Genomic DNA, 135,585 nt, shown 5'->3' on the forward strand with positions numbered 1-135,585 from the left:
ATATCATGAGTCTTTTTTTATTATTTTCAAACTTTTATTATATTAAAGGTCAGAAAATAAGAGAGACTAGAAGAAAATAGTAGTGATTTAGAGGGCAGCAATAAAGGAAAAGTATTCTCCTTCCCAGGGGTAGGGATGTAGTTCAGCATTAGAACACATGCTTTGCATGTATGCAGCCCTGGGTTCAATATCCAGCCCTGGAAAACAAAATATTTTCTTTTCTGACAGGTATCCCTTAGAAAGGTAGTAATGAGACTTTTAGAAAGTGTTGGTTCATGGATTTCCCTTATTATTTTTTAATTCCTAGAATATACATTTAAGGACAATGTACTAAACGTTTGGTCTGTGAAAGAACAGAATCATTAGCACCAGAAGTCATGGAGCTTGTATGTATTAGTAAAACAATTGTTGCTATTGGTCATGGGTAAAGGTCTCATTTTATTTTTCACATCGCAAAGTTCTCGAAAGTGCTGTGGACAAAAGAAATAATACTTTTGAAAATCTCCATGGAGACATCAATGCACACCACAGAGACAGTCCTTGGCCTTCCCAGTTATGGATAATCTGGTAGACCAGGAAGCCAGGAACCCCAGAATCCCTAAAGCATAGTCCCTATCCCCCTGCACCAATGTGAGGCAGGATCCCTACGGTACAGTCCCTCCAGACTTTCAAGGGGTGCGCCTTTATTAGCTGTCTCAAAAAAACAAAAGCAACATGCTCTGCAGGTCACAGAGTGCCGGGTGCAGTGTTCTCTTGGCTCCAACTCCAGACTGCAAAAGGACGAAACTGGTATTTGTTCTGCTAATGCTGGCCCACAGACAAGCCCTGGGCCTTCCATGCCTTGTAAGTATACAGGAGCCAGGAGGTCTGAGAGCAGAAGCCACTGGGTCATCACTGGTGTTCCCAACAAGTCAGGGTCCAGCAGAGAACCTATTATTCCCTTCTCCTTGCCTGTCCCTAGTTGAAGTTACAACAAGTCAAATAGCTGATGCTTTTCCCTTCTCCGGGTGAGGGCGAGGAGACGTTGTTCACAAGAGTGTTTTGCCGGGCTTCACTGATGAGGCGACATGCCAAGTCAAGGAAGAGTCTCTCCACGTTGTCAGATTCCTTGGCTGAGGTCTCCAAGTAGTACATGTCCTGAGCCTCTGAGAACTCTTCAGCTCGCTGCTGGGAGACCTCTCTCCTTTCTGCCAGATCGATCTTGTTGCCTACGGGTGGGGGAAATCAGAAAAGTGAACTGCTTTGGGATGCCTGGTGCTGCCCTCCCATGGAGCTATACTCTGTGCTATGGACAAGGATAAGTGGATGTGATGTCAGAGTGTCTCTGCTCTGAGTGTCAAAACAACCTATTGGCTTCATGCTCAGGAACAGATGCCTGGATAAGGAAACAGGTCTATAGAAACAATCCAGCATTACTCAGCAGCAAGAAAAGAGGACATCATGAATTTGCTGCTGCATGGATAGATCTGGAGAGGATCATGCTGAGTAAAGTCAGTCAGAAGGCGGGGACAGACACAGAACAATCTGCCTCAGGTCTGATGTAAGAGACATAATAAGGGAAAAACAAATATCCAAACTTGCAGATCCTCAGAACTGTTCTACAGAACTGAGCTTATCCTGGTGGAGGGATGGAGCCTGCGGTGCGGACTGGGTGGTGAGGCACTCCAAGGGAGGGTGCAGTGTGGGAGCATTGTCCATGTGAGACCCTAGCAACCAGATCATTTAGAGTACCATAAATTACAGTCCCTAACATTTTTAAAACATTTTTATTAAAGAATGTTTGGTTGAGCTGAATACAACAACCCCCTACCATGCCTCCCTGTCCTGCCACCCTCCCTACGCCCTCGTGAATGCTAAAGAATTAACCTCAGGCCCATCCTGAAAAGCATAAAAGTAATAACCCACTAGTAAGGAGGATTCCTATCACTGGTTGTGGCATTTAAATGCAATTTCTCATTCAAAGGAAACTGTACTTCTTGGAGAGAAGCTAATTCTCTGTCTGGGACAGGCAATGCCCAAGATGACTCTGGAATACTTGACACAGTAAAAGCAAAAAGAACCCATGGGTCACGGTGTCAAAGGACTCAGAAGTCAGCTTAAAGAGTATCCCCTCCTAGGGCCGGAACGATAGTCCAGTAGACTGGGCATTTGCCTTGCACAAACACACCCTGGGTTCAATCCCCAGAATACCATATGGTCCCCTGAGCACCATCAGGTGTATTTCCTGAGGGCAGAGCCAAGAGTAACTACTGAGCATCTTGGGGTGTGACCCAAAAACAAAAAAAAAGTGGGGAGAAAAGGTATCCTCTCAGGACTAAAGAGATAGTTCAGTGCTTGTTTTGAACGTGGCTACCCAGGATTTGATGCCCAGTATCCCAGATAGTCCCCTGAGCACCACCAGGAGTAATTTCTGAGTGCAGAGCCAGAAGTGACCCCTGAGTATTGAACTGACACAGTGGTATGCCATTTGGGTTTGACAAAAAAACTTATTTTGAAAAAAAAAGTGTTCCCTACTGATACTGAAACTGTTGAAACATCAATAATAACTACAGGGAAACAGACTTTACAAAATGTATTTAAATTATAAGTTTATTCATGACATTCAAGCTACAAACTTTAACAGTTACTTTGGGAATTTCAGGGAACTGACACAGTCCTTGGAAATGTGAGAAAGAAAAAAGAAAAAACACACTTCTTTTCTCTACAATCCTATTAGAACTCTATCACCAAGTACCAACTCCAAAATACTTTTGCTACGAAGAAAAACAAAAACAAACCAACCAAATGAACAAAAACCAAACTAAATTTGCAAATCTACGTAGGAATGCAGGTGATGGAAGAACACATCAAAGGATGTGACAGAGATAAAATAAGAAAATTCACACTTGAAAATTCTATAATACTTCAACGTATTAAATGCTTCAATGACTAAATGCTTACCTCTCTGATGCTCGATTTCCTCACCTGTAAAGTAGTAATGATGACACTAAATACTCCTAGTGTGTGATCTAGCATATAGCTAGCATATCTAGCACATACTAACATAGTATACTTATTGTATAGGATCAGATATATGTATATACATACATAGATATGGTTATTTGTGGATATATATTTACTGTAAAGTGATAATGTTAACCATAATTGTACCTATATATACACACATATAATGCACTTATATGTATGTGTATATACACACACATATATATAACTATATAACTATACATATGTATATATATACATACATATATATACATATATATATAGTTACTGAGGTCCTCTACCAGATTCCAAAACTCAGATTTTGCTTGTTTGTCTTATTTTGGGGCAACACCTAGCTGTACTCAGGGTAGGGTGCTGGGGATCAAACCCGGGTCAACTGCATACATGCCAAATGCCTTACATGCTGAAGTATCGCTCTAGTTCCCCAAATTCAGATCGTGCTACAATATAAAGCAATGTTGCTTGCTAGGAAGAAAGCTATATTTAGGGGCCGGAGTGACAGTACAACTGTTAGGGCATTTGCCTTGCATGCAGCCAACACAAGTTCAATCCCCAGCACTACATGCGGTTCCTTTAACCCCACCAGGAATTTTCCCTGAGTGCAGAGCCAGGAGTAAGTCCTGAATACCACCAGGTGTGCCCCCCCCCAAAAAAAATTACCAAAAAAAACCAATTATATATTATTAACATTTTCTATTCACCACCAGAGGAGTTTTTAATGATCTGGCTCATTTCAAGCAATTTCACTTTTAGTGGGTTTATATGTCACTGTAGAAAATGAGGATTATTCTCTTCTTTCCCCCTATATAAAGCAAAGATTTTACCATACTACTAGATGAAACTGCATAATGTTCCTTAAAGTTCTAAAAACTGAAAATTCCTCAAGTCAGTATGTTAGAAAGGGAACAACTAAGCAAACTTCATTTTTAGGCAATAAATCAGTACATAAATAATGATTATCAACTGAAGAAACACAGTTTACTTCTAGACCATCAGTTTTTATGATCTTGTAATGAGATTTTGTGAAAGCTTAAGCCAGCACATAAATTTAACAACATACAGCTACTTACTTAGAGCCTTCACAGATAGAAAAACCAAATAACAATTATTTTCAACCTTGTTTTTCTAAACCATCCTATCAGATAGGTGTAATTTCATTTTCTTTTCAACTGCTGTCATACTAAATAGTGACCGCCCAAAACATAGGCTGTTTCCTAAGGTACCAATGTATGAGTTTTTATGCTATAACTTTTCATTTTCGGAGGGCGGGTGCCACAGCCAGCTGTGCTCCTGGCCATGACTGCACGTGACCACACATGAAGCTGGAGACTGAACACGGTCAAATTATGTGGAAGGCAAGTGCCCTAGTTCACTGTGCTTCTTCTCTCAAACGTTTCTTTTTTTTTTTCTTTTTGGGTCACACCTGGCAATGCACAGGGGTTACTCCTGGCTCTGCACTCAGGAATCACCCCTGGCACTCCTCAGAGGACCATATGGGATGCTGGGAATCGAACCCGGGCCGGCCGCATGCAAGGCAAACGCCCTACCCGCTGAACTATCATTCCAGCCCCTCTCAAACGTTTCTTACTGACACCATGTCTTCTCACGTGACAAGCACTCACTTACCCACTAGCACAGTGATGACCTTGTTGCTGGCATACTGTTCTATCTCCCGCAGCCACTCAGGAAGGCAGCGGAAGGATTCCTCACAGGTTATATCATAGGTGAGGATCAAGGCATTGGCGCTGCGGTAATAACTCTGGGTAATTGATCGAAATCGCTCTTGACCTGCGGTGTCCCAGATCTGAAGCTGTGAAGGGATAAGAGAAGGATCAGGCTGAAGAAACAGAAAAGCAAGCGAGCATTGCCATCTGTTAGTTTCAAAATGGAATTACCTCGACCCAAATCATTTCAAGATTACTTTCTGCCATTAAAAAATAAACGGTGGGACTGGAGTGATAGCACAACGGGGAGGGGGTTTGCCTTGCACATGGCCAACCCGGGTTCGATTCCCAGCTCCCCAGATGGTCCCCTGAGCACCACTAGGAGTTATTCCTGAGTGCAGAACCAGGAGCAACCCCTGAGCACCGCCAGGTGTGACCCAAAAAGCAAAAAAGAATAAAAAATAAAATTAAAAAAAAATAAAAAATAAACGGTATTTATGCAATTCCAAAAAATGCACTGTCTCAAGTGAGTCTGGTTGGAGAGAGGGGTTTGCTTTTACCCCATCTTTGTTAGATTATTTAAGAGTGTCCCTAGAGGGCCAGGAATGCAGCTCAGCAGTAGAACACTTGTATGTATTGAGGTCCTGCATTCAATCTCAGATACACCCTGCCAAACACATACATTTTCCTTTATTCTTTAAAAAAAATGTACTGAGCATTTATTGTGTGCCAGGCTCTAAGATTTTTACCTGCAATGACTTAATCTCCAATAACTCCATGAGGAGACATGGATACTATCAACCTGGCATTATGAGGTGAGGAAATAGAGGTCAAAGAGAACGTGTTTCAGAGTCAATTTGATGATGCAGAGATACCAGGGTCCACGTTCTTAACCTAAGGCAAGCCAGAAAAAGTGGCACCTGTAGAAAGTTGTTACTCTGTGATCCTTGGCATATCATCAACAACTGGAGAAGAAGAAAATACAACCTTCTCACCTTCTGAAGTTCACAGTTCAAATAACTGTATTAGGATGTCATCTTTGTTAACGAGACAGGAACAATGCATGGTGTCAAAAACAAAAATTTCCTACCACCACTTTTTGGCAATGTTATCTTGAGCAAACCATAATCTCTTTGGATTTGGATGGTTTCTTTACAAAAAGAAGTTAATAATATGCAACCCTGCTGGAAGCCCCTATTTTCTAATCTTATCTTCTGGCTGTAATATCTAATAACCAGTAGTTAGAACAAAGGAGACAAAATACATCTCAGTTTTCCCCGAGTTTTGGCACACAGAGTTCTGCTGAAAGGGCCTGTCCGCCAGACTGAGCACTGACCACACAGCACACTGCAGCTCTAACAGTAACAAGAATCAGCTTCTCTTGTCAGCACCGAGGCTTCTCATGGCCTAAAGCATTCACTCCACTAACAGACTCAACAAGGAAGACTGCCTGGAACCTTGAAGTTAGGCTAATTCCCTCGTGTCCTAATTGGTTGCCACACATTCTCTCCTGCAACCACACTGTAATTCTCCTTCATGGTACCTAACACTAGAAGCATTTAATAAAGATTGTAACGATTTTTTAAAAAATTATTATAATTTGTCATTGATGCTGGGGCTGCAATCTGCAGCCTAACTGTGCAATTAAACCAGATCCTAGTGTGAGCCACCGGTGGTGCACACCAACACCATTGTGTATCTCTCTTCATCACTAGACTGAAAGCTCCATGGACAAAGTAAATTTCCTTTGTGCGTGGAATTCCAGCACCAAAGAGAGTGTATGACAAAAAACAAGTTTTCAGATGTTTATTTGTGGTCTCATGTAACCCTAACAACCTACCCAATAAGACAAGGAAGTTTATACTTCCTTTTCACCAACAGGAAACTTCATCTCTTAACTAGTTACCCACGAAACTGGAATTCTGACTTCTCAATGCATGCCATCAGGCTGCCTTTTCCCTGAGACTAATTTTACATCTGTATCCAAGGAAGAGGCGTCTGTTGGTGTCACCCTCTACTCATACTAATTTAAACACAGATGAGTGACCAGTAGTCCCTGCCACCAACCACCCACACGCAGGCTCTTTGATTTGAAGTTAAAGCTGTTCTCTGATGATCAGCATGGAAATCTGTGTATGCTGAAGGCAACCATACAAATGCTATACCTCAGGAACACAAGGGGTTCTGTTCTCTGCCTCAAACTTAACGTTATGGGTCTTTTCTGCCAAGACATAACTTAGAATAATAACTTTTATTTTAAGGCACACTAAACCTTCAATTCTAAAAACACTTGTGATTGGATTTAATGCTATCAAATCATTGGAAATCAACCCCCTCTCATGACTGGAAGGTCTTGGGAAAGATTTGCAGATGAAAACTACTCAAATGTTTTCTAGATTGTCACCGGAATGTACACAAGATTTTTTGATAGAGACTGTCTGCTTCTAGTTTTATTGTTAATTCTTAAGGGTATTCATACTCCATATCCTCTTCTTAGTTTCACTTCTACTTTGCAATTCCTTTGCTCTTTTTCAGTATTTATAGGTCATTCGTGCATGCAGAGCCCTGTAGCAGGCACAGGGAATACCCAACACTGAATAAAAACAATCCCTGATCTGAGCTTACAGTCCATAGGGAAGCAAAGCTGACACTGCTACAATAAAACATGAGATGTTCTAAGAAAGAAGCACAGGCACATAAACTATCTCCTCATGTCAACCTCTTGACAGCCGTATGCTGTCAAAGATGCAGCCACAGGCCCTTGAGCCTCTTGCCACCAGCAGGGTGTTTTCTGTTCTCTACTCCTTTGGATAAACTCATACCTCTGTTATGTTGCTGTCACAACAGTGCACTGCAATCACTGGCTTGCTGGCATGTTTCTTTGGGGATGGGTTGGGGGAATGGGGTGGGATCACCCAGAAACACTCAGCAACTGTTCCTGCTCCTGTGCTCAGGAGCAGCCCCTCGCAGTGCTCAGGGACCATATGCAAAGCAAGTGCATTACCTCCTGGCCTATCTCACTGGCTGAGTTAGTGTATTTCTGTGCTATACCGAGTTTTCTGAGGACCAGAGACTGTCCCTTAATTGATCACATGCCCCAAAGTGTTTTTCTAACATAGTACATGTTACATGGTAGACATATTTAAGTGCTGGCTATTAGCAGAGGAGCATGGGATCACAAAGAAAAGATTAATTCTGCTCAAATAATTATTAAAATATTAAAGAAGAGCCAGAGGTACTAAAGACAACTGTCTTCTTTAAGTTAGTATGAATAGAGGTGACACCAACAGACTCCTCTTCCTTGGATACAGATATAAAATCAGTCTCAGGGCAAAGGCAACCTGATGGCAGGGACTAAGGTGCTTCCCAGGAATGTAGTTAACCCTAGTTAGATCTCCAAAACTGCATACACAGCCCCCAGACAGACAGCTCCCATATACAGCCAGGAGTGATTCCTCAGTACTGGTAGGTATGGACCAGCCTCCCCACTCCACTATAAAATTTTTTTTTAAATAAGAAGAGCCTGGAGCCAGTGTGATAGTACAGTGGGTAGAGTATTTGCCTTGCACACAGCTGACCCCGGATTCAATCCTCCGCATTCCATATGGTCCCCCAAGCACCACCAGGAGCAATTCCTGAGTGTAGAGCCAGGAGGAACCCCTGAGCATCACCAGTTGTGATGCAAGTATAAATAAAATTAAAACACTTAAAAAAAAAAGAGCCAGATGAAGAGATAGTACAGGGGTTAACGTGCTTGCTGTACATGCCGTCAATTCAGTTCTAGGCCCATCACTTCATGGTTCCTGGAACACCACCAGGAATGAAAACTTACTTTAGTATCAAATTGGAAGCAATCCCCAAGAGCTGCTGGGTATGGCCCGTTCCCCAGTTCCAAAGAAAGTATTAAAGAAATTTTCATAGATAAAATACTTGAGCTAGGTGACAGAATGTTCCTAGAAAGGAAAGGTGCTCTATCTACACAGTACGTGGCACAAAGTATCTGCTATAACAGGATTGATGAAAAGATCAATGGTATAATGGTCAAAAAAGTAAATATATGTGAGATATGTGAGTACTTTCAATTATCTCCTATCAAGACAATATAGGTCTGTTTTGAGAGAAAGGTAGCAATCTGTTAGTTCTATATTAATCTATGGTTAAATTTTAGCCTGAGCTTAGAGTTTAGCTAATTACTAATTAATTTGTGATATAATGAAATATCAATGGAGAATTTTTTTTTCTGTACATTTTATTTTTAAGGCAGAATGCAGACCACTTAAAATAAGGACCTCTCCTGTAGCTTTCCCTTTGTTGATTTACCACTGATTTAATAGCTCCAAGAATCTTTTTATTACCTTTAATTCCCTGCTTACATCTGGGGAATCTGAGGGAGATGGTCAGAGATCAGGAGAAAAATTGGGGTCTGGTCCTGCCCTGACACTATGTGTGAAATCTTGCACAAATCTGTTAGTGGCATGTTCTCTTTTTTGCTGAGTCTGAGAGACCCTGAGAAAGACTACAAAAATCTCTTAGCAAAAATATACTTAAACATGACTGGGGTTGTGATTCAAATGGTCGAGCATGTGACTTGCACCATTAGGTGTGTTCCTTGTGGCCCCTGGCACAGTTGTGTCTGGCCATCACAACAATTAAAAAGTATTCAAGGACCCGAGAGAGATAGAACAGTAGGTAGCGATTGCCTTTCATGTGGCTGACCCTGATTCAATCCCCAGAACCACACATGGTCCCCTGAGCACTTCTAGGAGTGATCTTTGAGCACAGAACCAGAAGCAACCCCTGAGTACCACTGGGTAGAAGCCCCTCACCCCCAATAATCAACACAAAAAACATACAAAACATCACAAGGAAGAATAAACAATAATTCAAGTAAACAATAATTCCAGTTAACAATAATTCAACTATTCCTGAATGAAAGCTAGATGGCTCTGACTCTTACACTAAAGGTCTAAGGAGGTGATTAGTAATTTCTCCTCTCCCTTCGCGTTTAAGTAAATTTCTTTTTCTTATAGGGTATGGGGCATACTCGGCAAGGACCAGATCTGCTGAACTATCTCTCCCACCCCCCTAAATTTCTTTAAATGAAACTATATTACTACTACTACTACCAGTACTGGACTGAAGGGATAGCACAGAAGGTAGGGCGTTTGCCTTGCACACGGCTACTACTGAGAGTATCCCACCCGCACGGCAGAGCCCGGCAAGCTACCCGTGGCATATTAGATATGCCAAAAAACAGTAACAACAAGTCTCACAATGGAGATGTTACTGGTGCCCGCTCGAGCAAATTGACGAGCAATGGGATGACAGTGCTACAGTGCTACTACTAGTACTACTACTATACACACAAGAAATGATTTCTCATGTGGGCAAGTGTCAAAGAGAGCACTGGCCCCGGGGATCAGCGTGGCTGTAGAAGGTCATTTTGTATCTTGATCTTAGATGGCTATAAAAAAAAAACAAGTCAGTTAACTAGAACTAGATTTGAGAGATTAGCTGATTTATGGATGAAGGTCTAGCTTTATAGATGAAGATCTAAAGTCCAGAGCGGTGATGGACACAGAATTAAGTTTTGATACAAAGATAAGGAAGACACAAATCTTAGTCTTGGCAAGCCTGTGGTTTTGCAGTAAAGTCAAAAATCAGGGGCTGCAGATAGGGAACTGCCTTGCACATAGCTGACCCGGGTCTGATCCTCAGTACCCGATACAGCCCTCCAAGCCCCACCAGGAGTGATCCCTGAGCACAGCCAGGTGTGGCCAAAAAAAATTAAATAAATAAGTTACTAAATAATGGATTGTAGCAGATTGTGATAAGCACCAAGGATACACAGAATGTGGAATAAAGGTAACATCGAAATATCAACTCAGGAAAGAACAATAGTCGGGACCCTCTCATCCTTAGTCGGTGCTGGCACATGGCAGACATGAACAGTTTTAGTAACAAAATGAATCTATGAAAAACCCAAATGTTTCAAAGACCTTTATCTTACTTAGCTCCTTAGCACATCTCCTGAGTGCACATCTCCGTCTCCCTCCTTTCCACGCCCTGGCTCCCTCTTCTGTCCAAACGTAGATCTCCTGTGCTTGCCCCTTGGCATCTACCTGGACTCACTCCTTGCTTTTGCGTCCCTGTACTCCTGGTACTATTTGGCAGTAAGGAACGCAGGAAGAGGCAGTGCTGGGAGAGAGACGAGGGAGCTAGGCTAGCTCAACCAGGCTTCCTTGAATACTTCTCTGCTGTGAGAGCACCATCAAATGCCTCTGCATTTTTTTTTCTTGGCTTTTTGGATCATACCCGGCGATGCACAGGGATTACTTCTGGCTTTGCACTCAGGAATTACTTCTGGCGGTGCTCAGGGTATCATATGGGATGCTGGGAATCGAACCTGGGTTGGCTGCATGCAAGGCAAATGCCCTACCCGCCAGCTCCAGTCCCGCCTCCGCATTCTTGGGGCATTTACAAGTAGGAGAAAGTGACATGAATTGAAAGTTGGGATTCATCCTAAACTCTAACTTCATAGTTTTCAATATGGTGTTGATGGTAGGGTGACTATTTCTTTTTAGCTTGCTCCTGGGTTACAATGCTCAAGGATTCCTCTTAATGCAGTGCTTAGGCATCACTCCCAGCGTTGCTAGGCAACAAATTCCTACTCCTGTCTGAAAGCTGGGGCCCCAGTCCTCAGCACTATCTTTTCTGCCTCACAGTTATTACTTCTTTTTCATTTATTTTATTTTGTAGTTTTGTTTTGGGGTTACACTTGTTAGTATTTAGGGATCACTCCCGGAGGGGCCCAGGAAACTATCTGGGGTGCTGGGAAGTGAATCCAGATCTGCTGTGTGCAAAATAAACATCCTACCAGCTGCACTATTTCTCCAGCTTCAGGGTGGCTAACTCTGCAGAGGATTTAGCTGTACGGGGTCTGCAGGCAGAGCACACAGCCAAGCACTCTCTCTGCTTACTTCTTGCAATTTAATCTCACTTCACATTTCACTCTGATCACCTCCCTCCTTTCTTGCCAAAGTGACAGATGGACCTATTGGCCTTCACTCCTGTCACCTCAAGCAGAGGAAAGATACGGGTGGCGGCGGGTACACTGGATTGCAAAACATTTTCAAATCTTAACTCCTCCCTCCTGTCCTAATGGGGTAGCCACAAATAAGTCATTCACCACCAATAAGGAAGTCATTCACCACAAATAAACAAGCCATCACCTCTCCAGAACCTATAAAATGAAGATAAAATGCACCTCACAAATGAAGATAAACTTCATCCTCAAAGGACCAAGTTAGTGACAGTATGTGTAAAAGCAACTAACTTAATAAACAATCTCTTCCTTCTGTTACAAACATAGTTCTGAAATGCACTAAACCCCCAGGGGCTGCCATGAAGATAGCAGAGCCTGGATCTTTTGCAGCCCACTAATTCACCACCTTTTCTTACCAGGACAGGATATGGAGGAAGACACAGTAACGCAGTAAATGATTTATGTGCCAGAATGGGCCCTTACAAATGTAGAAACGAGACAGTGCTGCTAATCGGCCCGGCACAGGAGATCCCAAATGAAGTTTCCTTAACGGCTGGGATGTAGCTGCATGGGAAACCACCACCTGCATGTGTGAGGCTCTGGACTCCAGCCCTGGCAGCACAAAAGGGGAAAAGGGAAGTGAGGGGAAGGGCAGGAAGGAAAGAAGAGAAAGAAGAATGTAGGGGAGGGAAGGGGAGGAAAGGGGAGGGCAAAGGAAGGGAGGGAAGGAGTGAAAAGAAGGAGAAGGGAGATGGGGGGGGCGGAAGAAGTGGGAGAGGAGGGGAAAGTAGGGAAGGGGAGAGAGAAGGGAAAGACCACAGTAGAGAGTGTGGCCGCGCCCACTCCCCACAGCCATTGCCCTGCCCACTCCTGCACCACCCTGCTCTTCAGATGCATGAACTAAATCTCTGGGAGATGCAAGCCAAGCAGCTAAAATGCATGGACACACCGGTCCCCCAACTGAAAACTTGAGGGCTCCCTGGGGGGGCGGAGGGGCAGGGTGAATCCTTGCCCTGATGCAGCTCAGGCAGCCATATTCACACCCCACTGCTGCCACCATGCCAACAGCCCAACCCCCGGGCTGCACTGAGAATCTCTGCACAGACACCAAACTGAAAGTTCCAGATACTCTGAGGTGGGGCTGAGAACTCTGGGGTCTTCTGAGTCGGGTATCCTTCCAGAGACCCACAGATGCTGCCATGTCAGCTCACCACTAGCCCTGCTCTTCAGATTCACAAACTAAATCCACGAGGAAATTTAGCTTGTGGGATTTACTTCAACCCAAGCAGCATCACCACCATGCCAATGGTCTATGGCCTAAACACCACAGCTTCACTAAGACTCATCCCGTTTCTACGGATCATCCAGTTCTACAGATCCTGGAGTTTCTGTATCACCTGACCACACAACACCTCCAACTCCACAGTACTAAATTCCAGTGGGAGTACACCAAATTGGATGGGAAAGAAACATAGAAGCCAACTAGATTCAACAGAGAAAGCAATAATACAAAAGTCTCAATTAACCACAAACAGCTTAGTAAATCCTCAAAGACTTAACAACCTCATGGTAAGATAGAACAATTTTCACAAATTTTCTTCTACTACAGTATTTTTGATCACTTCTTCAGCTATTGGGTTGTACCGAGCAGTATATATAACACAGGACTGTGTGCCTCTAAGGGGACACTCGTGGGTGGCTGGGAAGACAGAGACGACGGCGGAGGGAACATCACTCGGGCAGTGGGTTGGTGCTGGGACACTGAACACTCATGATAATTGTATTATGAACAACTCTGTAGATCGTGGTGTTTAAATAAAGTAAAATCAATAAGATGAGAAAAAAATAGAGAAGAGGAAAAGAAAAGAGAAAGCAGGGTAAAGGGAGATGAGGAAAGGAAGGGGGCAGGGGAAGGAGAGAAGAGGGGAAGGGAAGGGTTCTTTGTCCTTTGACGTGGCAAGAGCTGGGCAGCTTCCACTCTCCTTGCATGTCCCATCTCTAGACACCATCCGTGACCCTTCCTGACCCAAGCTGCTGAGGTGGAGTCAATCAGTCTCAAAGTGGGCTTGAAGCGGGGGATGGTGCCGCCAGCAGGTCAACCTGCGGGGCGAGTGCATCAGCAGCCTGATGTGCCTTCAGGCTTCCGATACCCCAAAATTACCGCTGTGCCTTTGGCCAGACCCCAACAACTGGGGCCAAGCTTACCAAGAAATTAAACAATCAAAAGTTAGGTATGTGGGAGCCACATCAACAAACCACCTCCAGCTCGGCTGGACAAGCTCATTTGTTGGCCTTATTTCAGAGACCCATAAATCTGGAAAGAGACCAAAAGCTGCCCTGCAGGGCATATGCCAATAGTTCATTTCTCTGGAGAAGATGGAAACAAGGGCCAGGATCCAGAGACACACCAAAGGATCCATGAAGCAAGCAGCTCACTGCAGATGCCTCCAGACTTTAAGACAGGCCGACTTCACCAGGGTGCCTCAGATGGGGGTGGGCATTGTCTGTCCTCCTGTACCCTAAAAACCCCAATGGCCGCAAACTTCCAGAACCCAATGAGAAATGCAGGTATGCAGGTTCAGTGATGGCAAAATCCAGGCCTCAAGGGATAGGGGATGGGCCGGTTCCTCTCATCCCCCCACCCCCATGGGACCCTGGAGGTCCCACCCACAAACTGCCTCTGGCTGCTACTTAAACTCTTTAACAGCCATGATTCAGAGACATACAAAAGAATCTCCGAACTTAGCAGCTTGCTGCAGAGATTTATCCAGACTCTAATTATCTAAAGGTTTAGAATTCTAGGAGCACATGGCTGCTCTTGAAGCCACTTGACATCTTATGCTGTTCATAACAAGCAATACAACAGAGTATGGGGGAGATGTCTGCCATAGAGGCAGGGGGAGGGTTGAGATGCGGGGAGCATACTGGGGACATTGGTGGTGGAAGATGTGCACTGGTGGAGGGTTGGGTGATCAATTACTATGTGACTGAAACCCAAATAGGAAAGCTTTGTAATTAAAAAAAAAGTAATAATAATAAAAATAATAAAATAAAATTAACATTCTGGGGAAAAAAGTAATGTGGAGTTCAGGCCCAATTCAATCAGCTTAATCAATGGCTGAATAAATAGCAGTACTCCTACATTAAAAAAAGAAGTGGGCTTGAATGAAGAGAGTCATTTAATAAATATTATGAAAACAGTACTTCCCATAAAGAGCAGAGAACGTCTGAGTGAACAGTTAGAATCTTACCTTTACTTTCTCACCATTAATCTCCACTGTCTTAATCATAAAATCAACTCCAATTGTGGCTCCTTGACCTGGGGGGAAAAGACCCTGGAGAAGAAATAAAGGAAAGCAACGGTTCCGTGAATCTTTCAATGGCATGCAAGTCTTTCCCAAGCTCTGCCAGCCCTAACCCCCCACGCCCCCTCCCCCCACAACTACCACTCACCCAGACCAATTCCCTTCCTTTGGTAGAAAACTGAACTTCAGATAGTGTTAAGTGGAACCTGTTTAATAGGATTTTGTACGGAGGTTTTGAGGGAAGAAGAAAGCAGGAAGAAAGTAGGAGAACAATGAATGCTAGAAGAAAAATATGGGAAGGGAAAGGGATATAAGGGAAGGGACGTAAATGAGAAGGGGGTGCCCCAATGCCAATGGATAAATGGAAGAATCAGACAAGGAGTTTGAGGAGCAGAGAGCCACAGAGATGAATCAGGATGGTTGGGATAGGGGCCAATGGGTATGTACTCTGTGTGAAAGAGAAAAAGTCAAGGAAGTATAAAACTACCTCTCAGAAGGAAGTGACATGATGACCTCTCAGTACCTGTATTGCAAACAGTAATGCCCAATGGGAAAGAAAGAAAGAAAGAAAGAAAGAAAGAAAGAAAGAAAGAAAGAAAGAAAGAAAGAAAGAAAGGAAGGAAGGAAGGAAGGAAGGAAGGAAGGAAGGAAGGAAGGAAGGAAGGAAGGAAGGAAGGAAGGAAGGAAGGAAGGAAGGAAGGAAGGAAGGAAGGAAGGAAGGAAGAAAAGTGCCTGCCACAGAGGCTGGGGGAGGGGGTAGTGGGAGGGAAACTGGGGACATTGGTGGTGGGAAACGTACACTGGTGGAGGGATGGGTGTTAGAACATTGTATGACTGAAACCTGGTCATGAACAATCTTGTAACTGTGTATCTCATGGTCATTCAATACAAGTAATTTAATTTAGAAAACAAAAACCTGCCTCTCAGACCCCAAAGATAGAGCACAGTGGTTAAGGCACTTGCCTTCCATAACACTGACGCTGGTTCAATCCCCAGCACTGCATGCGGTCTTCTGGGCATTGTCAAGAGTGATCCCAGAGCACAGAACCAGTATGTCCTCAGCACAACCAGGGGAATCCCCAAAACCAATAATTAATGATAATAATAAAGTTATTCAGGGAGATAGTATACTAGAACTAGCACTAAACCAGGAGGCAGTAGTCTGTTTTTGGTTTTTGGGCTACACCCTGGGGTGCTCTGGGCTTATTCCTGGTTCTGCACTCAGGGATCACTCCTAACAGTGCTCCAGTGCTTGGGGAACCCTTTGAGACTCTGGCAAGGATCAAACTAGCATCAGCTACAAACAAGGCAAGTGTACCCGCTGTACATCACACCACCTCCCTGAAGACAGCAGTCTTAAGATCACTGTGTGACCTCAAGCAGGGTAGGCCCCAGTCTGGGCCTCAAATTCAATAAGCTGAAGGCTGATATAAGCATTTCACAGGAACCACAAGCAAAAAAGGCTTTATCTCAGGCTGAAATCTAAAGTCAAAATATATGACTTAGACAAAAATATATTCAATGTAACTACTGTAACATATTTTCTGTAAGGTTGGGAGTTGGGTGCTGAAATTAGGAAGGAAGTCTATCAAGAAAGTACCTCATTCCTCCTCCCTTTTTGCTTACATTACAGAATTTCCAAATATTAAAGTAAAACGGCTTTATCACCTCTGACAGCTAAGATTGGGACATGTTTTACTAAGTCCATCACTGAGCAAGAAAATCCAAGTTTGGACTCACATGGCTGAGCATGAAACCAAGAGAAAATATTCCATCACATGTTGCAAAAGAAGTAAATATAAGTATTCATAACTTTACTTACAAATATTGAATCAATTTTCGTCTCTTTTGGTTTGGCTCAAATACAAGGTTTGCCAAGCTTCACATTCATAGCTCCAGCTGTTTTGTGCCCAGTAAGTACCAAAGAACAAAAATCTTTCCCAGTGCCTCCCCATCAGCCTATTAGTCAAAACAGCTGAATCCAATTCATTTTAACTATCTACAAAAGTAACAAAAACAAACATAACTCTCCCTATATCAGAGGAACTTTGCAGGGATTTGAGGACTTACAAAGATAAAGGTAGTCAGAAAGAAAGATGAGGCATAGAGTGCCTATTGGTAAAAACTGATTTGCCATAGTGGAAGAATGTTTACCTTTTGGGACAGATTTTTATGCTTCTAAAGAGAAGGCTTGGTTCAACCTTTTTTGGAAAATGCAGACACTTCTCAAAAAACTAGGAACTGACCCAGCAGTTCTACTTCTTGGCATATACCCGAAGGGCCCAATTAACTCTTTTCAGAAAAGCCATTTGCACTTCTATGTTCATTGCAACATGATTCACAATAGCTAAAAATCTGGAAACAACCCAAATGTCCAGGAACAGATGACTGGATAAAGAAACTATGGTACATATATACAATGGAACACCACTCAGCTATAAGAAACAAGGAAATTGGGCAATTTGCAGTTACATGTAGGGGTCTGGAGAGTAACAAGCTATGTGAAGTAGTGAACAGAAGGGAGAGATGCAGAATGATTCTTCTCAAACACAGGATATAAAGAAACACAAGGGTGTAACGAATGCCAAAGACAACAGAAACAGAGAACTGGTCTTCAGTAGAAAACTTCCCGCAGCAAGTGGGCTTGGTGGGGCAGGGGGGAATCAGAAGAAGGGGAACGCTAGGACCAGAGCGGAGGGAAGCAAGAGCTGGGTGGGGGGAGTGTATGGGGTGGGAATGCCTCGTGTGAAACCCTGCCATTATCAGTATTGTAAATCATGATGCCTCAAACAAACAAAAAAAACTCTTAAAAACAGAGAAAGCCAGATTCTGTGGTTTCCAAGGTTCAAACTTGCAGGAAATAAAAAAGGCTGGGCTAAAAACCAGGGGATGAGAGACGTGATCTTAATGTCTCATCAGTAACAGGCTGTGAAATACTAAGAAGCCCTGAGGTTTTCATTTATAAAATGAAAGGAGTGGGCTGACGAAGACTTCTAGGTAAGGTCAAGGGAGTTTTTTTTTTTTTATGATTTATTTTTTATCACTTCTATTAAAGCAATATCATATAATAAAATTATGTTTCAAGTGTGCATCATTAGAGATCTGCAGTTATATATACTATAATAAGCAGACCATGGAAAGTCTATTTTGATTCTTTACCACATAATTGAGCCCCTTTGCTACATTGACTCTTACCCCACCCCTGCCTAGGGAACTTCTGATAAAGATTCTGAAAACTCCTCGACATTTCTGCATTCTCGTGCTCCTGCCAAAAGCAGAAAAGATGACTCATGTCAGGTGGAAGTAAAAGCAGTTGGAGTTTCCAACACAACACCATGGTGGATGGCTGGGCTGAAATGTGTATTGGTTTCTTACTTTAATGTTACCAGGCAAAAGTCTAGAAAAGGGAACAAGCTCTATTCTGTACTCCTTTGTCATGGGAACCCCCCTGACATTTCTAAAGGTGACTCTCTGGCCCCAAACCCCTTGGTTTATCCAATCAGCCTGTCTCCAGAGACTCAGACTGTCCATGATGGGAAGGCCTTGGGCATCAGTAGGCCCCTCTGGTGTGCCAGGGAGCCTGGGAAGCCTACCAGGTCTCACTTCCTCAAGATCACAGGATGAACCAGACAGAGCTCGGGTCAGACCCTGTGAGCCCACTATCTGGTCCATGTTCCTTCCAGGACACAGGTTGCCCTATGTACCCAACAGAAGTTCCAGTCTCAACTTTCCCAGCAGGTACTTTGTAAATGCAAGATGCACTCATGACAATCCCCCCATGCATTTTTCTGAAGAAAATCCCCAAACAGGTCAACTTCAAGACAATTTCCTGTTCATTTCTCTGTATAAAAGCAGGAAGCCAATCATGAGTGATCATTTTCCAAAGGATTATCTCAAGCAGTACAAGCACTTAGACTATAAGGAATCAGTATAGAGCAGACATTTAATTTAGTTCAAACTGTCCTTCACTCTTCTTGTTTTGTTCCCACTTAGAACAGAAAAATCAGCATACTTGGCTCTACACCAACATTATTCACTCAGTTTCCTAGGAGGATTTGAGGGTCAGGCCAGAGAGTTTGAATAGTTTCATTTGCATTTGGGTTTTGAGAGAAAAGAAATTACTAGCTTGGTTTAGTCTGAGGTCCAGTTAAGTTGTTTCTACCTTCGGCTCATGATGAGGCACTATATATTTTATAACATTGATCTCTTTGAACACTGCCGACAACAAGCCCAACCACTGCTCTTTCCATTCCTAAGGAGCAGAGGGTCGTGATGGTGATCAGAGCTTTGCTCCCAAGGATGGTTCAAAGCTCTCATTCTGGCTGCAGTACCCTGAGCACCGTCAGATGGGTGTTGGGACCGGCAGCTGGGAGAATGCACCTGGGACTCATCACCCATCCCATTGGGTTCCCCTAACGCTGCCAGGAAGAGAACAAGAGTCCCAGCCCGCCAAAGGCTCTTACCTGAGTGAACCGTCGAACTAGGCACGTCTTCCCCACACCGGCATTGCCAATTAAAACAATCTTAAACAGGAAATCATAATCTTCCATACTCATTTACACAGCTGAAAGGCAAACACAGGCAGCAGTGAGCTGGGCTTGGCGAGAATTTTCTCAGAGCTCACACTGTGCTCCAGTTGTCTCCGTGGGAACAGCGGGGCCGACTACAGCCAGGAGCCATCTGACACATCCCTCTGGGGTGAGAGGAAGCAGGTGTCTGGTCACAACAGAACTTCTCCTTTTCTCAAGACACCCTCCCAACAGACAGCAAATGATGAGGGTGTCCTCTCACCCATAACCTTTATTCCTCCCAGCAGCCGGGTCAGAAATACTTCACATGAGCAGATTCATTTCCGATAGCACAGGGAGGAGATTGCCCATCTAGACACACACAAGTTGAGAGAACAGGAAGCAGGAACCAAGAACCCCTGGAAGCCTTCAAGGTACTTATTTACGCTCCCGGGAGACACATCTGGGAGGCTAAAACAAAGAACTGAGGACGCCCCTGAGGGTCTCTGTAGGTCCTGGATCCTGCGTCTTACCAGAGGATGTTCTGACCAACTTTCCCTTCTCCCGGTCCCATCACCATCCCCCATGGCTGCTGCCAAAACCCCCCAAACAACTTGTCCTCTCATTCTCTGGGGCTGTGATATGTCCTCTCTTTCGGCCTGGATGCCTCTATCACATCTTTTCTGCAACAAAAGTCTATCCTTAGAGGAAGTGGCAAGCATTTCTGGATTTTTTTTATTGGTCTTCCCCAATACAGTGAACTATTTCCATTAGCTCAGTCCTAAAATGGCACTTGTAATATACAATCATTTTTCAATGTATGACTGGCAAGCTGGGCCTTGAGTGGAGGGATTTCATCTTTCTGGTCTATCTTCCTAGCCCAAGGGACTGAGTTGAGTTTAGTAATGGTCTACTCCAAGAGTATGGCTTACAGGCAGAACTTTGTTTCCATATTACATGCTCACTAGGAAGCTGGCAAGAATATTAAAAAGAAAAAAGGAATAAAGCACAATATCCTCAGAGTTATGTCTTGGTGAGAACAATTATCGGTTCTTGGGGCCCTATACTAGCTCTGGGCTAATCACTGCAGGACAAAAAGACCAGAACAACCTCCTATACTATTTCTCTGGTCCTCGTTTCCATTTTTTTTTTGACATTTCCATACTGTTTTCTATAGAGGCTAAACCATTTTATAATCCCACCAATGGTGAATGAGGTCCCTAACCTAGTAATTTTAGATTCTATTATTATAAGTCATCATAAGGGGAAATATATATATATTATATATTATACATATATATATATATATAAAACCAAAGCCCATGTGTCTCTCGGAGAGCCCGGCAAGCTACCAAGAGCATCCCACCCACACAGAAGAGCCTGGCAAGCTCCCCGTGGCGTATTCGATATGCCAAGTACATTAACAATAACATGTCTCATTCCCCTTACCCTAAAAAGAGCCTCCAATCATTGGGGGAAATGAGTAAGGAGAGGCTGCTAAAATCTCAGGGCTGGGGCGAATGGAGACATTACTGGCGCCCACTTGAGTAATTCGATGAACAACGGGATGACAGTGATGACAGTGATACAGTAATTATTATAAATCATAATAGGTGAGACTCCCTAACTGTGCATTGTATACATGTGTGCATTCACTGAATCCACATAACAACCCTCTGGCAACATACTCCTATTACCAGTCCCGATTCACAGAAGAGAAAAATAAAGGCACAGAGAGGTCATCTGAAAGTCACTCAGCTTTAGATTAGCCTGTACTGGGATCCAAACCAAAGCCCATGTGACCAAGCCAAGGTCCTTCTCAGATTCAAAGCTGCCCTCCCCGCCTGGCAGCTGGTAACGCTGCTAGATCTGTCACGAGGGCCAGGGCCCAGGAAAGGAACCTCCGGACCTTTGAGACTGCCGTGGGGTGGAAAGAACAACCTGGGTTTCAGCTCAGAGAGGCAGTTCTCCCCTGCCTCTGTGCCCCCTTTCCCAGGAACCGTTCCCCACTCACCACTTCCACCATCCAGCAACTGCTCCAAGGCCAGAATGAGAAACAGAAACAAACTGTGAGGAGCAGCCGGCCCCCAGCTACCAAGATCACCACAAAGCATCTAGATAAATGGATATTTGCATAAGGTTCAAAGAGAAAAGAAAATGATGAGAAAAGAATGAAAGGTTACAGGAAAGAGGATATACTATGAAAAGCTTACAGAGAAAAAAATTTCTAAACAATGAACCTCTGGCAATGTAAGCCATGTTATGATCCTTTTATTTAAAAAACAAACAACAAAAACACAGTTGAGTGCTTCTCAGAAGAATGCTTCCCCCCCCCCCCGCACTTTTGGACTCAGTATAGCAGTCAGTCAAAGCTTCCGGTGCTCACGGAACCAGCCTCCAACCTACCCTCTGTCTCCCAATCACTGACCACAAAAAAATGAAATAACGGGAATTTGTCCTTGATCAAAATTCCTATGTTTGGGGACTGAAGCAATAGCACAGCAGGGAGGGCATTTGCCTTGCACAGAGCTGACCCTGGTTCAATTCCCAGCATGCCTGAATACCGCCAGGAGTAATTCCTGAGTGCAGAGTCAGGAGTAACCCCTGAGCATTGCCGGGTGTGACCCAAAAAGAAAAAAAAAAATTCCCGTGTTTTACTCAGGTCTTCCTCTCTTCCTAGGTCTCAGCTCTGGTCCACACACCAATATGCCCCCCAATCTCTTACCCTGACAGTGGGTGATGCATTCCCTCCTACTTGAGGCACAGCAAGGAGAAGAGACCAGACATTGCAGTGCCATGCAGCAAGCAAGATCTAGAAACAACCCAGTACTAATGAGCTGAAGAAAGTCTCCCGACCATTTAACGGGGCACATGAGTGAGTTGCATAAGAGAAAAATTAGATAATTTATGAAAAAGTGCCCCTTTTTAGGGGGATGCTTAGATCATCCTTGATCCCAATATTTAGAGAGGAGACAGACAAAGAAGGAGAGAAACCAGGGGGAAGAAGAGAACAGGAGGTAATGGGTTAAAAACAAGCAATGGGCTTCAGTTACATCAGTGATATGGTGAGGGATACAGCCATAAACCCCAAACACGGACTCCACAGAACTGAGAACATGAGATCTTTGGAACTGGAACTTTGTAATGTGCCTATCAAGTCGACAGGCAGGGTAGAGTGGGGGTTGGGATGGGCAGGGAATCTGGGAACACTGGTGGAGGGAAGCTGACAGTGGTGGGAGGATTGGTGTTGGGTTATTGTATGCCTAAAATGCAACTATCAATAACTTTGTAAATCATGGCTCTTTATTAAAATGTTTTAAAGAAATAAATATTTCTAAAGAAAAAAAGTGGCCCTTTTAACAATATGAAACCAATGTGTTTCTTTAGAAGAGAGAGAGTCATATATATTGATTAGGGAAAATATGGCCAAACAGAAAAGAAAAGAAAATTATCTCATTCTCTATTGGAGCAATAGCACAGTGGGTTGGGCGTTTGCCTTGCACATGGCCAACCCGGGTTCAATTCCTCCGTCCCTCTCGGAGAGCCTGGCAAGCCACCAAGAGTATCCCGCCTGCACAGCAGAGCCTGGCAAGCTACCCGTGGCATATTTAATATGCTAAAAACAGTAACAACAAGTCTCACAATGGAGACGTTACTGGTGCCTACTTGAGCAAATCGATGAACAACGGACGACAGTGCTACAGTGCTAATCTCATTCCCTACCAATAACCATTTTCTTGGGGTTATTGCAGCTAACAGTTTAGCATGCATCCTCTAGTTTTCTTTTACACACACACACACACACACACACACACACACACACACACATATATATACACTCACATGTGTGTGTGTGTCTTTAGTTTGCTTTTAGAGCCATACCCAGCTCAGAGGGGCTTGATAGAGCACATGGAGTTGCGGGGATCGAACCCAGGTAAATTGGATTTACAAGTCCTGCAAGCCCAGGCCTAGGAGAAACAGAGGCTTTAGGCACAACTTTATGCTCATCGGAGACTGTGCAGGACAGTGGTGGAGGCTGTGAAACAGGAAGATAAATCTATAATAACCCAACACAGGGCCAAAAAGAGAGTATGGGGGTTAAATTGCTTTCCTTGCATGCAGCTGACCCTGGCTCCCACCCTTGCACTGCATACAGAGCCTGGGCACAGAGCCAGAAGTACCCCCTGAGCTCTGCTGGGGGTGGTCCACCCCCTCAAACAAACAAAAAATGCTAAAACAGAACAATAACGAAAAGGAGGGGCAAAGAGTAACATCAGAAGATAGCTCTGCTGAGCTGGAGTCTTCAGAATTGGGTCAGTCGCTAGGAACAGGCTGAGATTCGCCTGCAGGATCAGTGCCAGAACAGGAGGGCCAGTTTACCAAGTCCCTCTCTGTTGGATATCAACCCTAAGTGCTTTAGACATTATCAGTGAATTTCCCCTTTCCTCCTCCCAGAGAAGCTTACCATGTCCTTGCCAACATCCTTAATTTAGCCAAAGTCTATCTTGAACCTCCCCTTTGTGTTGCATATTAACCCTAAGTGCTTTAGGCTTAATCAGTGAATTGTCCCCTTTCCTCCTCCTAGAGGAATTTATATCATCCTTGCTAGCATCCCTAACTTAGTTAAAGCTTATTTGTTATCTTTCCCTTGTATTTTACCTCACATTGTCACAGTCCCCCATGTTAATCTTGACTGCTTGTAAAACAAAACTTTCTGGTAATTCCGAACTTGTATTGATACTGTTTTGTATTTGAAGTGATGTATATTTGTACTTGCTTTTCTGTTTCCCCTATAGCCTTTTTATACGTTACCATCGAGTGATGTTCTTTGGTTAAACACAGAAAGACCATTAATGCTGTGCTCCTAATATTTGGGAGTTGATTGACTCTGAAATATATCTGCCCCTGGGCATAATTACTTGATCATAACTACTTGACTCAGGCGTCAGTTTCTGTAATTCCTGACACCCGAAAGGGGAGGTCCCGCCAGGGGACTGGGATGGACCCAGGTCGAGTGGCAAAACTACCCGGCAGCGAAATGGGACAGTCTAGAAAGCATAAAGGCTTGGTTTTCATGCAAACTGTTACTTTAGAGACAGGACCCCCCTGGGGAAGGACTAGCTGAACTGGACTGAGGACTTAGTCTTGGATTTACAGTAAAAGCCTTGCTTGCACTCAGAGCCCAGAACCAAGTGTTTAAAGCCTTGTTTGCTCTCAGCCCAGAGAACTAAGTATTAAAATCTTTGTCTCTTGCTGTGTTTATCCAAACAAAAACAACACAGTAGTCCCTAGGAGACAGTGTGTCTCCTTGAGTTGATCTCCCTAAAAGAATTTCCTCTGCCAAATGTTTATCTATGTAAATGACCACCACACCTGTGCTTACCTCAACCCCCCTTCAGATGTTCTATAAGTATGCTAGCAACTCTGCATTAAAGGGGCCATTTTCACCATCTGACTGTGGTCCCCAGCCTCCCCGTCTCCACATCTCTCTGTGTCTCTGTTGGGGGGCCCTGGGGAGGTGGGAGGTGGGGAGGCAGCTCAGGGCTACCGAACGCACACAGGTGTCCAGCAGCAGCAGCCACCAGAGGATCATCTTCTTTTCTTTTTTGTGATTACACACCTCTCCACACAAGACAAGGGGTATAGGAGTTCTCTGTATGGAGAACAGTTTAAGATTCTCAAGAACAAGATCTTGGCTAGAGCAATTTGTTCCTATCCGCATCTCTCACCACTGCTGGCAAGAAGAGCACATTAAATCGAAAACGTTTGATTTGTCCTTCACTCAAACAAGATTTTGTCTCGGGGAGCTCACGAATCACGAAATCACAAAATCCCATTAATCACCGATTTCTTGGGCGGGCTCAGTAACATCTCATTTCATCCTTTCCCTGAGATCTTAAAGTCTATCTCAACTCAGCCCTCCTAACAATGTTGCACTGGGGGCTCTTCAGGGTCAGGGGAATGAGATCCAGCTTGTTACTGGATGTTGCATATGAATACACCATGGGAAGCTTGCAAGGCTGTCCCATGTGGGCAGGAAACTCTCAGAAGACTGCCAGTTTCTCCCAGAGGGACAAGTAGGCTAAAGACATCGCGGTGCCTGCGCTTCTGAGAGCTTGCTTTTAAGTCTCTCTCTGGATGTTGGCCGTTGATGGGATTACACACACTTGGGTTCCTCTGCCGGTACCTTCATGCACGAGGCCTGTCCGAACGTGTGGAGAGGGGCCTCCAGCATGGCTGTAGCTAGGTTCCGGTGGTCTTCAGCCACCAGGAGCTCTGCTCGGGGTGAAGAGGGAAGCTCATGATTGCTTAATTACTAAAAGGTTACTAGTCATGACTGTAACCGGCTGCTGCAAGCTCACTTGCATAACATCAACCACTCATGTCAAGCTATCGCAAATTAATTATTCTTCCTGGGCAAGGGCTTCTCCTCGTTCACTGACACATGATCCTGGTGTGTTTATAGGAGGGTTTTGACAGTGTGCAGAAGGCCTTCACAGATGGAGCCGAATCTGGGCCTGCCAACAACCCATGAGGTGGGTCTTAACTTCATGATGCAGGTGAGGAGTGGGGACGGGAGGGCTGGAGGGGTGGAGTGATCCTCTCCGAGTGGCAGGCAGAGGAGAAAATAGCAAGGTGTCCCTCTGCATCCTCGTCACCTAGACCTGCTCCTTTTCACCAGACACACCAGTTTGCCCCAGGGTGCTGTGTCTCCAGACTCTGACCTGAACAGTGATGCCACATTTCAGAATCAGTGCTAAGTGTTTTCCACATAGCATTCTTATTAGGCAAGCATTATTATTATTCCCAGAATACGAGGAAGAAATTGAGGTCCAGAGAGGTTAATTTGTTCAAAATGATACAGCTATGAGTAAAACTGCCAGGATTCAAAATCTACATCTTTCTGGGAAAAATTAAGCTGGAATGCTATCTGCATTCATTATACTAAAATAAATTCCAGATGGACCAAATATTTAGACTTTAGAAAACCTATTTTTTTAAAAGCACTAGGAGAAAGTATAATATTTACAGAATCTTAGAGTAAGGAAGGCTTTCTAATAATTACTCAAAAGCAAGGTCATCAAGGACTGGAGCGATAGTATAGCAGATGCCTGAGTTTGATCTCCAGCACCCCTTAAGATCCCCCAAGCCCTGCCCTGAGTACAAGGCCAGGATTAAGCCCTGAGCAATGCCAGGCATGGCCCTACCCCTTATCTCCACCCAAATCAAGGCCACAGAGGAAAGGATAAATCACATTATGTACTGACCAGTAATTTCTTTCATTTCTTGATGACAAGAGATGAACTGACTAAAATATCTAGAATACATATATGTATATGTATGTATATATATATACGTACATACATATATATGGCTAATCTCCTTAGGTACATAAATAGTGCCTAAAAATCTATTTTTTTAATTAATTTATTCTTTTATTGAATCACCATATGGAAAGTTACAAAGCTTTCAGGTTTAAGTCTCAGTTATACAATGCTCGAACACTCATCCCTTCACCAGTGCACATATTCCACCACCAAGAATCACAGTATACCTCCCCCCTTCCCCCCACTTCCCCAGCCCCCCACCCTGCTTGTGTAACTGGTAAATTTCACTTTACTTTCACTTTACTTTGATTACATTCAATATTTCACCAAAAAACTCACTATTATTGATTTGGAGTTTCTCCCCCCTAAAGTCGATCTGCTGAAAAGAAAGCATTTGATAATTTGTTTTCCATTGCCGAGAATGAAGAGATATGAGGTCGAGAGGCCGCACTAGCAGCCACACAGTTTTGGATTTTTGTATTTTAGTATAAAAATCTATTTTAAAAAGTAAACAAGCCAATAGAAAGAGTCTAAGAAAACACTATAGGAAAGAAAATATGGAAAACAATATGGATGTTTCTCAGAAAACTAGAAATTGATCTTCCATTTGACCCAGCAATAACCTTCTGAGAATATACCCTGGGAGCCCCAAATCACACAGCAGAAACAACATATGCACTCCTATGTTTATTGCAGAATTATTCACCATAGCAGAATCTGAAAACAACCTGAGTCCCCAAGAACAGACGAAAGGATAAAGAAACTATGCCACATCTACACAGTGGAGTACTATGCAGGAGGAAAAATAAAGTCATGAAACTTGCCTATAAATGGATGGACATGGAGAGTATCATGCTGAGTGAAATGAGTCAAAAGTAGAGGGACAGATATAGAAGGATTACATTCATTTGTGGTATATAAATATATATAGTAGAAGAATAATATCCATGGCCAGGGGAAACAGAGGTTAGGAGAGGACTGGTCAATGGTTCCAACTTGTGGTTGGAACTAACCACAAGTGTGTGTGGGGCTGAGGACAGGTAAGATAGAGAAGAGACCACAATGACAATAATAGCTGGGAATGATCACTCTTGACAAGATCCAAACGTTAAAAGTAGGTAAGGGATATTCTTGATAACCTTGCAGTATCAATATTGCAAACTATCAAACTATAATACCCAAAAGGAGAGAGAGAGAGAGAGAGAGAGAGAGAGAGAGAGAGAGAGAGAGAAGCACCTGCCAAAGAGGCAGGAAAGGGGTGGGGGGGTGGAGGAGATGGGATGGAATCTGGGGATTCTGGTAATGGGAAATGTACACTGTTGGAGGGATGCGTGTTGGAATACTATATGACTGAAATTCTATGAAGAATGGCTTTGTAATGCTCTAAAAATAATAATAAAAGAAAAAATACACAATATTAACATTCCTTTTGTTTTGAGGGCCACATTAGACAGTGCTTAGGACTTACTCCTGGCTCTGTGCTAAGGAATCACTCCAAGCTCTGAGCTCAGGACTTAGTCCTGGCTCTGCACTCAAGGTGGAGCTCAGGTGTGGAAAGCAAACCCAGGCTGGTCATGTGCAAAGCGAGGGATCTTCCTGCTGTACTATCTCTTGACCTCTTGACAGTTAAAGAATCTCTGAAATTCTCTTTTTTGTTTGTAAATTTTGAACAATTCACCTATAAATTACTGGAGAATCACAGAGAAGATAAAATTTTTGGCAAGTGTCCATAGCATGAACCGGGGGCTGTGCCTAGTATAATAGCTTTGTGAAGGGCCTAAGTAAGGTACAGTTTTGGTGGTTTTTTTTGGCTTTTGGGGTCACACCTGGAGATGCACAGGGGTTACTCCTGGCTCATGCACTCAGGAATTACTCCTGGTGGTGCTCAGGGTACCATATGGGATGGTGGGGATCAAGCCTGGGTCAGCCGCGTGCAAGGCAAATGCCTTCCCTGCCGTGCTATCGCTCCAGACCCATAAGGTATAGTTTTGAAGCTGCTATCCCCCTGGACTATGGACGCAGTCATATTTAAAATAAGGTACCAAGTTTGGCCCTCTTTCAGTTCTCCAGTTCTCTTTGATGATCTTTAAGAACTGTCACCTTCAATCTTAGCCAGCTGTTGTTGGCTTGTCCTGAGGTTAAATTCTCCTCAATTATAAGTTGAAAAAGTCTCAACATTTTCCAGTTTTCCAAACTTTATTCATATATAAATTTGAGGTGTTTTAGTACAAATTTTCTTAATGGCCATTTGTTAATGTTTTATCTATAACTAATGTTTAGTAAAATAAATGTCTAGAAAGCAGGCAAAGGATGTGCTCGTACTCGCAACCTCGGGAACATACCTAAAGGAACTTGTGATGTTATTGCTGAGGAGCCAAGAAAAAGGTTTGGTTTAGTGTTTTATTTGGTACTTAAACAATCATATCATCTACAGTACATATGACAATAACTAATGCCTCTTTATTTTCTTTTAAAAAATAAAGGAAATAAAAATGGTACTTATACCCTTTTCCTAATTTCATTATGTAAGGCTGGAGCGATAGCATAGCGGGTAGGGTGTTTGCATGCAGCCGATCCAGGTTCAATTCCTCCATCCCTCTCGGAGACCCCGGCAAGCTACTGAGAGTATCCCACCCGCACAGCAGAGCCTGGCAAACTACCCATGGCATATTCAATATGCCCAAAACAGTAACAACAAGTCTTACAATGGAGACGTTACTGGTGCATGCTCAAGCAAATCGATGACAGTGATACAGTGATACTTATACCCTTTGATAAATGATCAGCTCCCATTACAGAGGTAAATTTAATGTAGTACAGCTGGTAAGTCTCCTCCCATGCATACAGCCAACCCGGGTTCAACCCCTAGCACCTCATATGGTTCCCCCCGGCACCACCACGAGTAATCCCTGAGTATGGAGAGAGGAGTAAGCATTGACCCCAAACTGAAAACTGACACAATAACCCAAAACCTACAATACATTTGTGACTTAATACTAAAATCTGCAATGAATTACAACCCAGGGCCTCTTTCCCACCTAAGATTGGCAAAGTTCACTCTGTATCGGAGAGATTAGATGGGGGCGGGGGTGGGGGGCAGGCACACTGCTGGCGGGAACAAAATTAAGTGACTGCTAAGAGCAACAGTGACAAAAAACCAAAGGTGCAATGTAAAAGCTCTGACCCAGCAGTATCATTTCTAGGATTCTATCCTGTACATAAACCCATCCACGCGCTCACAGACACGTGGAACAGGATGTTCATCTACAGTCTGTGGTAGCAAATGAAAACAGCCTAACTGCACTGGCAAGAGCTTTCAGGCGATGGAGCCGAGACGCTGGTGCCCAGTACTGAGAGGAGCAAGGGTGGCACACAGGGTATTGTACAAGGGGCACCTGCTTCTCCATTAGCCATGGCTCAGCACAGAGAGTCCCTTTCTACCCAGGAGGCAAATTTTCTCACTTTGCCTCCCTCAAAACCAAGTGTCTCTCTGATGACAAACCAAACCAACAGATAGACTGGTCACTTGTTGGTATCACTGATAAAACAAAATGCCGCACGTGTTTGCCGTATGGTTTTAGTTTAGAAGTGACTCTCACTGCATTCCAACACAGAATCTTCCTAAGGAGGGAGAAGGAGTCCCCGTCTCCCCCATTTCACAGAAACAGAACTTGACCTCAAGACTTACTTACTTTGGGCCACATCGCATGAGCGTAAGAGAGTCAGAGCCCAAATAGCTGACTCAAGATCACGATTAAATCTGGGAAGAGATGCAAGCCCAGCTGCAAAAATTCACAGGTACAGTGGTGTCCTGGCTGGGTGCTCAGACTGAGTCTCCACCCTGTTGGAGCCCTGCCGGCTGCACTCACATTCACAGCTGCCGCCAGGCCAACAGCCCAGCTCTATGCTTCATGACTAATCTCCGCAGAGATGCCAAACTGCCAAAAGTTCCAGGTACACTGATTTTCAGGCTGAGAACTCTGGAGTCTTTCTAGAGTGGAGGCCGGGGAGCTTCCCACCACCAAACTCCTGTAATCCCAAAAGCCCCCAAAGCTACACCCACACCTCACAGCTGCTGCCATGTAAACGCACGGCCCAGTTACATATTCTGGAGTTTCTGCAGCATGACACCTCTAAATTCTACTGATATCCAGTAAAGCACACCAAATTTCATGAGAAAGTAACATAGAAGACAACTGCACTCAGTAAACATCAACTATTAAGAATGGCTTAGTAAATCCTCAGAAAAGGAATTAATGACCCCATGGTTAGATATAGAAATTTTCACAAATTTTCTTTTACTGAAGTAGGTTTTGATAATTTCATTAGCCATTTAGTTGTAACAAGCAATATAATATAAATTACTTTGTGCCTGCTAATGGGGCAGGCTTGGAGGGTGGTTAGGAAAATGGGGACAATGGTAGTAGGAAGATTACACTGGTGGAGGGACTAGTGTTGGAATACTGAATGCTTATAACAACTGTATTATAAACTACTTTGTAAACCATGGCATTTAAATAAAGGAAAGAATGAATAAATAAATACTGAGTTAGGTACCTAACTCAATCAGAGTTGTAGTCAGAATAAATAACATCTGCAAAGAAAAATCTCTACCAGTCAAGGTAAAGGACAGAAACTCAAGGGCTGGCTGGAGAGAGACAAGGGGGGAAATTTAGAATAAAAATTAAGTAGGCAGTGGGATAGGGCAATAGTGCAGCAGGTACAGTACTTGTCTTGTGTGCATGGCCAACCTAGGTTCGATCCCCAGAATCCCATGAACTCCACCAGGAATGGTCCCAAAATTTTTAAAACTAAAGAAGTAAAGTAGGCCTGAAATGTGCACAAATGTAATTTCAAAAAGCAAGTCAATATTTTGTCACTTTCTTGTTCGTATAGATCAGCTCTTACATTTTCTCATTTCCTAGAAATGACTGAATAGATCTGGGCTAGGGGTACGCATGACCTCGCTGAGGAAGGTGCTCTTTGGGCGGGACTGCTGAGCTCAGAGCTGGGTTCCATAAACAGGTGAGCACTGACAGGGCCCATTCAATTAACTCCCCCCCCCCCCCCAGCTCACTTGTCCTGTCCCGCTGCAGTTGGGAGCAGATTTTTGACAAAAAATCTTAGAAGACCCTGAAACCCTGACAATCTTTTCGGGGATGGTGGAGAAAAAGGCTCTCCTGACTCGTGAATCTCCCCAGAACGGAGGAGTCTCTGTCCACAAAACATATTTGCTGAACTGCTCTGAAAAAGGCCTTTTGCAGCCCAACTTGCTATTTCCGTCTGGTAGCACAAGGCCAGGCCCCCTCCGCTGCCCGCCTGTGACAATAAACAATACTGCCCGCAAAGGCTCCGGGCTTCTCTCCCGCCGCCCTCTCCATTGTGTTCTCTGAATCAGGGCTGTGTCTAATCTTTCCTCTGCAGGAGCTTCCCTGTGCCCACCTGGCTGGACAGGAAGGCCTTCTTATCAGCATCTTCAGCCTCCTGAGCAAGCCAGGCCCAGAGGTCAAAGCCACAGTCCACACAAGTGGCCCAAGCAGGCCCCCTGCTTTAGGGGTCCACCTGCCACTCCCAAGGACAAAGCTAGCTCTGACCCCGCTGAATGGTTCCTTCCAAGCTTAACTCCCCCTCAGAGGTCTCAACAGGTTCCCTTCTCTCTGGAAGCAAGAGGAAAAGCAAAAAAGAAGCAACTGTCTACCTGCTCTGGGAGTCAAACGGGTGAGGAGAAAACACAGGAATTTTCCCCAAGTTTGTCACCCAAGTTTGGACCACAGCCCAGGTTACTCAAGAGAATGCTTGGGAGAACCTGGAGAGACGCTCTCCGCACACCAACTACTTCTACCTTTGACTCCTGGGGAGGGTTTCCTACGTATTATCTTATCTGTATCCTGACAAATTCCTATGATGGGAGAGAGAGAGAGAGAGAGGAGAGAGAGAGAGAGAGAGAGAGAGAGAGAGAGAGAGAGAAGAGAGAGCATACAATAAGCCACCTATCACCAAGACCTGCCAATTTTCTGTCAGAATGTTGCTTGAACCTGACTGTCCCAACTCTGTCCCTAGTGCATCAACACTCTGTCAGCTCTTACCAGCCAGGGCACTGCAGACCTCTAACAGATGACACCTGGGGTAGGACACATACTCCTCAAAGGCTTTAATAAAGAATTTTTGGCCCAGAAATTCTGGGATTTTTTCATGCAGTTTGCTGATCCACGGAGGGAGCTGGAATGTACATGCTGAGTGAAGTTAGTCAGAAGGCAGAGATCAACACAGAACAGTCTCTTCGTGTGCAGAGTGTAAGCAAACATCACAGAATAATGAATGCCAGAAGACAATGGAAACAAGAACATGAGAACTGGTGATCACCAGGAAGCAGCCCACCTAAGGGGCTGGAGACAGGACAGGGAGGGGGCACCAGGCTGGGGGAGGGGCGGTGCTGAAGAGTGCTGCAGTGTTTCATATGAAACCACAGAGAAACAGGACAGCAAACCACGATGTAAAACTTAGATATTCTTGAAAAAGGACACGAGGGTGCTCTTGGGAAGGTGGGAGGCACCGGCCCCTCCCGCCACCGAGATGTGATCCCGGGGGCTGCACGCGTGTGCAGCCTCTCCGCAGCTGCACGACCGTGAATCCAGACCCAGCAAAACCTCTTTCGGCATGGGCAACTCCTCGCAGAATGTCTCCAGCCTGAGAACTAAGCCGTGGCCTGTGCCCGCCCAGGGAGGGAAAGGTCTCTCTCTCTCTCTCTCTCCCCCTCCCCCTCCCCCTCCCCCCTCCCTCTCTCCCTCTCCCTCTCCCTCTCCCTCCCCCTCCTCCTCCCCCTCCCCCTCCCTCTCTCTCTCTCTCTCTCTCTCTCTCTCTCTCTCTCTCTCTCTCTCCTCTCTCTCTCTCTCTCTCTCCTCTCTCTCTCTCTCTCTCTCTCTCTCTCTCTCTCTCTCTCTCTCTCTCTTTCTCTCTCTCTCGCCTCTTCCTTTCTGGGGATGAAGGGCATGGTGTTCGCCATATTATGACGACCACAGATGGGGTTTTCAAGCTTGCAATGATCCAATATCTGGAAGAAATCTCCCTGGACTTAGTTGTTAAAATACAGAAATCCAAAACTGCATGGCCGCCGAGGCCGCGCGACCTCATTTTTCTTCACAATAGGTCTGACTCTAGTGGGGTACTCCTAACAATAATAGTGAGGTTTGTGTTGAAATATTGAATGTAACCAAAGTAAACAGAAAGTAAACTGAAACTTATCAGTTACAAGGCGGGGGGTGGGAGGGCAGGATGGGAGGTGTACTGTGTGGGTTTGTTTTTTTTTTTTTTTTGGTGGTGGTATATGGGCACTGGTGAAGGGATGGTTGTTTCAGCATTGTATAACTGAGACTTAAGCCTGAAAGCATTGTAATCTTACACATGGTGATTTAATAAAATAAAATTTTTATTAAAAAAAAAAAAAACTTAGATATTTTTAAAATTCCTCTTGTAGAGGCAGATGGGTGGGTGGGAAGCACCGAGGGGTGGGGGGGGAAATTGGTAGAAAAAGCGGACCCTGGTGAAGGGACTGGTGTTGAACAATGTGCACCTGAAACCCAATCAAGAATAACTTTGTAATTTCACAGTGACTAATAAAAAAAAAAGAAAAGAAAAAGAAAAACATTTAAAAAATAAGTTTAGCCTCTAAAAAATAAATTCTGGGACTTATTCAAAACAATGATTCTGAGATGCACCAAAAGATTAATTGAAAAAAATATTTATCCCAGTATTAATTAGAATAGACCTCCAAACAGCAGGAGGAGTAAAACTATCCAACATCAGAGGAGAGGCTTTATTTATTTATTTATTTATTTTTTAACTTTTAGGGCCACACCTGGCAATGCTCAGGGGTTACTTCTGACCGCACTCAAGAATCATTCGGGGACTATATGGGATGCTAGGGATTGAACCCAGGTCAGCCACAGGCAAGGCAAATGCCCTACCCACTGTACTACCCTTCTAGCCCCAGAGAAGAGGCTTTACTTTTATAGAGTCACATGATACATCACAAACTAGGTCTGGGGGTCAGGAACAAAGAGAAAGCTTCCAGAGGGGAATATGTGATTTGCATGCAGGCGGCCAGGTCCACACCCTTGTACCATGTGATCCACAGAGCACCAGGGAACAGCACCAGGGAACACCACAGAACAGAGTCAAAAATAGCCCGAGAGCACCAGTGAGTGTGGCCTGAATGTGCTCACCCCCAGCCCCCATCAGCCCCACCAAATACATATATATTTGCAAAGCTCAGGGGCTACTCCTGGCTCGGGAATGAACCAGGACCTCCCCATGTGCACTCAGTACCTAGGCCTTCTCTCTGGCCCTGGAAACAGGGGACAGGTGTTAGGACCACACACAGCTATGTTCAGAGTCTACTTCAGACTCTGTGCTCACCGATCACTCCTGGTAGAGATTAGGGGACCCTATGCACTGCCAGGGATTAAAAGAGAATCAGCTACATGCAAGAGAAGTGCCATAAAAATGTTCTATCTCTTCAGCCTAGAGACAAATTTTCCTCCAGAGTGTAGGACTGAATATTTTATTACCATCTTTTATTTTTCTAAATTATCTTCAATAATCATTAATAAAGGTAAGAATACATTTTATGAAGCTGGAGCAATAGCACAGCGGATAGGGTGTTTGCCTTGCATGTGGCCAACCTGGGTTCAATTCCCAGCATCCCATATGTTCCCCTGAGCACCGTAAGGAGTAATTCCTGAGTGCATGAGCCAGGAGTAACCCCTGTGCATTGCCAGGTGTGACCCAAAAAGAAAAAAAAACATTTTATTAAACAATTATGGGGTGTCAGTACTGGTGAAGGAAACATGTGAGAAAAAGTGACCATCAACATTTAGCTGGTTCTCCTAGACAGCAAGAATTTGCTTAGTTCAACCCCAAACCCAGTATAGCCATCAAGCACTTCCTCCAATGAGTTGACTGCTGGACAATCACTTTAAGGAAAGAGCTGCACAAATTCAAAGTACTAAATGGAAAAAATACTCACTACATTTTCTGTAAAATAATTGGGAGAAATCCAAAATCCTAATAAGGAATAATTCAGTATGGAACACCAACACCATGGACGCAGAGCAGCCATGGGAAATGCCAATTATGAAAACTATGTACACATATGAAATAATGTTGATCAGAGTCCATAAAACAAAACAAAGGCACAAAGCTGTATTTGTCAAGCATACAGCTATAAAAATCAGTACGCATGTGAACAAGGACATTTCATACTCCTGAATGCTGATGTGGAATCTAAAATAGTTCTTTGTTTTTTAATTTTTGCACTTTCTTTCTGCACATACTTAACACTTTACAAGCATGAGGAACGTATTTTTAAGACAAGCCAAAAAGGGCCAATGCTATAGCTCAACAAGCTGAAGACATGCTTCGCAGTGGCAGCCTCAGGTCTGAGAATGCCAGCACTGCGTGTGATTCCCCCAAGCACTGCTCAGAGTAACTCCTGAGAACATGGCCAGGAGAAGCCCCTGAGCACTACTGGGTGTGACCCTAGGACAAAAAATGATAGAAACAGAGACTGGACAGAGAATACATCAAGTAAGGCACTTGCCTTGGTCAACCCTGGATCGATCCCTGGTATAGCATATGGTCCCAGAGCCCTGCCAGAAGTGATCCCTGAGCACAGAGCCAGGAGTAAGCCCTGAGAACTGCTGGGTGTGACGCCAAAACTAATTAAAGATACAAAGTCTTTAAAAAATAAAACAAAAGCATAGGGTAAAAAAACAAAAAAGGGGTGGAAATTACCAAACGTACCAAAAGGAACACAGTAACTGTCAATTCTTGATGTCTTTCTCCCTCGATGCACTGGGTGCTTTGGTTTTTGCTTTGACCATTGTAATTATTTTTCAAATCAGACAACTCAACATAAGACTAGCAAGCAAACACAATGGTTGCTTTATCCCAAGAGTGAGCAGGATAACTGAGCTAGCTTTTTGTAAGGAAACACACACACACACACACACACACACACACACACACACACACACACATACATATAAATATTTGCTTCAAGTGACAGAAAAGATAGATCAAAGCTCTTCACATTTGCAAAAGACAGTCTATTTCTATAGCTTTATTTTTATGGAAGTCCTATGTTACAAATTGAAAGTAAGAGATTTTACCAGATTTAAAGCAAAAATAAAACAATGCACTTTCTCTTACAAAGTTTTCTTTCGAAAGGAATGATCAATGGGGCCAAATCATAAACCTCCTTTAGATCTTCGCCTCCTCCTGCCTGACCTGTTCTGGCTCAGTCACCCTCTTGGTTGCAGCTCCCGCGTTTTCTTGTTCTTCCTGCCCTCTCCCCACGGGGCCAAATACAGGGGCTCGTCCTGTGCTCTGCTACCATTGCAGAGGCCCAGTTTTCCAGGCTACTCTGGATTCCTCCAGAAAGAGAGCCTGCACAGGGAACAACACTCACAAAGGAAGGAAGGAAGGAAGGAAGGGAGGGAGGGAGGGAGGGAAGGAGGGAGGGAGGGAGGGAGGGAGGAAGGAAGGAAGGAAGGAAGGAAGGAAGGAAGGAAGGAAGGAAGGAAGGAAGGAAGGAAGGAAGGAAGGAAGGAAGGAAGGAAGGAAGTAGGAAAGAAGGAAAAAGAAAAATCTCAAAAGAGATCAACTAGCTGCAAAAATTTCTCAGATGCCCATTCTTGGATGAGACCACTGGGGCAATTTCGGAGGGTGGACTGGGCCAATTTCCATTCTGCCAAAGGCCTGCAGCCACTCCACACCCAAAGCTGTTGCGATGTCTCCAGTCAGACTGTGCAGTTAAATATTTTGGACTTTCTGGATATCTCCAAACTCTACAACACTGATATCCCAGTAGTAGCATGCCAGATTAGATGGGATGTAACACAGAAACCAACCAATTTTGACCTACAAAAACACTGACATAGAAGGCTTAACTTTCAGCAGCAGCTCAGTAAACCCTGAGACAAGGACTTAATGTCCCCAGGGTGAGATACAACAATTTTCACATATTTTCTTCCTCTATGGAAATATTTTTCGATCTTTCCTTTGGCTATTTAGTGGTGTCAAGCAATATAAAATAAATGACTGTGGGCCTGCTACAGGGGCAGGTTTGAGAGGTGGCTGGGAAAATGGAGAAATTGGTGGAGGGAAGGTAGCGGGATTGGGCTTGGAATATTGAATGCCCGTGAACAAATCATTGTAAACAACTTTGTGGACCATGTTGCTTAAATAAAGTGGGGGAAAAAATTAAAAAATAAAACACCAACTTCAAGATAGAGAACTCATTTCTGTTAAATACTATGATAAGCCTAATATACTTCAAGATAATAGTTTCTGGGGTCAAATAGAGAGTTCAGCAGGTAGAGTGCTTGCCTTGCACAAGGCTGACCCCGTTCAGCACCCTGAACCCCACCAGAGTGATCCCTGAGCACAGAGCGAAGAGTAAGCCCTGAGCACCACCAGGTGAAAACCAAAACCAAAAACAAAAAGTTTCAGTTTCTATTTATTAATCACTGTGTATAGAACTACTCACTCTATATTCATTAGCATATTAGGTAATGCAGGCCCTCAGCAACTCTCACACGTAAGTATTAGCCTCCCATTTCACAGATGACAAAAACAGTCACTAAGTGTATGTATTTGCATTACACAACTGTGTACAAATCAATGACCCAAGAACACGCTACAGACACTAACAAGCAACCTCTTTACATAAAATATACTTTTAGAAGGCAGAAGATCAACCAGTAAGTGGTTAGGGGAATGAGCACTATGTCCAGTATTAGTGTCCAATGCTGACAGCAGGGGCTAAGAGATGGTGCAGGGGTCTGGCATGTGTCTTGTACGCCATTGATTCTGGTTTAATTCCCAGCACCAAATATGGTCTTCCCCACTCCCAGACTTCTAAGAGTGCTCCCTGAGCACAGATCCAGGAGTAGCTCCTGAACACTATTAGATGTGGCCCCAAAGCAAGAATATAAGATACATTACAGAGTAAGTTTACTGCAGTTATCGGGATTCAGCTGCTGCCCAGCACACAAACGGTCTCTCAAACACTTGATTCACCATCTCAGCGTTTCCTGCTCCAGTCTCCTGGCACTCCCTTCAGTATAAGGTCTGGCCACCTTGCACCGAGTCCCTCCCCACATCCGGTCCTTGAGCGATGTGGGTCCCAAGCTGCACATCTAACTTTTCAACCCTTCCGGTGACCTTGATGCTCAGAGATGACCCGGCTGAGGCATCAGTGTCACACACAAACCCTTCTCTAGCATCTCTGTCTGAGAAAAGCACACGGTCTAAGACAAAGCCCCCGATGCAGCGGAAGTTTAGGACCTCTTAGGGCATGAAGAGGTGGGCAGACAATCAGACAAACAAAGGCTAGACATCAAAATGAGACATCGCTGGTGGAAGAGGAGAAAGTCCTGGGGAAAGCAGCATCTGAACATTTTTCCAAGGACGAGTTTAAGGAGGAGGCTGTTTTTAGAGGTGTGAGAATTTAAAAAATCATACACACACCAGAGCCTCCTGGTCCTCACAAGGAAAGAAGGCAAATTTAGGAAATGCTGCACTACATTTCCCTTTAAAAGAGTCACAGCAGCAAGTGGTGTTCAGAGCAGTCTTGAGGAAAAGAAACGATCTAGAGCAGAAGAAAGAGTTGGGGGAGGAGGAAGGTACTTGCCTAGCCTGCAGCTGACACTGGTTTGACACCCCCCCCCCCCCCGCACCACATAAGGCTCCTCAAGGCCCACCAGGAGCGATCCCTGAGCACACCCCATAGTAAGCCCTCAGCACTCTGGGTGTGCCCCTCAAACAAATAGTCCTATTTTACTGTGTTTCACCTAGCACCCCAAATTTGTCTGACCACTTGTTCTCTGCTTCTTCCCTCCCCCCACCCTCCAGAGTGCTTACAGCATCTTAGAAAAAATACTTTAAGAAACCAGAGATTAAGTGTTACCTATTCCAACTACATACCTACATATTAACAGAACAGCTTATAGATAACTTGGCATTGAATTTTTTCCCTTTTTCCTGTATTTTTATTGAGGTACCAAGATTTACAATTCTGTTCAGAAGGGTTTCCTGCATCCCTTATGCCAACCTCATGCCCACCATCCCTTCCACCTGCCCCCTCAAGGTAGCTTAGTCTATCCTAACCAAGTCGAGAGTTCTTAACATCTGAGTTTTCCACAACTTAAGCAAGTGTTCTATGGCCTAAATGGAGACACGTCAGAACCGGGCAACGGGTACCAGAACACATCCTCTTTTTCTCTGATAGGAGTCACAGTCTGCCTGCCTTCCCCTCACTGCATGAGCCGGGCCTCTCTCTGACCAGTTCATTCCTCTTCGGTAAGATGTTGACTCATACCATGAACCCTGCTCCTCCTCCAAGCTGCTGACTAGGGAAAAATGTGTGAGTTGAAGGCCAAGTGTACAGCATTGTATAACAGTAAGCCAACAGGGCATGCTCTGTTCCTCAGCAGTTACCAAACAAGGGTGCCTATAAAGTCAAGAAGGAAAGGAATACCCCGGGCTGGCCTGCCCCGGGAGTGCAGGATTTAACAAGTGTTAATTGGATTTGCGGTACTATGCTTAGGATACAAAGAAGAATGACAAGCAGCCCTGTGCTCAGTGCTACTTCACAGGCCAGCAGGAAGGACAAGCACATAACTACATCTCAGCATGCAGAGGGCAAGCAGACAGCTCTGCCTTATGAGGTGAGCACAGGGCTTGAGTGATAGTATGGGGGTTAAGGTGCTTACTCTGCACAAGGCAAACACTGGTCTGATTCCTTACACCATATAAGGAATGAGGCCTGAGTACAGAGCTAGTAAAGAATACAATGTGACTCCACAAACAAACCAGAAAAAAGAGGTGATCACAAAACATAAGAGGGGACAATAAGAGGGCATAATAAGAGGGGCAACTTAGCTTTCCACAGGAATAAGGTTAGAGAGGTTTAAATCAGGTGGTTCCTCTCAGACAGGAAGTTTTCAAAAGACAGAAAAGGAGTTTTCTGGGCAAATGCTGCAGTCCACATATAAACACATAAAATATATGCTGAGGTTAGCAAGACAAGGGTGGGCAGTCTTCTTCCACTAGACTCTGGTATCAAATTCATTTGCTCCTGAAATCCAATCCAAAAATTAGCCAGTGCTTTTTTCTTAATACAGAAAACACACTAGCACCGGGGGAAAGGAGAGATCAGATGATGATTTCCAATTTGGGGAGCTTGGGAAGCAGATAAACGAAACTGATATAGCAGACTCCAGAAATCTGAGCCCTGACCAGGAGAGGACTCCGTTGATTTAAATCGTGGACTCCTGGGCCAGAGAGCTGGTTTCACGGTGAAGGTACTTGCTTTGTATTTGGCCATCTCCGCAGACGGTGCCGACAGGAGCAATCCCTGAGCACAGCCAGGTGTGGTCCCAAACCACAACAAAAGCCCACAGAATCCCTGAGTGATCTGGAACCAGCAGCTTCCCACACTTGGAGCACAGGACTCCCAAGAGCTGAGATAGAGGAGACAGTGACATGAGCCCCAAATCCCTCCTGACTGCCCAGCTCAGGGGGCTCCATCTCTGGAGAGCAAAAAGTTTGTTGAAATATTGAAGGCAATCAAAGTGGTAGCCATCTCTCTAGAATGAACTAAGCCATATCCCCACGCCGGCTGAGGAGAAGAAATATCCTTCTTTCTCGGGAAGAAACGCGGCGTGGCATTAACCATAGTATGATGTCCATTAAGCAGACACGGACCTGGTGGCGTGGGAGTGGGATATAAGGGAAAAAATTATTATGTACATGGAACAGCGGGACGCTGGTGGAATCTCGAGCCAGAGCCAATACCAGCGCACTACTTTTGGTTCCAGAAACTGCTTGCAGACATTCTACTAGAGTATCAACTAAGCCATAGCCCCACGCCGGCTGATGACGGGAAATAACCATCTTTTTTGGGTTTTTTTTCCCTTTGTCAGGCAGCGTGGCGATTACTAAACAGGCATGAACTCGGTGGCGCAGGATGAGGGGGGGGGAAAGAAAAGTTATGTAACAAACAGCAGGACTTAATATCTCTTCATTCTCAGCAATGGAGAACTATCAAATGCTTCCTTGGCAGTAGGACTGTCTTTTTCTTTTTGGGGGGAAACCCCAGCAACAATAGTGAGTTATGTGTTGAAACATGGAATGTAATCAAGATAAAGCGTAAACAAAGTGAAACTTATCACTTACAAGGGCGGGGACTGGGGGGGCGGGAGGGGGCAGGAGGTATACTGGGGGGGGGTTGGTGATGGAATATGGGCACTGGTGAAGGGAAGGGTATTTGAGTATTGTATAACTGACATAATCCTGAGAACTATGTATCCTTCCAAATGGTGATTCAATAAAAAATAAATAAATAAATAAATAAAAAACAAGTACAAACATCCAGTTTATTTTCAAGTCGTCTGAGGAAGGAGTTGAGAAATCAAGCAAGAGCAAATGCCCATGAAGTGCCCAGTGGTGAACCTGACTAGAACACGACTCCTCTCTCATAACAGAAAAGATAAAACCCTCCTCGTTCTACTTCATATTACTGTGTTTCTGTGATCACTCATGTCCCTTCCACTGACATACACTACACATGCACTCGGTTTACTGGCCTGCAAGGGCCGTGTTGGCCTTCTTCCTTGAGTTCACCAGGTGTTTCACTAGAAATGAACTTGTTTCCTCTTTAGATTTCCAATAATTTACAATTGTCCATTATACACAGTTAGACCAGGTCTGGCTTGGTAGGAGCTAGCCCAAAGCTGCCCCAAAGTAAGGGGAAACATAAAGCCAAGGCACTGTGGCTCCTAACGGCGGACAGAGCGCCACACCCAGCTCCCAGCTACGAGGAGCCTGGCATAGAGACACTCACTCTGCAAAGTGAGGTCGAAAGTCCTTCCTGGCACGTGTCCCAAAGTGGGTGTGCGGCACAGGAGTCCCACTGGGAGATCCCCTCAGAGTGCGGCCCAGGTGGAGCATCTCCACTCCTCACACAGTTCCCTGGCAGCTTGACATAGCTCACAGCCTCATTTACCCTTTGCACACGTGTGACTCAGTGATGCTCAGGATATTCAGCCATGGTATAACCCGCACCACAGGGCTAACGAGGCTATATTAAAATGTAACATTAAGATTTATTTATTTATTTATTTATTTTGCTTTTTGGGTCACACCCAGTGATGCACAGGGGTTACTCCTGGCTCTGCACTCAGGAATTACCCCCGGACGTGCTCAGGGGACCATATGGGATGCTGGCCGCGTGCAAGGCAAACGCCCTACCTGCTGTTCTACTGCTCCAGCCCCCACATTAAGATTTATTAAGACATATCTCACATATGTCTTATTTAGCCCAGACAGTGTTCAATTCAGTAGAGTTTACTATATTCAATTATGTAATTTTGACCTCAGCCACATTCTGAATATTTTCATCACGCCAAAGAAAACCTGATCCCCATTATCAGTCTAGCCACATTCACGCTATCCTCCAGCCCTAGGCAACTATGAATCTATTTTCTGTCTCTCTAGATTTGTCTATTTTGGATATTTCATGTAAATTAAATTCTATGTTATGAAGTCTTTTGTGAGTGGCTTCTTTCACTTACTAGAGAGTCAAGGTTTGGAGACCCTTTCTGAAAAACATACCCATTACCTTCCATCCATTAACTGGGAGCAGAACAGTCAAAGATAAACTCCAAGTGACATCTTGAGAAAGCCTCAAATACCAACAAGCAACCACAGCAAACACAAAAGAGCAACATGAAGGAAAAAGATACAATACAGACAGGAAACACCAGAAATACTCTTTTTAAATGAACCTAGAGAGATAGTACAGAAGTTAAAGTTAAGGTACTTGCCCTGACCATGGCTAGGCCTGGTTTGACCCCCAGCACTGTGTATGGGTCCCTGAGCCCTACCAGGAGTATGCCCTGAGAATTATTGGATGTGGCCCAAAAATAAAACAAAATTTTTAAAAAGTAAACAAACTAAACCTGCATCTTAAAAAGAAAATACAAAACTACAGAAACATATGGGAGAAAACAACTTAGTAATAAAAAAATGTGAAACTCAGTAAAAGGATTAAAAAAAAAACTGGAAAGACTACCAAGAAAATAAAATCAAAGCAGGGCAGAAAAGTTCCAAATATCCCAGAGGCGCAGTACAGTCTAATATTTGAATAAGAGGTTTTTCAAAAAAATTAAAAAAGACAGAACACAAATAAGAAACAAAAAAGAAAATCCAGGGGGCTGGAACAATAGCACAGCGGGTAGGACGTTTGCCTTGCACGCAGGCGATCCGGGTTTGATTCCCAGCATCCCATATGGTCCCCTGAACACTGCCAGGGGTGATTCCTGAGTTCAGAGCCAGGAGTAACCCCAGTGCATCGCCAGGTGTGAGCCAAAAAGCAAAAAAAAAAAAAAAAAAAAAGAAAATCCAAACAATTATAGTTTGATAAAATCCTGGATGAACTGATGATGAATTCAATATAAACCTGATGATTTGTGTTGGCAGATTTAACAAGTTTTACATATCACACATTCTAAAACTTCTTTTTTTGTTTTTTGTTTTTTGTTTTTTCTTTTTGGGTCACACCCGGCGATGCACAGGGGTTACTCCTGGCTCTGCACTCAGGAATTACTCCTGCTCAGGGGACCATATGGGATGCTGGGAATCGAACCTGGGTCGGCCGCGTGCAAGGCAAACGCCCTACCCACTGTTCTATCACTCGAGCCCACATTCTAAAATTTCTAAGGAGTGTCAAAAAATTGTAGGTTAAGAGAAGAGTCTACAGACCACAAGAGATGTGAAATCCAACAAGCTGTATATATATACATATATATGTATATATACACATTATATGTGTGTGTGTGTATATATATATATATATATATATATATATATATATACAAACAGAAGCAAACAATAGAGCAATGCCCTCACCTTGCTGAAGGAAGCTGTGGGGAGAACACAGGGGTGAGACAAGCCCATCCAGATCAGTTCAACCCACTGCCTTCCTATGTTCCCCTCAAGAGTGATCTCTGGGCACTGAGTCAGAAACAGACACTGAGCAGCACTGGATGTGGCCTGAAAGCACACACAAAACTTCTGAGAAAAATCATTTCCAATTCAGAATGAATAGTCAAACTCTAGATCATGCATAACATGTGAACAAACATATTTTCAGAGACACAACAGTTCAGATAGTCACAGACATGTCCCTCTTTGTTTTTTTTGGGGGGGGTCACCCCTGGCAATGCACAGGGGCCACTCCTGGCTCTGCACTCAGGAATTACCCCTGGCGGTGCTCAGGGGACCATATGGGATGCTGGGAATCGAACCCAGGTTGGCCGCGTGCAAGGCAAACGCCCTACCCGCTGTGCTATCTCTCCAGCCTCCCTCTTCTTTTAAATGCATTATTTTGATGAAAAAGAAAATTTAATTATGAAACTTTAGATAGCTTGCTTTTAAAGTTACAAAAATAAAGAACATAATTTTATTTTATTTTATTTATTTAATTTTTTTTGGGGGGGGTCACACTCGGCGATGCACATGGGTTACTCCTGGCTCTGCACTCAGGAATTACTCCTGGCAGTGCTCGAGGGGCCATATGGGATGCTGGGAATCAAACTTGGGTCGGCCACGTGCAAGACAAATGCCCTACATGTGTGCTATTGCTACAGCCCCAAAACATAATTTTAAAATTTCGCATACCCTATCCTTCTCAATTACCTATAATTCTTTCTTAAATTAAAAAAAAATGATTCCATCACCACGAAATTACAAAGTAATTCATGACTGGGTTTCAGGCATAGTGTTTCAAGACCAAGCCCTCCATAATGCCACCCCACCATTTGCTTTCAACCCTGGCTTTTACATGTTCTGGACACTTTGTTTTTCTTTCGTATGTTTTTCAGTGTTAGTTACAGTACTGTTGCTGACAGGGCTTCATACGTAACACTTGAACACCTTTCAGCACCACCTCATCCTCTGGTCAAAGTTTCCCTTCACCACAGGTGTTGCCTCCTCCCTGTCCCTCTCCAGTGGCATGTTTCCTAGTGAACACTAGCGCTCATGCTCATTGCTTCCATTCTCTTTGGGGATGTTATTCCAGCATTATGTTTCTTTGTGTTCTGCATATGAGGAAGATTATCAACTCTCTCTTTAAAAGAAGTTCCTGGAGCGTCCTTCACCGTGCAGATTACAAGAAACTGAAAAGAGACAGGTGAGAGAGGACACTAAGGCAATTAGCATAAAGAAGCCAGTCACTGTCACTATTGTCCTGTTGCTCATTGATTTTCTTGAGCGGGCACCAGTAACGTTTCCATTGTGAGACTTGTTACTGTTTTTGGCATATCGAATACGCCATGGGTAGCTTGACAGGTTCTGCTGTGCAGTCAAGATACTCTCAGTAGCTTGCCGGGCTCTCCGAGACAGGCTGAGGAATCGAACCCAGGTTGGCCAGTAAGCCCACAAAAGGGTGACTCGAGGCAGACAGTGGAGACAGCGGTAGCAGCCCCGCTGCCACGAACTCTCTCTTTGGAACTATTGCTCTGAATGTTTTTAAATAGATAGCAATAAAATCTCCAGTTTGACCATACTCAAAAGCAGATCTCTGCTCCCTTACATCTATATTTTATTCTAAGAGATTCTATTTCTTTTTTTTTTTTAATTTCCAAGTTGTTCAAATTTTTCCCCTTTTCTGTTTGTGGTTAACTTCCATTTTCAAAGCATAAGGTTCTGAGAGGATAGTTAATTTGATCTTTATATTCCTGATTTTATGAAGCTATGTTTCATGACCCAGCTTCTAGTGTACCTTGGAGAATGTCTTGTGTGCAATGGATTAGAATATGTACTCCACTCATCGGGTGAGGGACTCTATATTTGCCTGCTCGGTCCATCTCTTCCATTTCTTCCTTCAAGGCCAGTGCTTTCTTGGTTGATCTATCCAGCAGTGCTAAAGGAAAGTAGTGACAGGCCAGTGCATAGAGTGCTTGCTTTATATGCAGCCTACCAGGCATCAATACCTGGCATCCCATATGGTCCCCCAAGCCCCCCCAGGAGAGCCAGGAGTAAGCCCTGAGCACAAGCAGGTATGGCCCAAGAACAGAAAAAAAAAAAATCTCCTACTAATATTGTGACATTGTGTTGCCATCACTATGTCTCTTCAGGTCTATTAGCAATTGTTTTACATATTTTGATGATCCATCATTAGATGCACAGATGTTTAGGAGTGTGAATTCGTTATGTAGTGATCCCTTGACCACTAAAAGATGAACATCCCAGGATGGAATGATAGTACATGGGAAGGGAACTTGTTTTCCACGTGGCTAACCAGATTTGACCCCTGGCACCACGTGTGCCCCCCTCCCCATGCCTGCCAGGAGTAAGCCCTGAGGACTACAAGGTGTGGCCTAAAATAAATAAAAAACTCAAAACCCCAGAATATGAAACAAGATATAGTTTACTAATCAAATATGAGTGATTAAACTATGGAGAAAAGTAAAGGAGTGATCAACAACAAATTCATGATAATTGGGCCAGAAGGCGTAGTGCAGAGAGTTAAGGAGTCTGCCTTGCTCAAAGCCAGCACAATTCCATCCGGGCACAGCATATGGCTTAGCAAACACGGCCAGGAATAAGCCCTGAGCACCCAGAAACCTCCCAAGTGAAACAAAGCCAAACAAAGTCAAAATAATAAAACACTGTTTAGCTACATATGTGTTTTTTAAAAATAGATGAAATCTTTATATTTGTTTGGATAACCCTAGAGGTGTTTTGTTAACTGAAATAAATCAGTTAGGGAAAGACAGGTATCACTGTCAGTGAAGTAAGACTTCACTGACATGTGGATGTAAAGAAGCAGAAAAAGAACCAGGGAGATGGCTCAAAGGGCTGGAGACCTGTGTGAAGCACCACCTAGGGCAGACCAAAAACCAAAAACAGAAAAAGAAAAAAGAAACAGATCTTTCCCGCAGAGAAAGGGCACGAGATCACAGCTCCCAGGAACATGATGCTGCCAGATTCTCCCGGTAGACTGGGCCGCCTGAGAGCCTTCTGGGACGCGGGCGGGCAGATTCCCCTTTCTGCCTGAAGGCCCAGCAGCCCACAGCCAGACCGACCTGCCCAACTCCACAACCGAACCAAGCTGCCAAGCCACCACACTGTCCCAGACCTATAGCTCACGTGGATTTTCACTATCAGCCCAGTAAATTCACAGCAAATCTGATGGGAAAGTTGCACATAAGGCCGCCACGCTCAAGGAGCCTAAACACACACAAGGCTCCCTTTGCCCCCACCTGCAAGGCAAAGCCTCAGACAGGGACTCAAGCAACATCGTTGTGAGACAGAACAATGATCACAAAATGACTCTTTCGGATCTAAGGTCTGATTCCATTTTCCTTTGTGTTGTAACAAACAATATGAAGTAAATTTGCTTGTGCCTGCAGGGGGCAGGCTGGGGTGGTAGGTTAGAAATTTGGAGCGAAGGACACACTGGTGGAGGGATTGGTGTCACACTGAACGCTGAAAACAACTATATTATGGAAAAACTTGGCAAATCGTAGTCATAATAAAAAAATAAATAAATCAGACAAAATGCTCTCCAAGGGGGAAAAAGAGAAAATAAATGAAGAAAACCAAACAAAAATACAACATGGTTAGATTCCAAACCAAATTCGTGGTTACCAGGAAGAAAGAGGGGAAGTGGGAAATCAATTGGGTAAATGGGGTCAGACTATTGGGGACAGGCAGAAAGGGACTCTCGGTAGGCAGTTAAATGTAGGAGTTATATGTGGGCATTATTTACAGTAATGCACACCTGAAACTGTACACTGTAAGGCAATGGTACCTCAACAACAGAACTTATTTTTAAGTTTTCTTTTTTACTTATCTGGTTTTATTGGGGGGTGGGCCACACCCTGTGGTATTCAGGGCTTACTACTGGCCCTGAGCTTAGGGGTCTATCCTGGTGGGATTCAGGACACCACACAGTGTGGGGATCTGACCCGGGTTGGCTGTGTGCAAGGGTTACCCCTGTACTATCTCTCCCCATGCCCTCTTCTTTTCTATTTAGTTACCTAGAGGTGAAATAACTGGCATTATATGATTCACTGGAAGATGTGTAATATTGTGGTGCCAGGGAGTGAACTCGGGCTGGTCCCTGCAAGGCAAGTGCCCGACTCACTGTATAGCTTCCCCAACCCTCAGAGTCATGGTGTGATCAAGGCTTTCAAGTTCAAGTTTTAACTCAAATAAGAGTTGGGATTTTTTTTTTTAAATCTAGGAGGAATTAGCATTCAAAACCAGAAGGCTCTTTACCATATTTCAGCCTGTCAACCTCAGAGACCCAACCCCCTTGGTCATATGAGTATATCAGTACATCATAAAAATAATTGGACCACACTGATTTCATTCATAGAACACTTGGAGACTTTGAAAACTTTTAGGAAACCTCTGTCCCCTGGGGCAGGTCTGTCATGGAGGGAAGACAGGAGGGCCAGGGAAAGACTCAAAGTAATGCAGCATGTATTTTGCTTTATTTATTTATTTGTTTGTTTGTTTGTTTTGGGTTCTTAGTGGGTTACTCTTGACTCTGCACTCAGGAATCACTCCTAGCCATGCTCAGGGGACCATATGGGATGCTGGAAATCAAACCCAGGTCGGCCACATGCAAGACAAGCACCCTGCCTGCTGTACTATCACTCCAGCCCCATGGAGTACGTGTTTTATACAGGGGATACCTGGTCAGATACCCACCCCCATCCCATCGCATAGTGCCCCCAGAAATCCTACTCTTGAGTAGGTCTCAAGCACCACTGGGTCTGCCGACTTCCCCTACACCCCAAAGAAGGAAAGACATCTGAGCTCAGCTAATCCGCATTGAAGACTTTGCCAAAAGTTTTGCAGTCATAGGCGAAGGCCCCTTGCACAAACACTGCTGGGCAAGACCTTGTTCCAGCCTGTTTTCCCACTTTCGATTTGATCTTGTCCTCAGGGCCACTGTGATTTCCTGGGTGTGTCTGGCTGCGGGAATAGCACGGTCTGCTCCAGTGCACAGTGACAGCCAACGGAGCAATCCCGAAAGACAGCCAGAGAATTTTAATGAAAACCAGAAGACTCCTGACTGCTAACGACAACTGCAGTGCAGGCCTGCCAGCCCCTCCTGCTGCAGTAAAGAATTCCAGAGCCAGCTTCACCCAAAGAGCAGAAAGGAAAATCCATTTTGCATACACCTGAGTTTTCTGTAGCAGCCACCGGCTGGTTCATTGAGGTGAGAGGGCATGGCGCTTGCACGGGGACCCGGAGACCCTGCGGAGCACAGGGTGTGGCAGCAGCAGATGGGAGCCAACAGATTATGAAACAGTCCTTTAAAAGTCCCTTTCCTCCTGCCAATGCTGGCTGAACACAGCTGCAGGCGAGGCGAGTGAGGCAGCTTAGTAGGCTTAAAGGGGCCACTGTTGAGACACAGAAGAACCGAACAGGATATTCTGAGCGCTTGCTCTGCTCTCTTTCCACCTTCACGGGGAGTGAGAACTGTCTCCTGCATGCAGAGAAGAAGAACGCTGATGCAGAAAGGTCAAAGCACTCATCCAGGGCACATGGCTGGCAAGCAGGGAGGCAAGACTTCTAAATGCAATAGGGCTGAGGCTCCCAGAAACCACCTAAAAATCCTGACCTAAGGGCAGAAGCGGGGAAAGGCCCATATGGCTTACAAGCTAAGATTCCTGTAGAGGCTGCGCATCCTGTCATCCTAAGGCAACCAGGTGAAATAAGAAGGCCTGGAGAGTGCCCTCTCCAGCAGGAAATGAAGGCTGGACTTGGTCAAACAGGATCCGGCCAGGATTGGAACCCACATCCATTCAGTTCTAGAGCCCCCATGAGAAGATTCATTCTAACAGTCTCCATGATGGAACCACCCAGGTCACTTAGACAAGGAGCAAGTTACAGAGAGACATCAGCCCCCTTCTCACAGAGAAAGCAATTTCCCAGGTCCCCTTTCAACTGCCCTGAGCAACACTCACTGGGGCTAAAGCAAGGCTCTGGCAGGCTTCCCTTGAACCATGGGTTTCTGCAGATGCTGCATTATGAAGGAAAAGGTTGGAGCTACCGCCAGGCTCTGCGGGAGCCTCTGAGGACAGAAGTGATTCCCTTCTTCCTGCAGTCTCTGCTCCTCAGCCCACTTACCTCCCAGCCCACACCTCCACCGTGCACGGCCTATTCCCTGTTCCCAACAGGAGACACTGGGCCTCCGTTAGCGCCACTATAGCTTCTCCCATGGGACAAAACCGTCTAGACAGAGCATGCCAATCCACCTCTCAAGAGAGCGACTAAGTTTGCCTTCAGTCCTCAGCATCTCAATGAAGTCCAGAGCTGATGCTCCGCAGCTATCAGGACATACATCACCCTCGATGACAGAAGTCTAGGCTAAGGACTGTCTCCCCAGGAGGACGTTATATTCAAGGTCCGCTGCAAGCTGGTTTAGGGACTAGGCACATCCCAGCACTTGAAACACTGACTGAAACTTGATAAGGTGCTTTTCAGGGGTGCAGCATAAAGCACCAGGCTCTGAGGAAGACTGAGCCCTGAAAATCAAACACATAAAATTTGCAAGTAGTCTCCTGCTTTCTATTAGGCAGAATTACTAGGAGACAGAAGAGGCAGCACAATATGCCCAGATTTACACAGGAAATCCCAACGCTCAGATCCCAGCTCCTTCTTAGTATGACACCCACCCACTTGCATTCAGTTGATGATGAGAAAATTCGCTTATTCCTCCACTACTTACTGAGCACTTTGTATGAGTATCTCCCGTGCTCCAGAGACAAGGTGCTGTCCATGGCCAAGGTGGCAACCAAGGGGCAGTCACCGACAGACCCAAGTTCTCAGAGGACAACGCAATCTGGAAGAGGGTGCAGGATGATGAGGACTGGCCTCGAAGAGAATGCCGCATTGGAGCTGAGTCCTGAGAGCAGGAGGAGCTACCACTTGCAAAACTAGAAAGAGGAGTCGAGGCAGAAGGAATATGAAGTGCATAACCCAGCTGTGGGGATTGGCTTGGCATGTTTCCAGAATATAAAGAATATCATAGACGAAGGCTGAGTGAGAAAATGCGAGAGTAATCATCCTGTTAAAGCAGGGCTCTCCTGAACCTGAAAAGAATTTGTACTTTGTTATAAGGGCAATCAGAAATAAAAGGATTTAAATCAGGGGCTAGCATGATCTGATTTAAAGAGATAATGCTAGTTTCTGGGCATAGAAGGATGCGCGGTAAAGAGCAAGAACAGGGGAGAGATATAATAGTGCCTCTGACCAGGGCAATATAGAGCTGGGGTTTTGTATTTAGAGATAGGACTAAGAAGACTTGTTCATGGCCTGGATATGAATGGTGATGGAAATAAACTCCCATGTTGCAGCTTAAACAACTGGGTGGATGGAAATACCATCTACTTCGAGGAAGACTGGAGGAAAAGCGAAACAATGATCAGAGAACCATTTTTATTCTCCAAGGTGCGGGTGTAAGTCTACAAATGCAAGGTTGAAGTTGCATGACCTAGTACAGAGGTATTGGGGACAAAAATGGAGTGTAAATAGCGTGAATTTGCAAAGCTGCCTCAGCAGTGAAGTTTCCATTTATTTCACATGGTCATTCCTCGCTACCAAACTGGGACCAGTGGGCAGAAGGAGGAAAGTTCAGCTGGTTGAAAGGCAGCGCTTGCTGGCACTCAGCTGTCCAAGAGCAAAGAGCGGGCTGGGCGAAGGATGACTTTCCTGCTGTTGCAAGTGCTAACGAATAACCCACAGTGCTCTGCCTATATGGTTAAGGGGAAAATTCAATAAGAGGGCAGGCAAAATTTGCTTAAACCTAAAATCCTTCTAAACCACAGAAGAATTCTAGAATTCTGTGGTTGTAAGATAAAATCTTCACTAATCTGACCTTCAGAATTGGAGTTCCCACTGTATGGCAGAACTTCTTTCTTTATATGCCCTACATTTTAAAACGAAAATCAGAACAATATTAGCTGATTTCAGTCACCTGAAAGTTACTTTCAAGTGTCATACTAGAGGTGTTAGCAAAAGGTAGGAGTAGATCTCAGATCTACAGTTTGTTAGCTCTGTGACTTCTGGCAAGTTATTGAAATCCTCAAAGTCTCAGTTGTTCTCTTAGAAAAATGGAAAAAATAAATCCTAGTTCAGGGTATATGGTGTAGGCCCTAATGTACAACATGAACCATTATACTAAGAATCATTAATAATGATGGGTAACAGTTATTAAGCTAGGCATGTGCTATGCACATTTTTTTTTATCTAATCCTTATAGCAATCTAGAAAGTAGATGCTATTATTATCCTTATTTTTTAAATTGGGAAATAGATTTAGAAAAGTTCATTAACTGGGCCCAGAGAGATAGCACAGCAGGTAGGACACTTGTCTTGCATGCGGCAACTGGGTAGGATCCCCGGCACTACATAGGGTCCTCTGAGTCACACTAAGAGTACCCCAGATTTCAGACAAGACTAAACCCTAAACAAAGCCTAGTGAGGTCCCCAAAACACAAGGAAAAATAAATCCAAATTAAAAAATAGTAAAAGTGATGCAACGTATGCAAGAGCTAGTCAAAACTCAAAATAAGAAAGAATGCCTACTCCAGGTAGAACCCTGGCAACCAAGAGCTTCCACAAGCAAGGCCCAGGTATGTGGGTTCCAGGACAAAATCTCCAGCCACATGGTGGCAGAGGACCCGGGCTGTCCCTCCCCAGCTCCCGCCTGCTCAGCAGCCTGGCTGTCACACCCACAACCTGCCTCTGAGCGCCACGCTAGCGCACCAACAGCCCTGGCCCAGAGACTCCCAATGGAATCCCAAAATGGATTAGTGCTCTACAGAGATGTCTCTGGAACCCAACCATTTACAATCTAGAATTCCAGAAGCACACAGCCGTTTTCACAGCTGCATGAACTCTCATGACATTCAAAAGGAGCAATGGAAAATAAATTATCTAGTGTCTGTCTTTGGCAGGTAGGCTTGAATGGTGGTGGGAAAATTCGAGCAAAATATAATGCCCAAAAGTAGAGAGAGTATCAAGGAAATTGTCTGCCATAAAGGCAGGGTGAGGACTGGGATGGAGATCGAGGGGTGGGGGTGGGGGGGGACACTGGGGACATTGGTGGTGGAAAATGTGCACTGGTGGAGGGATGAGTGTTCCCTCATTGAATGGCTGAATCTCAAACATGAAAAATTTGTAACACTATCTCACAGTGATTCAATAAAATAAAAAATATTTTAAAAAAAGAAGAAAGAAAAAAATTCACAGTGAAAGAAAACTTCATTTAGAAAACAAGAGAAAATGTAGCTATCATTTAAAGAAATAACTCAATATATTAACTAGATATTTAGTAAATATTTAATTGATAAATGAATTGATTATATGAATAGATGATCTCAACAAACATTTATTGAATTCCTATCTGGCACAGCATCAAGAAACTAGAGTGGTGGGGGCTTTGCATCAATTTAATTGATATTTTTGCAATTAAAATCACTATATTTGAGCTACAGAATCACTGTGAACATAATAACCCATGGCCCATGAAAATAAAAAGTCTTAAGAAATGACATTTTTGGGGGCTGGAGCGACAGCACAGCGGGTAGGGAGTTTGCCTTGCACGCAGCCGACCCGGGTTCGATTCCCAGCACCCCATATGGTTCCCCAAGCAGTGCCAGGAGTAATTCCTGAGTGCAGAGTCAGGAGTAACCCCTGAGCACCGCTGGGTGTGACCCAAAAAGCAAAAAAATAATAATAATGCTAAAGAAATGACATTTTCATGAAGACCAAAACAAGTTGGAATTTCTTCTATTTTTCCTTCAAGAAATCAAAACTGTTGTACAGGTACTGGAACTATTGGCAAAAGAAAAGAATACAGAATAAGCCAAGGAGGGCAAAATATCAAAGAAATTATTAGTCACACTTCCAAAGAAAAGCATCGATCTAAGAGAACAAAGGTTGAAAAGGAGAAGTGACAAGAACAAGGTCCTTGCTGGTGAATTTCACTAGAATTCTGGGGAAAGAAAGTTAGTCACAGTCCATCTGATGAATGGATCTAGAAGAAGTGTAGGCAGTCTCTTGAAAAGTTTACAATAAAAGGAAGAGGGGGAGAATAAAACACCCTAGTGAGAAGCAGGACTACATACATACAACATACATATAACGACCGGAGAAGAGAAAACAGAAGAAGGAGATGGAGGAGATACAGGAAAGAAATAATAGGTCAACTGGACTCAAGGAAGCCACGCGTGGTGAGAGGAGCAGGGGCAAAACCACCTGGAGAGTGGGAGGTTGGCTTCCTTCTGCTCTGAGACAAGAATGAGAAAGACAATGATGTGGGGATACTGTGAAAGTTACTCATTCAAGCTGGACAAATGCACAGTGGTAAGGTAAACTATACTATTTTAAGTTTGATGTGATAATGATTGAGTCGTTCGTAAATTAGTATTGAGAAACAGTGTCAGTTGACTATAATAAAATCTATGCAGTTAAATATCAGACCTGAAAACATGCTTAAATGTTGTTTCTTAATTTTGATGCTGGTTACTTTTTGATGAATATTGATTACTTATTTGAAAACTTCATTAGGCTATCCATTATATTTGCATTATAATTTGAGAAAAAGTTGTTGCAGGCAGATAGAAGGGCCCTTGGTGATTAGTTTGGGGGAAATAACAAAATTAAGAAAAAGTTCCCTAGCCGTGAAGTAGTCCAAAGGCATGAAAATGACATTCTTTGAGTTGCAAACATTGAGCTCCTCTGAAGATGCAGAAACTAAGGCACCACCCAGAGAGACGTGGACCCTTTCAGAAGAGGAGAAACTACAAGAGAATCTAAAAGTCATGGTAGGAATAGTGAAGAAGCATCGAGAGTCCAAGGCATTTTCCCTGTAACCACACCCAGAGGAACTTCTCTTTAAGCACAGAACTCCATGACTCCATGCCAAGGCAGTTTAGAGGAACCCCAACTTAGTAAAGGCACACGGGGCTCATTCTGCACCCTGGGGTTGGCCCACATCTCAACCTGAGATGTGTGCTCTTGGTTTTTCCCTTCTGGAAAAATCCATTTTCTCTCTGAAGCACATATATCCCTGCTTCTCTCCACTCACGGTTCTCTAAGTAAATTTCTTTATATGCAACTATTTTGCTACGGTATTTAAATTCTTTTCCTGTGACGGAAGGCAGTGTTCCTGGAATGCTTGGCCCAGACTGACTTTCCTTTTCCTGCAAAGAGCAACTCCTCACCCCAGCCGGAATCCACGGCTCTCCAAAGACTTGGCTGGGGGACCAGTTCCAACACCATGTAGATCAAGCAGCCTTCGGAGCGGCTAGGCAGCTGCCTTGTGGAGCTGATGCCACGTAGGTGCTTGGGGCAGACTTTGCCAGGCATTTCCCCAGGTTGTCGAGGCGGGCTGGGCAGAGAGGAGGAGCACTGTTTTCTCAAGCCCTCCTCCCTTACTATCCACTTCTCCCAAAATCACCTGCAACACGTTTAGCAGGACAGGCTGCAGGGCACCTGGAACATAATTCATGAGCCACCCAGGGAACCCCACTGCCTCTGGTGGGAGTCACCTCTTTTATGAGACATGATTTTTCAAACAGTCATCACCACTGCAATACTCTATTCCCTGGGGTCTTTTGGTGCTGGGGGCCAGGCCAACAGGGTACACCTGGCCGTGCTCAAGAGATCACTTGATATTAGGACTAGAACTGGAAACCTGGGGGTGAAAGGCAAGCACTCTAGCCCCCTTGAGCTCCTGTCCCCACTTTCTTGGTCTGTTTGGATTTTAGAAAAGGAACTCAACCTCAAGAAAACTACCAATTCCTTCAGAGAGACAGACATTCCTTAGCCTTCTTTTAGTTGAGCCACCACACTAAATTCGAGAGCAGACACACAGTTGATGTCTAATAAACATATGTTAGCTTGATTGGAAGACCTTTAGCACCACATGCCCAGGCATAATACAAATATCACAATATCCCGTTAATCACCGATTTCTCGGGCAGGCTCAGTAACCTCTCATTTCGTCCTTTCCCTGAGATCTTAGAAGTCTATTTCGACTTGGCCCTCCTAACAATGTTGCACTGGGGGCTCTTCAGGGGTCAGGGGAATGAGATCCAGCTTGTTACTGGATTTTGCATATGAATACACCATGGGGAGCTTGCAAGGCTGTCCCATGTGGGCAGGAAACTCTCAGAAGATTGCCAGTTTCTCCCAGAGGGAGAAGTAGGCTAAAGATATCACTTCTGAGAGCTAGCTTTTAAGTCTCTGGATGTTGGCCATTGATGGGATTACACACACCTGGGTTCCTCTGCCGGTACCTTCATGCATGAGGTCTGTCCGAACGTGTAGAGAGGAGCTTCCAGCATGGCTGCAGCTAGGTTCCAGTGGTCTTTGGCCACCAGGAGCTCTGCTTGGGGTGGGGAGGGAAGCTGGAGCCCATCCCCTCCAAGGGGCCCCGGGGAAGACAAATATATCTCAAGGAAATGGCACCTTCAGGTTTATGAACTCTGGCTGACCCCACCTTAGCCAACTGACAGAAGCGACCACAAACAATGAAATCACTAACACATGGGACTCCCAAACAATGGGCTGTCCACAGCATCAGCTATTACAGAAGCCGTGCAAAAAAAAAAGTCCAATAGGAATATAATGTGCAAAAAAAAGAAAAGATGAAAATAAAGTTAACATTCAGAATAGAATTTTTTTAAAGTAATGTAGAGTTCATGCCCAATTCAATCAGCTTAATCAATGGCTGAATAAATAGCAGTACTCCTATATTATTAAAAAAAAAAAAGATTGAGTGGCAGAGTATGTGGCAGAGTACATATCTTGCAAGTGGAAGGGAAGGAAAGACAGATGAAAGAAGAATGAAGAGCCTCCAAATGTAGTCATTCATTCATGCTGGGCCCAACCAACACTTACCATCTAAATACACAGAAGATTCAACTTGTCCCAGAACACAAACTTACACTAATGAGTGAGGAGCTGAAGAACCGAATTCAATCCCTGGCATCCCATTTGGTCCCCCCAGCATGCCAGAAATAATTCTCGAGTGCAGATCTCAGAGTAACCCCTGAGCATTGCCAGGTATGCCTCCAAACAAAACAAACAAATGAGAGAGAACACAAGCAGGAAAGGTGCTTGTTTGGATTCCTAGCACAGCATCTGGTCTCCTGTGGTCCACTGAGAGTGATCCCTGAGCACAGACCCAGGAGTAAGCCCCAAGCATCGCCAGATGAGGAAATAAGGAATTTCCTGATCCACATTACTGAGATATTCTGTGTGAAAAGACCTTAATACTTCCTTCATGAAAATGGCTTGGCCTAAATAATACTTTTTTTACTTAGTGACCCTGTCCTTCCCTCTTTCTGATTATAAAATCCCTACCTTTTTGTACAACTTTTTCGTAGTACTTGCTAGATAGATTCTGCTGATTTATGATTCATTTAGTAGAGCCAATAACATTTTTTAAATTAACTTTGCTGAATATTTGTTATTTAATAATAATCACAGAGAAATCAGTAGGCAAATTCATATATTCTTAAGAAATCGGGTCTGAAATCTTAAAACCATCAGTGTCATGGCTGGTGAGAAATCCCAAAGGATTTTTTTGTATGTGAGAACTGGGTTTCAATTCACAACACAGCTGGTCCTCTGAGCACCAGTGGGTCTCCCTCCACCCCCAAGAATACATTAATATCAAAAAGCACACAAAAAAAGAAGGGGAGGCATACAGATTAAAAGGGACTAAAGAAAACTAAAGATACATACTTAATGTGATTAGATTTGGGATTTTAAAAAACTAGGGCTGGATAGTTCAGTGGTTAAAGGCATGTGCCTTGCATGCAGTCAACCTTGGTTTGATCCCCAGCAACACATAGGGTCCCTGAGCACTATCAGGAATGAGCCCGCATCACAGAACCAAGAGTAAACTCTGAGAACCACTGGGTGTGGCCCAACATACACACACCCACAACAAACAAACAAAAATACAAAAAACAGCCAACAAAAAACAGTGATTAGCATTGGAGAACTGAGTTAGGGACCCTCAGCAAAGAATTTCAGAAGAGAAGAATAAAAACATAAAACCCAAGATACGGCTGAAGGAGAGCTACGCGGTCCTGGCCCAAGCCTACCTTATAGCCCTCCATAGTTTCAACTCAATTAACCAAGGCTCCAATTCCAAACACACCACGCGCCCTGTCTCCAACCCTCAGAAGGCAGTTCAGCAAATAGACCAACAGAGCTCCAAATCCTTTATCTTCAGACTGCAGAGACAGTACAGCCAGGAAGGTGCTTGCCTTGCATACGGCTGATCTGGGTTTGATCCCTCGCACTGCATAGTGATCCCTGAGCACCACCAAGAGTGAAGCCTGAACGCAGAGCAAGGAGTAAGCCCTGAGCACCACCACATGTGCCCTCTGCCCCAAAGAAACCCTTCCTCCTTGACAACGCCCTTGCAGCCAGCCCTGCTCTGCCTGAAGAGGCCTAAGCCAAGGCAACTTGGAAACTGCCTTGAATGGTTTTGTCCCAGGGCCAGGCCCTGTGCACTGCATTCCAGGAGCAGCCTCTGCCAGCGCCAGGGGCATAACTTCTCTCCTTCACTGTCTGAGGCACCATCTGGGAGTCGCCCACACCCTCCACTGTTAGATATGCAACTGTTCCCCTTTGTGGAGCCCAATTCCCAGCTCAGCGTGCAATCATTTCCCTCCCTCTGTTCTCCCCTCCTCTCGCTGTCTCTCCCAGTCTCCCAACCCCCAGCAGCCCCCACCCCAGAATTTTTAGTAGAATTAGTAACTCCCTCAATAGAACTATCTCACTTCACTCTCTGACATTTCCTGAGTTCCTTGCTAAAGACAAAGAGCTGACTCCAGGTAGTGATTGGGGCTGGCCTTCCTTTTCCAGTCAAGAACCATGGCTCCCATGAAGATCTGGGTGGAAGGGACCAGTTCTCACACTGTGCAGATCAAGTGGATCTCAGAAGCAGCCTGATGGGGACCTTCCCAGGGCTGTGCTGGGTGAAGTGGCCATGCTGTGCAAAGCTCAGACACACTCACCAGCCATGAATCCCCTGGACCCCCGCCTTCACCTCAAGCGACAAAACTAAGATTATCATTACAACTCAGTTAACGATCGGAACAATAGGCTTTCATCAGATTGCTTGCTTACAAAAATTACTCTGATTTTCACACCCCTGTACTAACACCCTCAGCACATGACTTTGCAGCTCCTCCAGCAAGAGGAGCTTAAGACTTGTTTTGGCAAAAAGAATATAACAGAAAATATAATTCCTAGGTTATTTGGATCTCCAGAAATGGAAATTTATAAGAGGCCAGCATTCTTTTCCCAAAAAGTTTACTGGAAGAAGGGGCTTGTAAAAGAAAACAGGAAAGGGACAGACAGAGTACCGAGTACAAAAGCTCACCCTGCGGCCCCAAAGGGAAAGTGATTCAAGTTTAATCAAGGTCTTGTGAAGGGAGAGCAAAAGCATCGGCCAATCTGGCAACTCCTTTGTCTAGTTTCAGTGAACACTGCACATGGGCTGGGCGCTGGAGCAGCTCAGAGTGCCACTCGGGACATTCAGTGACAGACAGGCTGCTTGACTCTGTCTGCACAGGGTCACATCCCCCACCTTACTAGGGAGGAAGCTTCCGCCAGAACGCCTTGCTTACTGGCCCTGAAGGAACTATAGGTGGGGTAATATTCTGCTTTAAGGTTGGTTCTCTGAAGAATGTCCAGTTCGGGCTTCTTGGTTGAAGAAGGGGTTAACTCAGTCTTGACTCGAAGTCTAGATTGTGCCAGACTGTGCCAATTCCAAGTCTAAGCCTCAGGGCCTTTACATACCTCCACTTTCTCTTGCAATCATCCTATGTGCCACAGAAACAAGTCTGGGTGATCCTGCTGGAGAAAGGCATTCCGCTGGAGCGGGCAGCTATTCAGAGCAATGTCCAGCAGACACCCAGGAGCCAGCCAAAACTACCACAGCCTGATCACATTAGAACCACCAAAAGTACCACTCTTTAATTTTACTTTTGTTTCCTTTCTTAACTATTACCTCTAGGGTGAGATGGCTCTCTCAGATACCAAGTAACCTCTAAATAAACTGACTGCAAGAGAAGGGATAAATAGCTTCTTTATAGACAGCTATAAATCAGGTAATTTTATTGAGAGGGTCATTTTAGATATTTTAAGCCACAAAATTTTGGCTTAAAGTAATTACAGCAGAAAGTAATTGAATAAAGGTAAGATTCACATGGAGATCACAGACAAGATTATATAAACAGTGTTAAATGAAAAACAGTATGAAAATTTGTGATTATGTAGAAAAATGTCTTAAACTCTGGAGATCAAGACATATTTAGGGGGTCTGAGGGTCAGACTCCCACCATTATAAATTACATGATCAAAATAATAAATATGCATATAGATAAAATACAACAAGCAATACAAAATTAATTGTTTCAGGTCTGCTTTGGGGGAGCATGGTTTGGGTTATTCGGGGTGGAAACATTCAAAATATGGTGGTGGAAAGGTGCAATGGTAGTGGGATTGGTGTTCAAATATTGAATGTAATGAATTATTGTGAACAACTTTATAAAAATTTTAAAAAAGACTATCACAGTCCCATGCAAGGCAAATGCCATCCATCCTGAACTATATCTCCAGCCCAATTAATGAGTTTAGTTTTAATGTTCTTTGTACTAATGTTTTTCAAAAAGAAAAAATAGCACATCTATCTACAGAATGTGGCAACACAGGAAATGTTTCTGTAACAGCAAGTCATCATAGAATGAATAAATCTTTCTCATCCTCTTTGCCATCCCCTACCACCCTACTTTATAGAAGATGACGACCACTGCTGAGAAAGAAAGAGAACAGATATGAACTGCAATAAACCAAAGGCCTGCCATAGTAGAGTTGAAAGATTCATTAAAAGCAAAAATATTAACAGCAAGCAGTTGTGAGAATTTTCCCTGATATCATAAGTAAGAATCATAGCAGGCTAACTGTAACTTGAAAAGAAAAAAAGCTTTGGTAAGAAATAAGCAGGTCTGGATTATTTTGTGTTTGAAAACAAACAGTCATGTCTTTCTCTATTTTAAGGGATTTCTCACACGCCTACAATAAGACTATCTTGTATTACATCTCCTATTGCCTGAGAATCTCTCAAGATTCTGCCCCATAGAGCCTAAGCCCATTTTTTTTTAGCAGTCTAATTAGTTTCTTTTTTAATACAAACTTTCCTTTCAGTGATATTTGATCATTTTCAATGTTGTGTCTTGTCTTATATGAACCAGGTCAGGGTCTATGTTCAAAAGCTAGACTTCTAAGGACCTGAAATCTAAGGACCTTGACTTTATTATGCTGCATAAAGAAATCCTGCTTACAATGAATGATAAATCACACACTTATTTATTGATAACATATATAATAGTCATCAAGGTAGCTTCTTAATAATAATCTCTACAAATCTTTACAAATATGTTCAAATGTCCTTGACTTCAAGGAAACTGGAGTCAAGCAACTATGTGAATTACCATTTGAGGGAGAGTAAATTCACTTAGAGTTTAAAAAAGAAAGAGGAAAGGCTGTAAGGTCCTGTACATCTAACAAACTGGTTTTTCTCATATGTTAAAACTGAAATTTTAATGCAGTAAAGATATGTGGGATCTGGAATAACAGTACAAAGGGTGTTTACTGTGCATGTATAGATCAGGGTTCAATCCCGGGAATCCCTTATGGTTCCCTGAGCCTGCCAGGAATGATCCCTGAGTTTTCTCTGTGCTCAGAAGTGACCCCTGGTTATGATTGAGGGCTCATGGGAATGAAACCACAGTCAGCAAGTCCAAGATAAATGCTTTGCCTCCTGTACTATCTCTCCAACCCCAAGACATGTTCTAGATATTAAACTTACAGTTCATTCCACACCCACTTTTCTTACAAAAATCCTTCAATTATCTAGCCCACAAGCCCAAAGATAGCTTAGACTATACTGACACCACAATGCAAAATTTAAATAGTTGTACAAAAACAATAAGAAACCAGGGACTGAGTATAAGAGCACTTGCCCTAGACACAGCTGACTCGTGTGACCCCAGGCATCCCACATGGTTGCCAAGCACCACCAGGAGAGATATCTAAGGGCAGAGCCCAGAGCAAGCCCTGAACACACCTGGGTGTGGACAAAAAAATTTTTTTAATTAAAAATGAAAACAGTACCAGACACAAAGAGAATCTTCAGGTTGCCTCCACAAAGTCACTGAGATTCAGAGAAATCAATTAGGCAGTAATTTCTTTTTAAAAAAAAATATCTTGATGAAATGTCTTTTACTTTTAAATGTTTAAAAAAAAATTTTATTGAACCACCGTGAGATACAGTTACAAAGCTTTCATGTTTGAGATTCAGCCATACAATGATCGAACATCCATCCCTCCACTAGTGCAAACTTTCCACCACCAATGTCACCATTATCTACCCCCCTCCACCCCAGTCCTCACCCTGCCTCTATGTCAGACAAGTGCTCAGATACTCTCTCTATATATATATTTGGGGGCATTCTATTTTGCTAAAATTTTCCCACCACCATTGAAGCCTGCCTCCCAGGGCAGACCCTAGATCATTTATTTTCTATTGCTCATTTTGCGAATCATGAAAGGTCTGAAATTCTAAGATTATAAATGGTTGGGTTCCAGAGACATCTCTGAAGGGAGCTATTCCATTTTGGGATGCAATTGGGAGTTTCTGGGCCCAGGTTGTTGGTGTGCCAAGATGGAGCCCAGGGACAGGTTGTGACTTCTGGCATCAGGGGCGGACAGGAAGCCGGGGTGAGACTGTCCGGTTCCACTAGGCAGTAATATTTTTAAGTAACATTTTATGTTCAAACTGTATTCTAGGGCCAGGGAAACAGCTCAGTTGATAGAGCATATGTGAAGCTGGCCTCTTCCCCACCACACACACACACTTTTTTAAATCCCCCAACACCATAAAAACAAATAAACAATTTCACTGCCAGGTCTTAAGATTGTTGGTTGTACAGTAAGAATGACTGCATTCTAGTGTACAATTCCTGGCTCAAATCTGCATATTAGCACCTTGTCTGAAAAGGACTAAGTAAATGCCAGCAAACCTAAGCTTTGTTCTGGCTCAGCCTTTGAGTTCCCATTCTACCACACTACTGTCAACTGCATTGTAATCACATAATCATACACTGGGAAAGTCTGTGTCCCATTTCCTGCTCCTCAAAACTGAGAGGAGAGCCAGAGTGCCAGTCCCCTGAGCACCAATCAGAATATGACTCCCTACCACAGAGCTGGGAGACAGTAGTCCCAGAGCACTGAAAGGTGTGACCCCAAACAAACACCAATCAACAAAAAACAGATGAAGGAAGCAAAAAAATAACTGGCCAGAGGCTCATTGTTTGCAATGAGTGATCAATCTTTTTTGAGAGTAGGCTGAACTGAACCAAGACAGGATCTTACACATAACCTTAAATCTTAGTATCTTACAGAACTGTCTAATCTTCCACATGTCTTTGTACAGACATGGAGTCCAGACCCCTCGACAGAAGGGATCAAAGAAGACTGCAGAGTGAAGTTTTTCTTCACCTATTTCCTTATCATCATACTCAAAGAAACCACCTTTGTGGGGACCAAACTAGCTTCTCAACTATCATCCTTCTGAATTTCCCAAGCAAGCCCATGTTCCATATTCAGCTATCTTTGTGATGTGGGGACTGCTGCATAAAGTAAGGCTGAATTGACTTGTTGAGTCCTTCATTGTGCAAGCATTTGTTAAGTACATTTGTCCCTGGCATGTTCAGAACAGGGAAGCAGAGATGAATAGCACATGGTTCCCACTGAAAGGAGCTCAGAAGTGAATGGAAACATTTAGGCAAAATGGAGTAAAGAGGTCTGAACAAGTTAAGCACTTGAGCCTGGACTTGAATTCTAGCTATAATGTTCAAAAGGTTAGACGACCTTGGCCCAATTTTATTAATTTCTTTAAACTTAGTTTCTTCAATAGTAATGTGGATAATAATCTTAACTATTACATTGAGTATCAGAATTAAATGAGATATTAATGACTATACCTGCCATAAGCTTTCATTAAATGATGGGCATGATTACTATTCTGTGTGTGTGTGTGTGGTGTGTGTGTGTGCATGCACATGCATATGATAAAGGATCTAATTCAGGATCTCATATTTGTGAAACACGTGCTCTACCTCTGAGCTATATCCATAATTTTGAGGTCCTTTATGAACCTGATTAGCTGCATTATCCAGAGTAAGAAACATCACGATAGTCATCTGTTGAATGAAAGGGAACCACTAAGTACCTCTCAAAATCCTTTCCTTCTTGAGACTATTGAAAGGCTCTAAGTTGATCTGGTTTCCTATCTGTCTTAGGACCACTGACTAAATGAAGAGGTACAACAAAGCAGCTGTCAAACAAACCATCTTTTCCTGATGGTCATCTCTGTGCCTTTTCCCACTTTGCTCCTTTAATGTTGTAATCCACCCTTGTGCACGGGACATACACCAAATATCCATCCCCAAACAGAAAATTTGGCCAGTGGAGAGAAGTCAGGTCACTGTCCCCTTCCTTTAGGTTGGTAGTAGTCACTTCCAAAACCATGAGTGTGTGTGGTGGGAGGGGAGGAGGGAAGGCAGGAGGCACACAGTGAATTCAGATGCTTGTTATGTGCCCACAGAAGTTCCCTAAGCAGCGATGGAGATGAGCTTTCTCTGCTCCATGCCACCCACTGCTTGTCTTCATAGGCTACTCTGCACAAAGCCACTTTAATTGCCTGATTAAGGGCTAAGCAGCTTGAGGTCTGGGAATTTATCATGCTAATTTTGCATCCATAAAGCCAAGCAGTCTGCACGTAGAATATGACACAGCCATCTAATACTGAAAATGGATTCTTACCTCGGGATCAAAGCTTCACATTCGCAAAACGACAAGGCACACTGCAGGGGCAGAATATGGGGCAGTGGGGCGGGGCACCTTTCTGAGAGTCACCCACCCAGGACTATCAATAACTGACTGTATAACCTGTAGCAAGAGAAACCCTCTCGCTCTCAGTTTCTGCCTCCATACAAATAAAAGGAATGGACTAGATCAGGGCTTGGCAAACTATGGCTCATGGGCCAAATCCAGGCTCAGTTCATTTCAGGAACAGCCTGAACCCAGCTCCTGGTGTGGAATGGCTTTGACGCGTTTGAATGGATGTAAAAGCAAATAGAGAAGAACATGTACCAGTGACTATATTCTGATCGGTTTCAGTAAAAAACCTGCTGACTCCTGATGAAATGCTTTCTAAGGTCACTTCAAATCCAGAAAGTTTAATATTCTAATTCTGCTATGTTCCTTTTAACAGCCTGATTTTGGCTCTTCCCACAAAGTATTCCCAAGTCTGCGACAATACTGAGCACACAGCAGGCGCACGATTGCTATTTGTTCAACTGAATAAATGGATTGAGCAGCAGGAACCCTAAGAACTAAATCCCCCACCGAGAGGGTAAATTGGGTCAAAGTGTATCAAATGACCACCTAATAAATGTCCCTAGGATCAACTGCAAAGCCAGGGGACACTCAGTTCCACTGGCACTTTGGATGACAGCAGCTGCAGGCAGGGCCTGGAGCTCAGATAACCAGGATAAAGATTTACCTTGTTTCACCAAATAAAAAACACATTTATCCATCCTACAAACAACCCCCTTGGGCAAATGATAAAGCTATCTAGAAGTAGCTTTCAGAAATAGAGATATAATCTGGACATATAATCTTAATAGATACAGACCCGAGAATAAATGCCACCTATAATAAAACAGCAGGAATAATTAACCCGCAACAGTCTCGTTTCTGCCATTGTTGAGAATATATAATACCAAAACAAGGAACTCAAACATTTATAGCGGCAGGGCAGCAAGTCTGGAATATATGATTCTATTAGCACTAATGGCAACTGGAGAAAGGTAAAAAGAAAATTCCCTGCATCCAATCTCATTGCATGTACTTTTCCAAAACAAACAGCCAGCATATTTTATTTTTTCCCTTTTTTTTAAGTCCTCTGTACACCCATAAATCATGCCTGGCCATATAACTTCTATTGGTTTCAAAGGATGGGGCTTTTCCTCCTTCCCTTTTCTCCTCTTCTCTCTGTATTAACCTACTGACCAGCTGTGCTCCCAAAGGCAGTGGGAAGGATTGGAGTGATTTTCTGCCACTCTTCTCTCTGGCTTCTCCAGTACAAGCACTCGAGCTAAATACATCATTACCTATATATTACAGACACTGATTGATCCCTAGGCATTACAAAGTTGACCTAGACAGTCCATCTTCTCTATCTTTTCTCTTAAAGAGCTCTTTTCTCCTTCCTTTTAACTAGAGAAGCACAGAGTCACCGCCACCACCACCACCACCCATACACACACACACACACACACACACACACACACACACACACACACGATGAGGTGAATTCACACATCCCTCCAACTCCCAGGCACCAAGCCTCAAATATACTGACCCAGAAGGTTATGAATAACAACAATCTCAACAGCAAAATCAACCCTCAATTTGAGATTGATTCAATTTCAATGTTCATTTTCAGGGTCTCCCCACACCAGAAGAGAAAGAATAGCTTAAATCTGAATTATTTCCTAACAGTTTCCCCTAACAGTCAGAACAGAAATGAACACAGGCCCACCGCTCTTGCCTCTGCAAATATCTCAACAACAAATTCCTCCCCAAAGTCTTCCATTTTTCAACTAATGATGGAGAACGGGCACTGGTGGAGGGATGTGTTTGTGAACATTGTATGAGGGAAAAACAAGTTCTAACATGTGTGAATCTGCATCTGTACCCTCATGGTGATTCACTAATTAAAGAATAAAATTTTTAAAAAATGAAAAAAAAAACCAACTAGTTTAATCTTAGCTGATACCCTCTGCTTGAGAAACCAGAACTTAGCACTTGGGGAACACGAACAGAGTTGTGGGGACTCAGAAAGCGGAAGCCCTGCAGTGGCTATTCTCTGATCCCAGCCCAACAGCCTCAGCCACTTCTCCAAATGTTGTCAATCTAGTCCCTGTGGCAAGCACTCATCACAGGTGAGAGCAGCTCCCCACACAGGGCTGCTGGAGAGCAAAGTATAGCTTCAGCTGTTCAGACAGAATAAGTCTCAATGCTCCATAAAGAAGGCTACCAAACAGAGGTGTTTGAAGCAAGTTATCATTTAATTTTTGAAGGAACTGACTTTAAAGAATTGCAATATTATATGAATAAGACTCTGGCCTTTCTCCCTGCCTAGTATATTAACCATAACATCCAGTAGGGAACTGAAAAAAAAAAAAATCACACAAAAAGAGACATGTGGGCCAAAGATAAATTGATAAAGTGCATGCATAAGACCTGGGTTCAATTGTTGTACACACACACACACACACACACACACACACACACACAGCGCAACCTTTGGGCTAGGATATAGCTCAGCAGCACAGCATTTACCTTGTATGCATAAGGTCCTATGTTTGGCTCTCAAGCCAGGCTATTAGCATATAAATACTGATAGCCACCCCCAAAAAACAGATTTTGGAGTTGGGGGATTTCTGGTTTGGGTTTGGTTTTGAGGCCACACCCAGATGTGCTCAAGGTTTACTCCTGGCTCTATGTTCAGGAGTTACTCCTGGCAGAGCTTGGGGGACAATACGCAGTGCCAGGATTAGAATTGGAGTGGACCTCATGCGATGCAAATACCTTAATCCCTTACTATTTCTTCAGCCCCTAAAACAGATATTGGGGCCAGGGAACTGGCTCAAAGGGGTGCAGCACGTGCTCTGCATGCAGGAGTCCAATTCCCAGTGGCCCCTGCAGTAGCCCCGACCACTGATCTGAGAGTAGCCCCCAAGCACTATCTGGCATAGCCCCCAAAACAGAGGAGGGGAAAGAAGAGGAAAATGCCTTTTTAAATGATATCTTCCTTTTGTCTCTAAAGTAGATGCCCCGAATGATTCATTAATATTTGCACAAACAGACTCACAGGAGTTCTCTGAATGTGAACTTTAATAGGACACTTGAGGTGATTCAGGAAAGGCTTTGGGAAATACACTGATATAATTATTTACTATTATCAGGTGTATGTGAAAAATTGCATGTGAATACTCAAAGCAACTTGCTTATTACTCTTTAACAATGCAGTTATTTCAGGCAACATGACATCACCATCCTGACCCCTCAAAGCAAGCAAAATTGATCATTCCATCCTCCCTCTGGGCTTACTGTATCCTGCTAGTTTTTACTAGCAGGACCAATGACACACCTCTGCAGACACACACTTTTTTTTTTTTTTAATCAGTGAATCACCATCAGCTACAGTTACAGACATAAATTTCCGTGCTTGCGTTTCAGTCATACAATGGTCGAGTATCCATCCCCCCATCAGTGCCCATTTTCCACCACCAATGGTCCCAGCATCTCTCCCACCATTCCCACCCCACCCCCTCCTCCCTGCACCCCACCTCTGTGGCAGGGCATTCCCTTTTGCTTTCTCTCTCTCTCCTTTTTTTTTTTTTTGGCTTTTTGGGTCACACCCAGCAATGCACAATGGTTACTCCTGGCTCTGCACTCAGGAATTACTCCTGGCAGTGCACAGGGGACCATATGGGATGTGGGGATTGAACCCGGGTCAGCCGCATGCAAGACAAATGCCCTATCTGCTGAACTATCACTCCAGCCACTCTCGCTCTCCTTTTGGGAGACACACATTTTGTCCTTTCCCGTTTTCTTTTTTGCTTCTCCAGCGGTGCTAGGTCAAGCCCAGAGCCTCACACAGGTAGAAGCCTGCTCTACCACTTGTCTGGGCCTGGGAGCCTTGCTTTGTTCCTGTTTACTCATGTGATTGCCTACAGCCCTACTGCTTCCCGTGCCTGAGGCTGCTGGTAGTTTATTGATGAAAAGGTCTACCCCATAAGACAGCATGAGCCTCCTTGGGTCCAGCAGCCTGCCTAGCACTGCAGCGGATACTTCACAACACCAGAAAGAAAGGGAGCTGTCACCATAAAAGGGCAGAACTGGAACCTGTCTTTGTCATTGTCACCTGGCCTATAATTTTTTTTTAATTAACAATGAACTAAAGAAAGAAAGTCGTGTTAAGAATCAAAAGGATAGGGCTTGGTTGTAGGTCATAAATATCATATTTAATCAACTGTAAAAATACTTTTCTTGCATTTTGACAGCTTGGGATTGAGGATGATTCTACAATGGACGGCATATCAGCATTGCATCATCGTGGATGTGGAACTTGATTTTCTTCTCCTGGATACAAAGGCTATAATAACGCATGTTAGAAATGCTGGTTCTAGAAACACAAGGAAATACAAACATGACATGACTGTCATGAAAAGAGTTAGAGAACTGCAGAGTTGCACTGAATTTTCCACAAGAACAGAAAGAGAGAAAAGGACACACCACAGCATCTTCCCAAGTGAAGCAGCAATAGCTCTATTAATTGAGCCTGCCTTTCTGCCTACCTCTTATTGGTGGAGGGATGGTCACATGACCCAAGTTTAGCCAATCATTGCTCTCTGAGGACTTTTGCTCGCAGCCAGCCAGAGTGTAGGTTTAAGGTCCAGGAATAATCAGTTGACATTCTCTCCCCACCACAGAATCTTGACTTCATGTGAGTTCCATTATGATTTAAATTACTAGTGCTGGCACAACCCATTTCTTTCTCTTCCTGGACAAACAGGCCAGTGTTCTCCAGAAGGTGGGGTCATGTACTTAGTGAAAAATAATAGAGAACAAACTTAAGTGAGCTCACTGTGGCAGGGAGACGGGCTGGATATTTCGGGGATAGGGTGGAGGGACCCTGAGAAAGTGGTGAAGTGAAATGGATACTATGGTGGTGCCCATGTGTTTGGATTATTTTATGTATACATGGAATCCTATCAGTATTATAACTCATAATGACTTAAAATCCTTTTAAAAATAAAGAATGAGGGCTAAAAAGGTAGTACAGTGGGTAGGGCACTTGCCTTACACGAGCCAATCTGGTTTGATGCCCAATACAACATATGGTCCCCAACATCTGCCAAGAGCGAACCCTGAGTGCAGAGCTGAGCCAGGAATAACCCAGAGCACTGCCAGTTGTGGCCCTACAATAAATAAACAAAACAAAAAATGCTGACTTAGAGGTAAGGAGGGAAATGGGCCATTATCACCTCCTGGTGATATCACCTCCTGGTTTCAGGTGGACTCCTCCTTCTGTGGTCACATAAACTAACCCGGTGTGAACCATTAATTCCCCCTTTTCCCAAGCTAGTTTGAGTTGGTTTCTTTTATTTACAACTTGACAGTCCTGAGGAACATAATCAAGAAGAATGAATTCAGTCATTTGAATGACAAGAAAATAAAGAGAAGCAATAATAGCCAAATATTTAGGTACCACCATAAAAAGATCTCAGAACAGAGAAATAATTCCAACAAACTGATGTCAATACACAAAAAGACGCTTCAGTTTGAAGGGGCTTCTAGGTCTAAACTTGTAAACCTTTTACATTAAGATACTCTCCCTATTCTCATTTCATAATCAGAAGTGTGTACAAAGTTCTAACAGATCTGCCTTGGGAATTACCTACTAAAATATCCTCAGAATATCTCAAGCACCCAGAATCCCAGAAAGCAAACTAAACACCACCTATCTTTTTCTCAAGATTTATCCTCAGTCTTTATAATTTAAATAATTACTCAGGGGTAAAGAATTTTGAGGTGTGGGGGCGAGCGATAGCACAGCAGGTAGGGCATTTGCCTTGCACGCGGCCGACCCGAGTTCAATTCTCAGCATCCCATATGGTCCCCTGAGCACCACCAGGAGTAATTCCTGAGTGCAGAGCCAGGAGTAATCCCTGTGCATCGCTGGGTATGACTCAAAAAGTAAAAAAAAAAAAAAAAGAATTTTGAGGTGAGTATACAACTGTAACCAAAGCTATCAAAAATAAATATCCAACAATTGTGTATGCTCCTGGGAACATCTGTAAAACTATAAATGAGAAGATTACAAAATAAGGAAAATGGTGATAAAAGCAGATAAAAGCCTACATGGAAAATGAGCAAGTTTGCCAGAAACAGGAAACCAGTGATGACAAAGAATACATTCTACTTGGTTTCCAGAACTGTCTTCATTGAGCCAATTAACTTCTTTTACGACAAGTAAAATTCTAAACTTAATAAAAAGTACCTCTATATCATATGCTTGTTCAACACTTGGAACAGCAGTTTGGAGCTGAGCTTATCATCAATCCTCCATTTATACCCAAGAAAACTGGCTCAGAAAGATCAAGTGATTGATCTTTGTGACTAAGCCAATACTTTAGCTCCACTGAGCTGATCTCAACCAGCATTCTTCATAAAGCACCACCCTTAACAGTAATATAGTAATGAAATAATCTATTATCCAATATCTTGGCCATTTCACTGTGTCTTGAGAAAACAGTCATCTGTGACTTTAGTTTCAATTAACTCTTGGGCTTCTTTCTAGTTTACTTCTCTCTCTCTCTCTCTCTCTCTCTCTCTCTCTCTCTCTCTCTCTCTCTCTCCCCCCCCTCCCCCCACACACTCTCTCTTTTTCTCTCCCCCCATTCTCTTTCTCTCTGTTTTATTTTGGTTTTGGCCCACACTCAGTGTGTTCAAGGTTTACTCCTGGCTCTGTGCTTGGGGATCACTCCTGGAAAGGCTCAGTGCTGGGGATATGAGATGCCAAGGATCAAACTTGGGTGAGCTGCTTGTGTGCAAGGGAAGGCGCTCCACCCACTGCAATTCCTCTCCAGGTCCTGGGGTCTCTCTTCAACCTCAGAATCTTTCTCCAATGTGAAAGCGAATCCATACTTCACAGATATGTGGCATATAAGTATACTTAATACTGGCCTAATTTAACTAAATGTCTCACAAGACTTAAAATGGAGTGCTGAGTTCACCAAAGTGTTGCTAAAATTCATAAATGTAGATGCTTACAGTCATAGAGAAAACAGGAAAGAGAGAGTGTTTGTGGTCTTCATCATTATCTCCCTGGCTTGGAGGAAGGATCATTTCCTCCTGATACTCCCAATTAAGACAGTGAGATGCCACTGTCCTATGCTCCAATCTTTTGCACATACTATCTGCACTACTGCCACTTATGTCTCCTTCACTCGCCTCCAGCCCCAGAAGTTCAGTCACCCATACCTAGCAGCACAGACATCTAAGACAGCTAAAATCATTCAGGGTGGGTGATGGATGGATGGATGGATGGATGGATGGATGGATGGATGGATGGATGGATGGATGGATGGATGGATGGGGAGACAGGTAAACAGAGTTTTTAGATCTGGGAGAAATTTTAGGAAAACATATGGTCTATTACAAGGTCTCTGTATCATGGATAAGAAAGTTGGAGCTGTATGAAAAGTAGCCCAGGTACCCCCAAAACAGCAAGAACACACAATCCAGTGCTAGTCACGAGCCGTTTTTTGTTGTTGTTGTTGTTGCTGTTTCAGTTTTTTGTTTTTTGCTTTTTTAGGGTCACACCCGGCAATGCACAGGGGTTATTCCTGGCTTTGCACTCCGGAATTACTCCTGGTGGTGCTCAGGGGACCATATGGGATACTGAGAATCCAACCCAGGTTGGCCACATGCAAGGCAAACACCTTACCCGCTGTACTATCGCTCCAGCCCCCTCACAGGCCGTTTTGACTGTGAGTTCTTCCATTACACCACCCTCGAGGGTATGCAGCTCTCTTGGTGAGTCCAGCCTGCACTCCACAGTCAGTTTTTGCTTCTGCTACCCCCAACATGGGACTTAAAACAGGTTACTTCATTTTTCTGAGTCATAGTTTCTGCATCTGATCATTGCAGCTATGAATAAATCGAGCGTCCTTGGAAATAGCCAATCTAGCAACATAAAGAAAGTGCATAGCCTAGCATCACATGCTAGTGCTAAATAAACACTTACTGAATTAATCATGACCAAGTCTCTGTCTAATAGACCACAACTCTACAAGCCTGGTTCTGACTCTGCATTGAAGTCTCCATGCCCATGATAGGGGCCTAGGACACCACTATTAGAACCTGTATGCTGAAAAGCTTGTTTGTTGCGACAACAGGATCTTAAAGCAGTCCTGAGAGCCACTTGAACCCTGGCCACTGTTTCCACCTTCCCCAGTACCACACAACTCTCCCGCTTCCACTTACGACTTCACCTGTCCTTTCTCTTTATTTTCAGCTGTGTAATACAGGGGTATTTTTACTTTATTTGGCTTTTTATTTGTTTCTTGGGGAGAGGGGTGTTTCTCTCGAGCATTCAAGATGTCTTGAGGTCCCACTGGCAATTCTCAGCCCAGCAGGCCAGTGGGCCAAAGCAATGGCTGGACCCAGCAATGCTCAAAGTACCATGCAGTGCTAGGAATTAAACCCAGTCCCCCCACTATCTCCCTGCTTTTACTTATGTTGTTTTATTTTACATAGCTATGCTCAGGGCTTCCTCCTGGCTCTGTGCTCAGGGGTTGGAGCTCAGGTGAGAGGCCTATATAAAGCACTGGAGATCTAACCCAACTGGCCACATGCGAGGCAACACCTCTGCCTACTGTACTATCTCTCCATGCCTCACTCCCAGTATTTTTTTAATTGTGATAAAATATTCATAAACCGTACTACCTTCACCGTGATTAAAAGTACAGTTCAATTTAAATTATATTCACATTGTGTGTAAGCTCTAGAATTTGGTCAAGCTCCACAACATTTCATTTTGTGAAACTGGAAACTATACCCCAGTCGAACAATTCTCTGACCGCTCTCTCCCACAGCCTCAGGCAAGTACTTTCTGCTACTGAGTCTAACTGGAGATATCTACAGACAGGACACATACAAATCATACATTTTTTTTTTTTTACTTTTTGAGGTCACAGCCGGTGATGCACAGGGTTACTCCTGGCTCTGCAGTCAGGAATTACTCCTGGTGGTGCTCAGGGGACCATATGGGATGCTGGGAATCGAACCCGGGTCGGCCACGTGCAAGGCAAATGCCCTACCCACTGTGCTATCACTCCAGCCCCTAAATCATACATTCTTGTTGAATTGTGTCAGCTTTTATCACTTAGCATTTGTAGCATGTGTCAGAATTTCCATCCTCTTCAAGGCTGAGTATTATTCCATCGTTTGTACATGCCATGTGTTGCTTATATGCTCATTCAGCTATAGGCAACTGGGTTGCTTTCAGCAAGTGTGAACAATCATGCTATGAACATGAATATACAGGTTTAGAACTATTTGACTGTGAACTTTCAGGGATGTGGGGGTGCTGGGGATCTAACTGAAGACTTCAGACACATGAAGCATGTGCTCTACCACTGAGTTGTATCTCTAACCCTTCAAGTGTGAACTTCCTTTATTTCGGCCTTCCATATGCAGAAGAAATTTTACTTCATTTATTGGTTTGGGGACCCCACCTGGAAGTGCTCAGGGCTTATTCCTGGCTCTGTGCTCAGGGATCACTCCTGGTAGGCTCAGGGAACCAAATGTAGTGCCAGGAATCAAACCCAGGTCAGCCAAATGCAAGACAAGCACCCTATCGCCTGTACTATTGCTCTGGTTCTGAAAAAATTGTATGCAAGGGGACAGAAAGAAGGGAAAAGGGGCAGGAAGACTCTCAGAGTCTAAGAGTAGGTCTCTGAAACAGGATTCCCCAAAAGTGAACTCCCTAGTGACAAATATCAGAACTCAATCATCTCTACAGTTCTGTAGGTCCTTAACTTATGGACATTCAATAAAGAAAAATCTAACAAACATTTTAAGGTTGCACTCAGTTCCAAAGATGAAGTGAATAATGATCTCCCACACAAAACTGCAAAATGGTAATAGTGTGCAAGAAAAAAGAACTCCAAGCTTGCAGTAAGACAGTCTTGATTTCTGGTCCTGGAACTGCCTCTCATTAGTAATATGATCTTAGATGTGTTATTGAAACCTGCAGTGTTTCAGTTTCCTGCAGTCTTGGCCACAATTAAATTATATAACTTGTGTAAAGTAATTAGTAAAACACTTGTTGCCAATATTATTATTACATAATTACATAATTAAAGTAACTTACTGCTCATGTACCATTACACCAGTTAGTTTCTTGTACATGATAAAAGTGAAGAGTTTACAGAATTTTGTAGATCAAACAATTTACGGCAGGTTAATAGTCAAATAGTCAATGCAAGAACAGAAATAATGAATCTTGATTGGTGTCACACATTGTGGAATCTAGAAGTATTCAGCTGCAGCTCTGTGACTTGGAAATTTTGTCACCTTCAAGGGGTTGTATATAGATACAGCTTCAAAGGGATTTATTCAAGTGACTGAAATTTTATATTAAAGATCACCTCACGGGGCTGGAGCGATAGCACAGCGGGTAGGGCATTTGCCTTGCACGCGTCCGACCCGGGTTCGATTCCCAGCATCCCATATGGTCCCCTGAGCACAGCCAGGGGTAATTTCTGAGTGCAGAGCCAGGAGTAACCCCTGTGCATCGCCGGGTGTGACCCAAAAAGCAAAAAAAAAAAAAAAAAGATCACCTCACTCAGCAAATCAGCCTCCCAAGATCTAAGAAATATTTTTCAATCAGGATTATTTGAGGATTTGTTAAATTTAATTTCTTCTCTACTAGTACCTGGGCTTAATCTATTTTGAAACTTTTAGCAAAAAGGTGAAAAGAAATAAGTAGATCTTCAATATTTGTTTAGACAGAGTATTTCCAACTGTATCAAAGGACACTGTTTTCCCACTCCACTCCCAGTTCCTCCAGGAGACGAATTCCTTCTGAGATTGCTATCCCAATTTTCCAGACCAAAAACATTCTTTCCAAAGTAAGCTATTTCTTGAGTCTTAGAAGGAAATGCTTACTCAAGCTATTTTTTTATCTACCAAAACAATTAGCATTGAATATTGCTAATTAAAATGGTTCACTGAGACAAAAATCAGAAATTTGGTAGTGTGATGGTGGAAAGAAAGGAATTTTAAAAAGAAGTAGAAGAGAGGGTTGGAGTGACAGCACAGCAGGTAGGGCATTTGCCTTGCACGCGGCTGACCGGGGTTTGATTCCCAGCATCCCAGATGGTCCCCGAGCACTGCCAGGAGTAATTCCTGAGTGCATGAGCCAGGAGTAAGCCCTGTGCAATGCCAGGTGTGACCCAAAGAGAAAAAAAAAAGTAGGAGAAAGTTGTCAAAATGCTAATACTGGCTCAAAAACTGCCCCACCCCACGTGGTCATATTCCATTTCCAAGAACAATCACTACTTTATTTAAATTTAAGTCTATAAAAGATGGGGGTGGAGAAATAGCACAGCAGGTAGAGTACTCGCCTTGCACATAGTCAATCCAGGTATGACTTCCAGCATTCCATATGTGATTCACAGGAGCAGTGTCACCATACACCACATGCCAACTGTAATTTGCTTCCCAAACATGACAAAGTTTCTGGCTTGCCCTGCCCATACCAGGATGCCCATATGTACTTAGAGAACTGTCCACAGTTCTTGGGTACAATGCAGGTGCCCTATTATCCTCATAACAACCTAATATAAATACTGGGAAACCAACCCCCCCTTGAACATTTTAATTATTAATTAATTTCAGATTTACCCTAGAAAAATACTTCAACAATTACTGCTAAGAAAATAATTTGTAAGGAGCTGAAGAGATAGTACAGGAGGTAAGGCTATTACCTTGCAAGCAACAGTTCAGGTTTGATCCCTGGAACTACATTTGGTCCCTGAGCACTACCAGGAATGATCCCTGAGCACAGAGCCAGGAGTAAGACTTGAGCACAACCAGGTGTGATTAAAAATAAAATTCTTAATTCATGTGAATTACAAAGAATTCATATATTACTTTTGCCCAGATTACACAAATATTAGTTTTACTACATCTGCTTTCCATTCTCTTTATTTTTCCATTCTCTTTGTACATAGATACTATCACCAAATTCTTGATAGTTCCTTAAAATTAAGGTGATGATCATTGTCACTGTCATCCCGTTGCTCATTCATTAGCTGGCATGGGCACCAGTAATGTCTCCATTGTGAGATTTGTTGTTACTGTTTTTGGCATATCAAATATGCCACGGGGATCTTGCCAGGCTTTTCCAGGCGGGCGAGATATTCTCAGTAGCTTGCCGGGCTCTCTGAGGGGGCAGAGGAATTGAACCTGGGTCAGCTGCATGCAAGGCAAACGCCCTACCAGCTGTGCTATCGCTCCAGTCCAAGGCGATGATCATAATAAAAAACTATATTGATACTATAATTTAGTCTCAATTTTATATTCATTATTGACCAAATAATGTTCTTTATGGGAAAAATATTTTTCCCTCTGAATATTGGAAATTGGATATTTCCAATATCCAATCCTAGATCATGTGCTGGGTTCAGCTCCTAAGTGTCTTTAGTCTCTTTTGATTGACAATTTCCTTGTCTTCTGCGACATTGATCGATTTTTGTCTCATGCAGTCCATTTACTTTGTAGAATGGCTCCCAAGCTGAGTCGAGAGTGTCCTTCTCCAATGCTGGTTTGTCTTATCATTGGTTGATCACTTAGTGGAAGTTGTGTCTATACTTCTCCACTGGAAATCTCCTTTTTTCCTCTTTGTCATGAATAGGGGTCTTATGCGGAGATACTTTAGGATTGAATCTCAGACAGAGCAAAGTTGTGATTTTCCCATGGTTATACAATTTTTAAATTCTGGGACACAAATGTTAGTTTGTGAGCTCCATCTTCAGATCCTTTGAGAGCTTGCCCCCGCCTCTTAGACTAGTCACCAGTAACTAAAGCAGCCTTGTCTAAGATCAACAAACATTATGGCCACGGAGTCCTGATACTTCTCTACTCTTTGGGGTTTTGTTGTTGTTGTTGTTGTTATTTTGCACCACACCTGGCAGTGTTCACGGATCACTCCTGGAGGTGCTGAAAGACCATATGTGGTGTCTACAACCAAACCAGGGCCAGGAATGTGTAAGATAAGTGCCTTACCTGCTGTACTATCTCTCCAGCACCAACTTCTTTGCTCTGAAAATAACATGGAGTCTGAGAAATAGACAAGGGTGTAGGATGCATGCTCTGCATGTGTTGTTCAGTCATTGGCACTGCATAACCACCATGCCCACCTCCTTCACTTCTACCCAGTAGGACTCTATGACCTGCAAGAACCAGTGTGACCCCGTTTTCCCCACCACCACAGTACCCTAGGGTCCTATCATGAAACCACCTGGGCTGGCTGAATATTGCCAGGAATTGCTCATAGGCACCTAAGTACTACTAGAGAAGCCTACCCCAAAAGAAACCAAATAGGAGCTGAAGAGATAGTATGGTGACCGACCTGGGTCGGATTTCCTGTCATGAGCACCACCACAAGTGATCCCTGAGTGCAGAGGCAGGAGTAACCCCTGACCATCCTAGGTATCACTGTATCATTGTCATCCGTTGTTCACTGATTTACTCGAGAGGGCACCAGTAACGTCCCTATTCCTCTCAGCCCTGAGATTTTAGCAGCCTCTCTTACTCGTCTTTCCCAACGATTGGAGGCTCTTTCAGGGTCAGGGGAATGAGATCTATCATTACTGTTTTTGGCATATCAAATACGCCACAGGTAGCTTGCCAGGCTCTGCCCATGTGAGCAGGATATTCTTGGTAGCTTGTTGGGTATGTACAAGAGAGGTATGTACATACTGTCATCCAGTTGATCAACAATTTGCTCAGGCAGGCCCAATAATGTCTCCATTCATCCTATCCCTGAGATTTTAGCAGTCTCTCTTTACTCGTCCTTCCCAACAGTGCTGCATTAGAGGCTCTTCAGGGTCAGGGGAATGAGACCCATCATTGTTACTGTATTTGTCATATGTATAAGCCACAGGGATCTTGCCAGGCTCTCCCGTGTGGGCAGTAAACTCTCGGTGGCTTGCCAGGTTCTCCAAGAGGGAGAACTAGGCTATCACATGTCATGCGGCCGTGTGCTCTGGGAGCTTGATTTTATAGTCTCTGGATGTTGGCCGTTGATGGAATTACATGGTGCTGGGGGCAGTTTCTGGGTATGACTGCCTAGCTACTTGGAAAATGGGGAATCTGGGTGGAAGAGGCCCAGTCTCGATCCAAGCAGCCTTGGAGATCTCGGCCCCGGGTCCCACACACCTGGGTTCCTCTGCAAGTTCCTTCATGCGTGAGGTTTGTTTAAACGTATGGAGAGTGGCCTTGTTACTATAACAATTCTCAATTTTTCTATGGGTTTGACACTTTCAAAATATGAGAGGGAGAAAATATAATAAGACATGTAAATCACCTGGCTTCAAAGAGATGCGATAATAGTTTCTCTTATGGCTTCAGCTCACCCAGTAGGTCCAGAGAAACTCTTTCTCCTGTGTCTCTGGGTAAAATGACCAATATTAAAGTAAATGTTACTAGCCATCCTGATGTCACAAAGCTTATACTTTTGATCAAAGCCAAGGGAAAAACAGAAAGCAGTTACAAAGTATATGGTTTTGAGCCCTGACAAGAAAAATCTACTGTCAACCTTTATCTGCAAAAAATTTTAAGGCAGGTAATCAAAAACAATCTCATTAAGACTTTTTTTCTCCTTGATATAGAAAAAAGCTAAAATCTACAACTAGAAGAGAATAAGATAGCACACACAATATACCTTTGTAAAACACCTTTAATTGAAGACTGTCATTAAAAGATAGTAGTCTCCTAGTATAAAAGGTAGAAGGAACATTCCTCTGATTGTTCCCTAAAAGAACACTCAGCACAACTACTTGTGGTTGAGGAAGTTAACAACAATATTAGAAAACAAAATGCCTAAAAAAAGTCTCCTGAGCTACCATTGGGATTAAAAAATAATAATAAATGAGCAGAGTTAATTCTCCAAAACCCTTTTTAGACATATCATCTCAAGTAAAGTGCACAAAAATCCATGTTTCCCAGATGAAAAAACTGAGGTTTACAAAGATAAATTTTCCACATATTCACAGTTCAAATCTGTACTTTCTCCACCCAGCAACAAGGGCCAAATAAATGAAAATAATGCATTAAAAGCTCCTGTGCCTCCCAGTCTCTTCCCTCAAACTCATGTTGGGTACAGTTCCTGTCCATTTACACCCACATACAGACCTGCATTCCTACAGAAAAAAAAAAAAGTCAAGAATACATGGAGATTATTTCTACTGAGGCTCAGAATATGAACACAAAGGCCTTTTAACCAACTACTTCAGATATTTGGAAGATGGAACTTCACTTTCCCTTGCTGGTATGGTGGTGTGACAGAGAGGAAGAGAAAGTAAGTTCAGAGATTCTTTTTATCTAAAGGTTGACAGACGGTGTCCATTTTTTAATGAAGTTATGCAAAACTCAAAAGTGAACAGTTACTTCAGAATTTCCTGGGGAAATCTCTGAGCTACTTCACGGTTTCATTTCACTTTTTAAATAGCGAAATGTTTAATTTGTTTAATATGTTGCAAAGCAGTAATCACATATTTAATTTCTTTCTTCCAATGGTTTCTACCTTATTTATATATTCACCTTTCTTATAGCCATGGCATGAAACAGCCAAAATGTGAGTTTTCATTTTTGTCCACTTTCTGCCCACAAATGGCAACTTCCTTCTCTGCAAAACAGAGTTACTCCAACAGTTTGACAGACTTGGCAAAATTATGTAAAAACAGCACAGTCAAAGACTATTGGCAAGAATTTAAATCTTGCTCTTTGCTCTAACATTTCTACCCACAGAAATGTATCCTACACAAATATTCCTGGGGTACAGTCACATGGCCAGCCTGGTTCAATCCCTGACACCATATATGATACCCCAAGCACTACCAGGATCAGTCCTTGAGCACACAGCCAGGACTAAACCTTGAGCATAGCCAAGTGCACTCCCCCCACCAAAAAAAGGCAAAGGAAAAGAAAGAGAAAGAAATATTCCCATCAATTCATCAATAAAGGATGCATGCTCAAGAATCAGCAGACATTAAAATGGTTAAGTTACAGCAACATGCAAATATGTGGGCAAATCCCCAAAACATATTAAGTAGAAGAGACAAGCAGAAAAATATTCTTAGTTTATGTGTGGGGGAAATAACAGAAATGCACATTACAGTCTCAACAATTCATTATCATTGTAGGGTGGAATTAAGGGGCACTTGCCCTGTAGGTACATTATATATTTCTATTATGATTTTGGTTATTCTTATATCTGTAATCAGGAATAAATTTTAGAGATATATTCATCTTCCCCTTCCCCTCCCTTTCATCTTCATATAAGAAACAGCTGTTGTGGGGCTGGAGTGATAGCACAGCGGGTAAGGCGTTTGCCTTGCACGTGGCCGACCCGGGTTCGATTCCCAGCACCCCATATGGTCCCCTGAGCACCGCCAGGGGTGATTCCTGAGTGCATGAGCCAGGAGTGACCCCTGTGCATCGCCAGGTGTGACCCAAAAAGCAAAAAAAAAAAAAAAAAAACCAAAAAAAAAAAAAGAAAGAAACAGCTGTTGTGACAGGACAGAGAGATAGTGCCTTGGGTAATGCTCTTAATATCTTGAATCCTGCTCTCCAGTGAGGCACCAATGATAGTCGCTGGAGCGCCGCCAGAGGTCACTCCTGAGCACGTAGCCAGGTCTAGTCCAGAGAAAGGCTGGGTGTGGAAGGCAGACCAGGAATAGAGGGGAAGGAGAGGGGGTAAGGAGCGAAGACGAAAGGATGGGGAGGAAAGGAGAGAATGAAAGGAGGGGAGGAGAAGGGAAGAGAAGGGAGGGGAGAGAAGGGGAGGAAGAAATAGCTACTGCTCCACTTGCTTTTACTACCTCTAGTAATATTGAAGACGTGCGCTCAGTGTAGTACTTTGCACTCCATAAAAGGATTGTGCATACAAGGGACAAAGATCACTTACAATATCCTTGATAAATAGTATTTAGTACATAGATTGATTAAATAGTCACAGTGAACCCCCTTACAGCCCTCCCCCGAAAGAAAGTCAATTATCTTCCCAAACAGTCCTTGATTTAGACATTTCTAAGGACCAAGTTCAGGACTGGGAACTGATCAAAACGCCAATAATCACAACTACATCAGATTAAACACGGAAGAAAATGGGTATTGTTACTGTTTATCTAATAGGCATCTTCCATTCACATGTCCCCACATGTTCCTAAAATATCTTATTGCTATATAATGAAGTTCCAATCCAGCCAATAGCTGCTTGTGGCACTGATTGTCTTGGCTCTGCAGCTTTCTTGAATCTGAATCAGTAGCCCATACATTTGTTTTATTTTGTTTTGTTTGTCTTTCCTGACACCGACATTTTCAAAGATCACAGACCAGCTGTTTTGCAGTATGTCCCACAATCTGGATTGGCCTGATTATTTTCTCATGATTAGATTTAGTGTAAACATTTCAGGCACAAATTCTACATTGGTGATGTTGCATACTTTCCACTGCATCAGGTTGTCTGGTTACACGGTTACCTTTTTCTTCATTTTGTCCCTTTAGATAGGGGGACAAAATGACTAGCCAATAGATAAAATATTAAAAAACATTTTAATTAAATTAATATTATGCCAAAAACAGCCACCATGAGGACCCGCTGTACCAGGCATAGTGCCAGTCATTTAAAATATATTGTCTGATTTAAATTTTACAATACTGAAGAAAAAAAAAAAAACCCGACATCAAAGAGGTTAAATAACTTGCCCAAGGATATAGGTGAAGCAATAGAAAAATATGTGTACGCACATGTCAACATAATACACTTTAACACTTAACCTCAGGCGTTCATGGTCTCACTAAAGTTACAAGATATAAATGAAGAACCCCACCCTAGGCTCAGAGAGATAGCCCTGCTAGCTATTCACATATTTTGCATGCAAGAGGCCCAAACCCCTAACACTACATGGTACCTGGTGGGGGGCATTCTGAGAAGAGAACCAGATGGAGCCTCCCCCACCCCCCAAAAAAAGCACTGCTACATGTAGTCCAAAACACATGTGTGTGTGTGTGTGTGTGTGTGCCCTATCTTAAACTAAATGGCTAGAGGCCTATTTCATTTTCAATTATATTCCTAGGGGAAAAATATAAATAAATTATCTATGGTCCATGTAAAGTTCGACCATACTTGGATATGTCCTTATTTGGATACAAGTCACACATGAAAATAAGAACGTGATGGTTCCATAAAGTATTGTGATATCCTGATGTTCTATATGCTTGCCTTATTTTTCACCTATTCTGCAATAAAATACAAGAAATAAAGACAAGTGAAGAGTTTTTCAAAAGTTTAAATAGTTTATTTCATTTTAAAATTATATTCTTGGGTCAGAGAGATAATACAGTGGGTAGGTAAGGCATTTGTCATGCACGCAACTCACTGAAGTTTGTTCCTTGATGCCACATACGATCACCAGAACCCTGCCAGAGTAAGCACTGCACACAGCTGGGTGTGGCCCAAAAAACAAACAACATAAAGAAGAGCTAAGTGAAGTTTTTTTTTTAAAGAAATGATCTTTAGCGCAGCACGTGGCCGACCCAGGTTCGATTCCTCTGCCCCTCTTGGAAAGCTGGGCAAGCTACCGAGAGTATCTCGCCTGCACGGAAGAGCCTGGCAAGCTACCCGTGGCGTATTCGATATGCCAAAAACAGTAACAAGTCTCACGATGGAGACGTTACTGGTGCCTGCTTGAGCAAATCGATGAGCAACGGGATGACAGTGACAGTGATTAAAAAAGAAGCACTAATAGCTCACCCAATTTGATTTTTTTTTGGCAATTTTACCTATCTATTCAAATCTGAGACCCAGTGATTTAGTGAACTTAGAGAATTAAAATTATTTTTGAGAAACTAATTTGAATAAAGAAAGTTCTACCCAAAAAAGAAACCAGAACTGAAATATTTCTGGATATCCTTGAAAGCCATCTACAAAAGTTCCAAAAGGCTACAGGTCTCAGTTGTGCTGCTGTTTTGCTTGGTTTGAGGAACCCACGAGGGTACTTCCACAGCACCTTTGTAGAGTCTAATTCCTGGGGGGTTGGGAGGGAAGTTCAGGGGGGCATGCTGGGATTCCAAACAAATGGGTCTCAGGAAAGCAAGTACTCTAGCCCTCAGAGCATCTCCTGGGCCCGTTAGCAACATACTCCAATGAATTTGTTTAAAAGCATTTTACATCAGATCTTTGAATTACTAATTGCCCTTCCAAAGCTTTTATATTTCCTCCTGTTGAATGAGTCCATAATGAATTAGATTTGTTCATTCTCTTAATAGTCACAGTCCCTAATCTGGGTTAACGCACTGCATCAGGTGTTGAGACCTTTTTTGGTTGCCTTTAGATCCTCCCTCTAAAGCACAGTTCCTGTGGCCCTGCTAAATCACTTCCATTCACTCTTCAATCTCTGAAAGAGTCACTTCCTACGAGAAACTCTGATTCCCCCAGCCTTGGTGACAGGCCCATGTTGACCACTCAGATTCCACCGGTAGCAGATACTGCATTGACAATTACATTTTATGACACTTGCAATGACTTGCTCATGTGACTCTCTGCCCTATTAAAATATAAAGTCCCTGAACACTGGGAAGCTTCTCCTCTCACTGTCCAACACAGCCAAAGCTGAGATTGGCTGTCGCAATCATAGGCTGTCACTAGGTTGGAGGGAGCTCCATCCGTTTAAGTGGCCATCACATAGAAACAGAGGAAGAAAGGAATAGATCATGTTTCAAGGGGCCAGAAAGATCTGTGTTGGGATCAGATCTAACCACCCATTCAGCTGATTTCTCCTTTCTAACACACTAGGAAGTGGAGTGGGAGAGGCAGCATGTCAGGAGAAGGTGAGGCCTTAGAAGCTGGTAAGAGGAAGGTCAGCATCTGAATTTGCCCATCACAAGGGCTGCCTGCAGACAGGCAGCAGATGCAACTTTCTGTGCCCAGTGAAGCTCTGCAACTTCTCCTTTTTTGATCTTTTTGAATTTTTTAAATTAACTTTTTACTGAGGCACTATGGTTGGCAACGTTACTCATAGTTGAGTTTCAGGCATCCAATGTTCTAGTACCAATTCCACCATCAGTGTCAACTTCCCTCCACCAATGTCCCCAGGTTCCCTCCCAACCCCTAGCCTGCCTCCTTGACAGGTACTTTGTTGTTGTTTTTTGTTTGTTTGTTTTCAGGCCACACCCAGCAGTGCTCAGGGCTTACTCTTGGCTCAGCACTGGAAATTACTCCTAGCAATGTTCAGAGAACCATATGGGATGCTGCAGATTGAACCTAGGTTGGCCGAGTGCAAGGCAAGCCACCGCCCTACAGTGCTATCACTCCAGCCCCAAAGGACACATTTTAAAGTTTGGCTGTTGTGGTCTGAATCTCATGCTTGCAGTCTCGTTGGCTCTGTGACTTAGATATACCATATACCACAGCTTTATACCACTGCTGTCCCTAGCCCTGTTAACTCCCTTCTTCTTACTTACCCCCCCCAGTATCTTTAAAGTTATCAATACCTTTAAAATTAGTATAGTGTAGATCATAAATGCACAATAGTGTACCGTGCAATAGTGTTGCTGTAGTGTTAAAAGTTGCGACCACTAAATCCTTCTCCCAAAGGAGGGGAAGTCACAGCTCAAGCTTGTGTCAAAACCAAAACTGAAAAACTAAGGGGGCTGTTTGGCTGCCCCCAATTGCTCCAGCAATTACCAGGAAGTCTGAGTAGGTAGGGCGAGGGAGGTGAGGCAAGAGAAGATAGCATTCCCATCACTTTTAGGGGCAGGGATAAGAAAACCGATATAGTCAATGAAGCAGAATCCAACTCCAGTCTACCGACTCTTGAGGGAAGTGTGAGGACATCTCACACACAAAATTTGAAACTTCGCTTACCCACCGACAGTTCTTAAAGCAGGTGTCAATGAAAGGAAAAGTGGAATGAGCTCCACAGCAAGACTTCATTTTCCACAGAATGCCCGAGCCAAATTAGGTCTGTCACAGGAGATGAGGTCAAGGGGTCAGGCTGGTTGTAGCTCATCCTGCCAAACTCCAAACGCAAGAGAAAGAAAAGTCCAAGACTCTGCAGTATGGACTTGGCAGAATTAATATTCCCCAGTCCCTTTCCATGCTTGGTTTTGGGGGTAAGGTAGAAAAGGGATAAGATAAGATATTCAGACACTAAAAAAGACGACTGAAGACAGAGATGGTGATAAGGAGATTTGGGGATGTGAGAAAATGAGGGTTGAAAGTAGGGAGAAAAATGGAAAGAACTTCAAGAGACAGAGATAAGTGAAGAAAAGGAGGTACAGAGGAGCAGGGCAGTTAGTAAAACACATCCAGGCAGTCCACCTTTTCCCAAATCCAAAAGCTACTCATTGCATCCCAATAAATCACTCTAACACAAAGCCCCTACAGCTGATTGCCCTTTGCTTTTGGTAACAAGCAGTATTTCACAAAGCATTGCTCAGATGTAACTTGGGAAACCTAAAGGCCAGAATTAACAATGCACAAAATTGGTTCAGCGGTGGAAGGCAACCCCTAATAGCTTTCCCCCTCCTGACTGACTCGGCTATGAACAGGCTTGACATTTTGGAGTCTACTTGAAATACTCTGGCATTTTTCCTCCTTTTGACATTCCCAGAGGGGGTGTGGTTGACCCCAGGTCCATTCATTTCCAAGGTTATAGATCACTGTTGTAAGACTGGCCCCATCTGTTCTGGAATCAGCCAGCTGTTTATCTCAAAGAAACATATTTACTGCACGAATCATCCTAATAACTCTTTCGAGCTGAGAGCCAACATCGTGTAAGTCAGAATACTGTTAAATGTGTCGGTTTGTTTAGAAACAAAACCAACACACACACACACACACACACACACACACACACACACACCCCACACCACACCACAAACCCCCAATATCACCACTCTGTGCTCTTTGGTCCCACTGGTCAGGGCTGGAGACATTCGGCGGATCCCTTTGGGAAATGGCAAATGAAGGTTAAAAGCACTTTTAATGTCATCTTTCCCTAATGCGTTAAAATTAACTGGAGTTTCCCTAATCATTCCTTCTCCAAACCGTTATTTGCGACTGGTGGCTGTGCCTCAGGAAACGGCAGCTCATTATGGTACCATTGTCAATGGCGAGCCTATTGCAATGCAATTAAAAACACTCACAAAAGCACAAATCTGACGGTTCCACTTCCAAACAATCCTGCAGTGGGGAGAAGAAAAGCATTTCACAAAAACGATTGCGTCGAGCAGCCCGAGAGAACCTTGTCCAGACACGTGAGACGTTTCCGACCGGCACTGAGTGCACCATGAAAGGACACTGTCACCTCGGATCGGCAGAAGAGAGGAGACCAGCGACACGGGGGCGCACGGGAAACTGAGCCCCACAAAACTTGACCCACTCCGCAGCACGCTCCTCTTGTAAGGGCGGCCGGGGGTGCTCGCCCCAGCGACAGAGATGGTCTAAAGTAGCGCGGCCACATGCCATCCCTGTCTCCATTGCGCCCCACGCATCACCCCTGCCCACTCAAACCTCAACATCGGCCCTAAGTGACACGACCGCAGTCCCCCGCGGCTGCCTGCTCCTGACGTTCCCGGAGCGCTTCCCCACGACCTCCCGGAGCAGCGCCCACCCGGGGCTCGGGACCCGGGACCTGGCACGCATCACTCCTCCAGCGGAGGAAGCTCGCTGGAGTTGTTCTTTGCAGTGACCCAAATTGCACCGAGCTTCTCGCTCGGCAAGCCTCCCGCCCCCATCTTCCCAAAAGAAAGCTCCGAGAACTAAGCGGGAGGAATAACTTGGTAGAGCCATTTCACAAATCACTTCAACTCACCTGGTTCGGGATTTTTCTCCCCTCCCCAGGCATACACAGAAATGAGATACGAGTGAGTCACGCACGCACGGGAAAGGGTGGCGATGTCCTAAGTCCAACGGCTGGAGGCAGCCCCAGCCCTGGTGCTGCTGCTACTCCTGGCTCAGCTGGAGCGAGCGGCAATTGCAAACCCAGCAGCGGCGGGGGGGTGGGGTGGGGGTGGAGAGACCGTAGCACAATGAATGCAGTGGGGTTTGGGCAATGACATCATCCCTCTGCCCGAAAGGCCCCAATAGCTACGGTCGGGCGCGGTGCCTTCTGGGCGTTGTAGTCTTTGGCCGGCACGGCAGGGCGCCGCGCCTCGGCGGGAGAACTACAATGCCCGAAATGCACCGCGAAGGGACGCGCCCAGAGCTCGGGAAGGAAGACCCGGGCGCCATGTTGGCGCGCTGGGACGCGGCCGCAAGCCCTGTAGGAGGATCTCAGGCGCCCGGGAGCCGAGTGGCGGTGCAGTGGGGACGGTGAGACGGAGGACGGCGAGTCGGGAGGTGGACACGGAGTCCAGGAGCCGGGTGGCCGCCGCCGCCGCCGCCTGGCCCCGCAGGGACAAGGCCCGCCGCCCCGCGCCCGTGTGGTCTCGGCGCGGCGTTCTGCGCGCGTGGAGCCGGGTGGCGCCGAGACGGGGCGGACTGCGGGGGCCGCGCTCGAGCCGGCTCCCGTGGGCGGCGGAGCGGAGGGGGTCCTCGCCCGGGGCCTGGGGGGCCCGGGCCCCACGTCTGTGTCCATCCTCGTGTCTGTTGTCCCCCCTGTGCCGCCCTTCCCCGCCCTGGCCTTCCACGCAGGAGCGATCGGCAGGGACGGTGGCCAGAAACGGTTTGGGAGGAAGCGGCGCCGAGGCCAGGGCCAGGCCGGAGCCAGGAGCTAGCCCGGCCCAGAGCCGGTGTCGGGGCCAGCGCCGGGCCGGGCCAGCCGCGACCGGCCCCGAGGCCCGCTGCCCGCTCACCTCCCTGCACCGGGGCCGCGGGCGCTCCCGGGCACCCCTGCGGGCACCCCCGAGGCTGGTGGCTGCCGGGGCACCCCTGCTTGCGCGGCCGGAGCTGGCGGGTGCTGCGCCTTCGGAGCACTCGACCCCCCTTTACATTGTGGAAAACAGAATCGGCGGCCTCTGGGTCCTTTTACTCGTCGTCTCGGTAACCTTTTTCCTCCTCGCCCTCCTCCTCTCCCGCAGCGGTCTTACTAAAACTGTCTTGTGTTTTCTTTTCTCCTCAGAGACTTTTCGCCGCACCGTGGAAAGACGCGAGTTTTTCTTTTTTCCGCAGGGCTTCCGAAAGATAAAGCAAAATGCTGCTGGGTGTACACGGTTTCTCGCGCTCTCTCCGGCACGCGATTCCGAAGATTCTGAAGACTGGTTTTCTTTGGATATGCTGAATGCCGAGTGCATCGTCTCTCTAGGAGTTCATAAAATCGCAGCTGATAAATTCTGTCACACAAAGGGTAGCAGGGTTACAGATGACAAAAAAAGGCTCAAACGGGCTCAGGGTGTGTGCGAAGGTTCCCAAGCTTACCCACGTAGTCACCCCCTTTTCCCTCCGTGTCCCGCTGGAATTAGACCATTTAGCCAAGAACCAGAATGAAAGCCCCAGTTGCCCCCAAAGCTGCTACTGTCTCCCCTACCACCTGTTTGTTTAAAGGGGCACTGTCGTCTACTTGGGCCAACACTGATACGTACAGATGGGTACAGAACCTGTTGTAGGAAGAATGTTCTAGCTCTTGTCTCTCGGAATGTGTCAGAAGATTACTTCCTATTTAAACAAAGATGATACATATTAGCTTCCTTTACTCTGCAAAATGGGTACAACTAATGCAGATATTTGAGTGTTACTAAGAAATACCTTCTTTGCTAATGAGGGTAAGTATAGGGAACGGGATGGTGTTTACTATTTTCTTTCTGCTTTTCAGTATAACAGTTGAAATGTTTTCAGCTTAAAAGAGATCAAATGAAATGCACATGTTTACATTTGGTCTGGGTTTCACACATATTTTTCAGTTGAATGTTTTTTTAATACGAAAGAAAATCTTGTTTGCTTTATGTTTCTTAGACAAGCAGTAACTTAATTAAGTGTGAATTAATATGGAGGCCAGATATTTGGATTTAAAAAATGCCAACTCAATGTCCAGGCAAATAGCCCAAGTAGTAAAACACATTCTTGGTGTATGTGGGCCTGCCAGCCACACCAGCCCAACATCCAGAGTGCTAGGCTGCCCTTGGCTGCCCCAGTCCACTCCCAGACACCACTGGGAAAAATTAGAGCTACTCAGGAATTTTGTTTATGAGATTTAACACTTATAAAATGCTGTGATTTATGGGGCCAGTGACATAGCAGGTAAGGCATTTTCCTTGCAGCTGGCCATGATTCCACCATCCTTATGGTCCTACGAGCATTGGCAGGAGTATTTCCTGAGCATTACTGGGTGTGGTCCAAAAACCCAAAAAGAAATTACATTAAGAATAATTATTTAAGGAGCATGTGATGCTAGTTTCTGAAAGAGTAACCTTAGTGCTCCTCAAATTACTAGGTTAGAAAAACTTTGAAAGGTGGAGTTAGTATACCTTCAGTGAATAAAGCTACCTACATCCTTTTTATCTCAAGAATTCGATACTGTGTGTGATAACTATAGGTAACTAATTAGTTTTAAGTCAGTTGCTCTTAATGGCTTTTTTTTTTTAAGGCTCAGGGTCACCTGTAGAACTCTGAAAATGCATATTTCCCACTTCAGTTGCTCTCTAGGTTTGGAATCAGATATTACACTTTAAAAACCTTACACAGGTCTCTAGGGCTAAGGTAGATAAACCTATTCTCATCCCATACTGGTGATTTTTATAGTGTGTCATATTAGTGAGAAAAATTTCTGCAAAGATGCCAGATGTATTACTAATTATAGCTATCAATTGTAAAAAATACAAAGGCACATGCTCAAGTGGGAGGGGGTGATATGATGTGTGTTATTCGTGGGCTCTCGGGGCGGTGCTCTCAGCTGCTGTGTATGGACCGGGTCGGAATGACTCCTTGTGCTCTGCTTCTGTGTGTGTCTCTGTAGTCTCTCTGGTCTCTTCCGACCTGTCTCTACTTCTGTGTCTTCCTCTTGCTTCTGTGTCTTCTGTTTTGCATCTGTCTTCTACTTCTGTCTCTTCTTGCTTGTCTTCTACTCCTCTGTCTTGCCTCTGCCTCTACTTCTCTTACAGTCTTATATAGCAATCATATAGGGTGGTGACACAAAGGTGGGTTGAATATTAAATCAACAAAGGGTAAGGCTATTTCTCCAGGAGATTAACAAAATCTCATCCAAGGAGATTACTCCAGATTACTAGGAGATCCACTCAAGGGTGGGATCCAAACAAGGGTGTGTCACTTTCTTCCTCAGCTAGTAATCCACTTATAGAGTAAATTTACTTCTAATATATCTAGCAGTATCATTCTGTATGAGCACAGTAAGATATATTATTAGACTTAAAGTTTGGTTCTTCCTGAGGACATTCACTATATATTCCAGACCACAGTCCTCAGGTCAGGTTAGTCTTCCTAACCCCAGCAGGGTCCTAGTCTCGTTACTTTTGGATCATGACAGCATTTGTCTATGAGTATGTTCTCAACTTAAGAGTTGAGTATTGTGGCGCTTTGGCCTGGCCCGTTTCGATGCCAGGGTAGCTCACAGCTTGCCCTGGGTCCATTCTGTCCCTCGTTGGGACCCTGCTTTTGGGGTGCTAGGAACTAAGGGCAACTAAGTTGAGAAAGCAAATGCCCAAGAGTAAATATTATTGGGAGTCAATTAACTCCCAAGTTACAAAGCATAATACTTTCTTCATGTGTCCATACAGAAAGGACATTGCTTTAAGGTAAACCAAGTTCCCTGCAGCAAGGCTAACAGGAGAAACCCATCGTTACCCTACAATCAATGAATTCTGAAATGTGAGAAAATCACTGAGGATGAACGGGGGAATTCATATTAACATAGTTACAGGCAGACAGTCTCTTGCCAGCACGCCTGGCTGTCTTCGCTGGGGCCTCTCTGAGAGGATGGGCTTCAGCTTCCCTCCCCACCCCGAGCAAAACTCCCGGTGGCCAAAGACCACCGGAACCTAGTTACAGCCATGTCCACATGTTTGGACAGGCCTCACGCATGAAGGTACTGGCAGAGGAACCCAGGTGTGTGTAATCCCACCAACGGCCAACATCCAGAGACTTAAAAGCGAGCTCCCAGAAGCGGTTATCTTGTAGCCTACTTCTCCCTCTGGGAGAAACTGGCAATCTTCCCATGGTGTATTCATATGCTAAATCCAGTAACAAGCTGGATCTCATTTCCTTGACCCTTAGACTTCTAAGATCTTAGGGAAAGGACGAATTGAGAGGTTACTGAGCCCGCTCGAGAAATAGACAACGGGATTTCGTGATTGTGATGATAGTTAACTGGGGAAGACGGAGGGAGATATTATTTTATATCCTAACTGAATAGTAAGGAGCGAGCTAATGCTAATAAGTAAAATAGATACATAAAAGCTTAATACTACAAAATGTCTTGGGCCAGGCATGTGTTGATAGCGCTGGGTCCCCTGCCCTTTGCTCTCCCAAGCACCTGAGCAGCAACAGGTGGGTGCTGAAGCCTGAAAAATGGTAATAGGCATAACCACAGAGGCAGTAAGATATTTAGGAGTTTTCTGAAAATATTTTTTTCTCTCCAGCCAACTGCGGGTGGGGCGTTTGCCTTGAATGCGGCCAACCTGGGTTCAGTTTTTCCGTCCCTCTCAGAGAGCCTGGCAAGCTCCCTGTGGCATATTCGCTATACCAAAAACAGTAACAAGTCTCGCAATGGAGACGTTACTGGTGCTCATTCGAGCAAATCAATGGCAACGGGATGACGGTGATACGATGACCTTTTCTGTAATCTTACTCTAAATCACAAGTATTTTGATCACATACTCTACGAAATATCTTTACAATAGGCAAATGATATATACCAGGATATTTCTCTTTTTAGTTCCAAATTCTTTCCTACTTTCTAACTTTAGAGCTTTACACTGAGACTCCTTTTATTCTTATCTGCTAGACAGTTCCCCAAAACAATGGGTTTGAATGAACAGAGCTCCCAGAGTCAAACTTCCTGAAAAGCCATCCTAAGAGGAGGAGGGCTCCTTGGGGAAGCTTTAAAGACTGATTTGGAGTTTGGGTGAATACAACATCTGGGTACATAAAACTTCATTTTGAAATAGTTCTTAATCTACTTACTCTGTATCACAGGAGTTATAAACAGTAATATGGGCCTCCACGCAGTATTGGTAAGGTTTAAACAAAATGTACTTGAAGCATTTAGCAGAAGGTCTGGGTTTTTGTTTGTTTGTTTTTTTCTTTTTGGGTCACACCCGGCGATGCACAGGGGTTGTTCCTGGCTCTGCACTCAGGAATTACCCCTGGCGGTGCTCAGGGAACCATATGGGATGCTGGGAATCGAACCCGGGTCTGCCGCGTGCAAGGCAAACGCCCTACCCGCTGTGCTATTGCTCCAGCCCCAGAAGGTCTGGTTTTTTTCTTTGTAACTTGTTTCTTAGGTGATAGATCCCCATGGACAAGGATTACCTCTACTTTTTTAGCAGTTTGTTCATTGGAACTCATGTCACTGTCACTGTCATCCCGTTGCTCATGGATTTGTTTGAGCGGGCACCAGTAACGTCTCTCATTGAGAGACTTATTGTTACTGTTTTTGGCATATCCAATACGCACGGGTAGCTTGCCAGGCTCTGCCGCGTGGGCTGGATACTCTCGGTAGCTTGCCAGGCTCTCAAGAGAGGGGCGGAGGAATCCAACTCAGGTAGGCCGTGTGAAAGGCGAATGCCCAACTGCTGTGCTATCGCTCCAGCCCTGGAACTCATGACCAGCTTTTAACAAAGGATACTGCCATTTCTCTTACTCTGATAGAGATGATCAAGGACAAAAAATTTCAGCCTATACTATAAAGATCGTGTCAGTGCCTGGGATGACAAGAATAGCTACTACCTGTTTTTCTCTTTCCTTAAAGGGAGCCAGTTTTCTTAGAGTCACAGATGAAACACCACCTGCCAAGTAATAGTAACATTTTGCTTTTCATCAATTAAGAAAATCAGACCATTTCTTCATTGACAATTACTGTAACTAGAAAATGGTATTCTTGGACAAGAGTGATGGTACAGCGGGTAGGGCATTTACCTTGCACACAACTAACCTGAGTTTAATCTCTGACATCCCATAGCGTGCCCCAGAGCACTGTCAGGGCTAATTCCTGAGTGCAGAGCCAGGAATAACCCCTGAGCATTGATCTAGGTATGGCTCAAAAAAAATTTTTTTTAATTGATGTTCTTAGGAGAGCATTGAATTTTTTTCATGACTAGCTAAGCTCTAAAGAAGTACCAAAAATTATTTGGCCTAAACTCCCTTTTCAGGAAAACAATTACTTTGTCCCATCAAATTCTGTGCCCTGGGTCTTACTCTAGTACTCACAGGGGTGTTCTAAAATAATGCTTTTATATTCCAGTTTATGAAATCTGAAAGAAAAGCTGCTACCTGTTTTGTCTTTATGTATTTCCTCCAAAGGGAGTCAGTCACAGGTGAAATGCCAGCAACCAGAAGTAAAATAGACTTAGTAGTTAAATTATACCTTGATCAGAGTTGAGACCATTTTAAGGGGGGGAAATATTTCCCAATAGATGAAATCTCACCCTTGTTTGGGTAAAATACAGTAAAGAGTGTACATTTTGTTGAAGTAGGCATAGGTAAGCATGCACTAGCTTCCAACAATTGCCAGGAAGTTTGAAAACTAGTGTTTTGCTTGTTGGTTTTTCAGGGAGGCAGTGGGCTCGGTGTGGACCACAGCCAGCAATGCTTGGGGACTATTCCCAGCTCTTCCGGGACTGTTACGGGGGGAGACCAAGTGTAATAACAAAGGTGGTAAATGACAAGATGAAGGCAGGTGATCCTGTGTCTAGCAAATGAGTGCCAAAAAAAGGTCCTTTACCCTGTGATTTTGGATCATTTGTTGATTTTTGTTGTGCTTTTTATTCTAGAGGGTGCACCTTTTGATGCTAGAGATTGTGCCCAGACCTTCAGCATATCAAGCATGCACTCTCCATACTGAGTTCTTTCTCCAGCCCCAAGCTCTCAGTTTAGGGGCTGTACCAGCAATGTTCACAGCTTACTACTGGCTCTCTGCTCTGACATTCCTTGCAGCGCTGGAGGGGAGGACAGGCCTGAGATTGAACCCATGTTGACCTTATACAAAGCAAGCACCTTATTCACAGTGCTAGCTAACCCCATAGTTCTTGCTGTTTTGTTTTTGGGCCCTTCCTGGTATTGCTCAAGGTTATTCTTGTCTCTGCTCAAGGAACTGTTGGGATTCCAGGGGTTGAAACTAGGTCAGCCTCATGCAAGGTTTACTTGCTCTGCTATCTGTCCAGCCCCATATTTCTGGCTTTTTAATAAGTTCAAATAATGGAGCTAGAAACTTTTTTTTTTGCAACAGTATGTATAAGATCCTTGATCAGATCTAAATGTTCATGAACAGAACTGTTTAAGAAAACCAGGCATGCACTTGGAAGCAACTGTGTAAGCAAATGCATATTCATAATTCTTAATTTGATAGAGAACTTTTGAGGCTGCTATGTGGATTTAAACTTCAAGTAAAGGATCATTCTCAGTGAACTATGTTAAAACTTTTAGGAAACATTGATTATAATCAACTTTTTACCTAATTCCTAATATAATTAGCTTATAAAATTTAATAGGTTGGGAATTGAAAAGAAATTATTTTTGGAGTGGTGTTACTCCAGAAGATAAAGTCTATTACAATTCTTGACAAACATGTTTTGGGGAATGGTGAGTGCATTGAGCCACACCTGGCAGTGCTCGGTGACTCCTTGGCTCTGTGGCAGGGTCATGGCTGACGCAGTCACCTGTAAGACAAATATCTTCCTGTGCTACCTCCCTGACCACAGACTAAAACGTTTTAAGGCTTTGAGTTCAAAGAACTGGGCTTTTTTGTTATTGTATTAAATGGGATCATTTGTAACTGCAGTTCCCGTGACTGGGTAGCTGTCCTCCTGGCTCTGTCAGCATGTGAAAAGCATTTCCCTGTGAATGTTTTCTTGTATTTCATATACAAGACTAAATATGGAAGAAAGTTTAAACGTGCTAAAATAGGAAAGTGATTTTGCAAATAGCTTTGACAGCACTTCGATTATGATTGTTCTGCTGTAACTCATCACTTTATGAACAACTGAGCAAAATCTTAGACAAGTGCAGTCTGAATGACTTTTACCAGTCATTGCTGTTTCCCTAGAATATGACTGATAGAGCGCCATATTCCTATTTTAGCAAGTATGGAATGAAAAATTAAGTTATATTTGATGAACTTTACATTTGATAGCCTCAGTGCTAGGATCTCGATTTTACTTTCCCTCTACAATTTACACATTTAATATTGGACACTCAGGCCCATGGCTACTATAACTTTATTATTTTGTACTTTTAAATTTTTCCAAAATTGTTGGTGTCCTTGCTGCTGCTTAAGAAAAACAGTATGCTCTTTTTTTTTTTTTCTTTTTGAGTCACACCCGGCATTGCACAGGGATAACTCCTGCCTTATGCATTCAGGAATTACTCCTGGTGGTGCTCGAGGGACAATATGGGATGCTGGGAATCGTACCCCAGTTACCGCATGCAAGGCAAACGCCCTACCCGCTGTGCTGTTACTCCAGCCCCAGTATGCTCATTTCTTGCATTTGCCCGAGGTGTGTTGCTAAATTTTTTCATTTTTCATATAAACTTAACCCTCTTATCCTTGGGATCTGTTTGGCATTTTCTGGAGTTCTAGGTTGCCTGTATAAAAAAATAAGAATTAGTGAAGTAATGAGCCTCTAAATTTCAAGGGGTTGAGAATTGAATCAATGGTAGGAGCAAATGAAGTAAGTAATATTGGAAGGAATTTGTCTTTAAAGGAGGATCTGTGAAGCTGAAAGAGGTTTTATACATAAAACTCTTTTATTATAAAAGAGGTTTAATACTTAGAGGCTAGAATCACAGTCTGCTTTAAAACAGTTCATTTTCTTAAAGGAATTTCAAATTCTACTCTGCCCTGAAAGCCTGTCAAGAGGAAAGGGGGAAGGAGTTCTAAGTCATTTTTTACATTTTTCTACAAACTCTTTTTCATTTGATTTTTTTTTCTTTCCCAGCTCTAATATGACTGTTTATGACTGCTTTTTTTTTTTTTTGGCTTTTTTTTTTAGGTCACACCTGGCGATGCACAGGGGTTACTCCTGGTTTATGCACTCAGGAATTACTCCTGGCGGTGCTCGGGGGATTATATGGGATGTTGGGAATCGAACCCAGTTTGGCCGCGTGCAAGGCAAACTCGCTGCTATCGCACCAGTCCCCTGGCTGCTCTTTAAACTGGACCTGTATCCCAAGGATAGTACTGTCTTATGTGTCCAAGGAAAGTATTGCACTTAGACATGAGCCTCAGTTTATAGGTATTTCAACAGGACTTATCAGTTTTTGCTCAACTATGGTTATCCGTATGCTTTGCCTAAAGGAGAAAAAAATCTGAGCACTTTTTCGATTACTAAGTGAAGGAATTATGATTGTGGAAATCAGGAGAAGACACGTAGAGTAAGCAGCTCCCCTTGAGGGCACTGAAGCCCTCCACAATCCAGAACTCTCATCCCATTGTCCAATAATAGAAATGAGTACCTGTTTCTTCTGGTTGTTTTAGCTGTCTGGATAAATGGAATAAAACCACAAGAGAGCAACTTAGATAAATGTTCAGCATAATAAAAATCAGATGCATCAAAAGAAGTTGGTCATGGGACTGGAGAGAGCACAGCCAACAGATTAGGCACTTGCCTTACATGCCCCAAACCGGGTTTCATACCCAGCATCCCCTGTGACCTGGCATATGAGCATCTGGGCTCAGGCCCCAAAATTAAAAAGGAAATCCATCATAATAGGAGCCAGGGAAGTAGCTAAGTATGATTCCTTAGCTTCTTCCCTGCATGTATAAAGTCTTGGGCTTGATCCCCCAAAAATATACCCATCATAATTACAAAAAAATCATGCAAACTTAAAGATACAGGTGGATAAATCCACTTAATATAACCATGTCATTGTGGGAATCAATACTTTTTTTAAAATTTATTTATTTTTAATTAGTGAATCACCGTGAGGGTACAGTTACAGATTTATACATTTTTGTGCTCATGTTTCCCCCATACAAAGATTGAGGACCCATCCCTTCACCAGTGCCCATTCTCCACCACTGGTAATCCCAGCATCCCTCCTACCCTCCCCAATCCCATCTCCCCCACCTTACCCTGCCACTGTGGCAGGGCATTTCCTTTTGTTCTATCTCTCTAATTAGGTGTTGTGGTTCGCAATAGAGGTGTTGAGTGGCCACTGTGTTCAGTCTCTAGTCTACATTCAGCCCGCATCATCCTTCCCCCGCATGTCCTCCGATCATCATTATACTTGATGATCCCTTCTCTGAGTTGCCCTCTCCCCGGAATGTGAGGTCAGCTTCCAAGCCATGGAGTCAACCTCCTGGTACTTATTTCTACCATTCTTCTATTCTTGGGTGTTAGTCTCCTACTCTGTTATTCTATATTCCACAGATGAGTGCAATCTTTCTATGTCTGTCTTTCTCTTTCTGACTCATTTCACTTAGTATGATACTTTCCATGTCAATCCACTTATATGCAAAATTCATGACCTCATTTTTTCTAACAGCTGCATAGTATTCCATTGTATAGATGTACCAAAGTTTCTTCAACCAGTCATCTGTTCTAGGGCACTCGGGTTTTTTTCCAGATTCTGGCTATTGTAAACAGTGCTGCAATGAACATATAAGTGCAGATGTCATTTTGACTATACTTTTTTGCTTCTCTGGGATATATTCCCAGCAGTGGTGTTGCTGGGTCAAATGGGAGCTCAATATCTAATTTTTTGAGAATCGTCCATATTGTTTTCCAAAAGGGCTGAACCAGTCGGCATTCCCACCAGCAGTGCAGAAGGGTCCCTTTCTCCCCACATCCTCTCCAACAGCAGTTGCTTTTGTTCTTTTGGATGTGTGCTAGTCTCTGTGGTGTGAGGTGGTATCTCATGGTTGTTTTGATCTGCATCTCCCTGATGGGGAATAAATACTTTTGTAACGTGGAACATTCAATTTTCTGAGACGTTCTATAAAAATCCTTGGCTGATTTTTGAGTTTTCCTAAGATTTAGGAAACTAAATATATTTAATAAGGCACAAGAAAACGTAGTGGCTTAGAACATAAAATCAGGTTCATGTACACAAGTTACTGTGTAATTCAGGATGCATTGAATCCAAAACACATGACATAAATCCAAATTATTGCAAATAGGTATTTTTTCTGCCTTAAGTAGTGTAGATCTGTCTCATCAGTAACTGTCAAATATTTAACTTAGTAAATAACTTATTGCATAAGAGCTGGGGAAATGATACAGCAGTTTGGGTACATGTCCAATCCTGAGCGCCACGCCAGGTGTGACACCCAAACCTGAAAATAATAATTCACTCGAGTTCTGTGGGTCTGCATGTATGTGCATATAGATGTTTATACTTGCTTCCACTGACAGAGTGAGGAGACAGTGTTACCTATTTTAGGGGACCAGAGAAAGAGTATAGCATCTGACCCAAGTTCGGTCCTTGGCGCCACATGTGGTCCCCCAAGTGCTGTTCGAAGTGATTCCTAAGCAAAGAGGCAGGCAATAAGTCCTGCACACTGCCAGCTCTAGCCCCAAAACCCAAAAATAAACCATTGTCAGGGTTTATCTGCCAATAAGTGAATTCATGCTTTCTGGTGCACTTGAAGATGTTAGGTCAGTAAAAAGTGCCAAAGATTTAGCTTTAAAAAAACTGCTTTGGACTCAAACCTGACTTAAGAGTTTTCTGGTCTGGTAATTAGTAACTAAAACAATTTTTGCCCCCTGGGGGATTGGAGGGGTGGACGTCACCATCCACTGTGGTCAGGAACACTCCAGGAGGGCTGAAAGATCCTCTTCCATGCGGGGGGTAAGGGGTCTACCTGCTACACTGCCTCTCCCCAAGTTAACTTTTCTTTTTGGGGGGGTAGGGGTCACACCTGGCATTGCACAGGGGTTACTCCTAGCTCATGCACTCAGGAATTACTCCTGGCAGTGCTTGGAGGACCATATGGGATGCTGGCACTTGAACCCGGGTCGGCCACATGCAAGGCAAAGGCTCTGCCGGCTGTATTATCACTCCAGCCCCACAAGTTAACTTTTAAAAGGTCTTATTTAGCCTTTCAAGAATTCCTTGCCTTTTAAAATGTATTTTTGTTTCTGGGAAGACGGTATGAGGGTTGAAGCACTTGCCTTGCCCAGCGCTGATCCTAGTTTGCTCCCACTACATGGAGTTCCCCAGCACTGCTAGGAGTGATTCCCTGAGCACTGCCGAGTGTGATTCGAGAACAAAAGAAATAACATTCTAGAATATAGGATATCAGATGTTTTCTGTTATATTCTATGTATTGGCCTATAGGCTTCCAGCATCAAAATGTCCTGACTATATGCTCAAAACATAATTTTGGTGTTCCAACTTAGATATGCTCCTTAAAACTCAGTCTGGTGTCTGTAGATGGGAATTCTTTAATAAAATTACCAGGTGATTCCACTAATTTGCTTGAAAACATCAACATAAATTTGCTTAAGTCAGAACCCCCACATATGGGCCCCACCCTCTAATTATTCATTTTTCTAATTTAGTCTTTCCATTGTGCTGAGCATTTTTACTCTTGCTGCAATTCCAAGACACCAAAAAGCCAAATCCAGATTTTGCTTTCTGATGTTTGTTTGTTTGTTTGTTTGGGGATATACACATGGCTGTGCTCAGGACTTACTGGATCCCCTGAGTAGTGTCTGAAATTGAATTAACAATCCTGGTTTAACGGTTAACTTTATAATGATAAGTATATTTTTTCCAGGACTAAGGTATTTAGAGATAATGAGAAAACGACACCTTGATGTAATTAAAAATCAGTGTTGGACTGGAGAGATAGTCCAGCAGATAGGGCACTTGCCTTGCAGGTGACCAATCACTGGCACCTCATATGGGTGACTTGCATGCAGCCGGCCCCTGTTAGGTTCTCAGCTCTGAATATGGTCTCCCAAGCACCACCAGGGATCACTCCTGACGCACAGATCCAGAAATTGCTCCTGAGAACCACTGGATATACCCTCCCACGCCCACAGCCTCTAGACACCCATACCACACTCCTAATCCCCCTCCCTCCAACAACAACCAAAAAATGAGACTTAAGTTTATCCAGGGTCACAATCAGAGGAACTGAGAATACAACTCAGGTTTTTTTGGCAATTTAAATCTACACACGGTTGGGGCTGGAGCAATAGCACAGCAGGTAGAGTGTTTGCCTTGCACATAGCCAACCTGGGTTCGATTCCCAGCATCCCATATGGTCCCCTGAGCACTGCCAGAAGTAATTCCTGAGCACAGAGCCAGGAGTAACCCCTGTGCATTACCAAGTGTGACGCAAAGAAATAAAATCTACACAACGGGCTGAAGAGAGAGTACATATAAGTCGGGTTTTATCCCTGGTGTTCCACGTGTTCCCACCGAGCCCAGCAGGAATGAGCACTGCTAAAAACAAATGCCTACACAGAAACTACTCACAGTATCTCTTAGGGAAAAACAAATGGAGCTATTTCAGACCTATGTGCCTGGCTATAGATGTGGAATTCCACTAACCTACATTTCTCAACCGTAGTGCAAAAGTGTGGTGACAAAGCAAGTCCTGTGGTACTTGACCAGCCTTTGACTTTTTCAGCTACGGCAGCACTGGGAATGGCCCACAATTCATCAGGCACAGCTCACAGAGTCACTCCGTGCTTAACTGCACAGGACCCAAGTCTGACAGCAGGCCTGCTTAGGCTCAGCCTTCATCTTGTGTGACAACAACACCATGACAAAGATCATCATCCGAGCAGCCAGTATAAGTAAACATTGGTCCTTGTTGGCCTGGCCTGTTTGTGACGGCCCTTAGCTCAAGTTAACATGGGGAACCACCTCTGCATGTAGAGGCTGGTGGACCTTCCCACAGCGAACCCTATGCCCACCCTGCTGCTCCCCATCTCCCTCAGACCAGGAAGAGAAACTGTAAGCAAAAAAAGAGTTGGAAGAACGTGATGTTGACATAGGCTTTTCGACAAAATCTCAACATAATACATAAAAAAGCTGAACTTTTTTGTTTCAGTTTAATTTGAAAAAAAATGACCAGACAAATAGCTCAAGTGGTTGAGCACACGCCTCACATGTGCTCGACCCAAATTTGATTCCAAGCACTCCAGGTATTGCCCTGTTAGCCCCCAGCACTGATAATGTATGATTTTAATATTTTTTTAAAAATTGTAGGGGCCAGAGAGAGCTCAGGAGGTCAGACACTTGCCTTGCATGTAGCAATAGTGGGCCGCTCCTTGATTCGAATCCCTCTTACCACCAGGAGTCATTCCTGAGCACAGAGTCAGGAGCAGCTCCTGTGGCCCCAATTATTTTTTAAATTTAATTTTGTTGTCATTTTGTATTGTTTTGGGGTGACACCTGCTAATTCTCAGGGGTTGTTCCTGGTTCTGCACTTAAGAAATTACTGCTGGCAGTGCTTGGAATGCCTGGGCTCAGCTGAGTACATAACAAGCACTTTGTACCTGGTGTACTGTCTCTCCAGCCCTACTTTTTAGCTTTAAATATAAAAATAAGATTTAGTTTACTCTTAAACAGTTTTTTTTGTCTTCTTGGTATTATTGATACATTTTCATCTTTTTTTTTTAATTAGTGAATCACGGTAAGGTACAGTTACAGGCTTACAGACTTTCATGCTTGCATTTCAGTCATACAATGATCCAGTACCCATCCCTCCACCAGTGCCCATTTTCCACCACCAATGATCCCAGTTTCCCTCCCACCACCCCCACCCTGTCCCCACCACCCTGCCCCACCTCTGTGGCAGGGCATTCCCTTTTGCTCTCTCTCTCCTTTTGGATGTTGTGGTTTGCAATAGAAGTATTGAGCGGCCATCATGTTCGGTCTATGGTATACTTTTGGTACACATCTTTCAGCCCGAATGGGTTCTCCCAACATCCTTTATTTGGTGTTCCCTTCTCTATCTGAGCTGTCTTTTCCTCCAACATGTGCTACCATGAAGCAGACCTCCTGGTTTTTATCACTACTATTCTTGGTGTTAGTCTCCCATTCTGATACTTTATATTCCACAGATGAGTGCAATATTTCTATGTCTGTCTCTCTCCTTCTGACTCATTGCACTTAACGTGACAAGCCTATGGCATCATCAATGGGGAAAAACTAAGAGTCTTCCCTCTAAGATCAGGGATAAGACAAGGATGCCCACTCTCTCCACTTCTGTTCGATATAGTACTGGAAGTACTTGCCATAGGGGTTAGGCAAGAAAAATATATTAAGGGCATTCAGATAGGAACGGAAGAAATCAAGATCTCACTATTCGCAGATGATATGATACTATACTTAGAGAACCCTAACACCTCTACCAAGAAACTCCTAGAAACAATAGACTCATATAGTAACGTTTCAGGCTATAAAATCAATACCCAAAAGTCCATGCTTTCCTATACACAAATAATGAGAAGAAAGTGACATGAAAAAAGCAATCCCCGTTCACAATCATGCCTCAAAAAATCAAGTACCTCAGAATCAGCTTAACTAAGGAGGTAAAGGACTTGCACAAAGAAAACTACAAAACGCTACTTCAGAGGACAAATAAAAATAAAAGAGGACACGAGGGAATGGGAAGATATCCCCTGCTCATGGATTGGGAGAATTAACATTGTCAAAATGGCAATACTCCCAAAACATTGTACCTTTTCATCTTTTCTATTCTGCCCTTCAAGAAAAAATGGAGTGGGGGGAATTGGGGTTACACTCAGCATTATTCCTGGGTCATTTATGGTGATGCTGGAGCACCATACATGGTGCTGGGGATTGAACTAGAGCCAGCCATGTACAGGGCAAGCACGGTAACTCCTATACTAACACTCTGGTCCCAAGAAAAAGGCTTCAAACTTTTTGAGTTTTCTGTTGGTGGTTGGTAGCTCAGAGGATTCCCAGTGCTCTTTCTCCTATACCCCACCAATGTGTTAAGTTTTCATGTAACTTTTTAGAAAAACACAAAGCAAGTTAGCTCCACACACACACACACAAATCATTACTTGAATGGAAAAAATATTAATGAAAGTGATTTCCAGGACTAGAGACATAGTACAGCCAGTAGGTACTTGCCTTGCCTACGTGCACCCAAGTTCTAACCATATCCCATAGGATCCTCCAAGCCCCACCTGGAATGATCCCTGAACACAGAGCACCACAGGAGATTCCCAAGCCTCTTTGTTTTTTGGTTTTTGTTTTGTTCTACTTTGTTTTTTGTTTGTTTTTCTTTTTGGGTCACACCCGGAGATACACAGGGGTTACTCCTGGCTCTGCACTCAGGAATTACTCCTGGCAGTGCTCAGGGATTCATATGGGATGCTGGGAATCAAACCCAGGTCGGCCTCATGCAAGGCAAACACCCTACCGCTGTGCTACCGATCCAGCCCCTTCCAAGCCTCTTTAATCCACATGGTGAGCATTGAATCAGTGCCTCTAAATTTGTGTCTGATGCAGATTATCTCACTCCTAACAAAAATCCATGTTGGTCAACACATAACATGCAGGGGTTAAATGAAACTTCATTAGCTAGAAGTCAAACCTGCACTCATTTGAGGCCATTTATAATTCATGCCCTACCACTTAGAATGGATGTTCATTTAGTTCCTTGCAGAAATATTGTTTCATCACAGTATAATTCTTGGCAGGCCACATGAAGCAGTTCTGTATCTTGAAAAGGATTATGAATGTATTCTTCATTTATACCTTGCCCTGGAAAAGGTAAACAGTGACTAACTGCAAATGAAAGGAAAAATTAACAAATGCTCCCCTCCAAAACTGATTGCAGTGCTAAAGAAACAGCTGTTCTTTCTGACTTTTTCTTCCCTGTTAGCACAAAGCTATAAAAATGACCAGCTGAGGGCCAGAGTGATAGAACAGGAAGGGTGTTTGCCTTGCACATGGCTGACCCAGGTTTAATCCCTGGCATCCCATTGGTCCCCCAAGCACCGCCAGGAGCAATTCCTGAGTGCAGAGCCAAGATTAACACCTGAGCATGGCCGGGTATGACCCCTCCCCCCCAAATTAATGACCAGGTGAGAAGCTAGTGAGCTGCATTTGGCAGCAAATATTAGTGTTACCTATAGAACCTGCTAGTTTTTCTGCCTGATACACAGAGTAGGCATGCAGCAAGTGTTTCACACATGAGTTGCTAAATTATAAAGCTTTAATGGGTTGCTTAGTCCCTTAAGTAATCATTGACTAACCTCAGCCTCTTAACATCTGACTATCTTTATGATTCTGTGCTAGTGAAATGGACTTTTCAGACAGTGAAGGGGGGATAAAATGGGGGAGGGAAATAACACCATGGGGAAGGCACTTGCCTTGCAGCCTGCAAATGAGCTGCGCCAGGAGTGATCTCTGAGCACAGCCAGTAGTAAGCCCTGAGTACCTGTGAGTATGGCCCTCCTTCCCCCAGATGATCTGTTGACAGCTTAGCCCTGGGCCCTCATATGTTTAATGCTATGACAGTAATGCCATTACTTTAACACTTAGGTTTATCTTCTAATTACTTTGCCTGTTCGAATTTGGGCCACACCCAACAGTGCTCAGTGTTTACTACTGGCTCTGTGCTTAGGGATCAGCTTTATCTTCTAAAGGAAGACTGAAATAATCTTCAGAATGATGATTTTTTTCCCTTTTGGTGGCAATAATTATTGGTTTCTTTTGACACTTAATTCTCCTTGTGGGGAGGCAGGGAGGTGCTGGTTGTACCTGTTGGGTCTCACGTGGCATTGCTCAGGGTCCATGCCTGGTTCCTGGTGCTCAGGAACCATAAGTAGTGCCAGGGTAAAACATGATAGCCCAAGGGAAGGCACTTGCCTTGCACACATCCAACAAGGGTTTAATCCCCAGCATCCCAGAGGGCCTCCCAAACTCCACGGGGAATGATCCCTGAGCACTGAGCCTAGAGTAGGCCCTGAGCACAGCCAGGTATGGCTCAAAAAAAAAAAAAAACCACTCAAGATAAGCACCTTAGGCCTTGTGCTATCCCTGTACCCCCAGACACCCAATTCTTTATGGCAACAGATTCTAAAAAGATACCGTTCTATTCTGAATTCCTTTATTTATTTTAGGGCATACCCGGCTCTGCTTCAGTCTTACTTAGGAATCACCACGTGGGGGTGCCATGCATGGAATCTGGGTCAGCAGTGTGCAAGACCAGTGCTTTCCCTATTGTACTATCTCTCCATGCCCCAGCCTACCCCCCAGTTACTTTTCATCAGTTATAGCCCAGAGAAAAGACATTAAAGGATCTTTTGTTATGTATTATAGCACTAATGTTCGCAGTAGCTCATTGAGATTGGTGCTCCCCTAATTATTTCCTGACCTTCTGTCCTCTTATATTTCCCCTTTAATGTTTGGTGTTGCCGGCTATATGAGAGTACATGATCACTAAGACTTAGGTTCCTTGGAGAACAGAAACTATATCTTACTTATTTTCACATTTTTCTTCTGTGTTTAAGACAAAACTTGTTTTGAGGCCAGAGCGATAGTACAGCAGGGAGGGCATTTACCTAGCAAAAGTCCAACCCAGATTTGATTTGCAGCATCGCATATGGTTCCCTGAGCACTGCCAGGAATAATTCCTGAGTAGCAGAACCAGAACCAGGAGTAATCCCTGAGCATCGCTGGGTATGACCCAGAAAGAAAAGAGAAAAAAGAGACTTGTTTCTTTTTAACTTTACACCCGGACACAGGGGTTACTCCTGGCTCTGTGCTCAGGAATTACTCCTGGCAGTGCTCAGGGGACCATATGGGATGCTGGGAATCGAACCCGGGTCGGCCATATGCAAGGTAAATGCCCTACCCGCTGTGCTATTGCTTAGGCCCTGCTTCTTTAGTAAATATTAACTAACCACTGTCACATATTATACTAGGTAGACTCTAAAAAGTCAAACAAGATAACTAAACACACACATGCCCTTAGAAACCTAACAATCTTGTGAAGCAGAGTTGAAAGGAACAAGTTTTGAACAAACAACAGCCACAAATCTTGCAACATAATATGATACTGTAATGGGGAAGGAGAGTTCCTGATTAAAAACCAAAACCTCGGAGGTTGTGGAGTGACAGGACAGCTGTAGGGCACTTGCCTTTCTTTCACTGGATGCTGGTTCACTACAGGGACCCATATTGTCCTCCAGGCCCTGCCAGGAATGATCCCTGAGTGCAGAGCCAGGATTCAGTCCTGAACACGGCTAGTGTGACTCCAAAATGTAAAAAAGGAGGCAGGACAGGGAGAAAGCTCAGAGCGCTGAGTGCCTGCTTGGCATGCAAGAAGCCTGGTTTCAGTCTCTGACAAGAGGCGGCCCCAGAGCACTGCCAGGAGGCACCTGCCCCACCAGGAGTAGCCTCTGAGCACTACCACCAGGTGAGGCCCTAAAATAAAGACAAGAAATGAAGAACTACAAACATATTTTCAAGAATAGCTCCCCAGTAATTCTTCCCAGTGACTGAAATTTCTGTCGTCGGGCCAAACATTATTCTCTTAGCTTTCCTTGTCTGGGGGTACACTATTCAGGGGCGATTCCTGGTTCTGTGCTTCAGGGTTGTTTCTAGTAGGGTTCAGGGAGCCACCAGTGCCCAGATGGGAACTGGGCCGCGTGTGTGCCAAATGTGCACTCCAATCTGTTGTGCTTTCTCTGACTAGCCCGTTTTTCTTCATCAGAGTAGTATTGAGAGGGACATAAAGATAGTACAGCAAGGAAGGCGCTTGTGTTACATGCAGCTTACTAGGGTTCAATCCCCAGAACCACATATGGTGCTAGGAATGATCCTTGAGCACAGAGCCAGGAGCAAGCCCTGAACACTGCCAGGTGGGATCCAAACAAAATTAAACAACAAAGGGGTGTGTGTTTGTGTGTGTGTGTGTGTGTGTGTTTTGCGTTAAGCCAGTACCTTTTGTAATGAGCCTGTTTAGAATTATAGATATCCAAGTAAGTAGTATTTGGGTTCTTTTTTGGGGGGTTGTTTTGTTTTGTTTTTTTAGTGGGGTGTTGAAGTCACACCAGGCTATGCTCAGGCTTACTCCTGACTCTGTGCTCAGGGATCACTTATCACAGGTATCCAGAAACCACATGCTATACTGGGTCGGCTGCAAGTAATTTCTAATCAATTGTACAATCTCTTTGACCCAATCACACTTTTGTTAAATATACCTTAGTTTGTAGATTAGACTGTTGGAATGAATTAGAACTCAGAAGAGGTAAGAACATGTGGTGTGTGTGTGTTTGTGTGTGTGTGTGTGTGTGTGTGTGTGTGAGAGAGAGAGAGAGAGAGAGAGAGAGAGAGAGAGAGAGAGAGAGAGAGAGAGAGAGAGAGAGAGCAGATGGGAGCCAGGCAGAGAGAAGGAGATTAGGCCTAGTGATGGAATTAAAAGCATGGAGAGATAGATAGAGTTGTTATCTTTTGTCTTCTGAGCAGTAGAGGGACCTGGGCTCTCAGGCAGCACCAATGAAAAGAAGCCCTGATGTGGGAGTGACTTTCACATCTAGATTGATCTTTCATTCTCTGGAAATATACAGATATATAGATAAAATGGGTCCTCAAATCCCATTTGAGGACCCATTTTGTCAGTAATTTATTCCTGAAAAGCCAAATTTCCCTTTCTGGACCTCATTTTCACGATCTTTTAAAAAAATATGATTGGGCCCAAAGAGAAAGAAGACAGATCCAAGCGTACACAGTGCCCTGAGTTCAATCCCAGGGACATAGGGCGTAGCCCTGGCAGGGAGTGGCCCAGCCCTGCCCCCAGTGCCATGAGGAGGGGCCCCTATCAAAATATATAATCAGGTTGGATTAAGTCCATTCTAAAGTCCACTTCAGGACTGGAGCTTTAGCTTAAAGGGCTGAAACTATGCTTTGCATGAGGTAAGCCTGAATTTGATCCCTGGCACCTCAAGCACTTCCAGGAGAGACCTCCGAGTATTAGGCTAAGAGTAGTTCCTAGTGTGGCCCCAAAACTGAAAAAAGGGGGCTGCAGCGATAGCACAGCAGGTGGGGCATTTGCCTTGCACACGGCCAGCCCCAGCCCCAGCCTGGATTAAATTCCCAGCATCCCATATGGTCCTCCGAGCACTGCCAGGAGTAATTCCTGAGTGCAGAGCCAGGAGTAACCCCTGTGCATCTCCAGGTGTGACCAAAACAACAACAAAAAACCTGAAGAAAGAGGAAAAATATAAAATTGGGTTTGATTCAGTGTTGTCCAAGCAGAGGCAAAACCTTTGCAAAGGCTGTGCAAGGGAGCTCGGGAGTGTCTGAGTCTGTCCTCTGGTATTAGCTAGAGGCACCTGCGCCAACAACAATGACCAATGGCCACAGTGTGTCAGGCGCTTGCTTTGCACAAGGCTGACCCAATTAGACCCTCAAAACCTCATATGGTTCCAGGAGCGACCGTAAGCACAGAGTCCCGAGTAAGCCCTGAGCACAGCCAGCTATGGCTCAAAAGCAAAAGCAAAATTCCCTGTAGATTGATGTCAGAAACTGCAAAGCAAAGGCAAGGCTGAGTTTAACATTCGATTTTGGTTCCAGTGATCTTGCTGAGCCAACCTCAGTCCTCGGGTCAGTGTCTGACCTAGTTTAGGAAGTGACTTGTTTGTGCACGGAGGGCGTGCTCAAAGATGACTTGTATTTCTCACATTTTCTGACCCTGTGAAGTCTATTAAAACTTCCCAGCAGCACTTCTCTGCTTACTTCCTCAGGGTCTGTGTTCAGTTGTCCTTCTCATTTAAATATTTTAGTTTATTTTTCACCACTATTCATTCAGTCCCCACTACATACTAGCAAATTTATTTCTTTGGGGACCACACCTGGCGGTGCTCAAGGATTCTTCCTGACTCTGTGCTCATGGGTCTCTCCAGAGACCAGAGGCAACGCCAGGGCTTGAATCCAGGTTGGCCTTGTTGAGGACACGTGCCTTATTCACTGTACTCTCTCTTTAGCCCAACATGCCAGAAATTTTAACTTTATCCAGTTTTATTTGGGATAGAGCGGGACCATACCCAGTAGTACTCAGAGCTTACTCCTGGTTCTGTGATCAGGAATAACTACCCGTGGTGCTATGGAAGACCATATGCAGGGCAAGACAAGCACTTTACCCTCTGTACTATCTCTCTGGCCCAGGAATGCTATTTTATTTATTTATTGAATCACCTTGAGATAGTTACAAAGCTTTCATGATTAAATTTCAGTCATACAATGATCGAACACTCATCCCTCCACCAGTGCCCATTTTCCACCACCAATGTCCCCAGTATCCCTCCAGCCATCCCCACCCCACCTGCATCTATGGCAGGCACTTGCTCGCTCTCTCTCTCTGTACTTTTGGGCGTTATGGCTTGCAATACAGATACTAAGAGGTCATCATGTTTGGTCCTTTGTCTACTTTCAGCACACATCTCCCATTCTGAGCAGTCCCTCCAACCATCATTGACTTAATGGTCCCTTCTCTATCCCAACTGCCTTCACTCTCAGCACATGAGGCAGGCTTCCAATCATAGAGCAATCCTCCTGACCCTTGTCTTTACTGTTTTGGTGTTAATCTCATACATGTTATTTTATATTTCACTTTGACAATGTTAATCCTCCCAATTCATGAGCAGGGAATGTGTCTCCATATCCCAGTGTCCTCTTTTATTTATTGAAATAGGGTTTTGTAGTTTTCTTTGTATAGATCATTCACCTCTTTAGTTAAACTGATTCTGAGGTACTTGATTTTCTAAGGCACTATTGTGAACGATATTTTTTTAAATATCTTTCTTCTCTTTAATTATTTGCATATAGAAAAGCCCTAAATCTTTGGGTATTTATTTTGTAACCTGCCACTTTACTACACAAACCTATTGTTTCTTGGAGCTTTTTCTGTAGAATCTTTAGGATTTTTTAAGTATAGTATCATGTCACCTGAAATTAGTGATAGCTTTACTTCTTCCTTTCCTATCTGGGTGCCCTTGATATCTTTTTCTTGCCTAACTGCTATGGCAAATATTTCCAGTACTATATTGCATAGAAGTGGCAAGAATGGATCAACCTTGTCTTGCCCCTGATCTTAGTGGGAAGGCTTAGTTTTTCCCCATTGAGAATAATGCTTTCTGTAAGCTTGTAGTAGATGGCTTTTACTATACTGAGTAAAGTTCCTTGAACTCCCATTTTGTTGAGAGGTTTTTTTTTTTATCAAAAATGGATGCTTGATCTTGTCCTTCTCTGCATCTATTTATATGATCACATGGTTTTTATCTTTCCTTTTATTGATAGGTGTATTATGTTGATTGTCTTGCAAGTGTTAAATCATCCTTGCATCCCCGGGATGAATCCTACTTGGTTGTGGTGTATGATCTTTTTGATGAGTCATTGGATTCTATTTGCTAGTATTTTGTTGAGGATTTTTGTGTTTGTGTTCATCAGGCATATCGACCTGTAAGTCTCTCTCTCTCTTTTTTTTTTTTTTGGTGTGTGATATCCTGTCTGCTTTTAGTATTATGGTGATATTTACCTCATAGAAACTGTTTGGAAGTGTTTCTGTTTCTTCAATTTTCTGAAAAATCTTGAACAGGACTGGGAGTAGGTTTTCTTTAAAGTTTTGGAATAATTCACTAGTGAATCCATCTGTGGCCCAGGAATTTTAACATAGAGAACCTGACCAACATTATTACGGAGCTTCTATGGTGCTGAGCTGTTATTTGTAGATGTGCAGAAAATCATACCATGCCTCATACCCCTATGGAACAAAATCATTTCAAAGTAGCACTGGAGAGAGGAATAACGGGCTTGGGTGAACAGAGTGGATTATCTTAAATGAAGTGGGCAAAGGGAGCAATTGGAGGCCTCTTACTTGCTTGTCTTATGTATTAAAAGAAGCAGAGAAACATCCCAAGGAGCATCTTAGTAAGAGAAGCTAAACTATAGCTCAATGAAGCCCCACACTTTAGGCCATGCTACCCTCAAGACTGTGGACATGTCCCGCCCAACAAAAATTTTTTGACAAAAATTGTTTTATTCCAAATCAATGAGATTATTCAGAATTGTTGAACTGTGCTTCATGTAATTCTCCAATATAAGGACACAAAAAGAGCTACCCTGGTGTGGGAGGGGGCAACATTGGACCACAGCCAACAGTACTCAGGGCTTATTACCAATCCTGTGCTCTGGGATCACATTTGGCCCTGCTCAGGGGACCATATGTGGTGTCGGGGATTGAACATGGATCAGCCATGTGCAAGGCAGGTGCCTTATCTCTGTCTTATTTCTCTGGTCCCCAGACAGTGCTTCTTACATGTCAGTAATTCCCAAGTGCTTGTGGGATTTTGCTTATGCCCTAGAAAAGTACTATTTTTGTGTACACAAACTTCTAAGATTTTGACAAGTTAAGTACACATCTAGGATGTCATCTCTCCCACTGTACACAAAAATAATTAATTAAGTGGCTATCTTTGTCCTCACAACTTTCATATATGTAATTCCTGTAAAACCTATCATTTTAGAATGTTTTCATCCCCTCTGAAATGCATTTGTGAGCTCCATGTGGAGAAGTCAGCCCTGAAAGTTTATTTGGGTAACTAGGCAGTCTAGAAGCATAGTTCCACAAACTTTTAGTGCTTATGGTACTCTTTGGTGCTACATCCTCTGCTATATTTATATTTATTTATGTATTGGTTTAGGGCCATACCTGGTGATGCTCCAGGGTTACTCCTGGCTCTGCACTCAGGAATTACTCTTGGCAGTGTTTTGGGGGACCATATGGAATTCCAGAGATGGGAACAAGTTCAGCCATGAGCAAGGTGAGTGCCCTACCCACTGGACTATCTTCATGGACCCCTATTGGTTTCTTAAAGATCTGTGATCTGTCTCCTTATTATCACCTCATCATCATGTTCAGTTTTCCTTTTATAAGTAGAAATTATATTCAACTTGCTTTTGATTTATTTTTGCTACAAACAGATCCGCAGTATAAATCTTTAAGATTTTTAAAGTAGGAAATGTGGACTTTTCAGTAACAGAGTTAAGGTTTATCCCAAAGCTTTTTTTCTTTTTTATTTTTCAGTACATGTAAGGTCTGTGCCTTACCTCTGAGCCACAACCACAGCCTTCCAAAGCTTTTTCTCTGGGGGTAATATGGCTCTGGCTCTCTAGATTTTTTATCTTTATCTCTCCCTATTTGGACGCCAACTTAAAACATAGGCCAGTTTTTCCATCTATCTGAACAGAAAAAGGTGAAAAATCTTGTCTTGTTTCATAGTGGTGGAGAGTAACATGTAAGATAAATACTCCAAATATGGTATGAGTATGAACCCATAAACTTGTTAGGCTCAAATTGGTTGAAGAAAAACTAAGTGCTTTATAAATTATGGAATTTTATAAACACACCTGACTCTTACTTTGATATACAAATACTCAGGGCCTTGTACATTTTAATCAGAAAGACCTTTTGGATGCTTACTTTACTTACTAATACCCTTGTCCCTTTTATACATGACAGTAAGACTTGTACTTAAACTTGTGATAGAAGAAATTTGTATTTAATATTATTAAAATTATTGTGGGGAGGCAATAGCACAACAGGTAGACATTTGCCTTGCACGCAGCCAACACAAGCTCGATTCCCAGCATCCCATATGATCCCCTGAGCACTGCCAGAAGTAATTCCTGAGTGCATGAGCCAGGAGTAATCCCTGAGCATCGCCGGGTTAAAAACAAAAAGCAAAAAAAAAATTATGGTGGAAACATAGAAAGTTTGTTGAGCAGATGGACTAATTTTTGAGCACTTATGTGCCAGGGACTTTAACATTTACATTAAATCTTTCTGGATAGATAATAAAGGAGTCTCCATTGCTCACTTACCCAATATTACATAGTTATAGTTAGCTGGGATTTTTTGGTGTGGAAACCAAACAGGACTACTCAGAGCTCAGGAGTCACTTCCAGCAGTGATGGTGGGACCATATGGTGGTAGGGATTGAACCTGGGCTTCCTGCATGCCAGTCATCCACTCCCGTTTTTTTTTGTTTTTTTTTTTTTTTTTTTGGTTTTTGGGTCACACCTGGCGATGCACAGGGGTCACTCCTGGCTCATGCACTCAGGAATTACCCCTGGCGGTGCTCAGGGAACCATATGGGATGCTGGGACTCGAACCCGGGTCGGCTGCGTGCAAGGCAAACGCCCTACTCGCTGTGCTATCACTCCAGCCCCCACTCCCGTTTTTTTGTGTTGTCTCCCAGCCTAAGATAGCTAGTTTTTAAGTGCTTACTGTAAGCAAAGACACTGCTGCAGTGCCTTATGTTTTTTTACTCACAAGTGTCTCAACTTTTTTTTACAGCTCAGTGAAATACTGTCAATATTTTTATCCCTAATTTGTTCATGAGAAAACTGTAAGTTAAAGACTTTAGATCATTTGCCCAACTAATATTACAAAGCAGAGACTTTGAATTGTTTGCTTTATTGTGGAATACTTTATGTGGCCAGCATGGGTTTTGGGGCCACACCAAGAGACATTCTTGGCTTAGAGATCACTCCTGGTAGGGCTCGGGGGGACCAGATACACAGCCAAGGAGTGAACCTGGGCCCACTGCATGCAAGTCAAGTGCCTTCCCCCCCATACTATTGCTTCAGCCCCAGCATAGCTTTTAAATTTTTCTTTCTTTTTTTTTTTCAATTTCAAGGATAGATTCCAGGTCTTCACACATGCAAGGCAATATTACACTACTCATGAGGTACACTCCCAGCCCGCCCTCCACCTCCCTGCAAAGCTGAGACTTTGAAGTCTGGCTTATTCAAATCCATACCACTAGATCAGCATTTCTCAACAACTAGTGGCTGTATGGCCCATTGTATGCCCTGAGGATATTCCAAGGAAACCAGGTGAAAATCATGTAAATGAGGGGTCATGGCACAAGCCAGGAGTGCCACAAGAAGCCAACAAGAATAAAGGGGGCCACAGTCAGAAAAAGGTTGAGAAACAGAATAGGTTACTGAGTTTCCAAAATTAGTTTTCATTAATCATTGTCATTTGCAGATGGTGGTTGTTCACAAATAGCTGGTAAGGGAGAGATTAATGGAGGTTTACTGAACCATTTCTGGGAGGGGAGGGGAGTTACATCTCCAGGCCTTGCTAAATTTCTTGTGAAAAAATCGGGTTGGAAGAGTAAGAGATGGCAAGGAACTTGGAGGTGGAATGGTGGAGCCCTTTCAGGAGCTGAGCATGTCGCAGCCTCTGGCCCCTTTGCCTACAGATGGCAGAAGCAGGGGCAGACTGGTTTCACAGACTGGATGCTTCTAAGGATCTGATCCTGCCACAGCTGTGCTCCCAGCTTTTCCCAGGGCCTTGTCAGGGAGGGAACAGGATGATCTTCATTTAGTGTTTGCAAAAGGTCTAGGCGGTGTTTGTTCAAAATCCAAACACAGTGCTGTGCAACTGGTAGTAAAAAACCTCAAGGGAATCTCTAAGTATGACTGAAAGTTTGTTATTTAAAGTTTAAGTGTTCCTTGACGGAGAGCATAGAGGTGAAGAATATGGGCCCCTTGGACTGTTGTGCAGAAAAAACAATGTGAATAGAAGCTTATTGAACTCTTCCAACAGGAGCCTAAGAAACAGCACAGCCAGGAAGGCTCTTCCCTTGCATGAGGCACCTCTTTTGCATGAGGCATCAAGCAGCACCAGCATATGGTCCCCTGAACCCCAGGAGTCACCCCAGAGCCCAGAGCTGGGACTAAGCCTAGATCACATCTGCATGTGGCTGAAACAAAGAAACAAACAAACAAAAAAAGCCAAAAATAAAAAGGTTGGAGGTTGAACTACAACTATGGCTGAATATTTTTCTCTTACTCTTCCATTCTCATTTGCAAAAATGATCACTGTAGAATTCCATGCTTCGGAAACTTGGCTTCTCATTTTCTCCTCAGCTATGGAGGAGCTGTTGTTTGCTAACTCTGGTGGATCAGGAGAGGAGCAGCCTCTCCACTTCCGTACGTCATGCACTTCTTTTTTGCTCCTAGGCTTTTTAAAAACATTCAGGATCTGAGCAGTTGGTTTCAAAGACTTGATCAATGTTCACAGATGCTACGTGACTTACATGACCAATGTACTGTGCTCAGACAAGTCTCATGTCTGACTTTGTCATAGAGTCCCCTGGGACATTTCTCATTCATTCACATGTGTAGTGGTCATAAGTGAAATGTAGCTGGTTAAATACTTGGAGGAGGAGCTGGAGAGATAGTACAGGGGTGAGAGTGCTCGCCCCCATGCCACTGACTTCAGTTTCACCCCTGCATTGCAGAGGGTCCCCTGTGTCTTGCCCAAAAGCAAACAAACACATTGAAAAAAAAAAACCTTTTTTTGGAAGACTGATGACAAAATTCACTTTTGGAAGAGTAAGAGATGTGTGAGTTGATTTAACCTTTTGAATAAGGATATACAATGCTTACAGAGCAGCCAGGGAAGTAGTTAGTGGTTAGGGTCCATGCAAAGCCTGCAGGTATTTCAACTTGATTCCCAACACCATAGGTATCTCCCTCCCAAGCATTCCTGGTGTAGCCCTGCAGATCCCCAAGCAAGCACTGTAGTCCCTAAGCAGTATTGAGCTACCAGCCTGGCATGAGGCCATGTATCACAGGGAATGGTGCAGGGCTCCTTCCTAGGTACCACATGGGATGTATAAGAAAGAGCCTGCTTTTATGTGTAAGCATTCTTCTGTCCCCCAAGCAGTGCTTAGAGGTCCCTGGAGACCACTCCCCAAGTGTTTGTCTAATAGAGCCCTTATAGATCCCTACGTAGATCCAGCAATGTGATATTTCTCAGGCCAGTGGTTCTAGGTGCCACCAGGGTCACATTCAGTGTTCCTTGTGGGGGCGTCCAGAACTGTACCTGGCAATGTTAGAGGAACATTCAGTGCCAGGGAATAAACTTGAGTCCCAATGCATGCAAGGCACGCACTCTTGACTACCTCAATTGGTTTTGGGATCCATGTTTATGTTCGTTTCAATAAAAGTAGAACAAATTTGAAAAAATTTACCCTTTATTCATAAAAACTTTTTCCAGGACAAGAGAGATAGATGCCCTCACATGTTCCCTCGCACCATCACCAGGAGTGATCCCTGAGCACAGAGCTGAGAGAAAGCCCTGAGCATCACTGGGTCTGGCCATAAAACCAACAAAACAAGCATTTTTCCAGTGTGGATCAAGAGAACCTTTTAAAATGGCCGTTTTTATTTTTTTTATTATTATTTTTTTAATTTATTTATTTTTAATTAGAGAATCACCGTGAGGGTACAGTTACAGATTTATACACTTTTGTGCTTATACTTCCCTCATACAAAGTTTGGAACCCATCCCTTCACCAGTGCCCGTTCTCCACCACCCGTAAACCCAGTGTCCCTCCCACCCTCCCCAATCCCATCTCCCCCCCACCCCACCCTGCCACTGTGGCAAGGCATTCCCTTCTGTTTTCTCTCTCTAATTAGCTGTTGTGGTTTGCAATAAAGGTGTTGAGTGGCCGCTGTGCTCAGTCTCTAGCCCTCATTCAGCCCGCAACTCCCTTCCCCCACATGGCCTTCGACTACAATGTAGTTGGTGATCGCTTCTCTGAGTTGACCTTTCCCCGGAACGTGAGGCCAGCCTCGAAGCCATGGAGTCAACCTCCTGGTACTTATTTCTACAGTTCTTGGGTGTTAGTCTCCCACTCTGTTATTCTATATACCATAGATGAGTGCAATCTTTCTATGTCTGTCTCTCTCCTTCTGACTCATTTCACTCAGCATGAAACTTTTCATGCCCATCCACTTGACTACAAAATTCTTGACCTCCTTTTTTCTAACAGCTGCATAGTATTCCATTGTATAGATGTACCAAAGTTTCCTCAACCAGTCATCCGTTCTGGGGCATTCGGGTTTTTTCCAGATTCTGGCTATTGTAAACAGTGCTGCGATGAACATACATGAGCAGATGTAAAATGGCCGTTTTTAGAGCCACTTTTTGTTCTGTTTTGTTTCATTTTGTTTGGGAGTCATGCCCAGCAGTGAATTACTCTGTTCTTACTCTGGGATCTGCGCAAGGCTTATTCCTGGCAAGATTCAAGGGACCATATGTGATACTAGGGACCAAAACCCAGTCAGCCTCAGAGAAGACAAGCACTTCACTCACTGTGGCCCCAAAATGTTTATTTTTTAGAATTTAAAAGTTATAATTTAGGTAATATGTTTATAACAACATTAACATGTATGGTTTTGATATACAGTCACTGACCCCTAGCACCACCAAAGTATTCAAGACCCTCCAACAATGTCCCCATGTTACTTCAAGCTCTTTTCATCTTCCCTTTCCCCAATCCACCCCACCTCCTTGGCTATCTGGGTTTTGTAGTCCAAGGCCAAGGGCTCAATATTGTCTACTCGCATTTTGCAAGATTCTTTTTGAACAAGATGCCCTAATGGAAGTAAATATGTTCTTAAATTAGTAAAGGATAGCTTTTTTTTTTTTGCTTTTTTTTGGTCACACCCGGCAATGCACAAGGGTTAGTCCTGGCTCATACACTCAGAAATTACTCCTGGTGGTGCTTGGGGGACCATATGGGATGCTGGGAATCGAACCCGGGTCGGCCGCATGCAAGGCAAATGCCCTACCCTTTGTGCTATTGCTCCAGCCCAGGATAGCTTTTGAAAGTATGAGAGGCTGTAGAGATAGTTCAATGGGTGAGATGCTTACCTTGCAAACAACCAACCACAATTCAATCCCTGACATGATATATGGATAGCACCAGGAGTGACCCCAAGCATCACCAGGAGTAAACCCTGAATGCAGAGTCAAGAATAAGCTCCAAGGGACCGGAGCGCTAGCACAGCGGGTAGGGCATTTGCCTTGCAGGTGGCCGACCTGGGTTCAATCTCCAGCATCCCATATGGTCCCCCAAGCACCGCCAGGAGTAATTCCTGAGTGCAAAGCCAGGAGTAACCCCTGAGCATCGCTGGGTGTGACCCAAAAAGCAAAAAAAAAAAAAAAAAAAAAGAATAAGCTCCAAGTCGGCAAAACCCTCCACAATATTGAAGATAAAGATATCTTCAAAGATGACATGCAGCTGGCCAACCACCAAGTGGAAACAGAGATCAACAAATGGGACTACATTAAACTAAAAAGCTTCTGCACCACAAAAGATACAATGACCAGAATACAAAGACAATCTACAAAATGGGAAAGGATATTTACACAATACCCATCAGATAAGGGGTTGATATCAAGGGTATATAAAGCACTGGTTGAACTCTACAAGAAGAAAACATCCAACCCCATCAGAAAATGGGCCGAAGAAATGAACAGAAACTTTCCCAAGGAAGAGATATGAATGGCCAAAAGGCACATGAAAAAGTGCTCTACATCACTAATCATCAGGGAAATGCAGATCAAAACAACCATGAGATACCACCTCACACCACAGAGACTGGCACACATCCAAAAGAACAAAAGCAACCACTGTTGGAGAGGATGTGGGGAGAAAGGGACCCTTCTACACTGCTGGTGGGAATGCCGACTGGTTCAGCCCTTTTGGAAAACAATATGGACGATTCTCAAAAAATTAGAAATTGAGCTGCCATTTGACCCAGCAATATCACTGCTGAGAATATATCCCAGAGAAGCAAAAAAGTATAGTCGAAACGACATCTGAACTTATATGTTCATCGCAGCACTGTTTACAATAGCCAGAATCTGGAAAAAACCCGAATGCCCTAGAACGGATGACTGGCTGAAGAAACTTTGGTACATCTATACAATGGAATACTATGAAGCTGTTAGAAAAAAAGAAGATCATGAATTTTGCATAAAGTGGATCGGCATGGAAAGTTTCATGCTGAGTGAAATGAGTCAGAAAGAGAGAGACAGACATAGAAAGATTGCACTCATCTGTGGAATATAGAATAACAGCATAGGAGACTAACACCCCAGAATAGTAGAAATAAGTACCAGGAGGTTGACTCCATGGCTTGGAGGCTGGCCTCACAGTCTGGGGAGAGGGCAACTCAGATAGAGAAGGGAACACCAAGTAAAATGTGGTTTGGAGGCCATTCGGGGGAAGGTTGATGCGTGCCGAATGTAGACTAGAGACTGAACACAATGGCCTCTCAACACCTTTATTGCAAACCACAACACCCAATTAGAGAGAGAGAACAAAAGGGAATATCCTGCCACAGTGGCAGGGTGGGGTGGGGGGAGATGGGATTGGGGAGGGTGGGAGGGATGCTGGGTTTATTTGTGGTGGAAAATGGGCACTGGTGAAGGGATGGGTTCTCGAACTTTGTATGAGGGAAACATGAGCACAAAAATGTATATAAATCTGTGACTGTACCTTCACGGTGATTCACTAATTAAAAATAAATAAATTATTAAAAATAAATAAATAAATAAAAGAATAAGCTCTAAGCATCATCAAATGGTCCAAAAACAACCTAAATTAAATTAAATTAAAATAAAGTTATGTCACACCTAAGTGTTAAAAAAAAATAAGAAATTTCAGGGCCCCAAAGATGGATCAGAGGCTTAAAGCTGCTGGGGAAGCTTTGAGTCACCAGCTCTGCACTCTGGAGCCCCATATAAGAAAGGACCAGGGAGACGGTTTAGAGTGAATATGCCCAGGGCAAGTGTGAGGCCTCGAGTTTAGTCTCTGATGCTATAGCACACACCAAGGCAGGACTCAAGGGAACTTATGGGGTGTCAGGATCAAACCCGGATTGGCCATGTGCAAGGCAGGCACCCTGCTGTACTACCTCGCTGGCCTCCAAGTACTTGAAAGTTTTGATTATTTATTAAATTTTTCTCTTAGCGAAACAAAATAGATTTTATTGAAAAAAAGTTTACTTAAATGAGAGTTCTGACAGACCCAGAACTTAGTCTTCAGTGATGGTGAAAACAAATATAAAACTTCCCTTTGAGGTATAAAATAAGACTAATTTTATTTGTGATTCTTCTGGAAGTCTTAACCAACTCAGTAAAGTAAAAAATAAAAATAAATAAAAGTGATTAAGGGTTGGAAAGGAAAAAAGGAAATATCAAAATAAGTGCATAGAAATCATAAGATTTGCATCTTAGAGAAACTTAGAGAATCTTAGCAGAAAATCTTAAATCTTAGCTGTTACTTAGTGGTAGAGAACTTACTCTCCTTCACGTGTTAGGCACTAGGTTTGAGCTCTTGCACTGAAAAAAACCTTTTTTAATCTTAGAAGATTTTTTTTTTCACTCTTTTTAGGCCCCACCTAAAACTGCTCAGGAGTTACTCCTGGCTCTTTATTCAGGAATTATTCTTGGCAGTACACAGGCGACAATACAGGATGTCAAAGATAAAATCCAGGTCAGCCTCACATGCAAGGCAATTGCCTTACCCATAGTACTACCACTCTGGCTCCTCAGAAAGTATTGAGTACAAAAATAATATATAGGACTAGAATGATAGTAGAGCAGGTAGGATGCTTGCCTTGAGTGGAGCTGACCTGGACTCCATTCCTAGCACCCATATGGTCCCCCGAGCTTGCCAGGAGTGAATCTTGAGTGCAGAGTCAGGAGTGAACATTAAGCACCCTCGCGTGTGGCCGCCCCAAACAATAATATATAAAACCCAGTTACTTTTTAATGTATCAATTGTTAATACTTTTCAAAGTATATAAAATAGATAAATTGGGACTGGAGCGCTAGCACTGCGGGTAGGGCCTTTGCCTTGCACACAGCCAACCTGAGTTCAATTCCCAGCTTTCCATATGGTCCCCCAACCACCTCCAGGAGTAATTCCTTAGTGCAGAGCCAGGAGTAACCCCTATGCATTGCCGGGTGTGACCCAAAAAGCCAAAAAAAAAAAAAAGAACCAAACAACAACAACAACAACAACAAAACAACCAAAAAAACCCCAGATAAATTATAATAGTATTAAAACTCCCAGCTTGCTCTCTGAAGCCCATGTTCTCTTTTGAACATGTATCTTTGCCTGTTCCCTCAGGTCTGTGCTCTCTCTTAAACACATATTTCTCTGTCTTTTCATTTATCTGCTTGCGGACTTGCTCTTTCAAGCTCGTGTCTTCCTTGAACACATGTCTCTGTGCCTTTCTACTGTAGAGTAACCCTTGTTTTTGAAGATACTCCTCTCTCCCACTTCCCTCTCATTAAAGTAAACTTTTTTTCAATAAAATCTATTTTGTTTCGCTAAGAGAAATTTTAATAAATAATGAAAACTTTCAAGTACTTGGAGGCCAGCGAGATAGTACAGCAGGGTGCCTGCCTTGCACATGGTCAATCCGGGTTTGATCTTGACACCCCATAAGTTCCCTTGAGTCCAGCCAGGAGTGAACCCTAGGCACAGTGTCAGAAGTATCACTGCAACTGAAACAAAGAAAAGAAACAACAACAACTTCCAAGTACTTGTCTTTCCTTTGTGGTACTTTATTCACTCTCCCATTTTATTTTCTTAAGAGAAAACAATTTCAGGGGCCAGAGCAATAGTACAGTGGATAGGGAATTTACGTTGCATGAGGCCAACCCAGGTTTGATCCCTGGCACCCCACAGGTCCTTCATACACCACCAGCAGTGAGCCCTGAGCACAGAGCCAGAAGTAAGCCCTGAGCACCACTAGGTGTGCCCCCAAATAAACACAAAACAATTAAAACAACAAAGCAAATTCACTGCACTGAAACAGGCAAATCCCGGGATCTAGGACAAATCTAGCAATTGATGTCTCTATCTCTAGAGAGATGACTAAGTCCTCGTTCAGAGACATGTAAAAGACATATATAGGGACCATAGAGATGGCTCCAAGGCCTGAGTTATATTCCTCCACATCACATGCTCCCCATGCCAGAACCACCTAGATGAGACCCCAGGGACTCCTAATATCCAAGTCTGGGTACTACCTCATTAGTTCAAGTTTCTCCCAGTGTTTTGTCCCCTATGATCCTGAGAACAACTAAGACAACCCCACCCTACCCCCTTCTAACCTGGTCAAAAAAGACAGAATAAAAGAAAAATATGCTTCATTCATACTTAATATGAATTCTGATGCCCCCAAAACCTTTCTATCTCCAGTTCTTTGATGCAGAAAACAGTTTTCTATATAATAATGAAGAATGAAAACTGCACAGAAACAGGGCCTGAGGGACTCAGCTCTGCTGTGTCTGCCCATGAATGCAGACTCTAAACAGAGAGAACTATATGAGGAGACATAATGTCACAGGGAACTCTGTGGCAGTCATCTTGGGTTTTACAACTCTTAGGTGCCCAGAACTGTTCATCTTAGGGAAGAAGCAGGCTGACCACTGGCCGTGATTGAAAATTGTAAGCTTTGACATTAGAGGGATATAAGTTTCAATCAGAGTGCTGCATTCTTTCTGTGTGAATTACGTCTCTCTAACCCTCCATTTACTCATCCATTAAATGGGAAGACTATCCTTACCATGGAGATTATTATGAAAATTCAGTAGGGTCTTTTGCATGAGATGCCTGACTCTTTGTGGTATTTCCTTCTCATGAAGAGTATGTGTCCCTTAGCCCCACCAACTTCTCTCCTCTAATTTGAATTTTTCTCTGTTGCAGCTTCTTTTCCCTTATAAATGTGACCTTATTTTGTTTTAAAATCTGCCATAAGATCTCAAAAATACAATTTGCTATAAAATCTCAAACATAAAAATAAGTAAATTGGAAAGGTAATGGAGAATACAGCATGCAATCAACCAGAAAACCACCTTCATATACTATCATCATTGTTTCCAGTAGATACTACTGGGTCTCAAAGTCCAAACAGCCTCAAGTGGCCATAACCAGGCACTTCAGATGTTCTCTGATTATTATGTCAAAAGGAGTTCATTTGGTACAGGTAGATTATTTACACATTTGCACTTTAGTCCTCAGTAACTATTCAGAGAGCAAAATGATCTTAAAAAGTACTGACTTTAAAGGAATTCTGAGTATATCTTCTTGGGACATAGATGCCTGGTTTCTATTCCTGGATAATGCAGCATTGCTTCGATACATCTATTCTATTCTGCTCCAACATTGAGAACATTTTCTTTATTTGTTTATTAATCATTCACTTAAATAGATACCTATTCTTGAGGGGATATATCAGTAAAAGAGCCAAATTAAGCCCCTACCCTCACCAAGCTTACGTTCTGCATATTAGACATTAAAAAAAAAAAGCCTATCAAATAAAGTAACAGGAACATTGTCTGGCTAGAGAAGTAGTACAGGGCCACCAGAAGTAAGCCCAGAGCACAGGCAAGTGTAACCCAAAGCCATGTCCACCATAAACAGATAAGTGCTCTGAAAGAATGAGATGGGTGAGAGCGTAATTGGGTAGGATGGAGGGCAAATAGAGTGGTCAGACAGCATCTTTCTGGGGAAGAAATATATAGATAAAGTCCAAGCAGCCGATTTGAGAACAAAGAGTTTTCTCAACAGAGGGAATAATAAGTCTAAAGGCTTCTGAATGACAAAAGGGCTGAATAGGTCTAAAGAACCTGAGTAGGGTTGGAGTGATAGTACAGTAGGTGGGATGCTTGCCTTGCACACTGCCAGCCCCCAGCACCCTATATAGTCCCCCAGCCCTGTCTGGAGTGATTCCTGAACACAGAGCCAGGAGGAAGCCTGGAATTCCATGGGTGTGGCCCAAAATTGTTTTAAAAGAACATTAAAGAATGAAAGTGGAGACAGCAGTAAAAGACAAATTAATCAGGGCCTCATAATCAAAGATGATAGATTTTTCTTTAAGTGTAATTCATTGCATATTTAAACATCTGATTGAGTGCCTAATTGCACCAAGCATTGTTCTAGGCTCTGAACATGAATCAGTAATGCAGAACATGGAAATAACTCTTAAAGTTACATTCTAGTCTGGGTTCAGGCAGTAAACAAAATCAAGTTAAATTGACCCTATTTAAACCTTTATTTATTATTAATATTGATATTATTATTAATTTGAGGCCATATCATTCAGTGTTCAGGGCTTACTCCTGGCTCTGTGATCACAGATCACTCCTGGCTATGCTCAGAGAACCATATGTGATGTGATGGAGGATCAAACCCACGTTGGCTGAGTGCAAGGCAAACTTTTTTACTGCTGTACTCAATTTCTGCCTCAACAGTATCTGAAACGGTAAGAGAAAATTCAGGTGTCCTAGAAGCTGGAAAATATTTCAGGAAGAGTTCAATAGTCTACAATACTGCAGGGAGTAAATAAAGATGGAGACTGGGCAGATAATTGGATTCGTCTTTGTAGAGGTCTTTGAGAAGAGAGGAGAGTTACAATACTGTAATGGAAGCAAATCCTCAGGAGGCGCATGCTCAGTGCAGGACTTGAGGAAATGAACTGAAGACCCGGAAGACAGACGTACTTTCAAGAAGCTGGAAACCCACAGGCTAGTGGTTGAAATGGGATTAACAGTAAACTCAGGTTGATTTTTTCCTTCAACTTAAAAAAATCCAAATTTATAGAGAAAGAGTAGAATACCCAAGATCTTTCACATAGTTGTCAAACTGTTGACATTTTGCCACATATTTTTTTCTGTAGAGAAAATGTGTGTTGCTTTTAAAACTCTTTCTCACTATATCACCAGAGTATAAGGGGAGAAAAGCAGAGAAGGAAAGAAAAGAAGGGAGGAAAACTAGATAGATGGAAAGCAGTGGGAAGCAGATTCAAGGGGATGCAAGTCTGTGGGTCCTGCAAAGGGGTGGATAGCTGAAGCTGAACATCCAAACCATGGAGTCAACAACATGAAAATAAGATCCAAATGTAAACAACCAAACATGGGGGGAGGGGAAGAAGAGGGGAGGAGGAGGAGGAGGAGGAGGAGGAGGAGGAGGAGGAGGAGGAGGAGGAGGAGGAGGAGGAAAGTGCCTGCTATAGAGACAGGCTGGGATGGGAGGGAGTCTGAAAACGGTAGAAATTGGTGGTGGGAAATGTACACTGGCGGAGGGATGAGTGTTGGAAAATTGTATAACTGAAACCCAACCATGAACAGCTTTGTAACTGGGTATTTCACCGGTGATTCAGTTTGAAAAAAGAAGAAAAAAACCACTGCAGGGCTGCAGGTGGGGTTGGCGCTGGAACACAATATGTCTAAGACCCAAATGTGAGTAACATGGTTAATCATTGTGCCTTAAATTTTTAAAAATAATAATAAAAGTCAAATTGGGGAATTCAAGAGATCTACAGAAAAGTCCACCAAAAATACTGTACAGCTAGCTCAGTGAATGGTCACAAATATACTTTATGGAAGACTTCTTTTCTCCTCCTCCTCCTGCTCCTCCTTTTTCTTCTTCTTCCTCCTCCTCCTCCTCCTCCTCCTCCTCCGTCTTTGTCTTCATCTTCATCTTCTTCATCTTCTCCTCCTTCCCTCCTCCTTCCTTTCCTTCTTCATCTTCTCCTCCTCCTCCTTCTCCTTCTCCATCTTCTTTCTCTCCCCTCGCCTTTCCCATTCTTCTCCTATTCCTCCTCTCTCCTCCTCCTCACCCTCCTTCTCTACCTCTTCTTTTCTATTCCTTCCTCTCCTCCCACACCTCCTCCTCCTCCTTACGAAATGTGAGGGTGCAAGGCAAGTACCCTGTACTATCTCTCTGAGTCCTCTCTACTTTTCATTTCTTTTATTTTTTCCCTTAAGGAATTTTAAGCATAAATCCCACATAAGCTTATTTTAATAAAAATAAAGATTGTGTTGGATGCAAAGAAACCAAAGAAACCTCTCAGGAGTATAATATCCAGATACTAAAAGACAGTGAAGTTTTTTCAGGAGTATGGCAACTGTGACGAGCAGAGTGTCTCGTTACGTAGACTCGTTACATAGAGCATAGACTGTCTTCAAAATGACACTTTGAGAGGCTGAAGAGGTAAAGCAACCTTCCCAAGTACCACCTGCAGTGATCTTTTATCACAGAACCAGAAGTAAGTCCTCAGCACTATTGGGTGTGGCCCCAAAACAACAAATCGAATTAAGCAAAAGAGAACAAGTCACCCATTGGGGTACCAAAGATCGAATCTGGGCAAATGTCCTGCTCACTCTACTGCCTTTCCAATCCTTGAACATTTTTTAATACCCTATCTTTTCCTTAAAAAAAACTTATGCTAATGGCCAACAAATTTCTTAGAAACTTTGAAACACAAGAATCCTGATGGAAAGGACAATAAATATTATCGTGTCTATTTTTTCTTTTTCCTTCCTTCCTTCCTTCCTTCCTTCCTTCCTTCCTTCCTTCCTTCCTTCCTTCCTTCCTTCCTTCCTTCCTTCCTTCCTTCCTTCCCTCTTTCTTTCTTTCTTTCTTTCTTTCTTTCTTTCTTTCTTTCTTTCTTTCTTTCTTTCTTTCTTTCTTTCTTTCTCTCTCTTTTTCTTTCTTTCTTTCTTTCTCTCTCTCTTTCTTTCCTCCCCTCTCTCCCTCCCTCCCTACCTACCTCTCTCTCTCTTTCTTTCTTTCTTTCTTTCTTTCTTTCTTTCTTTCTTTCTTTCTTTCTTTCTTTCTTTCTTTCTTTCTTTCTTTCTTTCTTTCTTTCTTTCTTTCTTTCTTTCTTTCTTTCTTTCTTATTTCCTTCCTTCTTTCTTTCATCTGTTTTTTGGGCTACGCCCAGCAATACTTAAGGATTACTCCTCGCTTTGCACTCTGGAATTACTCCTGGCAGTGCTTGGGGGACCATATGGGATGCCAGGGATAGAACCCTCTCAATATTATGTAAGGAAACCACTTTGCCCTCTGTACTATCTCTTCAGTCCCTGTATTAGTGTTTTTGTAATGTTTATGCAATGCCAGCACCAGTGTCACTTCCTGCCACCAATCTCCAGGTTCCCTCCCCAGGCCCCCACCACCACTATTTTTAAGATTATTTGGATTATTTTAAGATTAGTTTGGATCCCACGCTTCAATATTAATGATTTTGTGTATTAGATATCTATGTATACCACACTATACTATATACTGTATACTATATATAATATGTAGAGTATATATACTATATATATACACTACATACTATATACTATACTACTGACCCTTGCCCCTGTTACCTCCATTTTATCTCTTCTTACTCCCACTCCAGCTCTCTCCTTCCTTGGCCACTTACTACATGCAATAATCTATGGCCAAGGTTTGGTAAGTGAAAAAAGGAGATAGTTATTCAGTAGGTATATGAAAAAGTGTTCATCATCACCAGGGAAATTCAATCAACACTACAGTGAGATATCATCTATACCAATGAGAAGGAAACATATGAAAAAAACTAGAAACAATATGCGTTAGGGAGGATATGGTGAAAAAGAAATTCTCATCCAAAGCCAGTTGAAGAGTTGCCTGACTCAATTTATGTGGAAAACAGAAGCGTGTTTTTTCATAAAAGTAAGAATATGAACTGGAAAAATATTGTAAGTGGGAAGATGCTTGTCTTGCATGCGGCAGACTGAGGTTCAATCTCTGGCATCCCATATGGTCCTCTGAGCACTGCTAGAAGTAATTACCGAATGCAGAACTAGCGGTAACCCCGAAGCATTACTAGATGTGGCCCAAAGACAAAAAAAAAAAAATCCAAGGGGCTGAAGCAATAGTATAGCAGGTAAGGTGTTTTCTTTGCACATGGCTGACCTGGGCTCAATTTCCGGCATCCCACATGGTCCCTGAACACAGAGCCATGAGTAAGCCCTGAGCATTGCAAGGTGTGGCCCCAAAACAAAAATAAATAATTTAAAAAAGAAAATCCAATACCTTACCCTTTCAGTAACAGTGTTGTAAACCACAGTGTCTAAATTTCCTTACATAAGGAGAGGAGAGAAGAGGGGTGGGGGGCAGGGAGAGAGAGACAGAGACAGAGACACAGACAGAGACAGAGAGAGAGGTGGGGAAGGCAGGAGGCAGGAGAGAGACAAGGGATATTGGTGGTGGGAAATGTGCACTGGTGATGAGATGGGTGTTAGAACACTGTATGACTGAAACTCAATCATAAGCAACTTTGTAACTGTATCTCATGGTGATTCAGTAAAAACATTTTAAAAATCCAACACTTGAAGAATCAACGTTAATTTACTTACATTTGTTCACATGTCTATAGTTGGATATACCTTCCATATTTTTGTTGCTTCGTTTTTACTTTTAAGTATCTATCTTATTATATTTAATCTATAATTAGTATATAATATTTATATGTAATACATAATTTAATGGGCTGGAGCGATAGCACAGCAGTAGGGCGTTTGCCTTGCACATGGCTGACCCGACTTCAATTCCTCTGCCCCTCTCAGAGAGCCCAACAAGTTACCGAGAGTATCCCGCCCGCATAGAAGAGCCTGGCAAGCTACCCTTGATGTATTCGATATGCCAAAAACAGTAACAAGTCTCACAATGGAGATGTTACTGGTGCCCGCTCGAGCAAATTGATGAGCAGCGGGATGACAGTGACAGTGATAATTTAATATATTATTGGTACTGGGAACAAAAGACAAAATAGTCTGTAATCAAATAATTTGTTAGACTTCAGCAAACAGTTTATTATAGAGATTTTCATTTATCCAGTGAAAATATTGAGAATAAAATGATAATGTATGAGGCTGTAGAGATAGATTAAAGCTTAAGGAGCTCATCTAACATGTGACTGTGGCCGTGACCCTGATTCAATTAGGACACTGCATATGGTCCCCAGAACCCTGCCAGGCATGGTCCCTGAGCACAGAGCTGGGTGTGGCCCCTGAGCAAGGCTGGTTGTGCCCCCAAAATAATAATGTATATTGGAGAAAGTTAGCAAGTTGATGAGTATTAACAGTGAATTATAGAAAAATGATTTCTCCAAAATAGGCAACAATATAGAGTGAATATTTACAAATACTATGTAACATTCAGTTCCAAATAACCAGTTGTTTTTCCCCAACTACACACTAGTTTTCCAAATAGTTGTTAATTGTATGTTTTCAATTACCATCCAATTTAACAGTTAATTCAGTTAATGAATACATAATCCTCTTGAGGCATTTTTATGGGGCCTTTAAATATGGCTATACTTACAATGTCAAATATCTTAATACAATTTGACCTGTTTTTCCAAATAGATTGCAGAGAAAGGACAGGAGGACAGGAAGTGTTTGTTTGTTTGTCTGTTAAGAGCTCATCCTTGTCAATTTGCAATGGACACAGCTGCGAAGTATAATGGGTTCCTCTGGGAATTGTCAAATTTAAACTAAACCAGTGATATGGTAGCTCGGGGAATATTTCCTCGAGCTTCACAAGTGTTGCAGGAAATTTGTTTTCCTGCCTGATTAAAACTATTTTTTCCTTTATAAATCTTTTCTTTAAGTCTAGATAATCTTTAAGTCTAGATAATCAGTACAAAGATCCATGATTTTGCAGACAGATATGTCTGACTTTGAATTCTGATATAAATCTAAAAAAATCAAAGGGCTTTTGGACACTTATTTTTTATAATTTTTTAAAATAGTGATTATAACAGATCTCTAATGTAAAACTGAAAAATGCCATGTACGTATCTTTTTGTTCAATTTTATTTACATATGAAAATTAATGTTATGTAAATGTACAATATTTACATTAACAAAGTGTAACCAAAGCCCTGGAGCACAGAGACAGCATCGGGGAAAGGCACTTGCCTTGCTCGTGTGAAGCCCAGTTCGCTCCACGCAGCACATATGGTTCCCAGAGCCCTGCCCCACGTAATCCCTGAGCACAGAGCCAGGAGTAAGCCCTGAGTACTGCCAGGTGTGACCAATGACAAACAAAATGTCTAAAAATAATTACTTAGTAGGTGACTGACAGTGTTGAAGCCAAATGACCTACCTTATTTCCCCCCTTTTCCTTTTAATCCATTCATTGCCTAAATCACTTTTTTCTTTTTTTCATATCTGACATTTATGAAGTCACGCCTTTTTGTTTTTTTTTTTCTGGAATCCTTTTCAAATTGGTTACACCATATCCATTTTTCCTAGCAATGCCTTTTATCTTTTGCCTAGATGTTGCAACAACTTCTGTTTGTTTTTGAGGGGGTGCTCAAAACCAGTGGCAGTGCGTAGGAAGCCCTGGTTCCCATCACTGATTCTCAACCAATCAGGTCTGTGGTTCAATGCAAAAGCTGCTGGGGCAGAGGATGAAGTAGGAAGGGTCTTTAAGGACGCATCTGACAGTGTAGGGCTAGATATATAAGCCACAAGCCACTGGGCTATCTCCAGGCCTCTACAACAACTTTTCAACTATTTACTTAGCTCTAGTCTTGCCATTTCCAACCACCCTTCCACGCTGCCCAGTATTTCTCAAAACATAGTTCTGGTTCTTATTTAACTTCTCTTGCTTAAATACTCTTAAAAGCCTATCTTTATTGTACAGATCATATCATCTTTCATTTTTAATGTCAAAGAAGGTATTCCATGTTAATCACTTTCTTTTCTTTTATTTATTTATTTTTGGGTCATACTTGGCAATGCTCAGGGCTTACTTCTGGATCTGCACTCAGGAATAGCTCCTGGTAAGCTCAGAGTATCATATGTGGTTCCAGGGATCAAACTCAGATCAGTTGTGTGCAAGGCAAGAGCCTTAACCCCTGTACTATCTCTTAGGCCCTGGGAATCATCCATGGCCATTGTTGTTAGATGTACAAATCAGTACATAGTTTTCTAGAGCAAGTTGACAATATTTATAAAATGATCATCACTCAGCATCCCATTTGTCCAACAGAGTGTGTAAGCACCGCAAAAAGGGAATGAACTCTTGCTGCAGCTAAAAAAATGTGTGAGCACCACAGCTGAGAATAGGGCCTCTGAGGTAACATATGTGAGCACTGCAGTGCTTCCCTATGAGCACCTCAGCTTGCAGACCTCAGCTAAGAGTGCTCACCAGAATCAACATAGGTGCAAGTTACACAATTAAAGGAGTGCAAACCTGGATAAGTGTATGAGTACTGCAACCCAATATGCCACCTTGGTAAGCACCACAGCTAAAAAAATGGGAGCACCACGGCTAGACCTGTGTTCAACCATAGATTGTGGCAACAGCAGTGAAGTTGTTGGGTGGCAATACAAATAAAAGCTGGTGCAGAGATAGGTGCTCCACCTACCTGACACTTGCTTCTGGCAGTCTGTCTTCGAAGTCCAGTTGACTTGTGAACAACAGAACATGTAAATATGTGTCAATCAGTTATTTAGGGTAGCATAAAGGTCCCAGTAAACCGCAGGCTACTCCCAGTTGCATTTTGGAGTAGTGAAAAATTTTACTTGAGTTTTTTGTTTGTTTTCTTTAAGTTTCAAGGTCATACCCAGCTGTGCTCAGGGCTTCTTCCTCGTTCTGGGCTCAGGCAGCACTCCTTGGGGGTGTTTGAGGGACCATATATAAGATGCCAGGAATCAAACCCAGGTCAGCGTGGTGCAAGGCAAACGCCCCACCCATTATACTATTGCTCTGTCAACTTTCCTGGATTTTTTTTAAATGTGGGTGGATTGGCACCCCCAAGCTCCTGCATTGTTCAAGGGCCAGTTGGATCTCAGTTATGAAAATGGCCATTGTGGGCCTGAAGAGATAGCTTAGCAGATTAAGCATTTGCTTTGCACACATGTCTTACCCAGGTTTAATCCCTGGCACCTCATATGGTCTCCAGAGTTTGCCAGGGGTGATCCCTGAATACAGAGCCAGGAGAAAGCCCTGAGCACAACCAGGTGTGGCCCAAATTTTTAAAAAATTAACTTAAAAAATAAAGAAAAAGGTCCATTGTATTGCAAATATTGCTCTCCTTGTATGTATTGGCTCCCTACTGAACTGAAAGCTCCTTGAAAGCAGGAACTATTCATCATTTTAGTACCAACTACTTTCACAGTGGCTGACATGTGGTGCCAGTAACTGTTGGCATGAATAGTTAAGATCACTATCACCAACAGTATTATAAAATGCAGTGTCCAAAATCAAAATCTAAAAACTAACATACAAAAATAAATAAAGTTAAAGTCTTATCACTAACAGTATTGTAAATCACAGTGCCCAAAATAAAATTTGGAGAAACAAAAATAAATAAAAATTAGAAACACAAACCAAATCAAACAAAAAGATGCTCTTTTTTTAAATTTTTTTTTTTTTTTGCTTTTTGGGTCACACCCAGCGATGCTCAGGGGTTACTCCTGGCTTTGCACTCAGGAATTACTCCTGGTGATGCTTGGGGGACCATATGGGATGCCAGGGATCGAACCCGGGTCAGCCGCGTGCAAGGCAAACGCCCTACCTGCTGTGCTATCGCTCCAGCCCCACAAAAAGATGCTTTTTAAAAAGCCATTAGATATTACAAATATAGATGCTAGAACCTGTTATTTCTTCTAGTCCATTTTTTTGTGTGTATCTTTATCGTACCAAATAATTTAGAAGTAGAAGAGAAGATAGAGAGTGTGAACCCTGCAGACAGAATTCAAGTACAGCTGTTTTCTTTGATGTTTGGTTTCCCACTTCAGGAGAGAATACTTCAGAATGTTCTAGAACCACTTGCCTCTACTAATGGCTGACAGAACCTGTGTGAGCCTAAGCCTGTAGTTTATCTTGTGACAGATTTTACTGATGCTCCTTGCATCCTCTGCATCTGAACTGCTTAAGGCAGGTATCCTACCCCACCCCTACCCCTACCCCCAACTCTCGCGCCTGGAGGTCTCTGTTCCAAGCCAGTGAAGAAGACACAAGTATCTCCACCAGCTCTAATGCCCCACCTCAGAGATGCACAAGCTCTTGCTCCCATAGTAGACTCATGTAGATTAGCAGTAGATTTCAATCCCTGGAATATACTCAGAACAATCCAGCAACTCCTCAAAGATATTTCTTCAAAGCCAAATTCCTGAGAATCTTTTCCAGGAGACTTTTAGTGGTCTTCCTCATTTTTCAGACACTCTGAAAGTATGAATGAGCCACTGGGGAACCAGAACTGGCAGATGAGTCTGTTAAAACCTTGGGTTTGCCTAGAATCTCAGAGTATTCCTTTGATCATATCACCTGGGCAAAGTTGGAGGTGTATGAAAACAGCACAGACTGAAAGCAAACTGACCAGTTTGAAACTAGGTTCCAAAGACAATTTGTCGTATGACCTTGGGCAAATTACTTCACTTATTTAAAGCTCTGTGTTCTCATTTTGCAATAGTGTTAAGACTTTGAAGAGCAGGGTAATAGTTCAAAGGGCTAGAGGCATGCTTTGGAAGCAGAAGTTCTGAGATTGATCCCCAAGACCACGTGCTCTGTTGATTTGTTCTTGGGTGGTTTTTTGTCTGCCTGTTTGTTTTGGGGCCACATCTCAAGATGCCTAGGGGTTACTCCTGACTCTGCCCTCAGGAGTCACTTTGGTGCTCCAGGGACCACCTAATATACCAGGAATCGAACCCAGGACAGCCGCATGCAAGGCAGTGCCTTACCTGCAGTATAATTTTTTGGCCTACCATATGGTCTGTTGGGAGCAACTCTTGAACACCCCCCTGATAGGAGACCCTAAACACATTGGGTGTCACATTCTACCCAGAATCGATTCCCAGTTTTGCCAAATAGTAATAATAATATATAATACTAATAATAA

At 43.5% G+C, this 135,585-nt stretch overlaps 1 protein-coding gene across 2 annotated transcripts; it reads right to left on the reverse strand.

Moving 5' to 3' along the window:
• Nucleotides 1-418: 418 nt before the first annotated feature.
• Nucleotides 419-88,939, reverse strand: RAB30 (RAB30, member RAS oncogene family). Of its 2 annotated transcripts, none has more exons than XM_055119709.1 (5): nt 88,787-88,939; nt 19,481-19,581; nt 14,964-15,047; nt 4,630-4,813; nt 419-1,208 (listed from the first exon to the last, which is right to left on the reverse strand). In XM_055119709.1, exons 2-5 carry the CDS (start codon nt 19,571-19,573, stop codon nt 958-960), a joined length of 612 nt encoding a protein of 203 aa, XP_054975684.1. In that variant the 5' UTR covers nt 19,574-19,581; nt 88,787-88,939; the 3' UTR covers nt 419-957. The 2 variants fall into 2 exon arrangements, with proteins under 2 accessions (XP_054975684.1, XP_054975685.1); XM_055119710.1 differs by lacking the exon at nt 88,787-88,939 and adding an exon at nt 88,119-88,732.
• Between the last annotated feature and the right edge of the window lie 46,646 nt (nt 88,940-135,585).

Source organism: Sorex araneus, chromosome X (assembly GCF_027595985.1).
Source record: "Sorex araneus isolate mSorAra2 chromosome X, mSorAra2.pri, whole genome shotgun sequence".
Lineage (NCBI taxonomy): Eukaryota > Metazoa > Chordata > Mammalia > Eulipotyphla > Soricidae > Sorex > Sorex araneus.

Excerpts from the sequence above, each read along its gene's own strand:
- RAB30 (XM_055119709.1), bottom strand. The coding sequence starts at position 19,573 with ATGAGTATGGAAGATTATGATTTCCTGTTTAAGATTGTTTTAATTGGC. Across the intron at positions 15,048-19,480 it reads TAGTTCGACGGTTCACTCAG|GGTCTTTTCCCCCCAGGTCA; the intron begins GTAAGAGCCTTT and ends TTTCTTCTCCAG. Across the intron at positions 1,209-4,629 it reads GGTCATCACTGTGCTAGTGG|GCAACAAGATCGATCTGGCA; the intron begins GTAAGTGAGTGC and ends CCCCACCCGTAG.